At 41.1% G+C, this 144,179-nt stretch overlaps 2 protein-coding genes and 2 long non-coding RNA genes across 8 annotated transcripts; 2 read left to right on the top strand and 2 right to left on the bottom strand.

Annotated features, from left to right (window-relative positions):
- The first annotated feature begins 31,673 nt into the window (after positions 1-31,673).
- SPOP (speckle type BTB/POZ protein) lies at positions 31,674-59,609 on the top strand. Of its 5 annotated transcripts, none has more exons than XM_072111258.1 (12): positions 31,674-31,836; positions 32,385-32,476; positions 32,688-32,782; positions 34,034-34,164; positions 34,271-34,392; positions 35,394-35,545; positions 35,648-35,775; positions 37,001-37,178; positions 45,651-45,706; positions 47,139-47,261; positions 52,817-52,959; positions 54,333-59,609. In XM_072111258.1, the coding sequence occupies exons 4-12, from the start codon at positions 34,087-34,089 to the stop codon at positions 54,475-54,477; spliced, it is 1,125 nt and encodes a 374-aa protein (XP_071967359.1). In that variant the 5' UTR covers positions 31,674-31,836; positions 32,385-32,476; positions 32,688-32,782; positions 34,034-34,086; the 3' UTR covers positions 54,478-59,609. The 5 variants fall into 5 exon arrangements, with proteins under 5 accessions (XP_071967359.1, XP_071967360.1, XP_071967358.1 ...); XM_072111257.1 differs by lacking the exon at positions 31,674-31,836 and adding an exon at positions 31,971-32,296; XM_072111259.1 differs by lacking the exon at positions 32,385-32,476.
- Positions 59,610-69,407: 9,798 nt separating this feature from the next.
- LOC140066085 (uncharacterized) lies at positions 69,408-72,939 on the top strand. The gene is made up of 4 exons (XR_011848103.1): positions 69,408-69,905; positions 70,655-70,782; positions 71,935-72,091; positions 72,758-72,939. It is a non-coding gene; the product is annotated as an uncharacterized lncRNA (long non-coding RNA).
- Positions 72,940-83,112: 10,173 nt separating this feature from the next.
- On the bottom strand, positions 83,113-91,537 carry NXPH3 (neurexophilin 3). Its single transcript, XM_072111256.1, has 2 exons — positions 90,980-91,537; positions 83,113-86,027 (listed from the first exon to the last, which is right to left on the bottom strand). Exons 1-2 carry the CDS (start codon positions 91,031-91,033, stop codon positions 85,278-85,280), a joined length of 804 nt encoding a protein of 267 aa, XP_071967357.1. The 5' UTR covers positions 91,034-91,537; the 3' UTR covers positions 83,113-85,277.
- Positions 91,538-117,053: 25,516 nt separating this feature from the next.
- On the bottom strand, positions 117,054-118,984 carry LOC140066210 (uncharacterized). The gene is made up of 3 exons (XR_011848164.1): positions 118,916-118,984; positions 118,723-118,822; positions 117,054-117,129 (listed from the first exon to the last, which is right to left on the bottom strand). It is a non-coding gene; the product is annotated as an uncharacterized lncRNA (long non-coding RNA).
- Positions 118,985-144,179: the final 25,195 nt, after the last annotated feature.

The raw sequence follows: 144,179 nt of genomic DNA, 5'->3' as shown, positions 1-144,179 counted from the left end.
AGTAAATTAACTAAGGAAAGGTTAAAGGGGTATTCCGGGAATATGATCGTCTGACACAAAAACCCTTGATGATATAAATAAATGAATACAACAATACTCAATGTCATTAGTCACAAAACAGAGCTAAAATAATATGATTTTATGATTTACAAAATTTATGGCCTCTCTAAAGTAGGTGGAGTTATCACTAAGATGGCCGCTACTGGAAACTACAAGTTCCATGATCCTTTAGTTCTCAGTAATTCCTCCTCCCTCTTATGCTCTGCTAACAGTGATGATGTAACAGGTTTTCTTGCGCTGTTACCATAGTAATGATGTGTAACTGCCATCACCACAACACTGGCCATACTGGATGCACTGCAACCAACCGAATACAGCCAAACGTAGTGGTGATCACATGACCTGCCCAGGCAGCTGCAGGACATGTGATGTGGACATGTGACCAGCGGCCATCTTCTGTTCTGCGACGGACCGCGCGGAGGAAATTAACGGACTGATTAAAGGGCCAGTAGCATTTTAATTCTTCATTACAGTCTATGTCATCAGCATTTTCTGCTAAGGGGAGCAAAATTTTAAATAACAACTAATTACACATTAGCTTATATTTTGAGTGCCCACTTGTATATGAATTATGCTGATTCCTGGAATACCCCTTTAAGGAAAAAGAGTTTAACCCTATGGAGATGCTGTTGTAGGCCATGAAGAGAGCTCTGCACACAAGCCATCCCAGAACTATTGATGATATAAGGCAGATATGCAGAATATGAAGAGTGGTACCAATTTCCTCCTCAGCATTATATGTCTTATTTTCGGCTATAGGAAAGGAGGGGTTTGCTTCTACATAGCTAACTACAATTTTAATAATGGTAATGGTTTGTGGAGATATAAAGGGTTTAACAGTTTGTTATTAGTTTATATTACATCTGTCCAAAAATGTGACATACACAACATTCAGACAACATTGTATTAATAGCCCATGCAGAAATCCAAGTTATTCCAAAGAGTTCACTTACTTTTTCTTCCACTTGTAACACTGCATAAATTTGAATCTCCTAATGATGTTTAGCTCCTATCACTCACTGAAGGTCATTGTGATATTCCAGAGTGTGGAGGGACTCTCTAAGCAGACACTTCATGATCCCTATAGTGCTATGAGATGCTGTGAGCTGACAATGTGCTTAGGGTATCAGGGTACAGGTTTATCTAGACTTTTATTTAGCTTCTTAACATTCTACTAGTAGCTTACAGAAAGAAAAAGAGAGATGACACAGATCAGGTGATGAGATCCACGAGATGCATATAATACACAATGACACACCTCAGATCTGCTACATCTGAGCTAAAACAAACAGTGTCAACACAGCTACATCTGCGCTATAACACACACAGAGTGTCTCCCCCTTTTCTGGATAAAGACCTTATCTTATCTGTGGCTTGCAGAGTAAGTCTCTGTAAACTGCTGCTTGCTGTCAGGGAGTGTCTGTGTGTGAGCTTGTCTTGCAATGGGGGGTCAGAGATCACACTATATCGAGCAGACAGGAGAAGCAATTCATGGGAAGAATCTGCCCTGCCAAACCATAAAAATCTGAAGATTTTCGGTTGGATCCAGGGGCAACTGAAATTGTGTACACCAAGACTGATAGAGACAGGTTGGAATTATATCTGTGAAATGCTGTATTTTTGTTATTAACATTGAATTGAAGAATTATTTTGTTATGCTGAGCATATTTATGAATATTGTCGTCGTGGGAATACCCCTTTAAGCAAACTCAGAAACCATATGTTCCAGTATCCACCTTAAATTTTTTATATAAGGAAGGCTGGAAATCTACCCCACAATTTCCCATCTAAATAAGGTTTAGAGTAGATTTTTTCTTATTTACTTCATCATTTTTATTTCCTATAAGGATTATAGTTCAGTTTGTTATAAAGCATAAAGGACCCTTTAAGTACATGTTTACAGGAAAAGTGATACTTCACCTTTAATTCCACATTTTTCCTCACATGCTATTTGGAACTTGCATTGAACTGCAGTCCGTGCACTACATTTCCTGTAACATTTCCAAAATCATCAATCATCTTGTTTCCTCGCTTTGAAATGTCAATCCTTTTACAGATTTTTGTAGTATCTGCAGAAAAAAAAGTTATACCTCTCAGAAACAGCCAGAAATCCAGAACTGTGGCTGTCTCATCAATTCTAAACCATAGACATTCACCACATGACTTCTCTCTAGACCGGCTTGACGATGGCTAGAAATAAGAGTATTGCATATTAAAATTAACACTTTGTGTTCAAGGTTTCTTGGGAAACATGCACCATGTGGAGGAAGGAACCAATATTTTTTAGGTGCACTAATGAATTAGCTTGCAATTAAAGGTTCTTAGGAACTTAAAGCCTCAATTATGCCTTTGGTTTCTAAAGACCTTATTAGCATTTGTTATATCGACTGATCTCACTAAATGGCCTTCCACTTAATCCCGTCTGTGATATCACTAGCTTAAAGAGAAGTAGATTTGTGGGATGGGACATTGATTAGTGGAAGTTTATTCTGCAACATTTGGAGACAGGGAGGAATTTTCTGTGGATCAACAGTGTTGGATTATGGTTTGGACATGTTGGACCTGCATCTTTAAAGGGATTGTCTCAGCATACAGGCTAATTGATGATTAGCTGAATAGCCACTTGTCTGACTTAACCCCTTAATGACCAGCATAACAGGTTTTTACAGTGGTCGCTCAGCGTACTTCTTCTGGTGTGACACCTTTCAATGGCACTGTATCAGAAGAAGTTAGAAGGAGTTATCACAGATAAGCCCCTGAAAAGCTCCAATCCCAGGTCATTTAAAGGAAACCTATCATGAGAAATCTACCATAAGAAGTAGATGTGATGGTAGATTCCTCCTGCCTGCCTCTGCCCTAATCTGTAATTTAATAATCCTGGAACCTAACCCAACTTGTTAAAAACTATATTTTAGTAATATGTAAATGAGCGGCAGAGGCTACTGGGGCGTGTACTAGCCTGGCCAGGCATTGAGAGCTAAGATTACTCCACACCCCAGTAGCCTCTGCAGTTAATTTACATATTACTAAAATATAGTTTTAGGTTAAGTTCCAGAATTATTAAATTTGGGACCCTATGAGGACCTGTAGTTGGTTTAGGGTCCCAAATTGGCCATTTTGAAGTCTTAAAGTGTAAAAATATGAAAAAAAAATATTTATATTTAAGATCGCATGCCGACACCTCCTCACATGATGCAGGAAGTGAAGCCGTACCTACAGTGCTTGCGCAATGAAGCCGGAGTGTAATACGTCTGTAAGTAAAACATTTTCTTTTCTTTAACAATCATATAGGGCAGTGGTGGCGAACCTATGCCACTCAGCTATTTCTGTCGGAACTCAGACCATCACCCCAGGACAGAGTTCTCCAAATAGGACCAAATCCACCAAATCTTCCTGCAGTCCCAGGCAACTTAAGAGATACCACTATTTTTAAAGCGACACTTCATTGGCTGTTTGGAACTGCGGGAAAAGTGATAAGGTGTGGTCAGAACTGCATTATCTTTGGAGGTCATCCTGCTGGACCAACCATTCTTCCTCTACAGAGCGACCTGGGAGAGAAGCTACAACGAGACTCTGAATTTGCCCTCCTTCTTTCAACTGTATTGGTGACCTCAGGGGGTCGATATGATTGAAAGATGTTGATGAACAGATAACAATAAGTTACTGCCTAAAATGACATGTTGGCACTTCCTGGTAAATATGTGGATTTTGGTTGTAGTTTGGGTACTCGGTCTCCAAAAGATTCTCCATCAGTGATATAGGGCGATTTTGGACATTAAACCACCAGTCTATAATCACCCTGTGAGATTCCCTTTAGGAATTGCGGTCAAACATGGACCCCAAAAGGAGTTAATTATGCAAATGAAGTTCTTTAAAAACTATACATTTGGTTTCATTGACATACTACCTTACAGATGCAGAATTTTGGGGGGAAAATGACGTCAGTTGTGAGTTCTTCTTTAAATATACTGTAAAGAAAGAGTTAATTAAAGCTCATCAGTAGGACATATGAAACCCAAAATTTTGCTTTTAAAAAAAGGGCATTTCATCTTGAAAATAGCAAGACCCAAACAGATATAGTGACAAAAAAATAAAAAATAAATTAAAGCTTGTAGAAGGCACTGATGAAAAACACAGAGAAATAACCTGGACTTTGAGGTGGAAAACAAGTGTGGAGATAAGGGGTTTAAAACTATATTAATTAATCAATTATTATCGTCATTATCAATCAACCTGAAGTGGTGACTTAAATAGCGACCACTTGTGTATACCTCACAACGTTCAGGAACAAAAGATTGCAAACCCATACATTGATGCCCCCCCCCCCCCCGCAGTGTGCCCACAAAGTATATAACGGTCCCCCCACTATATAATGTCCCTCATTTACTATAATGCCTTTTTGTGACACCCTACTTTATTTATGTGAGGAAGAAAATCCCCATATACTGCCATACTGTAGACCCCTAATTTTACCACCAAAAACTGGGAAAAACTATTGACTCGAGTATAAGCTGAGGGTGGGAAATGCATTGGTCACAGCCCCCCCCCCAGTATATAGCCAGCACGCCCCCAGTAGTATATAGCCAGCCTGCCCCCATGTAGTATATAGCCAGCCAGCTCCCAGTAGTATACAGCCAGCCAGCTCCCAGTAGTATATAGCCAGCCTGCCCCCATGTAGTATATAGCCAGCCAGCCCCCATGTAGTATACAGCCAGCCCCATGTAGTATACAGCCAGCAAGCCCCATGTAGTATACAGCCAGCCAGCCCCCATGTAGTATCCAGCCAGCCTGATCCCAGTAATATACAGCCTGCCTGCCCCCAGTAGTATACAACCAGCCAGCCCCAATGTAGTATACAGCCAGCCCCCGTGTAGTATACAGCCAGCCAGCCCCCGTGTAGTATACAGCCAGCCACCCCCTAGTAGTATACAGCCAGCCCCCAGTAGTATAAAGCCTGCCAGCCCCTAGTAGTATACAGCCAGACCCCAGTAGTATACAGCCAGCAAGCCCCCATGTAGTATACAGCCAGCAAGCCCCCATGTAGTATACAGCCAGCCAACCCCCATGTAGTATACAGCCAGCCCCATGTAGTATACAGCAGCCAGCCCCATGTAGTATACAGCCAGCAAGCCCCATGTAGTATACAGCCAGCCAGTCCCCAAAAGTATGTAGCCAGCCACCCCCATGTAGTATCCAGCCAGCCCCATGTAGTATACAGCCAGCCACCCCCTAGTAGTATACAGCCAGCCACCCCCTAGTAGTATACAGCCAGCCAGCCCCCAGTAGTATAAAGCCTGCCAGCCCCTAGTAGTATACAACCAGCCCCCAGTAGTATACAGCCTGCCTGCCCCCAGTAGTATACAGCCAGCAAGCCCCCATGTAGTATACAGCCAGCCAGCCCCCAGGTAGCATACAGCCAGCCAGCCCCATGTGGTATACAGCAGTCAGCCCCATGTAGTATACAGCCAGCCTGCCCCATGTAGTATACAGCCAGCCCCCAATAGTATATATCCAGCCCCCATGTAGTATCCAGCCAGCCCCATTTAGTATACAGCCAGCCTGTCCCCTAGTAGTATACAGCCAGCCCCTAGTAGTATAAAGCCTGCCAGCCCCTAGTAGTATACAGCCAGCCCCCATGTTTTATACAGCCTACCTGCCCCCAGTAGTATACAGCCTGCCTGTCCCAAGTAGTATACAGCCAGCAAGCCCCCATGTAGTATACAGCCAGCCAGCCAGCCCATTTGTAGTATACAGCCAGCCTGATCCCAGTAATATACAACCTGCCTGCCCCCAGTAGTATACAACCAGCCAGCCCCAATGTAGTATACAGCCAGCCCCCGTGTAGTATACAGCCAGCCAGCCCCCATGTAGTATACAGCCAGCCCCATGTAGTATACAGCCAGCCAGCCCCCATGTAGTATACAGCCAGCCCCTAGTAGTATACAGCCTGCCCCACCCAGCACTTAAAAAAAATAAATGTATATACTCACCCTCCGATGCTTGGCGTGGCTCCCCGATGTCGGCTCGTCTTCTTTCTTCCGCGTGGCTCCTCTTCTTCTGTCTTGGACGCGGCCATGTTTTCTTCCAGCAGGCGCATACTATGACGCGGCCGCTGCTGACGTCATAGTATGCGCCGGCCGGCCAGAAGATAACATGGCCGCGTCCATGCCAGCAGTTAAAGAAGACAGAAGAAAGAACAGAAGCCGCGCGGAAGAAAAAAGACGAGGCGACTTCGGGGACATAGGGGAGCCGCGTGGAGCATCGGGACGCCGGAGAGTGAGTATATAAGTTTTTTTTTTATAGACTCGTGTATAAGCCGAGGTGACGTTTTTCAGCACATTTTTTGTGCTGAAAAACTTGGCTTATACACAAGTATATACGGTATTTAGTATATGCTAAGTTATGCAGATTCTTCTCATGTAACTGCATTGTTACTGCCAGTGGAACAATCTTTTTCTTCTTGTATACTACAAATTACAACCTGTTCTCACATTCCCCAGTAGCTCAGAGTGTTATTAGGTTGATTCTCAAGCAAAAGGTCACTGGTTCGAATCAAGGAGCAGCCATGAAGAAAATTACCCGATTACCCGAAGTCTCTTGGCCAAGAAATTTGCCATATGAATTCCATGACAGTTGGAAGAATAAAAATTAAGTATGTTGATCCATTCCAAAACCATGAGGTAGACTTCCAGGCAAACTATTGGTTCGGTCATGACAAACCCTTGTATGCTTCGTAATAGTGAGATCACAGATGCAAGCAAGCACTGTGTGACCCACATTAAACAAATCTGGAATGATAGCCTAGATTACTTAATTATCGGTATAAGAAGCTTGGGCTCTGATGGTTACAAGTGGATCTGGAAGTATCAGGACAAAAGAGGGCTAACGGATTGTGAAATTGAAGGAACTATCAAGTTTGGTGGAGGAAGCCTGATGATATGGAGTTTTTCACACCCAAAGGCATTGGATACTTGACTTGACTAGTATCAATACTAGTCTCAATGCTGAGTTATATGTGAAAGTACTACTGTTGAGTTACTTTGTGCAATTGAATACTATGGGTATGAAAATGTTGACACGGTGCTCCAACAGGACAGGGGCCCTAAGCAAATGTCAGTGGTTCTGTAAAAATGAAAGGAAACGTGTCACCACATTTTCACAAATAGTTAGTGGCAAGTTTCTATAGATGCCTTGTGAAATGAAACCCTTCTTTTAGCTAAAAATTGCTTCCTTCACATTACCATAAATCGACTTTACCTGGCATCTTCCCATGTCCAATGCTTCTTCTCAGTATCATGGCATTATTACATCATGGACTTCTCCACCCCATCCTCCATGGAGCTTGTTGTGATTTTATGTGATCAGATACATACATAGGGTAGGCTGTACAAATGTAACAGGATCTTAGATGATGTTACCCATATCACATGACATGAAGTGGCCAATCATGTTATATATCTCTAACTCAATGTTCCACATCTCAGCAGTTATGTAACACTGAGAATTGGACATTGGACTCACGTTGAGTTGCATATAAGTTTACAGACTGATTTTTTAACATTGCAGCCAAGGAATGGATCCATTTAGGAATTAGGGCAGTGCTTTTTTGTAATAGTTTTTAATGAAGTATTTATATTGAGTGGGTTAATTTGTGTGTCAGGTTCTCTTTAAGAATTTAAGAGTTAAGAGTTGCAAAGTTTGTCTATTCATACCTAAATGAGACGATCAATATGCACCAACGATGGAAATGTGTAAAAGAGATCTAAGTTCTAAATTCAGTTGAGAAATGCGTGAATCTAATCAAGAGGATGCCCAGAATGATGCATGTAGTGTTAAAAAGCAAAGGTGGATTTATAAAATACTAAGAAATACAAATTTAGATTTAGATTTTTAGAGCATAGCAGTACAATACATTTATATAAATCTGCATAACCAAGTATATGGTAAGTACCTGCAATCAAATTTATGCATGAGATAGCCAAGATGATTGTCTATAAAATGATGGCATTCTCACACTTACAGCGGTAGTGGATGGTGAGATATGGAGCCTGGAAGTCAAACATTCAGAACATTATAACCCTTGCTCATCAATGTAAGTCTGCAGTCAATGAGCGGTGAGCTCCTTTTTTGTTAGGCCGCACGCACACTGACGTATGCCTGCACAGCCGGGCAGGTTTATGTCTGCCGTGATGGAGGGGAGGAGGGTGACCCTTCCCCTCTCCATTGAAATGGATGGCATACGGGCCGTAACATGTGAAAAGATAGAACATGTGATACAGTGCTGTATGTGTACGGAGCGTTATGTACGGCACCGTATCGCTCCGTGCAGCCATTGCCGTCTATGGGGGACGTATGAATGGCCACAAGTTTATGGCCGTATATACGCCCCCCCTACGGTTGTGTGAATGCGGCCATACTCTGTGACAGGAACCAGAGGAATTCTTATGGGTAAACTGAGATAGAGCTGAGCTATTATACTACATACAGCCCATGGAATCGAGTGGTGATATTCTTAGAAGTCAAGTTTCTCTAATCCTGTACAACCCTTTAAACCAAATTTATAGGTTGCATTCTATTAGATATTGGTTCGGCCCATACAATCACCACCTCCAGTGCATTTTAATTTCTCCTCTATAAAAAAAATATAACACAGAAGTGTAATCCCGGGCGGCAAAACCTCTACTTTGATGGAGAAAATAAAAGCAAATCTACCTACCCTGGGCTTAGGGAATCCAAAATCTGCAATTGAACTAGAAACAGATTTTCGTGATTACCTTTCTACCACCCCAGTCTCGAGAGAAATAAAAAAAAGGAGAGATCAGTTTATAGCACGGAATAAATAAAAACATCAAAATCTCTCTGCTCTTTCTTTTCAACGTTTACAACATGGAAAAAACTAATTAAATAGGATTTTGTGTCTCCCTCGTCCCTCCCTAACGGCTGGGGATTCTTTAATTAGCGCTGGTTGAAGCTGTGCCTATTTTTCTGGAGAGATGGATGTAATTATAAGAATCTCTCTCGCTCTCTCTAAACTACCATTTTAATAACTGTTCAGCTTCTAATTATGCTCCTAGGTTTAGCGAATTGAAAAGGCAGAAGGAAAAAAAAAGGGAAAGAAAAAGGAGAAAGAAAATAATTAGAAGGTGGAGAAGATGTAGAATATTAACGAGCTACGTTGAAAGGGCCAGTCCCACTTAGCGAGGGACGGGGGGAAACATTGATTTTCTTCAACGGTTTACAGAAATAATTGGCAACAGGATTAATGAACTGTGAGTCGTTTGCTTGTGTGTGTGTCCTGTGAAAAATAAGCGCATTTTATCCTTCAAAAGCCATGCACTGAATCTCTCTGATCAGTTGCTAAGTGTCCTCCTTCCCAGGCGATGGATCGTACGTGAGGCATGTCTAGGAGCAAGGCATGGAAGAACAAGAGGAAGGCGATGGCTTTTGTTGTTTATTGGATTGAAACGACATTTGAACTAAGAGTTAACACGGGTCGCGTTATATTGTAGCCTTGTACGAATTTTGTTTGTTTTTACAGTCGCCATCTTGAATTTAGATCTAGGTTGAGATATTTCTCAATGCATAAAGCAAATAATTAGGCTGGGGCAAAGGGCATCATACAATAGTTTTTACCTTTAGGCTACATGCACACGAACATTTTAGCACACAGATAATTACACGCATATACACCTATGCACTGTTACACAGATAGACCTATAATCTAATACAGCCTTATGATTACTATACACACCACTTGCTATAATGGACAGCCTGGCTGTTTAGCAGATGCCATCACTCTCCCCTCATCCCAGAACAGTGGGGGATGGGGAGCACAGAGAACGGAGAAGACATAGCACACAAAAGTAAATAGTCTTTATCTTGTGTATCTTACTGCTGTGCTGGTTCTCCCTCTATCTCTTCACTCGCTCGAGCACTATAGCATTGTCAAAGCCAAGAGAGAAGTTGGTGGTGTACAGGGAAGGCTTATGGATAATAAATTATTTCTTAAACTGAACAGCTGCAGAGGGAGGAGGTGGACTGTGTGTTGGAACATGAGAGCAGAGTGTGTGCAGAGCAGACATGACGGAGATACTGAGCAGAGACCAGAACTAGCTCAGTGCATAGCCCCACCCCTCACCCTTCTGTGTACAGTACACTGCATCTCCTGGTCCTCCTCTGTCACTCTATGGATCATTCTTTGCAACCTGAATGCAAGATGGGATGGGAGATGGGAGAGGGCTGAAACACGATGATATCAGAGAAACAGCAGTAAAGAAAGTATACCGGAAATGTGTTAGTTTTTAGCTACTGCAGCTAGAAGAAAAAACTTTCTAATCTTTAATGTTTACTTTATAGGGTTTTTTAACAATTGGTGGCAGGAACATTGCAAGGCACCTCTAAAACAGAAGTGGAGGCAGGAATTCAGCCAGGGATAGTCACTTGGAAGGGGTGAGATATGATACGGTCAAACAAAACAGTTGTAAACTAATTAAAATGAGATTACCGTCTGTTAACTTTTAGAGATGCCAGCGATGGGCATGACTGAATGTGTATTACAGAGAAGCATCTCATACACCGAAATTATATTAACTGGACCATACAGATTTCTGTCCTAGGACAGACCTAGGACTAACCAATATGGAGAATGGCTGCCAAGTGATCTATATTGTGAAGCATAGGGGATGGGGAGGAAATGCACCAAAGCCCAGCAGACCCCATTTTAGTGTATAGCTTAAAGAAGACCTGTCAGGTGTATTTGGGACCATAAATCAACTACAGGTCCTTAAGGACTTGTGGTTTAGGGCCCCAAATTGACCTTTTTAAAGTTTTGAAATGGAAAAAGTATATAAACTTAGATTCTTAGAGAAGTGAAGCTGGGACAGTATCTCCGGCTTCGTTGCGCATGCACCTTACCTAAGGCGCTTGCTCCGTGAAGCCAGGGTGTATTGCTTTGCCTCAGTGTCAGACTGGGTTTCACCTTTCATCATCCCCAGGAAATTGACTTTGGCAGCCTCCAAATTGGGTTATTTTCTGCTGGACCTCTAAAGGTTCAGTATTAGTTTAAAACAGTGCTCACTGGAGGATCCTCCGGTACCTTGGTAGGCCGACTGCCTCAGGCTACACTTGCCGGGACATGCAGGCGCAGAGGGATCGAGGGTCTGAGGTACGTTTATAGTTTATATTTATTTTCACCTGAATGTTTAAAAATCATACAGGGCGATTTGGGACACTAAACCACATGTTTCATGGATACGTTCAGCTTTATGTCTGTTGCTATGCTAACATTCATATTTACTGATTTTTGGACATAATTTAGAATTTCCTAAAATCCCAATATGATTTTGTGAGTTGAAGTTACCAGTTGCCTACTGTTTGCTGCGTGATTACCTGATTCCATCTGTAGTGGGGACATGTGCAGGCCGCCCCATGTGTTTCTATGGGCTCATACACTTGGGCATGGTTTGGAGTCTTTTTTCCTGTCATCATTGGCGTGTGACTGTGATATGCACACGTTCTCGTACATAAGGCCCAACATTGGGGGTCACTCTGAATGCAAATACATAATAAATGGCACATTTTACATACTCACCTGTGCTGTATATGTACATATTGGAGTAGAAGATACAGATCTATGTATTCATCCACGGCTCTGCTCAGCTGTGTACAGACTTGCCGCCAATTTCATATATATGAGATATGTCAGTGATTTGAGCCCTGCTGGAAACAGCCTCATCAAATGAGCAGCACATTCCCATAGCCCTGCGGCCCTGCGGATGATGAATTAAATAATTTAACCCATAAACTCACATTTACCTCTGGGACTCCCATAATAGCCTTCAAATATTGCTCTTATTTTTCTTCAGGAGATTAGACTGTTGTCTGCACAGAAAAAAAGCGCTCATACTGCGCCTGTTTAAACACGCTGATGGCCCAAATCCGGGAAAAAGTGTTATGTGAACAAATAGACTGAGAGGGGTGATGACTGCGCTAGAATTTACAGGCTAGCCGGGACCACAGGAGAATAGGCTGACATGTTTAGTGGATTAAAGGATAACTCTCACCTGGGATTTGTACAATCTAATAACATTGACATGTTTAATTAAAGGTCAGCTCCATGTAGGAACAATCTAACGGGTGACAGTGACACAGATAATTGGTCAAAGCAGGCCCGGCAAACTGGGAATTATATACTGACTGACTGCAAGAAGCCATTAAACGGGTACTTCAACCATAGACAAAAATGTACGACAGGTAGAAAACTCACCTTTTACTCCTACCCACCCTAACAGGAATACCTACATCCTAGAAAGACTGCCCTAATTATATAGTATGGGCAACAGTGCAAATGTTAAATCTAGGCCCTAAATTTCCATTTTAGTGGCACATAAAGGATATGTCATAAATATATGATAGATGTGAGTGGGAATATATTTTATTGTAGGCAAATCCTGAGGCTGCGGTCACACGTGGCGTTTACACATGCATATTGAAATGCATCAAAACAGATGAGAAGAGGAGAGTTGCCTGATTAGATTGCTGTTATTATTGTGTTTATTAATACGTTTGTTAATGCTACGTTAACACATGCATTAATATTGTGTTAACACATTCGTATTGTAAACACAATGCTGTCAGCAATGTATATCAGACAAATCTCCTTTTCTCAGCTGTGATGCATTTCAAAACGCATGTGTGACCGCACCCTGACTAGGGTTGAATATTGTAGGTTCTGGTTAACAGTCAAGGAAGCTCCAAGGTCAGTATTTAAATGTGACTTAACTTTTGCGTATGGCTATATGGACAGTTTTGTCCCATTTTTTAATATTTTGACTATTCAATTATTATTATTTTACTATTTTGATTATTCTTAATTAATTTTTTCGTTTTCTCTTTCAAAATGTCCACCGTGCTGTATTAGGATGGCGGTCCTCTACTTAAGAACACCCGACTTACATACGACCCCTAGTTACAAACGGACCTCTTGATGTTGGTAATTTACTGTACTTTAGTCTTAGGCTACAATAAACAGCTATAATAGTTATCTAATGTGTCAATGAAGCTTTATTGTTAATCCTGGTTCTTATGACAACCCAACATTTTTAAAATCCAGTTGTCACAGAGACCAAAAAATTTTTGACTGGAGTTACAATTATAAAATATACAGTTCCGATTTACATACAAATTCAACTTAAGAACAAACCTACAGAACCTATCTTGTATGTAACCCAGGGACTGCCTGTATTTGGATTGTCTTATCTGTAACTACATTTCATGTGAATCACAGGTTATACAGGAGAAAATATGTATTCAATACACTAATTATTTTAAAGGTTCCTTCCTACAAAGAATGGAGAGTTCTGTAATTTTTATGGTAGGTGCAGAATATGACTGTGAGATTTTGTAAATAATGAATCCCTGTTGCAGTGTGTGTAAACATTGTCAAGAACTACAGGATGTTGCCTCCATCATTTGAAACAAAGGCTTCTATATTAAAGGGGTTGTCCGAGTTCTTGAAAAAAAGCTAAAAGTGGCCGGGACAGGGCTGCTTAAAAAAAATAAAGATGTACTTACCTCCCGGTGCCCTCCCGTATCCAGCGCTGCTGTCACTCCGGTCCGGGCACCATGTAAACAAACATGGCCGCCGGAGCAGCGCTGTTTGTTTACATGGCGCCCGGACCGGAGCGACAGCAGCGCTGGATACGGGAGGGCACCGGGAGGTAAGTACAGCTTTATTTTTTTTAAGCAGCCCTGTCCCGGCCACTTTTAGCTTTTTTTCAAGAACTCGGACAACCCCTTTAAAGGTGTTGGCCACTTTACATCATGTTTTTTGTAATGTGTATGTAATTGTGGGGTGTAGGATATTAGGTAATTTACCAATATACATTTATTAACCCCTTAAGGACACAGCCACATTATAGCTTAAAGGAAACCTACCACTTTCCAATAGTACTTCTAAGCAGCAAATACCATGCACCATCTCATGGTGAGCTGGTGCCGGAGCAAATCTTCGTTATTTTTGTCATAATCTTTATATTGGAAGCAGCTCCGGCGCACGGTGGCACATGCTCGGCGCACCATGCACGCGACCGTGCGCGCGTGACGTCACCAGCTCTTCCTATTCAGGCGCACTCACGGTCGTGCGCATGGTGCGCCAAGCGCGTACCACCGTGCGGCGAAGCTGCTTCCAATATAAAGATTACTAAAGTGTTTAAAAGCATTGCAGCGGTTTATGAAAATAACGAAGATAAGCTCCAGCACCAGCCCATCCTGAGCTGGTGCACGGTATTTGATGCTTAGAAGTACTATTGGAAAGTGGTAGGTTTCCTTTAAGGCTCAGTCCCATTTTTTGTATTCTGACATACAAAATTATTATTAATGTATTCTGACATTTATTTTGATGTCACGTATCGAATATCGATATAAAATTTTAGCTTTTTCGTTATTGGGGTCATGTGATGCCATTTTTTTGCGGGATGAGATGCTTTTTCCACAGTTACCATTTTAGGGTTGGTATCTCCTATTGTTGAAAATTTATGAACTTTTTTTGAGGTCAGGAGTAGAAATGCATCAATTCTGTACTGGATTTATAACTTTTTTTTTTTGTGTTCACCGTATAGCCTAATAATCATGTTCTTTCTTCATTTTTACTTTTTGGCTACAGAGCTGGTTGATGGCTTGTTTTTTGCGGGACATATTGTACTTTGCAACAGTGTCATTCTGGAGTACATATGATTTTTTTTATCACTTTTTATTGCATTTTTGTGGGATTAAATAGGTAAAAATCATAAATTTGGGGTGTTTTTTAACGTTTTTTTTATGGCGTTCATCGTACGGGTTCAATAATTATTTAGTTTTATTTTATGGGTTGTTACAGACGCGGTGATACTATATATGTGGGGTTTGTAAAACATGTATATCATGTATACATGATAATACTCTGCAAAACTAATGTATTGCAGGGTATTAGCAGTGTCAGCCTATACACATGCCCACTCCGACCGTGGGTGTTACCCGGAGATGTCAGCAGTAGATTACCACTGACATCCCCCGACTCCCGATGCTGGTTCGGCTCCGGCACAGAGCCGAACCGTCTACAGCGCTAAGCGCTAATAGCGCGAGCCCGCGCAGTACATGTACGCCGCAGAGCGCTAAGGGGTTAAAGGTTCTGCACTGCTCTCTTGATGTAAAGTAAAGCTCCTGGTTCACAAATGTTTTCTATCTCATCAGCCAGAAATTCCTGACCAAAAAATGGCGGTGGAGGTGATGTGATCCTTAGGCCCCTTCCACACTAGCGAGTGTGATGCGATGAACTCGCATCACACTCGCAACGCAAGCTGCCGGGAACGCACGGCCCGAACGCTGCACCGCGGGAGTGAACTCAGCATGTCAGTTCACTCCCGCGGTGCAGCGTTCGGGCCGTGCGTTCCCGGCAGCTTGCGTTGCGAGTGTGATGCGAGTTCATCGCATCACACTCGCTAGTGTGGAAGGGGCCTAACTGTTCATGACCAGTCTCCCTCCCAGGACCTTATAGAAGCACAAACTTAAGGTCTTGAAAGAGAGATTGTTCTTGGACAGCTACGATCAGTTGCCACTCCATCTCTGCTCATTTTATGGAGAGGAATAGCAGCTGATTTTAAGACATATGTCACCCAATAGAATCCTAATTTATTATTAAAAAAACATAAAATGGGATTTTCTGGATTTTTGTAGATTCTGTCTCTCACAGTTGAAGTTTACCTTATAAAAATGATAGACCTCTCCATTATTTGTAGGTGGGAAAACTTGCAAAATCAGAAGAGTATTAAATTGAACTTGTTACCAGAAGGCACAATTTCACTTGTGGCAGGCTGCAATAGGCCCTGTCTAGTACATTACATAACTGTTAGGCTACATTCACACTGACGTATGGAGGATGTATATACGGCCGACGTATATACGGCCGATATACGTCCTCCATACACGTCAATGGGCGCACGGCGCCCTACGGGAGCGGCGCCGTACTACAGAGAAAGATAGGACAGGTCTTATCTTTTTGCGGGTACGGAGCGGTACCGTATCCGGAAAAAGATAAGACCTGTCCTATCTTTCTCCGTAGTACGGCGCCGTGCGCCATTAATTCCTATGGAGAGGGGCGGGAGTGAGCTGCGCTCACCTCCTCCTCCTCTCCCCGTACACTGCCGTTGCCCGCTACGGTACGGCGGGCAACGGCAGTGTGAATATAGCCTTAGTGTCAGATCTCTGCTCCCCTCAGTTCCTGAAATATCCCCTGATAAAGCTTACCTGGCTCCCTGCCAAGGAGTCGTGGCCAAGTCATGGGTTCATGGCTCTTTTCAAATCTAACATTCTTTGGTTAATTAGCATAGACACCGCCCCTCGCTCGTTAATATTTTCCTAACTCTCCCACATCCCGAATAAACGAGGGGGGGCAGTGCCTAGCGTTATGCTAATTATCCAAGGGACGTTGGTTTTGAAAAGAGCCATGAACATGGGACTTGGCCAGGACTTTTTGGCAGGGAGCCAGATAAGCATTAGCAGGGGATATTTCAGGAATGGAGGGGAGCAGAGATCTGAAACTAACAGTTATGTAATGTACTAGGCAGTGCCTACTGCAGCCTGCCACGAGTGAAATTGTGCTTTTTGGTGACAGGTTCCCTTTAAATAGCATATATACTCAAGCCTAAGCCTAGTTTTTCAGCACACAAAAAATTGTGCTGAAAACCCAAACTTGGCTTATACTCGAGTAAAAAATATAGGTTTTAACAGGTTTTTGTGGTAAAATTAGGGGCCTCGGCTTATACTTGAGTCGGCTTATACTCGAGTATATACGGTACTTAGTTTCCTCAATATACTTCTGACATTTTGGACCTTCATCATAATGGGGTTTACAGTCTAGTATGGCCTCTAGTTGGAAACTTATCCTTCATCAGTGTATATCAGTATTATAGTTTTTTTAACCAATAAACATTAAATTAACATATATTTATATCCGTCAGGTATAAGAGGAAGAGATAACCTATTCCTAAAGAGGTGATCCCCCTATAACATGTGACATGTGTCATTTATTCTTTAAAGGGAAATCTGTAATGAGGATTTTGCCCACAAGCGGTCAACAATCTGCTATGCAGATGAGTGACCTGATTCCAACGATGACTTGAAGGTGAAATCTTTTGGCTGTACTGTAGGTGACCCTGACCTTTGTTGTTTTTATAGGCTTATGTATTGGGACATCTATCGTTGCAAACACAAAATAAAAGTTCCAAAACTGTTTTAGAATTGTTATTTCATGGGGCATGCTGAAGAAGACATGTCAGAAGACAAAAGGATCTACCACAAAAGCAGAATTGAGACCATGTGGTCCTGTGCCTCCAGGTTTAGCGGTTGACAGATAGGACTCACCCCAACCTGATCCTTATGATTATATAAAAAAAATCAATGTGGCAGGTATGTCGCGCCTTGAATATAATACAGTAACCATCAGATAATCCAGCAAAATCTGCACTGGCGGCATGTCATGTTCTATAAATCTCCATACTGCCAGAATCGTAAAGGAATACAAATATAGTAAGCTTAGTAATACCGCAGTAAAGATCTAGTGGGATGATGAGAACCATTCAATACGTGAAAATCCTAAAATTCTGCCGACCTGGCATCCTTAATCCTGCATTTATTTCTAACACGGAGTGATAATATGTTGTAAATATTTTACAAAATCAGAAGGCCGAGCACAGAGAACAATAAAGGGGGTGCCGCAAATAAGAAGGATGGGTTCATATCTAAGAGTATGTTTTTTTTTTTTACCACACTTCTCTGTCTTTATGATTTTAACATAATTTTCTGAATAGACAAAATATCCCCTAGTATTGTGCCCCCACCCGCAGCTCTCCCTCATATTATGCCCCCAGTAGCTCACCAGCATATTGTGCCTCTCTAACTTTCAATGTCACTGGGAACACAGATACTCACCTCTCCCCGCAGCATCTCTACTTTCTTTTGTTGTGTGCAGCACTGAAGCGGGAATGATGTCATCACATCGGGCTTACTGGCATCTGCTTCACACAGGAGAAACAAAGACACATAATGCAGAGAAATGACTGATCTATACACCTCTATCATACCTCCTGTTGCCCAGGACAGTGCCAAAAATCTGTGACTGTCCTGTTGTATCCAGGACAGTCGCAAAGTATGCATCTGCTACCTGTCCTACACAGGGCTGGCTCCAGGTTTCAGTAGGCCCCTTTGCAACAAACTCATGTGACAGCATTAAAAATTCAGAAACTAACTAAAATATATCCTAGTTTATCATTCCCAAACAGCCTTGTCAAGGTTATTTAATGTACAGTCCCCTTATAGTTTAACTATATACAGCCCCCCTCTCCAGGTGCTGCCAGCCTGCTGGGGACTAAGATCCGACTGTGTGGGCCTCCCCCTAGTAGCTCTGGTCCCCGGCATCTGCCCAGGTATGCCTGGTGCTGGCGCCAGCCCTGGCTATACATCTGACGCTCTATCACATATAGATCCGGTGATGCACCTTTCCCACTGGCACAGAGAATATCAAAACTGGCATAGAAAACACAGGCCATGCTAAATTTTCCCCTATATGTTTATGCTGGGGCCTAAAAACCGGAATAAGGGTACACAGAAAACACTAGCTGTTTGCTGCTGTAGATATTGGAGGATGGATATAGAGTAGGTCCTGGTGATTGAGAGGACCCAAACACCCCTAAATGGCACATAGTGGGTGGGGCATTGATATTCATTTTGAATTAAGCCCAGAAATTGGGGGCATTCATGCATTAAGTCCTACCATTGTTCTATAGCGCCTTTCATCTCTTAAAGGGTTCTTCTAGCCAATTAGTTTTGTGGATCTATCCTAATTTAATCGGAAGGAAAGCTTTACACCATTGGCCCAGTCCCCTCTGACCAGAAACTGAATCTGCATCAAAGAGGTCCTTTCACCACCTCCACTAAGGCCCATTTCCCAGCATATGTTCGACTGAAAAAGGAAGGAGGATTGCAGCCCGGTTGTAGAGCAATCTCTATCTATTTCCATCTGCGGTTTGGTATGGTGTGCAATATGTCCATTCATATGGATCAATGCATTGCCCATTGAAATGAATGTGGCTGTATACTACCCATACCATACCGAACCTTATTTTAAAGGGACAGCACCCTTTTTTAAAGAATAAAATTGCCATTAACTAGATTTAGTAATAGCTCTAAACTACGTGAGATGAAAAGGTCTGTTAAATGGATGGTGGCGCCTCTGATAGAGGAGCACTGTGCTCTACTGACAGCAACTTGTTAAATGTTCCCTTGCAAGCCAGAGCAAAGTGACCTAATGACAGGAATATTGTTCTCATCTCTCTTGTGAATATGACATAAAGGACCAGGGAGAAGTCATGGTTACGTATTTATGAAGGCTTGCTGTTAGTTAGGGATCAGGCCAGGAAATGGCGATTTATCTTTATTTATCTCTATTACCATTGTGCTCGCCACATATTGATGCTGCCTCTGGGGACTGTAATTGACCCTGGGGGCAATGTCTCTTTGATCAATGTGAGAGATGACTGGGGAAATGTCGTCTAAATATCATTATCTGGGCTGTGGGACAATATGGTGTAATATGCCGGATTCATTGAGGGATTTGAGGGGGTTTTGGTAGGAAGCTGGATTGACTGATGGGAGACTAATATATAGTGCAGTATGGTAAAGGGGTCACCTGGGATTACAGATAGAAAGCAGGACACACTATTGTTCCCAGCCTTAGTGAAGGAATCTAAATGAAGGCTCTTAAAGAGACACTTAAATACGATAGGAAAGCTTCATTTTACTAAACAGTGTGGTTTATATTTAGGCCAGAAATTAAGGTGTTCCCCTTTTCTGCTTCCTCAAACCACATTGTGTAAATAATATGCAAGCCACTTAAGCCTGAGGAAGGAGGAGGAGCGTCCGAAATGTAGCATACAATAGTGCAACGTCTTGGTAAACTGCCTTCTCGTGTGCAGAAAGTGTGGACTATTACTGAATATCTATTTGGACTTCTACTGTACGGTGATGTAAAAATCAACTTACCTTATAAACTCAAGGATAAACCGACCAGAGTATATGCCGAGGCACCTAATTTTAACACAAAAAACTGAGAAAACCTATTGACTCGAGTATAAGCCTAGGGCGGGGGGGGGGGGATGAATTGGCCACAGACTCCCGAGTATATAGCCAGCAAGCACATGCCCCCCAGTATATAGCCAGCCCCTGCCCCCAAGTATATAACCAGCAAGTGCCCCTTAGTATATAGCCAGATCTATGCCCCCCCAGTATATATCCAGCAGCCCCCTACTATATAGCCAGCACCTGTCCCCTAGTATATAGCAAGTAACCCCCTGCCCCCCAGTATACAGCCAGTGCCTGCCCCCCACTATATAGACAGTGCCCCCCACAGGTTCTCTTGTGTCTTCAGCTCCGGCTTGGACTTTGAGTATAAACCAACCCGAGTAACCAAGTCGAGGCACCTAATTCTAACAAAAAAAAAAAAAACTGGAAAAACCTATTGACTCAAGTATAAGCCTTGGGTGGGAAATGCATTGGCTGTAGCCTCCCCAGTATGTAGCCAACAAGTACATGTCCCCCAGTATATAGCCAGCCCCTCCCCCCTAGTATATAGCCAGTCCCTGCCCCCAGGTATATAGCCAGCGCCTGCCCCCTAGTATATAGCCAGTAGCCTTTGACCCCCGTATATAGCTATCAGCCATGTCCACCAGTATATAGCCAGCCCCCTACCCCCTAGTATATTGCCAGTGCATGCCCCCTTGAGCCTTCCCACCAGTATATAGGTATATAGTCAGTGCCTGTCTCCCAGTATATAGCCAGTGCCTGCCCCCTGCCCAACCTAAAAAAACCCCGAAAAACTCTGTACTCACCTTTCCGCCCCCCCCCCCCCCCCCAGGTCCTCTTCTTTAGCCTGCTCTGGCTCCGATATTGGGTCTCTGTCTTGTGTTGTCGCACACACCATGATGTCAGCTGCTTGCAGACATCACAGTGTGTGCCGACGGCTAATACACAAGCATATATGGTATTCTTTATATGTATGTTGCTGAAAAAATGAAGATACAAAAAACGATATTGAAGTATACTTATTGTTGTATGTGGCTTCCATATTATTTACACAATGTGAACTTAAAGGGACACATTCATCAGCTTTTACCTCATTAAACTAACAGCCTCCTCAAGTAAGTTATGAAATTCCCTCTTGAAAAATCCACCGTTTACCGGTTTTATAAAAAATCTCCTCTAAAGTCATGTGAAACTGAATCTGCATCATAGAGGTCATTTCAGAACTTCCACTAACTCTACTTTCTACTCCTACTAGATGTGGGCACAATCTCCGCTAGCATAGACTTTTATGCTTAGTTCAGGTCTGACCTGGAGGAGATTTCTACTATAGTCTCCTGTGGTAGGCGTTCTCACCCCAACCCACCTCACTCCCCTACATGCCCAAAGAGGTTTGTGGGGTGAAAAACTCTTCAAAATTTTGGAGAAGGTAAAATAAATCTACCCCATTGGGTTGTTTTATAGCATATACACCACTTCAGACAAAACTTTTTTTATGATCAATTACCCTATTGCCAAGTTCATGTAACACATTTTAGTGTGTACCCTGTTGGTATTACATATTAAATACACCTGCAGGCAGCAGGTGATTTCAACAGGAAATATGTGTTTATACAATGCATAATTTTACTCTGCATTTTACTTTTCATAAAAAAAAGTTAAGTGACATATCGCTCCTTGAAGCACGGAAGTCAATAAAGGTGGAAAATACACTTGTTTTATATTCAGTGCGTATTTACAGGTACTTATCCATCTGAGAATTCTGCTGAAAAAAGAAACACCTGAAAAGGATGATTTTACTTGAAATGAACCCAATGCAGTTTGCCCCACTAATGTACAGGGTGTGCCAGATAAACCAATACTGGCCCACAGTGTTCAACTATCTGGAATGTCATGGGAAGTGTGCCGACACCATTGAGTAGAATCGCAGTAACAAATGTGTCGCAAACTCCAACTAAGTACCACAACAACCCGTTAGGTGCACAGATTTCTAAATTGTCCGACAAAGTTCAGCTGTGACACAAAAGTGTCACAAACACTTTATAAATCCATGTGCAATTACCAAAGACGTTCCTTTTAGTGTACAATTAGACAGAAAACAGGCGCAAACACATTAATATATCTGGGCCAATGTTTATAGCCAGCAACGCACCTGAGCTGCTTTCTTACTAGACATCTTGTGGGAGTCATTTTGGACACCCAAGGGGGTAACTAGGAATGGCAGGGTCCTTAGCAAAAATATGGTTCATAGTTATGATAATATATAAGGTTGTAAAGTCCTAACTATAAGAATTAAAAAAATGTTTTTCCCCATAACCCGTGATATTTTTTCTCTCCAGAAAGGCATCCAGGCCTCTCTTGAACATGTACATAGAGTCCGCCATAACAACCTCCTGCGGCAGAGCGTTTCATAGTCTCACTGCTCTTACAGTAAAGAACCTTTGTCTATGTTGATGGTAGAATCGTCTCTCCTCTAGGCGTCGAGGATGCCCCCTTGTGCTGGTAACAGGCTTAGGTATAAAAAAATATTTAGAAATATCCATGTACTGCTTGTCAGGAACCAGTGGTAATAGACCCACTGGACCACCGCGGACAATGACGTAAGCCGACACCTGGGAGCAGAGTCTACCCGGTTTTCACCAGAGCTCGCCGCAAAGCGGGTTAGACTTGCTGCGGCATGGTACCACCAGGTCGCTCTATTAAGGTAAACCTAGCTGATAGATCAAATCCTCTCATTTCTACTTGCTTATTTTCCTGAAATATATTGTAATAGAAACAATGAACTCAAGATGGCGCCGGCATGGTGGACCGCACTTCAAAGTTTTGAAGCTAAGGAATGCGGACCTGACGTCAATGTGCGACAGCAGGGAAGTTCTCCAATCAAGAGACTTCATAAGCTGGGAACCATGATTTGTTTTGATTTAAATGCTCCTCCTTTTCTGTTTCTCTCTTGTTTTTCTATATAGATTTGTGAAACCAATTAAACCTGTGCAGTGCTGATTTTTACCCAGGGTGATAGCATGAGTTTCTCATGTATCAGCAGTGATCTGATTCATTTACTTGTGCACACATGCAATAATTTAATAATTAGAAACACAGCCAACGCACACTAAAAGAGGATATCTTAAATCCTATCCTAACAGCTCCACAGACGCGACTTTGTACAGAGTCGTAAGGCAAAAGCGTGGTCAGGGACAGGCAGGAGGTCGAAACAGGCAGCACAGGATCAGAGTCGAGGACGTAGCGGTAGGTCAGGACAGGCAGCACAGGAGCGAAGTCAGGAACGGAATTGGGGTCTCAACAGGAAAATAGGATAATCGCAACATGCACAGCTTTCTCTCTAGAAGCAGAATGATCCAGGAGGGGACACAGGAAGGGGTCGGAAAGATCCTGCAGGGAATCCTGGGAGCAGACGGCTTTTAAAGGAAACCCGGAAGTACCAGGGCCAATCAGCGGTGTGCTGCACCACAGAAATGGATCGTGGGGGCACCCGTGACACAGTCCCTACTGCCAGATTTCCATTACTATCCTCTGTGTCTGTAGACATGGAGACAAGCTGAACAGCGCTGTACAGTACAGCAGAAGAAGAGCTAAGACAAGTGGATCTCGGCGTGGGAGGACGCAAATAAAACTTTTATTATTTTTAAACAGACCATATTATTAAAAGAAAACCCATTTGTGGGGGGCTGTACATAATGTAAAAGGAGAGGGAGATTTAAAGGGGCCAACTACCAGATAAATTGGGGTGTTGGGGGGAAATTATTTGGCTCTATATATGAGAAAACCTGCAAGGGGACGGGATGACTCACTATGGTACCCAGGATTAAAATGGGATTACAAAGTATTTAAATGAGTACTATATATAACTAAATTGGGGGTGGAGGGGACTTTTTATGGGGAAATGGATTACTAATGGGTTACTGTATATAGCTTGATTTGGGGGAAATTGTATATGGGGGTCAGATCTTAAAGAGGACCTTTCACTAGATTTCAACCCCCCTGACTAATAATGCCTGCTGATAAAGGGTTACAAATCCTCCCCATATCATTTAAAATTAGCTTCCAGTGGGGCTCTGTACCTTAATTACAGACGTTTTTCTGATATGCAAATGAGCTTTTGTGACACGTCTGGTGTTTGTGACTCTTTTCTCTCTTAGGCTGGCAGTGAACCATTATTCCCCATTATTCTGACTGACAGCTCTGTGTCTCTAAAAATAACTGCTCTGCATCCTTGTACTTAGGGACTGTCTACTAATATTCAACTACAGACATATAAACCTCTATGTACAGATGGGAAATACTGTGATAATTTTTTTCACACAGTGCCTTGTGTTACATTTATGACATGTGACCAATGACATCGCAGGTCCTTTAGCCTTCTAACAATAGAAAACTGTACACCATGTATGTGATAACATGAAATCCCAGCAGTCTCCATGGAGTAGAAGTCCATTAAGGCTGCTGTGATTTCTTTTGGTCAGGTACAGTTTGCTATTATTAAGAGGTTAAAGGACCTGAGATGCTGTCACTCTGGTCACATGACATGAACTGTGACCAGTAGGGAGGAATAAGGAATGGGGAGGATTAGAATGGAGGGGCCGGCCGAGCAGGACACACCCCACTCTGATGCCAGGTAATATAAGATGATTTATGTGGATGTAAGGCCCCTTCCACACTAGCGAGTGTGATGCGATGAACTCGCATCACACTCGCAACGCAAGCTGCCGGGAACGCACGGCCCGAACGCTGCACCGCGGGAGTGAACTGACATGCTGAGTTCACTCCCGCGGTGCAGCGTTCGGGCCGTGCGTTACCGGCAGCTTGCGTTGCGAGTGTGATGCGAGTTCATCGCATCACACTCGCTAGTGTGGAAGGGGCCTAAGCGAAACAATTTTTAGCTAAAAGAAGGGTGTCAGTCAGTTAATAGGGCTCTATAGGAACCTGTCACTGGCTATACAGGCAGTCCCCGGGTTACATACAAGATAGGGACTGGAGGTTTGTTCTTAAGTTGAATTTGTATGCAAGTCGAAACTGTATATGTTATAATTGAAGTTCTGGACATTTTTTTTTCTTTTGTCCCAGTGACAATTGGAGTTTCAAAATTTTTGCTGTAATAGGACCAAGGATTATCAATAAAGCTTTATTACAGACACCTTACAGCTGATCATTGCAGTCTGGGGCTATAGTAAAGCATCCAGAAAGCTTCACCAGAGGTCACAGTGGGCAGAGGGGTCTGTCTGTAACTATGGGTTGTCTGTAAGTCGGGTGTCCTTAAGTAGGGGACCGCCTGTATATGTGAAAATGTGGTGACTTTAAGTAAAAGGAGGGGCATTTATGGGAAGGGCTGTTATACAATACCGTATATAATTAAAGTGGGATGTTTCATCTACTGGGGGCAGGTTTTAATAATGGAGTGGCTGTATATGGGGCTTTTATATAATTTAATTGGGGGCTGTATATAAGTTCATTAGGGTGGTGTTTTATATACCACATTAGGTTGGCACTATTTAATAAATTATTGGGGGGCTGTATATTAAATTGTGTAGTTTGGGAGAAGAGTGTTGTTATCCAGGTGTTATCCGAAGACGGCTAGACGAAGCGCAGGAGTGCGCGAAACGGCCCGTCGCCGAAGTCTCCCTTGTGCTGCACCTCCCTGTCTTATGCATTAAGTTGAATAAAGAAGAATCCTGGGTGAGTGCCGCTATCTCTTGTCTTCATTGATCTCATGTAAGCGTCCCCTTGTAAGTAATATAAAAAATGTGAGAAAAAAGATAACATTTTATAATAAAAACAAAGTCTAAAAAGAATTTTGCACATTTTGCACCTCCACACCCATAACAACACAGGCTACAAAACTACAATTGTAGTTATCTCATAAACAAAATTTTTAATCATCCATCACACAAAAAGTTATACAGGCAGTACCCAGGTTATTTGCAAGATAGGGTCCATAGGTTTGCATTGAATTTGTATGTAAGTCAAACTGAATATTTTATAATTGTAGATCTAGACAAATTTTTTTTTTTGGCCAGTGACAATTGGAGTTTCAAATTTTTTTTGCTGTAATGGGAACAAGGATTATCACTAAAGCCTCATTACAGACACCTTACAGCTGATCATTGCAGTCTGGGACTATAGTAAAGCATCCAGAGAGCTTCACCAGGGGCCATAGGGGACCGTCTATAACTAGGGTTCGTCTGTAAATCGGGTGTCCTTAAGTAGGGGACCGCCTGTATTAGTTAGTAGAGATAAAATGTTATGGCGTATGGAAGGTGGCAATGCAAAAAGTTTTTCCTCAACTGGTCTGGACTGAGGCTTGAGGAAGCGCTTTTGCACGAAACGGTCCGTCGCCTAACCGTGGTGTGCATCGCCCCTGTCCTGTGTCCGTCCGAATAAAGTTGTCTACGTTACCAACATTGGTGAGTGCCGTGTCTTTGCTTTTTATAGTATAAAACCATTTATATACTAGGCTCACCACTGACATTGCAAAAATCAGCACCCTCTGATTGTGTCACAAGGTCCTAAACTTACCACAGTGTGTAAGGCTGGTGACACACGTGGCGTTATTGAACACATTGAAAACACATGCATTTTTCAAATGTTTGCTTGCATTCGTGTTTTTAAAAATGCAATGCCTGATGTGTGTTAATTGCAAGCGTTTCAAAAAGCAGACCACAAACACATGTGCTTTCAAAAACGCACCTCAAAAACGCAGACACCAAGAACGCAAGGGAGAAAAAGCAAAGTGAAGACACTTTAACCAAAAACGCATTATGCAAAACTGATGCTTTTTCTAAGGATGCAAAACCGCCACGTATGTTACCGGCCTAAGTGGTTAAACTGATGCTGGGCTGCTGCTCTGATCCCACCATGATGGTATAGTACTTCATGGGCTGCTACAACAGGCTTCACCACAACATACTGTACTGTCGTTCTACGGTACAGGTTAACCCCTTAATGGCCAGGCCCTTTTTCGTGTTTGTTTCCATTTTTCACCCCACACCTTCACAAATGTGTAAATTTATAAATAGTGACAGTACAGGCGGTCTCCTACTAAAAACACCGACTTACATACGACCCCTAGTTACAAACGGACCTCTGGATGTTGGTAATTTACTGTACTTTAGTCCTAGGCTACAATGATCAGCTGTAACAGTTACCAAATGTGTCTGCAATTAAGATTTAGTGTTAAACCTGGTTCTTATGACAACCCAACATTTTTTAAATGCAATTGTCACAGAGACCAAAAAAGTTCTAGCTGGAGTTACAATAAGAAAACATACAGTTTCGACTTACAGTACCTATCTTGTACGTAACCCGGGGACTGCCTATATTTAATATTCCATGGTGTGTACTGGGAAGTGGGAAAAAAATACCAAATGCAGTGAAACTGATGAAAAAATGCATTTGCACCATTTTCTTGTGGGCTTGGATTTTACAGCTTTCACTGAGCTCCAAATGAAATGCCTCCTTTTTTATTTGGAATGGTTACGATCACGGTGATACCAAATTTATAAAGGTTTTATAATGTTTTCATAAAACCTCCTGTGAAAAAGAAAATTCTTTATTTTGCCATGTTCTGGCGCTAAAGTTTTCATAATTCGGTGTAGGTAACTGTGTGTGGTGTAATTTATTGTTACAATCCTACCGTTTTGAGGACTGTACGGTCTTTTTATTAAATTTAAACATTTTTTTCAACATGGCAAAAAAGTGGCATTTTTTTATTTTGGGTGTTATTTTCCGGTACGGGGTTAAAATCCGGGAATAAGCGTTGTTATATTTTGATAGAATGGAAAATTTGGGACGCGGCAATACCTATCATATTTATGATTTTCACTGTTTACTGTATTTATATCAGTTCTAGGGAAAGGGAGGTCATTTTAACTTTAATTTTTTTTAAATTCAACAGTTTTTTTTTTTCTATTATTATTTTTCAGACCCCCTTGGGTACTTTAACTCAAGTTTGTCTGATTGATCCTTTCATATTTTACATATACTACAGTATGGCAGTTTATGAGGATTTTCCACATCATCCATTACAATGTGCAAATCGCACATTGAAATACATAATGTGAAACGAGGCAGCCTTGGGGCTTTGTGTGACCCAAAGCTGTCATAGCAATGGATCGCTGCTCCAGGGATCGACGATTCAAGCCAACATGGCGGTGGCCATGCTTTTTAATGCCACTGGCAGCGGCCGTGGGTATTACCGATGGGTTTGCTGCAATATGCACGTGAGCCCTCTCCATACACCAGCAGTGGACATGTGAAACAACTGCCGTATATACTCGAGTATAAGCCGAGACCCCTAATTTTACCACCAAAAACTGGGAAAACCTATTGACTCGAGTATAAGCCGAGGGTGGAAAATGCATTGATCACAGATACCCCCAGTATACAGCCAGCAAGCCCCCAGTAGTATACAGCCAGCCCAGTCTGCCCCCAGTAGTATACAGACAGCCCAGCTTGCCCCCAGTAGTATACAGCCAGCCCCCAGTAGTATACAGCTAGCCCAGCCTACCCGCGTAGTATACAGCCAGCCCAGCCTGCCCCCTGTAGTATACAGCCAGCCCAGCCTGCCCCCAGTAGTATACCGCCAGCCCAGCCTGCCCCCAGTAGTATACCGCCAGCCCAGCCTGCCCCCATGTAGTATACAGCCAGCCCAGCCTGCCCCCATGTAGTATACAGCCAGCCCAGCCTGCCCCCTGTAGTATACAGCCAGCCCAGCCTGCCTCCTGTAGATTACAGCCAGCCCAGCCTGCCCCCTGTAGTATACAGCCAGCCCAGCCTGCCCCCTGTAGTATACAGCCAGCCCAGCCTGCCCCCTGTAGTATACAGCCAGCCCAGCCTGCCCCCATGTAGTATACAGTCAGCCCAGCCTGCCCCCATGTAGTATACAGCCTGTCCCCAGTAGCATACAGCCAGCCCCTAGTAGCATACTGCTGGCCACGGGCTTCCCGGCCGGCAGGCGCATAGTATGACGCAGCCGCTTCTGACGTCATACTATGTGCCGGCTGGGAGAAAAACATGGCAGGATTACCAAAGACAGAAAAAGTTGGAAGACAGAAGAGGACCCGTGCTGACATGGGGGGAGCAGCGCTGCGCATCGGGGCTGCCGGAGGGTGAGTATATAAGTTTTTTTTATTAATTGCTGGGCTGGCTGTATTGACTTGTGAATAAAAACTCGGCTTATATACAAGTATATGTCATGCCTCGTTAAGTTGTGATTTGAAAATATAAAATTTTTTCTAACTTTTTTTGTAATGTCTTTTCAGGCCCCAGGGTTGTCTGAACCCTAAGAGGTCTGATTGCACAGCAGACCCATACAATACAACTGTATCTTTATTGAACCTGCACGATGAACGCCGTTAACAAAGAAAAAAACCCAGCAAAATTATGTGATCTTGTCCCACAAAAAATGCAATTAAAAAAAAAAAAAAAAAGTATGTACTTCAGAATGAGGGCTGCACTTTATACCAGTACCAATCAATCACATGGCCACATTAAAGGAAAAACCTCTCTCCGTTCAGGGCCCATACAAGTAACAGAAACGTGGGATGGTGCTGCTTTGTACTATAATGTTGCCTTTTTCTTTTCGTGAAAAGTATTGAGCATTGTAATACTTTCCCAGATATTGTAACTCACCCACTATTCTGTTAACAGTCCGACCCTACAACCTACACACACACAAACACAAAGCTCTTAAGACCCTGTCATAGGTAATAATTCCTTAATTTACATAGAGCACACAGAGCTTGCCAAATTGGTCCCTGTCCCCAAATGGGGCTCACTTTCTAATCAACCTACCAGTATGTTTTGGAGTGTGGGAGGAAACTGGAGGACCCAGAGGAAACCCACGCAAACACAGAGAGAACATACAAACTCTTTGCAGATGTTGACCCTGGGACGTGAACCCAGGTCCCCAGCCCCACAGGGCTGTAATGCTAACCACTAAGCCACTGTGCTGCCCCTACAAAAAGAAAAGGAAAATACAAGTCAAAAGAAAGATACATGCCCCATATTGTATGAAGTAGTGGATTATAATGTAGGCGGTTTGGGCAGTAGCCTGGGGGCCCATGGCCACCCACCACATTTCTTTACTGAGAATGACCGTCACCCAAGATATCCTTGTACAACTGTTCCTGCTCTCAATACACATTTGGGGACCATTGAAGACTGTAAATTGAAATCAAGCAGAATGGACACATCATCCATTACCCAGAAACGCAATTTGAACGTCACATGTAGGAAGAGATTCCAGACTTGTAGGTGCTATAATAGTCATAGAGCACAGGACCCAGGGCAGTTTTAATCCACCCCTGAACCTATGCCATATGGGCATGAAAAAAATGGATAATCCAAAGGCAAAATATGTCCTTGGGAGAGTAAATCTGGGAGAGCCCCTTGTTGAGAAGGACCTGGGGGTACTAGTAGATCATAAATTGAATAACAGCATGCAATGTCAAACAGCTGCCTCTAAAGCCAGCAAGATCTTGTCATGTATCAAAAGTGGTATGGACTCTCGTGATAGGGATGTGATATTACCACTGTACAAGGCATTGGTTCGGCCTCACCTGGAATATGCCGCCCAGTTCTGGGCACCGGTGCATAAAAAGGATGCCCTGGAGCTGGAGAGGGTTCAACGTAGAGCCACAAAAATGATAAGGGGTATGGAGGGTCTCAGGAGGAAAGACAACTAGATTTATTTAGTCTGGAAAAGAGATGACTACGAGGGGACATTATTAATTTATATAAATATATGAATGGTCCATACAAAAAATATGGTGATAAGTTGTTCCAGATTAAATCAAATCAAAAGACGAGGGGGCACGGTCTCTGTTTGGAGAAATCAAGGTTTAATCACCGGGGACGACAGGGCTTTTTTACTATGAGAACGGTCAATCTGTGGAATAGCCTGCCTCAGGCGCTGGTCACAGCAGGGACAGCAGAGAGCTTCAAGAAGGGTCTAGATGTCTTTTTACACCTAAATAACATTGATGGCTATGTTATATAGAATTGTTTCCCCTAAATCCCTTCTTCATGCAATCCCTTCCCTTTCCTTGGTTGAACCTGATGCACATGTTTTTTTTTCAACCGTATAAACGACGATGCCATGATACAATACGGACTGAAAATGGAGACATTTTTTGCAGAGGTGCAATGGACCCGCCTGTGTGTATGAGCTTTTATGAAGATGTTCTAGTTCTATGGGACATTATACAAGGCCAAGGAGCCTTTCCCTCCCAATGACTCCTTACTGGGCACTCCTTTCTCTGGGGTCTCCCAGAATATACAGGGACACTACATAACAGGATGGCGGGGGTTTGTATTATCCTCCATTACTGCTCCTTTCCGTTATAACTCATCCAATCTCCTCCTGTGACGCATATGTACGGTCATGAGAGATTACTGGAAAACCCCGCTCCGTTTCTCCTAACTTCAAGGGAGAAACTAGGGAAAGTTAGGGCGCGTGCGCAGCACCCGTCGCGGGCTCGAGCATGGTGCGCGATGACGTCACTGGTCAGCCACGTCTGTTCTATTATGTGTGGCGTGCTGTATCCCAGCTGTGCGGACAACGATCCTTTCACGGCCTCTGGCCGCCGCCCGGTGCTGGCCGCTCGCGCTAGCTGAGGCAACTACATCTGCGAATAAGTAACTGAGCAACTGGTAGGTCGCTGCTAATGATCGTGTAACGCGCATGTGCTGTCACCCCCTCCTTTTTGTACGACATAACGCATGCGCGATTTAGCTTGCACTGCGCTTGCGTGGCGTCTGCTATTGCCCATATGGAGGAAACGGCGATTCGCCCCATGCGCATGCGCTTTAGGGCTATCGGCTTACGCCTGCGCCGTGCGGCTCTGCAGGGTTTCTCTCTTGCTAGATAGTGAGCATTCCTGGGTCCCCATATGCTGCCACATTATGAGCTGCTCTGGCTGTTGACGTTCTAGGGGACCCTTAGCAGTGGACACTAGGGGGTGCTGTCTGTTACTCGGGTATTGGTACCGCGTATCTGGAAGGGGAGTACACAGGGGCCCCTGGGAACCTGAGGGGGAGGGGCTACGAACCAGGAACTGACAGCTGAATCTTACTTCCTGTGCTTGTATCTGTGTATAGTGACATAGGAGAGGTACAGTGCTGTGTGTGTCTGTGTGTGTCTCTAGGCCACGGTATATAGCGTATTACACATCTGCATGCTCGTCTGTTTACATCTGTAGGTGATTTGTGGTACCTGGCGCCACGTGAATCTGCATAGTAGTCACCAAGAGACCTGTACGAACCCCGAGGACGCACTTATCCATCTGCAAATGTAACTTTTCTTCCCTTATTTTTGTTTGTACATCACTGATCTGTACGATATATATTAGAATGGCGCCTGCGACACATCCTATTCACACGAGATGTGTAAAACCTCCCCCAACCTATATGTAGTCTGCTGCAATGAGCAGTTATTTGAAGGACACCTGTATTGTGCACATCCACAACTCATTTTAATATCTGATTCGCTTTTTGTTTCCAAGGTTCCCATCATTGAGGATTTGAGTTGGAATTTAATCGTCAGTAGGACACCTGCTTTTACAGTGGCTGCTTTGCGTTTTTTCTACAGTATTGTAAGGTAAGGTAGGGTGAGATTTAAAGGGGATGAATATGTCATCAACAAAATGTCAAAAACTGGAAGTTCTCACTCAAAATACATTGGAGAAAATTTCTGTGGGTACAGATATTGAGCCTTTGTACCTGAAGTTGTAGAACCTTACCTTGTTATCTCACACCAGAACTTGCAATTGTGTTTTGCATTATTAGAATGTTTTGAAAAATTCTTGAGTATCTGAGAACTCTCAGGTTTGGGATCAATACTGATACCTTAAATGAAGTCACAGTGGTTCTTTGTGCTGTATTTTTTAAGTTTCTGATTGCTTTATTTGGGCAGTGAGGACTAGTTATGCAAATTGGTGGCCTCCCTTCTCTCCACTAGAGATGAGTGGACCCGAGGTTTCCATTTGGGATTGGCCCGTGTGACCTGGATATATTGCCGGATTGGTGGACGAACATCCAATCCGGGCCAACTAGCCATGGCTATGATTGGCCAGAGATCACATGGGCTGAACACGCACAGGTACATTGATTCCACTAATTTTTATCACTACACTGCACTGGAATCAAAGGACATCCATAGGAACCCCGTAGCATATTGAGGGTTCTATATACCTTCAGATATATATTTTAATATTTATGTTGGGTCAAAAATGCCTGGAGAGGGGGACTCTAGGAAACCCCGAGCTACCCTGTGAAGATAGGGAACACAAGGAGAAGCGCAACCTCATGTGTTAACCAGAAAGGTTTCTTTATTGATAAAAAATTATTGCGAAGCGTTTCTGCTCGGACCGGAGCCTTTGTCAGGCATAACGTAAAAGGTAGTGCCAGAGCTTTAAATACATTACCATAATACCGGGACCCCGGTCCAGAGCAGAAACGTGTCGCAATATTTTTTTATCAATAAAGAAACCTTTCTGGTTAACACACTTTGTTGTGTGAACTAATACGAAGAAAGCGCCAGTCCACAATTCTGTTATCCCTCGGGACCCATCTAGCTCAATATTTATGTTGGGACCACCAGTGACTCCAGAGGTTGTTCCCACTAACCTATGTAAATGGCATCACTTTTTATGGTGGAAATATCTTTCTGGCCTCTGCAATATGGTGCCTTTGGTATTATGTGATAGAATGTGCTACTATCATCCTGTTTGTTTTGTAGGATTTAATAGGAACTTGTAAGCATGAGAAGCGCTATGCACCCTTTGTTATCACATATATTCAGTATCAGTATGTGAATTATTCCTAAATGTAATATATTTCTTTCTGTCAGGAGAAGGCCCCTCGGGCTCCTTCCTCCGCTTTGCAAACGCTATCAAGCTGGCGATGTCGCGAGTTCCAAGTCCCCCTCCCCCGGCTGAGATGTCCAGTGGTCCCGTGGCTGAAAGCTGGTGTTATACTCAGGTAAGTCATCATGTTCTGTATTGAAAAAAAAAATACAATTAACTTAATTTCAGATGTCATCTCCTCTTCATAACCGAGACTGTTGTTATCTTCTGTCTTGCCACAGATAAAAGTCGTGAAGTTTTCATACATGTGGACAATCAACAATTTCAGCTTTTGCAGAGAGGAAATGGGCGAGGTGATAAAAAGCTCCACGTTCTCCTCAGGAGCCAATGATAAACTAAAATGGTAAGAGCCTGGCTCTTGGCAACTTAGTCAAACTAACCGGCATTTGAGAAGTTTATGCATAGCAATTACCTACAATAAGTAATATTTGAATCACTAACTTCAAAATCAAAAACCTTCTGACTTAGGACTTCGGTTACCAACCTTGAATAGACAGAGATTGTTTTATGACAGCCTGTAGTTCAGTAACAGATGGAATTCAAGGGAATTATTTGCCAGTCATCTTTGATTACCTATGGATTTAAGTTGGTGAGAGACCCACCCCAGTGACGATCAGTAGCCTCCACATTGTTGGTAGAAAAGCACAGAGTTGATCCAGTACTTGCTATAAATTGTATTTAGGACCTAATGTGTGCTTATTTCTGGATTATTGGCCCCACGGTGGGAAAACACATTTACAGGGTAAGCGGACCATTAAGAAAATTATCCATAAATATGATGTTAAACTTGTGGAAGGATTGGCAAAAAATTATTTTTTCAGAAAAAGTTTTAAGTCTCTTTGCACAGTTCCCTATAGTTGGTGTAGATACACATCGAAAACTTGTGTCAAAGGGGTTAATCTGCAATATACTAGGGAGTTTCAATCATGAAAATGACACCCGTCTTGCTACCTCAGTCCATAAGTAAAGTGCCTGTGTTACATGACTCTCTTCAGGGAGAATAGTAGAGACTCCCTGCTCGGCTATCTCAGCACCTATATAGAGGTGAATGGAGATATCCTACATGCTTTCTGTGCATCGTCCTCTTGAGATGGAACGATTTTGGAGACAGCTGTGGGTCTTAAATGTGACACCTGTATCTACAAAACAGTTAATGGCTCGCATAGAAATAAACCCTCTAATAGTGAAGAAATGCCCTAAGGATCATCAATTTGTCACTATTGGGGTCTAACCTGGGCATTGTCATGATGGCAGGATGAAGTGGTATTTGTTAAATACTGTATAGACAAGTATTATTGGAGATCTTGAGGATAATGTTATCTTGTGTTTTCCTGTTATATGCAGGTGCCTACGAGTTAATCCTAAAGGTTTGGATGAAGAGAGTAAGGACTATTTGTCTCTTTATCTGCTGCTAGTCAGTTGTCCAAAGAGTGAGGTGCGCGCCAAATTTAAATTTTCCATCCTCAATGCCAAGGGGGAAGAGACCAAGGCGATGGGTATGTATTTTTTTTTTGTCCTGTTCTGCTTTCATGTCATTCTTTCCTGATCTTTATGCCATCTTAATGTCTTTTTTTTTTTTTTTTTTTTTTTTTTTTCAGAGAGTCAGCGTGCATATCGCTTCGTCCAAGGGAAGGACTGGGGTTTTAAGAAGTTCATCCGTCGAGATTTCCTACTTGATGAGGCTAATGGTTTGCTTCCGGATGACAAATTGACACTATTTTGTGAGGTATATAATTGTAATAGGCTCAATCATTTATGTTGGGGCTCCTTTCACTTGAAAGGTGACCTGTTAAAGGGAATTTGAACACTAAAGCAACCACAGATCTGGTTTGGAGTTACAAATTGCACTGTTCTATCCCTGTCACTGTTGTCGCTTTGTGCTGAAGCTTCCTCTGCTGCAGTGAGATTACGGGTGTGTTAACAACCCTGAGCCCTTCTCGCTCATTAGCATAATGTTAATAGTTGATTTTAGAAGGAAGGAGACGATGGATAACGAATGCAAGAAGATTACCACAGTCCTGGATCTATTACCAGTGGTCTTGGTTTATCATGCCTGAATTTGATGGTAAATTGCCTGAAATGAAGTTCTGTGATATTCTTATATATCAAATCCTCAATATTTTCAGTATCTTTTTTTGTTGTTGATAAATCGGAAAACCTATTTTTATGTATACTGGCTGAAACCTACTTAGAACTGACAATTGGTAAAGTGGATACATTATAGACAATCCACTAGATCAGTGATGGCGAACCTTCTAGAGACCGAGTGCCCAAACTGCAACCAATATCCACTTATTTACCGTGAAGTGCCAACGTGGCATTTTAAGCAGTAACTTATTGCTGCCTGTTCCACATCTTTCAATCGTATCAACCACCTGAGGCTACCAATACAGTTGAAAGAAGGAACGCAAATGCAGACTCTGGTTGTAACTTTTTTACAGGGTCTCTCTGTAGATAAAGAATGGTGGGTCCAGTAGGATGGCCTCCAAAGATAATGCAGTTCTGTCAACACCTTTTCGCTTTTCCCGCAGTTCCAAACAGACAATGAAATGTTGCATATAAACAGCGCTGAGAGCAGCATCTCTTAAGTTGCCTGGGACTGGAGGTGGATTAGGTCCTATTTGGTGAACTCTGCCTGGACCCATGGTCTGAGTGCCCAAAGAAATGGCTCTGAGTGCCACCTCTGGCACCCGTGCCATAGGTTCGCCATCACTGCACTAGATCATGTGTACAAGGCAGCCAAGAATTTCTCCAGTGCTGATGGTTTGTTACAATGTATAGGTATCAGTACCAACGATATGTCAGCCTGGCGTTTTAATACCTTATAAAGTTGTTTTATTCTTGCCACAGCCTGAATGTATCCTTTTAGTGATTGGTGTGTTTTTTTCTGTAGTAACCTTCTCCCAAGAGCTGATGGGATCAGTTAGTAACCTGTGTGTCTTGTTCCCTAGGTCAGCGTGGTTCAGGACTCTGTAAACATTTCCGGGCAGAACACAATGAACATGGTTAAAGTACCAGAGTGTCGCCTTGCTGATGAGCTCGGAGGCTTATGGGAGAACTCTCGCTTCACAGACTGCTGCCTGTGTGTGGCCGGTCAAGAATTTCAGGCACACAAAGCCATCCTTGCAGGTCTGTCTACTGCAAATGCTTTCTGTCATGTCTGTGACTTATATAGTATAGACAGTATATAAAATCTGCACTGTCTACAGTTCAGCTTTAAAGAACAGCTGGTATATTAAATTTACAGAAGGTATACAAAAAAAAATCTATTTTTACAAGTGATTTATTTTGTCACAAAGAGCCCTTTAGAAGTTGTATACCCCTTTTCCACTGCATAGAGGTGTCTTAAGAAATCTGACACCAGTGAGTTGAGTGGACCATTATGATCTAGAAACAGCAGTTTAAGATGGTCATGACTTTTTCCCTGGAAATCAGAGTTCTTAGAATTTACTAATGGGACTTGTATCTATGAGAGATGGGAGGCTCATTTTTACTGAAACTCCCCTTTTAGGTACACATAGACATTGGATGATGATCTTATAATTATCGGCTGACTTATTGGCCCTAAATAAGCTATACTTGATATCTAGTGGCCATTAATCTCTTCCATAAATAGATTTCTTAGACTTTGAATCAACCAAAAGATGTTTTGTTGAACGCAGCATATGATGGAGAAGAGTTTTATTCCTGCAATATTATATTCACCACTTAAGCTCAAGGGTAGGCTGGATAGCATTACCTTTCATACCTGTGTGTGGATGTATATGGGAAGATACAGAGGGGACATCTCCCTTCTAAAGTAGATATCCAGAATGCTCCAAATTTGTCCTGGTGTCTGATTGGCCCACGTTTCTTTTAGTTAAATCTGTGCAGTGCTAAATTATTCCAGAGAAGTGCTAGATTTACTGATAGAAGTGGTGGCAAGGTCTCAGATTCTCTGCTTTGTTCTTCTTTCAAATAACAGCTTTAAAAAGTATCAAAATATCATCCATTGTTTAGACTTAGAATTTATTACCAGCAATAATCTGGAGGTGACAATGTTACAATGGGGAAAGGGGGGGGGGGCATAAATGTCCCTTTACAAACGAAGTAAAGTAATTTAATTATGAGTTTTGTCACCCAACTTTCTACGGTGCCTGGGTGACCTATAACTACACCTTGTGTAGCAGTCAGACTAGATAGTAACTACTATATGTAGGTTCATGGTCGACACAGCCTTGCTGCAGCTTCTGATCTTTGGTGTGCACAAACTCGCACACAGCCCGGGGCCAATTTCAAGTGAAGCCGTTTGACCTACAAGCATTTTTTAGACTGTGGGTGGAAACCTCACAGCCTCAAGGGTGCGGTATACAAATTCCATGTAGGTGGTGATGGTAGAAAACAACCCAATGATGACCAAATAATGGTTAAATGTGAGCAATATGTACATGTAGAGATGGCTGGTGCTCTGACCCCACCTTTCACTAGAGGTGTCACATCTGAACACTGTGCTGGGTGCGCAGCCGCACTATTACCCCATTAAACTCTATATGGAGCTGCCATAGATGGCGCTGGGCTTGGATGTTTTCAGCAGTCTCATAAAAATGAGTAGAGCACAGACCTCTAAATCTCATTTTAAATCATACAATCAAACAATCATATTTGTTAAACATGATTACTTTCAATCTAATTGGTAATATCTGTTTTCCCAAATCCCAACAAGGCAAGAAGCTGAGGGATGAACCCCCAGTTCCATCCTTATCTCCTCCCCAGTTTTTCAAATCGGATCAAGCCAACCTCATGTTAACTCCCCCCCCTCCCCCCCATCTTTCATTCTTTAGTAGGATTACCCTGCCTTCCGGCCATTGGGACAGGTTTGCTTTAAATGGACAGATCGGTCATATCAATTTATTTGATTGCTCAGCCCTAGAGGAGCGGCCTTCAAACAGCAATCCATGTTATCTATTGATAAGGGATAAGCAGTATTTAATAATCATTAGTCATATTCATAAGCATAAAGATGACTACTTATGGGCCTACACCTGTTTGCCTGGTGGGACAGATGCTGTATCCATTGCAAAAGCCGTAAAACAAATGTCTGATTTTGGGAATAACCCCTTTAAGGCGGGTGTCATATTTACAGATAACGCGCAGCAACTACACTGAGATCGCAGGCAGCTTATCCCATCCACGTGATGTGTAAAAAGGATTAGGGTGCGTTCACACATGGCGCTTTCGCTGTGTTTCCAAACGCAATGCAAGCACCCGTGGCTAAGTCAGTCCGATCACATATGCGTTGCCATGTAAACCAGCACACTGTGTCTTGTATTTTATACAGTACAAGACACTGGGTTCTGGTTACTGATCACGTATGTTTAACTGGAAACACATATGCCATCGGGCCCAGGCCTGCCCCTGAGCGCTTGCTTGTAAATGCCACTCTAGCGCCATGTGTGACCGCACCCTCGGTATCCACAGCATATCAATCATTAAGTGCCAATAACATGTAAGAGAATGCATGCAAACGAAGGTGAGTGCAGAAAACATTGACAATCTTAGTTCCAGTTTCCTTGTCCCATCTATTCTAAGGGGGGATTCACATTGGCAGTAGTCTCATGCAGATTAGACCAAAAGCAAGACCACTTGGGGCTCTTTCACATTAGGTTTTTTTTTTTTTTTTTTAAATCTGATTTATCACTGAAGCTATTTTGGCTTATGGACGCCTACAGATTGGTTTTCTCTTCCTGGCTTCAGTGATTTTTCACTGATGTCTTACTGAGCCATTCATTTCAATGGGCTTTTTCACACTTCAGTTTTTTCCATTGAAAAAAATTTGGTACCTGACCTTTTTGTTTTCACTGAGCATTGGATCAGTTTAAAACATGTTTTTTCTAGAATTCCCTCTTTTATGTGAAATCTCACCTGGTTTAAAAATCTTCAGTTAAAAAAGAGCAGGAAGAGTCATAATTTGCCTGAGAGGAGCAGCGTTAAGAGACTACTGGAAGAGAGTGACTTCAGACGTCCCTATCTTTGGTTCTATAGTACCTACAACTTAGCTTTTAAGTCATACTATAGATCCAAACTTTCATATCACTGGTGTGTTGTTTTGTTAGCTACAGAATGGATGATACATTCATAGTTGGAAATGTAAGCTGCAAATAAAGATCCAGTTCCCATCTATTACTTTAACATCCTGTGTCTCCTGCTCTGTAGATTCCAGAAGCAATCTGACACCAAAAGCTTGCTTCTAGGTACTAGAGAACCGAAGATTGGGGCAGCCCCAAAAATTGACTCTTCTATCTTCAGTTCTGTAGTACCTAGAAAACTTTCCAGCTATGTCTTTGAATGCCGGTATCTCCCATACTGTAACTAACAGAACCACAAACCTGTGATCTGAGAGGGTAGACTCCTATCTACTGCTATACATGACATCAGAAGCAAGGATGCATATACTACAGAAGCAAAGATAATAGGGGCATCTGACCCTCCACCTGTAGTCTCTATGCTTGAAAATTTTCTGCTCATTTTCCCATTGCTTTGGATAAAATTTATAAAAGGTTGAGATTTTACATAGAAGAGGGAACTCTAGAATGGGCATTTCATACCCTACCTGAAAGGAGCTGGTAGTTTAGTGGGGTAAAATCTGTTATCAGGTTCCCTTTTAAGTGTTTTAACTTTCTGCCATCCACTAGATCAACACTACAGGTTCAACATGATGGTTGTTTCTCCACCTTATTGACTATGTTATATAAAAGCTGAGCCCTTATCAGTGTGGAATCCATGGCATCTCTAGACCACCGGTCACCCAGCTTTTCTGGTCTCCAGAATGACATGTGTAGATACTAATGCAGTATTATGTTCATTATTATGTTCCTTATAACTGCTACTGCTTGCAACTAAGGTGATTGGCTGCTCGTTTGCATATATTGTAATAGCAGAAGGTGTGTTTTGTTTTTTTTTTTAATTTTGTGAATGTTTGTGTTTGAAGTGTTTTCTCAGTTTTCCTCTTGGGTTTTGATCCAGGGGGAATAACGAAAGGAAAGTGTTGGCAGAGCGGTTTTACCACCTGTGTCATATCTTCTGCCTCGGAAACAAAGAATATTACGGCTTAAGTTTGTTCTAGTGAAAAGGCTTGTCAATCCCTAGCCATATGCCCTATGGGGGGGGGGGGGTCTCAGGTGTATGTGAGAAAGAAGTAAGTTCAATAGGTTCTTACAATTCTACAATGATCAACAGATTTTTCATGCTCTGAACAAGCTGTTAAGCGACAGAGCTGCACTACCAGTTGCTGACAATAGAACAAAGTGGCGCTGTTCTCATGTTCAAAAGAATCCGAATATTTAGATGGGCAGTACAGATATATATTGGTTTTGTACATTCTCATAGAAATCTTCTTGGACCAAAAGAATCCTATTGAATGTTGTTCCTGGAGCTGTATTATGTTGCACCTGTGTATCAGCGCTTTATGCCATAAAACTATCACTTTTATTGAAATCCTAAGCAGTTTGCAGCTGGTGCTTTAGTCACTTTTATGGAGAGAATTGTCATGAAATGTGGGAATGTAAGCGATTAGCATATTACATAAGGCCTATACTTTATATGGTTATTGTCTTCATTGTGGAGAAGGTGAATACATTTAAAAATATATAGAAAATTAAGACCCATACAGTAACGGGAAGATGATTAAAGCCATATTCTCAGAGGGAATGGCAGAAATATCTGTTGGATATGGAACTGCCTGTTGGGGCAGTTAAAGTTGCCCAGGCCCTCCCTACTAAAATAAGGAGTGTTGGCTGTGGGTGTCCTTTTGATCTCCTGATAGTAGGGCGTAATTCCAGTTGATCCCATTTCAACATTTAGCAGGTTATTTATCATACTTCGGACTGTAAACCAAGCACACTTACATGCTAGTGTGTGATTGTAGATTTCCTTTAAAAAGACACCACAAGGATCAAGGACTGTAAACCAAGCACACTTACATGCAAATGTATCCTTCATCTGGCAGGATCTGCTCTACTTTTAGCTTCTTTTTCCCTTGTTTTAACAAAAATAGGCTTTAAAAATAAGGCAAATTAGCCTGAGGAGCTCCAAGCTACATTAACAGCTTTGGAACTCGGAGCCCCTCAGGTTCATTTGCATACTTTTTTAAAGTTGTCTTTTTTTTTTTTAATATCAAGGGCATAAGAAGCCTAGAGAAGAGCAGAACCTGCATTTAAGTGTGCTTGGTTTACAATCCTTGATCCTGGCAGCAGATGTCTTTTTAAAGGAAATCTACCATCAAAATGCATGATAAACCAAGGACACTTACTCATAGATCCAGGCAATGTGATCACTGTGGTTACTGTGGTAACTTTCTTAAATTTGTTATCCATGGCCTCCTTCCTTATAAAATCAACTTTAAAAATTATGCTAATGAGTCGGGCGCGCTCTGTGTGGGGTGTTACACTGTGCAGAGCACTTTCCCCTACCATTATGTGAGATTACATCAGGCAGAGGGAGGTCGGAAGGCCTGAGGGAACAGCATGTGAAGCTGCAGCACGGAGGCCCACTGATAACACCCCAGGAGCCCCTCGTGCTCATTTGCATAATTTCAAATGTTGATTTTAGAAAAAAGGAGGCTATGGATAAGAAATATAAGAAGATTACCACAGTCATCTGGATCTTTATCTGTGTCTAAAATTGCCTGTATCTTTGGTTCTGTATCCACACTCCTAAACAGATCCGAAGGATATCATTAATATGACATAAATTTAATTTCTAGATACATATAACATAATACATGAGTCTTTGAAGTGACTTTCCTTCTGCAGCCTCCAAACCTGGCTCATCTCAGACAAAATATTCAATTTTAGGTTGAGACATAACATAAAAGATTCATATCCTACATAAAGGAACTAGTAGTTTAGTGGGGTAAAAGCTGCTGAGGGGGTCCCATTAACATTACATGGTTATTAGTGCATCAGGACCTCATAGAGGACCTCATAGAGGACCTACCATGGGGAAGCCTTTTGTAGATGTTTGCAGACAATGTAGAGTAAGATTGGCCATGAAGAACAACCTTAAGATGGTAGAGGGGATTATATAACTTTATTTTTATTTGGTTTTTAGAAAATTAGAAGAGCACAAAGCTTATACATACCACGTTGTCATAAAGCAAATGACACATAATAAATGCCAATCTGTGGTTTCATTGTATATGCATTACTAACATTTAAAGGTAACATACAAGAACAGGAGCCAGGCGTTATTATCCGTGTTCTACTGAGTTTTGCTTTGAGTCCTCCATGTTGAGTGTCCCTTCTGTAGTACCCTGACTGCACATCTTTATTACATGTGGTCTGGCTACTTCTTCTCTCAGGAAATTCCCGACTTGTTTTTAATCCCAGTTTGTGGTTTCACAAAGTTTCAGAAATGAGTCACGGTAAGCGCTGATGTCGGCCATCACGGTGTTATTTTCCTCTCTGTATACGCGCTGCTGTGAGCATTGCTGATGACCCTGAAACACGTTCGCTGTATGACATTGCCAACACCATTATAAAAGTGATCTACACAGAGAGTTCAATGTCATCGCGAACGTGTGCCTTTAAGACTACAAATAGTCCTAGCCTTGACTTCATATTCTGTGACACACAGGCAGAGGAAAGCTTATTCTCTTCTGTACTGATAATGTGGAGCTTGTCACAGCGGCCGGGCCTTGTAAAGTGTAATGATTCACAGCTAGAGAGACAGTCACTACACTCCTCTCCCACCCCTATAGAGGCCGTCACCCAGATGTCCCAGGATCCTGAATGGCAAAGCTCCATCCACAGATCCTATACCATTTTAGAGCCTCAAAAAGCTTGGTAATGGATCACATAGAAGTCTTGTTTATTTCTTCAAATATATTTCAGAATTGGTGATTTTGTAAGAGGATTTATATTTACTTTGAATATTTTTTTATGAGGAAAGAGAATTTTGGTATGAATCATTTGTGAAAACTATGGGTGGGCAGCTATATAATTAAAGTATACAATGTTTTATCAGTGGTCTCTGGAAGAGACACATTGCTCTGTATGTGTAATTTGAGACTATGTAGGGGTGATCTATCAGAAGTCTCTGAGGTAAAACTGTTCTAGTTGCCCATTGAAACAAATCAGAACATGGCTTCCATTTTATAAACCGATGTGGGGAAATGAAGGCTGAGCTCTGATTGGTTGCCTTAGGTAACTAGAGCAGTTTTGCTCTCAGATACTTCTGATAAAATATAATTTTTTGGAGGACCTCAAGCCCGGCCCTGGTTAGCGTGCACCCAGATTTTCTATTTCTGTGCGTGTGTCATAGGGGAGGGGTTCTATACTCTGGATACCCTCTGTATGCTGGAACCTGAGGCCGCATTCACATGATTCATTTGAATTCTGTTTAGAAACACAATTCCAGTTCAGCAGGGGGACATCTCTACCTATCGTATACACGTTTACAACAAAACATTTGTTCACTCGCTCCCATCACAAGCGTTTACCTATAATCGCATCTTCGATTGGAACAAGATCCTCCCCACTGTGCGTCTAAACATCAATCAAACGCAATATGGCGCAAACTTGCTCCGGCAGGACATGAATCGCATCTACATAGATGCCATTGAAGGCTACATTTTCCCTGCAGCATCTCAACAAGAATTTGCATAGACATAGACTGTGACATGGGGTGATAAGGAATCCTATTTCTATCATTATATGGTGATACTCTGTATAGGATGTTGCTATAAATGATTAGTACAATAGCTGCTGTGCTGGGACTGGAGTAGCGTCTTTGTGTATAGCTGTGTGTGTCCACAGTCATTATATTTATACAGGGCATATAATATGGGTTCATGTAACGGCAGTCCGATTTCACCTGAGGCAGCACCTGGTTAGGAATCTGATCATCGTTGTTTGTACCTCAGTCAAGTGAATGGGGCTGAATTGCAATACCAAGTTCCGCCACTATACAGTGTATGGTGTGACTGTGAGACTGTGACTCAGACCTCTAACAATTTGTTGTGCAGGGGCTGGTTGTCTGATCCTACTGATCCTAATTATATATCATCAATAAAAAAAAAATCCTGGCACACCCCTTTAACATTAAAGGTCATGTCTATTTTAGTTACATGTGTGGCCGTTGTTCGCTGACTACCTACATTTCGCCTACTCTTTGTTAAATGTTGCCATCAATAGACCACAGTCATTTCCTTTAAAACTACATGACATTCACTCAAACTTTATTTGTATGAGCAAAAAAAATAAATAAAAATCAAACTCCTAAAACATGGTGTAATTCAGAAGTGGGTGTGGATGACAGAGATAGTAGCCAGGGATCTGATTATGGCTGGCGCTTCCAAATGACGGAACCAATCACTCAGCTGCCTTGGATGGCAGCCATTAAATATTCTCAGTCTGGCTTCACACGGACAACTAATAAGAGTCATCAATTTGGCTTCAGGCAAAGCATCAGCCTTCTGTTTTCTTAATATAGATATACACAGACATGCTTGGCCAAGTAGAACTGCACCTATGGTAATTAGCTTAGTCAGTGCGTCCAATGTGTAATGGATGATGATGAGGAGCTGACGATCATTTTGGTTGTTTTTCTCTTCCTTTTCCGTAGCCCGGTCTCCTGTCTTCAGCGCAATGTTTGAGCATGAGATGGAAGAGAGTAAGAAGGTACAGTATTGTGTCTTGCAATTTGTTATCTATATTCTATACTAGTTATCGGCTGCCCGCCTATTAAAGCCTCATGTTGAATCGCTGACGTTTTAGGCTGTGTTCTCATCGCTATCAATCAAGGCCACAAAAATGTACCAGCATTATCCTCTCTCTTTCCCTCTGAATCTGCTTTTCACTCTGCAATCTCTGCTGAATTCCATCTTGCTTGCTAGCCAAGCATAAGCTCACTGAGCTGTCAGATTACATAGAAACTCTATGGAGAGGGAAGGGGGAGCAGGGAGTCGCAGCAGCTAGGTCTCCACCCAGCAGCAAAGTGAAGGATGCAAATTTACAGACCAAGAGGGGAAAGCTACTAGAAAATGAAGATTGTATATAATAATGGTGTTGCTATTCATGAACGCGTGACTTGCCAAATGCTTTTCACGTTTACAACGGCTAAAACCATTACTTGTAGCTGTCAAAGGACAATTGGTTGACTGTATCCTATGTATTCAAAACCTTGCAGCTATTTTATTGTTATATTTAGGATCCCAGTATATTGTGATTGTGGGTGTTGCTATCTTTATAGGTGCTGTTTTAAAGCGAGTGTTAATCTGCTCACCCTATTGCCACAATTACTTTTTTTTCCCTTTGAGAACACCTCACCCTTTTTTGTATATAATAATAAAACAAGGCTACTGTTTTCTGTAAGCTATTGTCCCTGTTAGCAGCCTTCTCATGCTTTTAAAGAGAACCTGCCATGTAAATAACCAAAATAAATGCTCCATAAAGGAAAAAATAATTAAAAGCATTGCGCTTATCCTTAAATGGTTCCTTTCCATGGCTGCAATGTTAAGAAAAAATCAGTTTGTGAACGTGTATGTAACTCAGCTGAGGTGAGTCCGATGATATTAATGTCCTGCATATAAAATTGTACTTGCATTGCTCTGCCTCCTTGTTCGTGACTGACAAGTCTCACTGCTAGGACATGCTGCTATATGGAACAGGTACTCGGGGACCGTCTGCCAATATTCAACTACAGACATATACAGCTCTGTATAGTTAATATTAGAGGTAGAAAAAGTATTTGTGAAATATGTTCTGACAGGTTCCCTTTAAGTTGTTAGAGTTGTGCCCTTTGATGTTATTGGTAACAGCAAACCCAGAAAGCTCTATAGATACATCCATAAATTATATTAACAGCTTCTCATATGAGCATTAATCGGGGATTAGCTGTTCCTGGAGGCCGGTGGGTATCTTGTACATACGGACAGTCTGGCAGCTGTGTGCTGCCGCCCGCTGTAGAGTTTGTGGTTTCAGTCTATTATTTTGATATTCAGGATTTTTTTGTATCCACTTGGACAGATGATGACGTGAAGACCGAGGGATGATCCTACATGAAAAAGATTAGGCATATTTACCAAGTTTTTTTTTTTTTTTTTAAACCTAGAATCGTGTGGAGATTAAAGATGTAGAACCAGATGTCTTCAAGGAAATGATGTGTTTTATATACACTGGGAAGGCATCCAACCTTGACAAGATGGCTGATGATCTTCTGGCTGCTGCAGACAAGGTACGATAATCCCCAGCACCAGCAGATTTATTAATGAAGAATAATTATCAGGTCTGAGGCGCATACAGGGAACCAGAGGCAAGGAATTAAGAGAACTTGTATACTATCAGGTTATAGAAGACCTACAGCAGGGCAGTAGGAACATGGTTTTCCTTTGTGTATAGGGAGATGGGCGTTCTGAATACCGGGGTATGAATGCACGTGGGGTAGGGCAGTGCGTGGTAAGAGTGGACACATTTTGGATGCCCCTGTGCATGGAGAGGAGGGGTTGGAGTACATGGAGGATGTGTGCAACCTTGGGAGCACAATCTATGTCGGGTTCCTGAAAGGTACAAATGATGAGGGAAGAATAGAGACATGGATTGTCTTAACGCCCAATAGGAGATAACGGATGGGGAGAAAGGGAGTCCACATATTTTCACAAATGAATGCCGCTCCATTCACGGTCTATGGAATTTGCTCAGATGGCCAAGTATTGTGCTAAGCTATCTCCTTCAACACCATATAGAGATGAATAGAGCAGGGCACAGTTTTGAACACTTCTGTTCATTAATGGGTACAACAGACCTCTGTTCTCGTGATCACCAATTGGCAACTTATCCCCTATCCACAGTTTTTCACACAAATGGGTGAACAGCCCCTTTTATGGCACCCTGTGTCAAGAGTCATCCTTGAACGTTCACTGTAAAGGTGGATCTTGGCTCTCGCTTCGTTATCTGAATTTGCCCAACATTGGACTCTAGTTACTTCTAGGTAGTAGAGCGGGCAGAGCCACAGTGCGGATTACTGTTTATGGTATTGGAGCATCAAGACCTTGTTGTTGATCCCGTTTGACATCCGAAACCTTTTAATGTTTGTGTTTGGGGGGGGGGGATTTCCATGCAGGAACTTTGCGCAATTGTTACTTACCGCTCATTCCAAACTGGTAATATATGCTCCTATGATAGTGAGTAATATAAGTACGCAGTGTTGCTGGTTTATACTGGTTATAGATTCAATCAAATTGTTAACTCCTGTCCAGAATAAACCTGAATCCTCCTGGACTAAGACAATCCAAGCCACAAGCACAAATCTTCACTGATTCAGCCACAAGTTGAAGTACAAGTTTTTTTTTTTCCATCTTGTGAATCATCTCCTTGTAAACATTTTATAAGTACAGCAGAAGAAACGTTCTTCATCCTCTCCCTGCTCGTAATCCTCCACAATCTCGCCAGTCAGAAATAACAGACAGCCGGGCTTGCTGCTCCGCCAGCCTCAGGGGTATAGCTGGTGATATCTGACACTGCGTTATTGTTTGATTTGCTACATAGACCTCTCATTTATTGAGTCTGTGGAAGCTAAGGCGGCAGAGCCAGGCTGATTAGAGAAGGCTTTTTACTTCCTAACCCAGAATACATCGGGGGAGAGTTAACTAGCGCAACGGAAGATGCACACTGTTGTGTGTAGCAACCAAACGATTCTCTTAATTCCTAAAACTGTCACTTAAGAATGAGAGCCGTCCTCTGAGTGGCTGCAAAGGGCAACTCGACCACATTACCTTTTCAGATGTTTCCACACAAGTTCCTGTTTCCGTTTTTTCTGAATTGCATTAAAGGGGTTATGTTATCAGGCAACTTATTCTCTCCGGGTATATGGACAATGATTTAATGCGACTAGGCCTTTAATTGTACAGTTATGATGAGAAGAATGATGCATGTGTAAGTGAGAGATTGGATCTGCATCTATAAAACTGTGACCTTCATTCACTTCCTAATTGAGGTCCGAAAGACTCTCCCTTATGGACAAATCCGACTCTCCATCCACAGGGACTCCAATTCAAGCGATGTACAGATATCTTTAAGACATGTCATTTTTAGGATGATTGGTTCTCTATATCATTGGTCCCCAAACGTTTTGTAACCAGGGACCTGCTGTACCCCAACTTTTTTTTTTTATCCGCCACAGAGCTATGAAGGGTGTATGAAGAGGGCTCACCGGCCCTCATACAGAGATGGGCTTTGCTGCATATTGCGATCGCGGGTGTTAACCTCTTGTATGCCGCCGGCAAAGCCGCCGGCACCACTTAATACATGGCGGCGCCATCTCTCCTGAGATCGTTGCTCCCCAGAACATCTTCAGGGGCGGCGATTGGTTGCCATGACAGCCTTGGGTCTTCGTCAGACACGAGGCTGCATGGTTTCTGAAGATTCGTTACAATGAGCCAGTGGCTTATTGTAATGAATCATATGCAAAAACGCCATATACTACAATACAGAAGTATATGGTAGGAACAATCAGACCATCTAGGGATAATGTACCCTAGAGAGTGAAAAAGAAATATTGTAAAAAAAAAAAAAAAGTGTAAAAAATGAATAAAATATTAAAAAATTCAAATCACCCCCCCCCCTTGCCTCGAACTGATATAAAACATAATAAAAAGTAAAAATCTAAAACCCTTTAGGTATCGCCGTGTCCCAAAACGGACGATCTATCAAAATATAAAAACAATTATTGCCAGCGGTGACCTCCATAGCGGAAAATGGCGCCCAAATGTCCAAAACAAGACTTTTACACCTTATTACATGACATAAAAAATGTAATAAAGGCCTGCCTCCCCTCACGAATGAAATGTCCAGCAGGGCCCGCCTCCCCTCACGAATGAAATGTCCAGCAGGGCCCGCCTCCTCGCACACGAATGAAATGTCCAGCAGGGCCCGCCTCCTCGCACACGAATGAAATGTCCAGCAGGGCCCGCCTCCTCGCACACGAATGAAATGTCCAGCAGGGCCCGCCTCCTCGCACACGAATGAAATGTCCAGCAGGGCCCGCCTCCTCGCACACGAATGAAATGTCCAGCAGGGCCCGCCTCCTCGCACACGAATGAAATGTCCAGCAGGGCCCGCCTCCTCGCACACGAATGAAATGTCCAGCAGGGCCCGCCTCCTCGCACACGAATGAAATGTCCAGCAGGGCCCGCCTCCTCGCACACGAATGAAATGTCCAGCAGGGCCCGCCTCCTCGCACACGAATGAAATGTCCAGCAGGGCCCGCCTCCTCGCACACGAATGAAATGTCCAGCAGGGCCCGCCTCCTCGCACACGAATGAAATGTCCAGCTTAAGGGCCTATGGCTGCCATGGGATCTTACTGGCTCCTCCCATGTAGTGGAGTGCTTAGAGCGTGGTAGAGGGAGACCTCGACCTCTGTCTAACCACTTAGAGACCGTTGCCTCTATTTACTGGGGCATCTAAGGGGTTAGCAGTAATACTTTAGTCATTGTGGTGGATTTCAGCTGTATGGTTTGTGTTGTTTGTTTGTTTGTTTGTTTTTTTCTTCTTTTGGTTGGTTTTTTTTTTTTTTTCTCTCCATAAGACACAGTGCCTCAACCCAATTTCATTTCCCCCCCTGCCCTGTAAGTCAATTCCAATGTGTCCAAAGACAGAAAATAGACTTTTGGTCATGCCTCAAACTTAAATTTAACCTTTATTTCACGTTGAAAAAACATCTGAAAAAAAGAATTAAAACCCCAAGTTGAGACTGCTGGTAGCCTTTAAGATTTGTATTTGAGACCAGCAGTTCTCAAGTATAACTCTGCAGCGATTACAATAAAACAAACGCTTAACATAACACTTTAAAGGACATCTACCACCAGGATGAAGGATTGTAAACCAAGCACACTGATAAACTGGTGTGTGCCCCCTCTGGCAGGATCCACTCTTCTTTAATCTTTTTATGCCATGGTTTTTAAAAAGAAAAGGCTTTAAAATTATGCAAATGAGCCTTAGCGGCTCCATTAATACTTATGGATCCTGGAGCTCCTTATGCTCGTTTGCATAACTTTTAAATTTTTTTTTTTCTTAAAAACCATGGCATAAAAAGATAAAAGAAGTGCGGATCCTGGTGGTAGATGCCCTTTATATTCTGTCTAGAACACCCCCCCCCCCCCCTCCGACACGTTTCTTTAGAACACCAGCATCATCAGTGGATCGGGGGGACTACTACTGTAAGTCACGTGCATCATCCAGCCACGGGCCCCATATACACTCATACTTGTAGTTGTAGTTACTTTCCTCTGGAAATCCACTGACTTCTCCTATCTAGTAATATCAATCACCCTGTCTGTTAAGGAGTCCAGGGCAGGAGCCATATGCCTGAACCAGCAGGGAGCAATATGTTTTCTGACTTGGTATAGGCTCCTACCAACCCCCAGGGATATCCCTCTTCAGCATCCGCATCAACCAAAAGACCCAACACATAATAGTGTAGACTGTTACATCTGCCTGCCCGGTTACAAGCAGCACACGTAGATGGCGGAAGTATCCCGCCACAAGATATCTGTGTTTATATCTCACTTAGTGAGTAGCTGATTGATCCTGAAGCGCAGGGTAATAAAGCGAGAGGCGTTATGTCTTTGATGCCAAGGGGTTATAAATAAGAGGAGTGATCGTAAAAGGGAATAAATTTCAGCTACAGACTGGTTTAGCGGCCCTGCCAATAATGCAACAAAGTTGTAGTAATTACAGCTCTTCCAGGAGAAGACTTCCAGCCGGCTTTAGAAGGCCATCGAGATGCTGTACACACTGTAAAGTGGATAGAGGTATATACACACGGAGGCACATGCAGGGACAGAGGGGAAATTGACCAAGACAATTGTTTTTGGTTTTTGTGTTCAAGAATTTGTAAAGCTTCGCTCTAGAGGGGACCCTAGCTGCAGCTTTTGAAGATCCTGCAATCCAGGGCCTGAACAATGGGTCCTCCTATGATGTCAGTCTACCCCAAATATAGTGATCTGATCATAGCATTTATTTTGCTATATATAATATTGATTTAAAGGGGTTGTCCGGTAACAAAATGGGCTCTCCAGGTGATCTGTAAAACAAGAAAACTGTACTTCTTGTTTCCCCCAACACTTTGTTACAACTACTCCCTTTCCTCGCTGCTCTCTATATTCTTCCTAGGAGATGTCGGCTCAGATAATCATGAAAGGGATAGGCCTTGTCCCCTAGTGCTTAGGGTAGTGTCAGGGGGTGGGAGTATTTGTTCTCAAAGGAGAAATGCTTTTTACCAGAAACTTTATCAACTCCAACTTTTGCATATGTTAAAATGAGTTGCTCTACTTTTTCTCTGGCCCTTTAATTTCCAAGCAATCTATTCGGTTCACTTTTAACACCCAATATTATTCTAGGGCTCTTTGCTGTCATGTGGGTGGGGCTAGGCTTCAGCAGACTGCTCACTACCACCCACCTGACAGTAAGGAGTTTAAATAATGGACCTGATTACTATAAATCCCCCTATATACTGGATAGACCTGGTTGCTGGGAGCCTCTTTTATAGATGGACACGGGGTATTCTGTGTCCCCAATTCTTGAGACTGCTGAGGGTCCAAGTGGTGAGACCAGGAATGATAAAGACATGGATCTGTTATCCTATGCATAGGGGATATAAATAATAGATTGAGAGCTCTGTATAGGGATTCCATTGCTATCGTCTATCAGCACAGGTTGACCTAGAAACAACATTGGTTTTGAGGCCTTGACATGCTGTGAGGTTTGTGTAAATGTTTCCTTCTACCCGCAGTACGCTCTGGAACGTCTGAAGGTGATGTGTGAGGAGGCTCTGTGCAGCAATCTGTCCGTGGAGAACGCTGCCGAGATTCTGATTCTGGCTGACCTACACAGTGCGGACCAGCTCAAGACTCAGGCCGTGGACTTCATCAACTAGTGAGTTTTTTCTTCTTTTTATATTATATCATCAATATATGATATGTATCATCAGGTGTGATTATCTGTTTAGAGATCATCTATCTTCTCTTCTGTTCTAAAGGAAACCTGTTACCATGATCGGCCCATGATCTTAATCTTCAGGCAGCATGTTATAGAGCAGGAGGAGCCCAGAAGATTGTACATGGTGTCCTATCTGCAGGCAGCATGTTATAGAGCAGGAGGAGCCCAGAAGATTGTACATGGTGTCCTATCTGCAGGCAGCATGTTATAGAGCAGGAGGAGCCCAGAAGATTGTACATAGTGTCCTATCTGCGGGCAGCATGCTAGAGAGCAAAAGGAGCTGAGCAGAATGTAATGGAGCAGGAGAAGCAGAACATAGTGTCCTATATGCAGGCAGCATAATGGAGAGCAGGAGGAGTTGAGCAGAAATTATGTACAATATGCTTAGCTAATCCCACTCTATAACACTGTCTGCAGATATGACTGTATATTCCTAGTAAGTAGCAGTAGGAAACGCCGCACCAGTGATCTGATGGTGACAGACGTCCGAAACAGGTTCTTATATTTTGACAAATCTTCTCTAGGGATTAACCACCTAATCTTTTGAACTACAGTTAAGTACTGCAGTATGTCTTCAACATGACAGATTCCATTCATAGAAGTTTTCAGGGGAGAAATTTTTATTCTTCTTTTTTTTTTTTTTTTTTTTTTTTTTTATTAAGATTGGTCCCTATTTTATTAAGATTTGGTTCAGATACTACCTTGGTCCCTAATGTAATCTACTTCCTGGTATCTTGGAGTGCCCACTCGGCCAACCAGGCATTTCTGGTGTCCAGACATTAGGAAGTAAAGAACTGCAAAAGCTGAACAACATCCCATGGCTTTGGTTTTAAATGCAGGAAGCTCCCTCTAGTGGTGGCTGCGGGAAGTCAGTGTTTTAAATTTATGGTGGTGCAGGAAATGTATAACTCTTAAGGGAAACAAAGCCTAAAAAAATCCTCAAAAATGTATGATATCTATGATTATAATGGTGGTCTTTGATTTAAAAGGGGTTGCGTGTTTGATATTGATGGTCTATGTATAGTGTCGGGGGTCGAATCATTCCCTGTTTAGTGGATACAATTCTGCTTTACTCCCATTCAAGTCTAGAGTGTTGGACCCCCACAGACTGATATCCATATAAAAAACTTGAAATTGCTTTTAAATGAACTCTCTTTTTTCATATTGGAGCCTCCATAACCTATTACTATTACACATTACAAAGACTGTATTTCCCTTGTAAAAACCTAAGGACTTTGTGCACTTTCTAAGGGCTTGCAAGTCCTCTGTAGGCAATCCATCTTACATATTTGTCCTTCCATTTCCTGCAGCCATGCGTCTGATGTGATGGAGACTTCAGGATGGAAGTCGATGGTGGTCTCTCACCCGCACCTGGTGGCAGAAGCATACCGTTCCCTGGCTTCTGCGCAGTGCCCCTTCCTGGGCCCTCCTCGCAAGCGCCTGAAGCAATCTTAGGAGGCGCTCTTGTACAGATAATCCTCTCTGGATCTGGAGCCGCTCTCTCCTCTTCCTCATCGCTTGAGAGACATTGGTGGGGGAGGGGCTGAGAGAGGAGGTTTCTATCTTTACCTCCCCGACATTGTGTGTGTTGCCACCCTACTCTCCTTTGCCACGTGGCCAGACTGAGCCTTCTGTCTCCCGTATCCTGTGAGGAGCAGGGAGCATAAACAGACTTGCCCTCCCTGCGGGTGTGTATCCCTGCTGGAACCTTTCCTTAATTTATAGGGGCGGAGAGAAGTTTCCGACCTCTGTGGAGGACTTTTTGAGTAGTGACGTTCAAGGGCTGAGACTGCGAGCTTTCCACAGCTGCCCCTTCCACCCACCCAGGGTTTTTTTTTGTTTGTTTGTTTTTTTTCCGGACAGTGCAGGGGCTTGCTTTTTTTCCCCAAACCAAAAGCTTTTTAATTTTGCTTTTAATACCGTTCCATTACATTAGAAAATCTCCTCACTATAATTGCATCTCCCGAATTCGGTATTACTGACAGGTCAGTCTGTGGTGAAGTTGCTGGATCCAGCCTCTCCTTTTAGGTCCTCATTTCATGAACTCCTCGCATGTTTGCCCATATCTTATGACACTTGTGAAATACGAATATTAATTGGGATCAATATGCGCCTTCATATAGAAATGATTATATAACAAAGATATATGCAGTTCTATGGTCATGGATTAGGAAGATTAATTTTGGGCTGTACTGGCCTTTATGAGGGTAAGGCTGGCATTGAGGTGCTGAATCCAGCAGTCAGAACCACAGACTGTGACATGACTGTAGTGTTACTTTCTTTGCTTTGACCTTGCCCCTGCCCTCGCACCTGCAGGAGTATGTTACGTTGTGAGGCTCAGCCAATGATGCTTCAAAGCCAGTAGAAACCTTTTGTTTTTGCAGACCATAAATAATTCCTATTTTGTATTGTGCATCACTATCCTTAAAACGCATTCCATCTAAAGAGAGTACTGTTGCATTAAATCTGCCCGTCACTAGGCTTATCTCACCACCGGATGGATGGAAAACGGCAAAACTTGTGGGTATGTCTTCAAAGTGGTCTGTTTTTCTTCCATATGTGCAAAGAATATTCCTTTTCTTGTGAATTTGTATTCATGCAGTTATGTATTCTGTGCTGGCATCTTGGGAGTAGAGTGTTTGCCCTAGATTTGCTTACAGCTGCAAAACCTTTCCACCTTGAGTTTAAGGATTTCACTATTCATTGTAAGCAGGTGACAACCGATGTAAAGAAATGTCTAGATTGGGCGTTTTACTTTGGACATTTTAGCGTCCTAGCGATAGGATTTTAACCTTAGGATTTTTAAAGGGAACCTGTCACCAGATTTAACCCCATTAAACTGCCTGCCCCCTTAGGGAGAATAGGAAATACTCTAGAATTCCCCTTTTTTTTGTATTTAGAAACTTGCCTGTTTTACCTATAAAACATCTTCTCCAAAGTCATGTGAAAATGAGCAGAGAATACTTTGCTGTGATGAGTCAAGTTTAGCGGCTGCATGGGAAATGTCACTTCAAACACCCGTCTCTCGTATCCTATAGCACTTGGAAACATGCTATTGTCATATTGAAGATAAGAATATTATTTTTCAGATCGCATGAGACTCTGTATCTATAGAAATGGAAATACGGGCAATTATAGACATACTGTATATACTTGAGTATAAGCTGAGTTACCTAATTTTAATAGTCAATTTTATTATAGAAGCCTAAGGTGGGAAATGCATTGGTCACAGCATCCATGCTGTATATAGCTAGCCAGCCTGCCCATGCCCCCTTAGTATATAAACTGCAGCCCCTACCCCTAGTATATAGCCAGTAACCTCATAAAAATAATAATTCTTTGTTCATATAGCACACACTGATTACGCAGCGCTGCACAGAACTTGCCAAATCGGTGCCTCCAGTATACAGCCAGCCTGTGCCCCCTAATATATAGCCTGCTCCCTGCCCCGGGTATGCCCAGATTATAACCAAAAAAAAAAAACTAACTCTGCAGGTCCTCTTCTTTCTTGCCGATGGCTGCCCACACTCTATGATGTCATGGTGTGTGCAATGGCAGTGCGCTGGGATACGAAGCTGGAGCATCGCAAGAAAGAAGAGGACCTGCGGGGCGGGGGCGTCCGAAAGGTAAGTACAGATTTTTTTTTTTTTATAGAGTATAAGCTGAGTTATTTATTTATTTTTTCAGGGCATTTTTTTGTGCTGAAAATCCCGGCTTATATTCTACTTTATACGGTAGTTGAAAATATGAGCTGAGGAAAATGATCTTTTGTGATTAACTACCTGTATCTCTAGTTATGTAATTCATAGAACCAGGAGCCTAATGTGAGTTAATGAGACTTTTATCTTTTAATATGACACCAAAAGCATGTTTCTGCTCATTTTCACTTGACTTTGGATGAGATTTTTAATTGGTAAAAAGGCAAGATGTCACATACAAGAGGGAATTCTAAAAAGGACATTTCATACCCAATCTGAGCGGGCGGCTAGTGGGGTAAAATCTGGTTATGGAGTCCATTTAAAGGGAATCTACCAGATCGTGAATGATCAGGAATCTATATAAGCTTTCCAGTTGTACCTTCCCTGTTTCCCAGCGATCTGTAGATAAAATGTCATGACATTGTATTAAAAAAAAAATTATTTTTTTGTGGCCAGGGGCAGGACACAATCCTGTTGGTACATCTGTTTTCTTCTTGAGAAGGCATAGGCAGAATGATGTGGGTGCACAAACTTTCCTTAAAGGGGTTTCCCACAAATACAAGTTGGGCCCTATGCACGGGATAGGGCATAACTTGCTGTTATGGGGGTCTTAGTGATGACACCTCCACAGATCAGGGAAACGAGGGGTCCGAGGGTGGCTATGCTAAGCGATATCCATCACTTCCATAGAGATCAATGGAGTAGAATGGCCATGTGCAGCAGTCTGACGGAACAACAAGGGGTTTTTGTGATCTGTGAGGCTGTCATCGCTGAGACCCCTAGTGATCAGCAAATTAGACCCTATCCCAGTGATGGCAAACCTTTTAGAGGCTGAGTGCCCAAATTTCAAACAAAAGCCGCTTATTTATTGCAAAGTTCCAGCACAGCAATTTATTTCTCCATGTTCTTTGACAACTTTCAATCGTTCAGCCTCCTAAAGACGCCTATCATTGTAGGAAGGTTCTGCAGGAAGATTCTTTGAGTTCTGTCTGGTGAACTCCATTCTGGGGTGATGGCCTGGGTGCCCACAGAGAGGGCTCTAAGTGCCGCCTCTGGCACCAGTGCCATAGGTTCGCCACCACTGCCCTATCCCATGGATAGGGCCTAATTTGCGTCCATTGGAAAACCCCTTTTAAATCTTTTTTTTTTTTTTTTTTTCTTCATTTCGGACCCAAATTTCTCACACTAATTCTTATTTGTAGAATATTTTTTTTAATCTCATATTGAAGTATTTTCTTCACCTTTACGATGCCTTTCATTCTGCCACTCAATGGGTACGTGTCAGTACCTTCTTCCTGGTGCCACCTTGACACAGAAAGTCCCCACCGTAGCCACGTACGTCCTTCATTGAAACACAGGGCTCAGGCAAAAAAGATCATGTGAGTGAGTAAACCATGTGAATTCTCTTTTCCCAGCAAGAGGGATTTGAAGAATTTGGTTATACACTGATGTGACCTATTGTATACCCCCTGTTACATGGAGGAGGAGATCTAGCTGATGCCAGTCCTTGCTTCTGTTTTCATAGAGCTTCTATGTAATGACAATTCTGGTGAATTTTTCTTCTTGCTAGCAAGAAGGAATGCCGCAGAGATTTTAAATTACAAAGACAAATTTTGGATGGAAGAAGAGAGGATGAGATTTAAACTGGAGAAAGGCAATTTTCTCAGATATACAGTGGAGGAAAAAAAGTTACCGTAAATGTGAAAATAAAACCAGAAAATCACATTGTCTGATTTTGTTTTTGAAAGAATTTATTTGCAAACTATGGTGGAAAATAAGTATTTGGTCAATAACAAAAGTTCCTCCATGCAGATCTCCTCTACAGCAGTGACTTTGCAACACAGACTTCAATTCCCTCCCAAAGGTTTTGTATGGGGTTGAGAGCTGGAGACTGACTAGGCCGCTCCAGGACCTTCAAATGCTTCTTACCAGCCAATCCTTCATTGCCCTGGTGGTCTGCTTGGGGTCATTGTCATGCTGAAAGACTCTGCCATGTTTCATCTTCAATGCCCTTTCTAATGGAAGGGGGTTTGCACTCAAAATTTCCTGATACCATAATTTGCAAATAAATTCTTTAAAAATCAGACTATGTGATTTGTCTCTCATAGTTGAGGATCTACCTATAATATCACTTACAGGCCTCTCATCTTTTTACATAGGAGAACTTCCATAATTAGTGGCTGACTAAATACTTTCCATCCCACTGTATAACTAAGGATCTTGTGTTCAATTGTACTTTTGAGTTATAAGTTAATGACCACCACTTAAGTTTGTGGATGAGAGGCCCAAAAGCAGAAAATCCTCTAAAACATTTACACCCCCCTCCAAACCCCCCTATTCTGTGCCTCAGCATTTGCCATTGTAATATAATGATGTTATTCCTGGGACTACCAGGAGGGGCAGCTAGAGTTTGCTGAATAGTATTGAACTATATATTACCAGTATGTGCAAGAAGTCCATAAGCTCCACCTAGTGGTGGCTGCAGGAAGCTAGAATTTTTGAAGTTTTAGCTCCATGGTTTGCGGGGGGGGGGGGGGGGTTCGGTAATGGTGCTCTAAAACATAAAGGAACAGAACCTGCACACTGTAGGTGTAGCTAAAAAGCAAATTGGCACAGAAGTTTTGACAAATGATCGACAGTGGACATGCACTTTCATTTTTAGAGGAATGTTGGTGACCTTACAGTGTGGTACATGAATTATCCAAACCCAAAGGATCAGTGTACATATGACTGTGAAATGGATGCTGTAAGTCTGAGAGTTATTGTAACCTGCAGAGATGGGAACCCTACAATGAGAATTGCTTCCATTTCCTCCATTTTGTCTCTGATACATGTAGCTCATTGCAATGAAATAAACTGAATTTGCCTAGAAGAACGCTCTGGCAGTAATATGGGCATCATCACTGTTCTAGTTAATTCATCTCTTATTGGTATACAGCTAAATTATATTAAAGCCTTCTGAATTTTTAGTGGTAACTCAATATAAGTGGACAATTTAATCCACCCAGCCTCATCAATAAGCCTGGAACCCAAGCGTATAATTACTTGGACCTTGAAAGAAGTGGACTCTTAGGGCTTTGGCGTTGTTTTGCATGTCCGTGGCGCTGTGATGTCCACAGATGCACGTCCGTGGCGCTGTGATGTCTACAGATGCCTCACACAGCCTTTGATTTCTATAGGTGTTTTCACAGTAGTTTTATTTTCACTGATCCGTCGTCCATGGAAAATATTTTTGAACCTGTTTGTTGATTTCCACGGATACGGTCATAAAAGGCAAAAGAAGTCTATGGGTCTGCAAAACAAACTGATGACTGGTCCTTTTTACTGATGAGGCTGAGAAGCCAGGTGTTATGCCTTCAAATCAATGTTAAACCTTCAGGTTTTTTTTGCGGACGCAAAAGATGCGCAGCAGAAGCCGAGTGCATACGTCAAAGTGAAACCACCCTTCATGCTTCTTAATAGTTCCATTAAAGCTTTGATCTGTGGAGGACAATATAGATTTAAATTACTGATATAGGGTATAACAAAGTACGGGATCTTATTCTTCACTTCCCAATCCAGTATACAAACTTGTCATCTCTCCAGCCAGTCACTGCTCTGTTTTGGGTCATCCTTACATTGAGTGACTGGAGGCTAAATCAGAACATTGGATTGGGGGAGATTAATCAGTCCGTCAACTCCAGAATTCTCCAGTAATTTGCACCTGAAACGCCATTCACCACATTTTTAAGGATTTTATACCATTGTAGGTAGTTTTGCACTTGTCCTAAAAAGAAGTCTGACTAAGCCTGGGCCCCAGGAAACTTTTTGGTAGAGCAACTAATAGCAGGTGTAAAGTAGGGCTCTACAGTTTTAAACTACTCCAGATACATCATCCGTCACTATAAGACTGTGGAATCTGACTCTGCACCAACACTTTATTACATCTCCCCCATTGTCTTTGGACCAGCACATCCTGTGGTGGTGGAAATCATCAGTGAGGTACATATATTCGGCAGGCCTAAATATTAAGTAACAAGTTCGTTTCTGGGGAACAGTATAATCTGTAACTGTATTGTGATGTAATTCTGGTTTTGTGCTCTCCACACATATCAGCAACTTTTAGCTCTCCCAATTAACTCCTTAACCAGTGGTTGAGTTCACAAACTTTGGACTCAAGTGATTCTGTCAGATTTGTCTGTAATGTTCAGCTCTACACAAGATAATGCCAGGATTTACATGTGTTACCTACCGGGAGTGGAAGTAACCGTTTATCTGGATCAATTTTCACGAGTTTGCATCCTATCAATTTATGAGGAGCCTCTATCTCATCATTACGAGTCATAAAAACTGTGCTGATAGTGGTGAATAAGTAGGCAGAGTAGTCATGAATATTATTTCACTGACTATGGCTTGCAGCTAATCTACTTAAAGACCAGTGATCACCAGTCTTATCTCTTCTTCATGACTATATGAGAGACATCATAATCACGGGTCATTGATCATCACAAATGAAGGACCCCCTGTTGAAGGTCTTGACCTTGGAGGTCTTATACTTCATTTGGGTGGTATAGATGTCAAAGTCTTCCAAACCTAAAAATAGACTGTACTAAGTGAACACGGAAGAGTGCACCTCGATTTATTAGCATGGACCGTAACTTCATTTGTGGCAAAATTGGGAGTAATTTAGGATTTAAAGCTCTTGCTAGCACAGAACATTTGTTACATTTTGTATCATTTTGACAAGATTTATGGCTGATGATATTGACCCTAAGGGCTAAAAATATAACCGTGGAAGGTCCATAAATTTCATGCCATGAAGAACCCAGATATCTTTGAGTGAACACAGTATTGCGGATGGGACTCCCTGAATCCTTCTACCATGAGGCTCTTTATGAGTCCATCCTGATCACTGTGTTTGGTTTGTGAAATCTGGGCAGTACACTGTGTTTTTCACGCATCAATCGCCATAGAAAGGATAGACCTCAGTCCTGAGTCTTTTTCACACGCATTATCTGCACGTGAAAAACTTATTGAAATTGCATTGAAAATGCATTGAAAACGTGCGTGAAAAGCTGACCCTGAACAAACTCTGACTGAAAACTGATTGAACTCTGATGCAAAATGTCAGTTTTTCACTGACCAAACCCTGATAGCACCCTTATCAGACTGATGTGATCTGCAATGTAAGTGTGCAAGGGGCCTTAGAAATGAAATGGTCATCCTTGGATACAACCACCCCTACACTCTGGCAGCGGTGGCCAGGCATGCACTATTGAGGCACCTGACCACTGTGATTTAATGCTCACTACCATATGACCGATGTGAGACAGGAAGTAGCTCCCAACTATTTGTTTCTTTGTGCAATAACTCAATCATTGGTGGTTGTATCAACATGTCTACATTTATGGGAAATTATCTTCACGTGGGTACATTTTCTTTAACAAAGTACAAGAAATTGGCATTATTTGATCAACGCTTAATTTTAATGGTTAATTTCCCCTTTGGTGGCCCTATAGAACTAGACAATTGATGCCAGTTACTGTAGCCTATTACAGTTCGCTTCTTGTGTGCCCCTTTAACAAAAAGTAATTGTACATTGCAGAAAACGCCCTAAAAATCTTTAGTCAGTCAGTATCATTGGCTGCAGGTGCAGCTTAAATAGTGTCTATAGACTCTCTGTAGATGGGGGTCCTTTACCTTGCACAGCCCCCACTTGCTATAGAAGGCTTCCTCTTAAGCTAAACTAAAGCTGTATCTCTGTTTGTGTCCCCCCCCCCCCCCCCCCCCCAAAGCCCTGTGTATGAGAGAACTTGCTGGTAACATTTAAGTTTCCCTGCAGCACCTCCACAGGAGAAATGAAGCATTACACATTGCTATTCAAATCTTATTGTTGTGAATTTCTTTATAGTGTAAATGAGAACTTCACATTCCCTTTAAATACATTATACATTGGCAAGTTTGCTCCTCAAATATCCTTCTTGTTTACTTGGTGTCTTGCATAAAATTTCCTACCCAGTGAGGTAGAATGTTTAATAGGAGGTGACTCTTACGGGCTTGTATCCTGGCAATGTGAGGCTCTTGCAGGAAGTAGTTACGAAACAGAGGCCAGGACTGCTGCAGTCTGTCATAACAGTACACCCCACTCTTCGCACACTGCTGCTATACGCGTGTTCGCACCATCTGCTCTGGATAACAGCACTTTGGAATGAGCTGCCTGCACCCTGCATCAAACATATGAGATGCCAACTCAGCTCTTATGTGCTATGGGAAGTAGATGGATTTTTGCTGTTTCAGGAAATTTTTTTGCCTCATTTGGAACATTTTCTTTCGTTCTCTGCTTTTTCTGTGGTGATTAGAGATGAAATATATCCGATCTTTTTTTTTTTATTTCATGTTTGCACAAACGGGGCATATGTTGGTTATTGAATCTCCTTTACTTACGGTACTAATTATCTACTGTACAACTTATAAGTCCATTGTGGCTACTTGTATGTGTGCACCTCTACCTCCTATGCATCCAGTGACCTTCTTTCCAAAACCTCCATTAGGACGTATAGAGGAATTTATGTTTACCCAGACCCAAAATCTGAATAAAACCTTTCCTCCATTTACTGTGCTTTATCCCGAAATAAAGTTGGATGTTGATCTACAAAGACATTATTATAACGGATTTAAGGGAAAGCAGCTGAAAACATTCTAGATGATGTTTCTTTCATGGTTCAGTGTGGTGGTATCATCCAGAAAATTGGTTGTATAAAGTCATGGAGAGTTTTACACTGAAGTCAAGCTCTCCCTGCCTCACAACGCCTCATTCACTGTAATTGATGGTTTTGTACTCAGAGACTTTACTCATCTAATCTCCAAAAGTCGGTGCATGATTAAACTAAAAAGGAGGAGGTGTTCAGAGGCAGGGAGAGCTTGACTTCAGTGTTAAACTCCCCACCTCCTTGACTTGATACAACCAATTTACATCTCATGTAAAGTTGGTTTTCTGGATGATGGAACCATGCTTGGCCATAAAAGAAACATGATTTGGAAGGTGCAAAGCTGCTAGATAACATATTGGTAAAAGTTTATTAAGCCAATTTCTGATGACTAGTTCCCTTTAAATCGTTGGGTTGTAATTGTGGAGCCAGGTCCTCCAGAGCTGCAATTGTCCATCTAGTTGATGAAGGCCCTGTATGGGGAAGTAGCTATTTTTTACCAATCAAACAGGTGTATACAGAATATGCACATTGCGATACATTACCATGCAGTCCCAACATAGGAGTAAAGTATTATTATATGGTGACCAGTGAATTCAGTTTGTTGACCATGAAATGAGAGCGATACGTTCTTGATAGCCACCTATGCATTAGAGGCCCCAATTGTAGAATAGCCAACCATGTTTCAATCAAAAGCTGTATATACATTTTAGCTCTCCAGTAAACAAATATCTTTGCCAACTCCCCTGTATACATGCATCTAACTTGTGGACTGAAGAGGAGACAACCAAATTTAGTGGTTTATCTCTCAGAACAAAACGATCGGGCAGTTGAAATCAAACTACATTAGAGGAAAGTTGGAAGGACCGAATACACCAGCAGACCTCAACCTCTGGACCATGGGCGAAAACAGCAAAAATATCAAATAAAACAATGCTGACCCTTCCCTGTTCCATTGCGGCAGTTTTCTTCTCTGCCGCTGCTGTGTGATGGTCTAAAGCCAGCAGATGCACTGATGTCATCACATTGCGCTTGTGGGCTCCAGAGCCACAGCGGGGAAGAGGGGCATATAGTTCAGAAAAAGAGGCATTGATGATGAAACACTACATAAAGGGGGCATAACAAGTGTTGTGATTATGGAAAATGGAACATTAGTAGTGTGGGTAGTGTTTAATACTTTGTAAGCAAACAAAGGTGTAGGGCCTAGGCCAGTGATGGCGAACCTTTTACAGCCAGAGTGCCCAATCTACAACTAAAATCCACTTTTACCGTGAAGTGCCAACATGGCATTTTAAGGAGTAACTTATTGCTACCTGTTCTTCCTCAATTTTCAATCGTATCAACCCCCTGAAGCCACCAATACAGTTGAAAGAAGAAGGGCGAATTCAGACTCTCATTGTAGCTTCTCTCCAGGGTCTCTCTGTAGAATGACAATGGTGGGTCCAGCAGGAGGACCTCCAAAGACATTGCAGTTCTGTCAACAGCCTCTCACTTTTCCCAGTTACAAACATCCAATGAAATGTCGCTTTAAAACATTATCTCTTAAGTTGCCTGGGACTGCAGGATTTGTTCCTATATGGTGAACTCTGTCCTGACGTGATGGTTCGAGTGCCCAGGGAAAGGGCTCTGAGTGCTACCTCTGGCACCCGTGCCATAGGTTCACCACCACTGGCCTAGGCAATGGTAACAAAACAAAAGTACTTTATGAAGTAATCATAAAGACACTACACTCAATGAACACAAATAAAAACATGTTATTATACATGAGTGCATTCCAAATACGTGGTTAGTGTGGACGAGGTGCTTTACTCCTGACATCCATGTCCTGTCGAATTACCAGGTAAAGAAACCTTACAAATCCTGCCCAAATGTCCTAAAAAATATACCATGGACCTCCCTGTTCACATTGCCTAAAACCTGTGTCTGATGGCTTATTCGCTGCACTGATGCGCCAGGAGCCACAGCACCTACCGCTGCATTCACAAGCTGCTTGGACACGAAGGGGGTGTCTCTGTAGACTACTCACACGTGGAGTAGCCTTTGCAATGAAGCTAACAGAGGCTACTTCCCGCCATGAGTAGCCTCTGCAGGTAATTTGCATATAAAGATTATAATGTTTAGAAACCTATAAGTAGCTTTCAAATAAATTATAGAATATGTTTTAGAATGAGCAGCACATATGGTTCTGGAACTACCAAAAAAGTAGATTCCAGATGGTACATTGTGTCAAAATCAACCATAATAAACCAGGGGCACTGTGGATATTTGTTATCCATGGCCTTCTTCCTTTTAAATTCAACTTTTAAAATTATGCTTATAAGGGCTCTGAGGGGCATTACCAGAGCCCCTCTGTACTTTAACTTCACAGGCTGTGGACAGCTTTTTCCCCCTGTGCCTGCTGTAATCTCAAAAAAAGCTCAAGGAATCTCAAGGAGTAAGAGTCAGTACACAGAGGGAGAGGAGAAGTGCTCCTGTACAGTGTAACACTCTGTGAAGCCACAGCACAGAGGTGCCCTGGAAACACCTCCCAGAGCCCTTCTGGCTTATTAGCATAATCTTAAAATTGATTTTAGAAGAAAGGAGGTAATGGATAGCAAATATAAGAAGATTATCAAATGGTGCCTGGATCTATGAGAAAGTGTCCCTGGTTTATAATGCTGGATTTTGATTGTATATCTTGTTTATGTGCCTGTACTGCTTCACCCCTAGATGGTGCTGGCTTAAACCTTAACCACACTCACACATTTGTATACCTTGTATCTTATCTGTGCTTGGACTGCATTTTTATTCGTACTCCTTTACCAAGTAGATCACCTAGGTAGCATACAGCAAAAGACTATTTCCAAGGTTTTTCTCTTTTTTTCTTGCTATTTCTTGCTATACTTTTAAACAAATTTGGGCAGGATTTGTAAGGTTTCTTTACCTGGTTGCTTGAAAGGAGGAGAATGTTAGTTGGATAGCACCACACTCACAGTAACCATGTTTTTGGCATGTAGTGATATGTATTTTAAATGTTTTTCAATGTGTTTTTTGTAGTGTCTTTTTGATTATCTACTAAAAAACTTTGGATTTGTTACGATTGCCTATTGTTGCTTTTCATGATGCACTTTTTTTTCCCAGATATTAGCTAAACTGAATATTATCAGCACTGCCTATGAGTCCATTTCGCAGTCCCCTAGTTTGCAAGCTGCCAGTCCTCGGCGCATTTTTGTCAGGTTTTAACTACTATTTGCGCCGCATTTAAGTGGGGTTTTTGGTGCACGCGATTGGGGCCCACTTGCATGCGACACAAATCGGGGGGCGTGGCCGACGGACAACCCGACTGATTCGGACTAAGCGCGGGATTTACAATTCAAACTGTGTTGCAAGACAATGCTCTCACATGCTCCGGGAAGAAGAAGGTGAACTCCGGCGGACTCCAGCGGGAAAATGGACGCACGATCTTGAAGAATCGCGCCAGACTTCATCCTCGGGGATCGCGACAGGACCGGGTAAGTAAATCTGCCCCATTGGTTTAGTTACCCAAACAGCGCCACTCTAGCCCATTGGCTTTTTCTGGTATTGCAGCTCTTCACCATTCAAGTAATAGATCCATCAAAGTGTAGAAGCTGTGTACCATACTTGTCCGCAGCTGCCTAAATATCCTGCATTATGTACATGTACAGATCATGAACACGTGACGGAATTGATCCTTTACAGACATTGAAAAGGGCCTTGAGTCACTGCTTGTGTCGCGCCTCTCGTCAGCAGCCGGCAGTGATGGCTTTGTCACATTATATTTTAATTAATGCAGCTACATTCCTGTTTGGGTAAAATAGTTTCTTTTCTCATTGTTACCGTAGCGAGTCAATAGAGCTGAGCGTGATGAGCGCTGTGTGTACATACTCCCTGGCACCATGGTAACAGGTGTTTGCCTGTAACCACCAATATCCCTGGCAGAGCTGCATCCAGACAGCAAGAATAAAGGAAAGGACATCCGACGAAAAAAAAAACCCCAAAAGTTTCTTCTTTTTCCTAATTAACATTGTTGAAGGAGACATCAACCTTGAACAAAATGTATTATTGGATTCACCGATAAGCTGTGAGTGGGAACCCAATACCAACCCATTTCTGATAACCCTATAATCACATTAAGTTGATGGATGGATGTTTCCTATTCAGAAGGGACTCATCAATTAGTCCAAGCAGAGTCCCTTATGGAGAGGGGTTTAATTTTTTCAATGACAAACATGTAATGCTTATTTTTTCCATGGAGGTACTACAAAAGACCTGAACACTTACATATGATGGAAAGTGGTCCTCTCTGGTTTATGGGCACTTGTCATATCAGCTCATTGCCTACAAATGCCAGGTCCTCCTGTTCAGGTGACTGTGGAAGCTGCTGTGGTTTCTCTCTCTCTCCCTTTTCTTTGGAATCAGTATCGCTTGAAATATCAGGGACTGATCGCTAGACATCCAACTAGACTGTATTCTGCTTACGACTGGCGATACATGGCAAATCAACTTCCTTTACCACTGCTTTTTCAGGGAGGAGAAGAAATATAAACTCGAGTTTACAATTCTTAAACCAACCAAATTCTATGACAACGTCAACTTCATGAGACACGGGTAGCAATCAACTCCTATCTCCCTGGTTCTCCACCTGCTAAACACGTTGCATACTAGTAGCTCCCAGCTCTTTCCCATTGTAGAGAAATAACCCCAGGTGAACTTCCTTGGTCCGGATTTATAGGCTCAAACATGTAAACTTTCCACCACAACACATGCCACCTTCATTGCCAACCCCCATTTCCAAAATGGTTTTCCAGATGACATATTTCTGGCTTTTGATCTTAGAGTACTGTGGGCAGTTTGTAGATGTTACCTCTAAAGCTTCCTAATCTCTGGTAACCATGCAAGACCATTCCCTAACACTTCTCTTTCCATACTTTGCTTCCATCTAGGTGGCCGGTTTCCTGCAATCTTATACCTGGTCCCATAGCCTGTGCAACTGGGACAATACCTTCCATAAGACACTTCTCCTCCCTATTGAGACTTCACTGGTTGCACGTGTAACTAGGCTCATGAGTTGTATCTTTAGAGGAGATTTTTTATAGCTTACAATTTAAGCAGAATAAATCTTCCAGTCTTACCCTGTGCACTAAGATTTATGACAAAAGCTGCCAGAAATGCCTCCCCATCTCCCCCTAGGACAGTGATGGAGAACCTTTTAGAGATTGAGTGCCCAAAGTGAGACTCAAAAACCACTAGCTTTTCCCAAAGTGCCAAGAAGGCAATTTAGGCAGTAACAAACTTATTGCTACCAGAATCCTTTGGACAGGACCAAGCAGCACAGGATGGGTCACTTTACAATAGCAGGGCACTACTTGGACTGACTGAGACTGCAGGAAGATGCCATGTCTGGCAAACTCTGTGCCTGGGAGACAGCCCGTGTGCCCACAGAGATGCCTTCGAGTGCCATCTCTGGCACCAGTGCCATAGGTTCTCCACCACTGCCCTAGGACAAACTACAACCAAAGTCCACTCATTTATTTTAAAGTGCCGTCAAAGCAATTTAAGCAGTTACTTATTACTCACTACCCTGCCATAACTTTTAACCTTAGTGGCATCCTGAGACCACCAATACAGTTTACACCAAGAAGGAAGAGAAATTGAAATTATCATTGTAGAATCTCTCCAGTGTCCTAAAACCAGGAAGAATGCTAAGGCCTGGATTGTGAGCTCCAATGATAATCAAATCCCATCCTCACCTTCTCACTCATCCATTAGGCCCTGCAGCGCCACGTCATGGGTTGCCTTGGACTGCAGGAGAAGGACTTGAGTACTGTCTGGAAAAATGTGCGCTGGAGCAACGGAGCGTGTGCCAACATAGAGAGCTTTGAGTGCCACCACTGCCCTAGGAGATCATTCATTTTTTAATGTCAAAAGAAGCATACTGTACATTTTGATGTTAATGTTGTGTTTGAGTGTTGGCACATATCTATAATGCTCATGTATCTCGACATACAGCTATTGGAAACAGCCTACACATTGATTACAGATGAGCTCATGTTTAATGCACGACCATATTTCTTAGTTATGTGATCTCTATTTCAGATTTTCTTCCTTCTCTTCTTGGATCATCACATGTCTATTTTCAGTCACTTGGCTCATTGGATATTATCTCAGTTCAAAACCTAGAAAATGATCCAGATATGCTCAGGTTGTTTAAACATCATGTATTGGAGAATCCATAATATCGACATTTATCAAGCAAACTGGTGTAGAAATCCTACTGAATAAGTATGGAAAAATGTCAGTGCAAAAAGAAATTATGGGGAATTTTTCTTGGAATCTTCCATTTGGAAAAAACCAAATTATACTCAACAAGAAAAAGGTTGGTTGAAGAAGATGTTTGTCTGGTCTGGCATTTTTTCTGACTGGCATATTTGGAGTTGACATTCTGGACACGGCAGGACATGTCTATGTACTGGTAGTATTAACAGCAAGGAGCAGTACGGTGAGTAATATGATGGACAAGGCATCATACTCCACACTGTAATGTTATTTTTTTTTTTGTATCTGAGGACCCATGTGTTTAATTCTCCGCCATGTACTGCCATAATGTGCATAATCATTACCAAACCCTCTGTCAGAGGGAGATTTATTGGATCTTTAAAATGCAGACACTTAGCCCTGATGGGCTAAATGAAATCTCTGAGGCTATAAGATAAGATAAAAATATATATTCACCGGTCATGCTAAGTCCATGTACCATCGGGATCACCGTGAGTGACATAATGCGTTCCATGCTTACGACTGGCGATACATGGCAAATCAACTTCCTTTACCACTGCTTTTTCTGGGAGGAGAAGAAATATAAACTCAAGTTTACAATTCTTAAACCAACCAAATTCTATGACAACATCAACTTCATGAGACACGGGTAGCAATCAACTCCTATCTCCCTGCTAAACACGTTGCATACTAGTAGCTCCCAGCTCTTTCCCACTGTAGAGAAATAACCCCAGGTGAACTTCCTTGGTCCGGATTTATAGGCTCAAAGATGTAAACTTTCCACCACAACACATGTCACCTTCATTGCCAACCCCCATTCCCAAAATGGTTTCCCAGATGACATATTTCTGGCTTTTGATCTTAGAGTACTGTGGGCAGTTTGTAGATGTTACCTCTAAAGCTTCCTAATCTCTGGTAACCATGCAAGACCATTCCCTAACACTTCTCTTTCCATACTTTGCTTCCATCTAGGTGGCCGGTTTCCTGCAATCTTATACCTGGTCCCATAGCCTGTGCAACTGGGACAATACCTTCCATAAGGCACTTCTCCTCCCTATTGACCAGCACCACCAGCTAAGCTTGCCTCAGACCTACCTGTAGTAAGTTTGGATGTGTTGTCTATACATTGGCTCTGATCTTTGTTGCTGCCACCATACTCCTCTGATATCAGGCCCCTCACATCACCCAGATCTATGTTTCAGGTCCTGTCATCTTCATGATCACCCACACTTGTGATCTATTATACACACCTTACCCCCAGCCTATCTTCACACCCAAGTCCTCATGCCCTGCTGCTACCAGCCAATGATCACCTTCTCCATCTCTGCTTGGTTATCCTATCAACAAAAATTTGAATTTTTGATAGGAATTAGACGTCTTGTCTTGTCTCTTAAAGGAAATCTATTATTTGCTTTTATGCACATACCTTAAGGATACTGTAGTTACACTGATGCAGAAACACATCTTGTTTAATCTTGTTTAATCCCTGAACCGAGTGGTTTTGCTCAAAAAACTCATACACAGCAACTGGGGGATGTTGCAGCGATTGATTACTTCTACCTGTCAGGGACAACACAGTGTATACAGTGTTCTTTGCTTATGCTGGGCGGGACAAGGCTGAAGTAGTGTGTAAGTAGGGTGAGGAGAGCACCAGGGCAGCCACAGGAGTGACAGAGCCTCATTATCATAATTTTATAATTGTTTTTTTACAGCAAAACCACTAGGATCAGGGATTAAACAAGATATGTTTCTGCATCAGTGAATTCCCAAGGTATGTTTGGTTCATATTGCATAAAAGCAAATGGTAGATTTCCTTTAAGGATAAATAATAAAACTCACTACTGTCAGTGGAAATAAAGATGGAATAGAAAGAATACTTTGGAAATGATGAACTGTTAATGGCGGCAGCAGCAGAGGAGGTGGTGGAAGAAGATACTGAGATAATTCCCATGCTACAGATGTACTAGCATGATCCCTTATTACAACATATGCCATTGTCTATACATGAAGAACTCCACTGTGAGGCTCACTAACTCCTATATTGCAATTTGTAATGTGATTTCCTGTATGTCCTAATGATTGAAGGGAAGGCTGTGTAGGATTAATTGTACATTTGCTTCTCACTAAGTTACCATTTGTCAGGAGACCTGTTCACTTATGTTAATAGCTTTTTGCCACTTAACACAACAAGCAGAGAATGACTCTCCGAGAAGGCAATAAAAAAGAGCAATGTCCTACATTGTGTTTTACAGAAAAAACATGGATGTCTTTTGTCCAGTGGGAACATTTCTGGAGTTGATGGTACACAACAAATCTTAGGCAACCCCCTATCCCTGTAATGCTTGGGAATGGATGCTTGCTAAACATGAACATAATTGCTTTTGTGATAACACACCATGAAATGTAAAGGTAATTCATTTATCCGTGTCCATGCATGTGCTGACCTGTCTTATATCATATAATAATATTATAAAAGGACACCAGCAAGAGGGAGGCATTTAAAGTAATAATATTAATAATATTCATTAATAATTTATTAACAAAAAATGCACATTTAGAGGAGTTTTTCTATCTTAATAAAATTATAGCTAAAACGAGGTTTATTAACACAATAAAACTGTACTGCTCCCCTGCTAGCCCACTGCTCTTTTTATTTTTTTCATTTTAAATGACCGCCCATTGATTTCAATGGGATAGGGATTTTGGCTCAGATTTTCCAGATGGAATATCCATTCCCAATATCCACACTGTAAACTTATCGTAAAGGACGCCCAAGTGCCTTAAATGGGTATTCCTACAAAGACACGATTATTAAATATACTTTGGATAACAAATTAACATATTATCTAATTCAATGTTATTAACAAAAATACAGCATTTCACAGATATACAGAAATTCCGACCTGTCTATCAGTCCTGGTGTTTACAATTTGGTTGTCCCTGGATCCGACCGCAAATCTTCAGACTGTAGTCAGCAGATTCTTTTAGCTTTTTTTTGTATTTGAGGATGGATTTCATTATCCCTGATCTGTCTCATCTTTTTTTTATTCTATGTGTCAAATATTATATGTTCAGAAGCTAAATAAAAGTGTAGGTAAACCCTGTACCCTGATAATCTAAGCACAATGGGTCAGAAGAAGGAGGTCTTCCTCCGAAACGTCACACGAGACTCAGTCCAGTCGTTCGGTCCGTCAGTAAGAGCCAGTCAGCTAAAGTTGGAGCGTGGACTTGCTACAATGGACTACGGCATGCTAGCCGAATAATGGTGATGTACCTATGCCTTATGTCTACATTTAAACTAAAGAGTTATTTTCTACTATATAAGGTCTAAGTGTCTTTTCCTATGAGCCTAAGCACAATGGGGTCAATTTATCAAAAGTGTCCTAAGGTTAGACAGTGCAAAGTTAGACTAGACAGTCTTATTGTGCACAAGATTCAAGTGTATAATGCTGGATGAAAAATCTTGTATGCTGGATGAAAAAATCGTAGTTAAGGACTGTGTAGTCGTATTATGCACCTCCTATTAGTTGGCTTACTTTGCTCCAGAAAACTGGGCTAAGATTCTTCTGGATCAGCAGTATTTTTGGCTCACTGAACTTTTTGGCAGCTTTTCACAGGCCACGCCCCTTTTGTAAAACTAGTCGTAGGAGTGCCAGAAAACTGTCGAAAACCCTTTATAAATTTAGTGCAAATTACTACAGAAACCCTTCCCACACCCTGGATTCTAACACTGACCTGTCTAGGGAGTGATTGGATGAAAAACAGCGATACAACTGACTAAAATTTCTAAGTAAGGGGTTAAAAATCTTTATTGTGTAATCATCACTACGGGATTAAAATATGAGAACTTTCTTTCAACGGCAAACCCCTTTAAAGGAAATCAGGCATGATAAACCAGGGACAATTATCTCATAGATCCAGGTACTGTGACCAACTTGTAATATTTGTTATCCATTGCCTCTTTCCTTCTAAAACCAACTTTAATGCTAATGAGTCTAAGAGTTTGTGGGGGTGTTACCAGAGTCCCTCCATGTTGCAGCTTCACAGACCATTACACGGTCTCCCCTTTCCCTCTGCACTCTATTGACAGAGGAATTCATACCACACAGCTGGCTCAACAAGTTTATAGTAAGTGTTGGCCAGATGATTTTTTTCCATATGCAGTATTGGATTGTTGGGAGAGGTGTCCTCTGTATACCATACAAGTCATCTATAGACTAAAAATAAAATGATAAAAAAGCATGCCATGCAGTATTTCTCTTGTTAGGGTGGTTGGCTCCAGGTTATCACTGAAAGGTTATAAAGGGTTGTCTTTTAAATGTGGCATATTCCAAATGAAGTGATCTTAAAACAATCTCTTGTCATTCAACATTTCCATGTCAGCCGCTACCTATAAAGGTCGGCGACCACCTGCAGACAACACTGATTTTTCACTGGTTGGATCGTTGGTGATTGATTCATTACCAGGAAATTTTAATTGAAGTAGGGATTGTCTTCATGAAACAGCACCATTAACCATACATTGTAAGACTATGGGGCTCATTTAGTAAGGGTCCGAATCGCGTGATTCCATCGGGTATCCCGACGATTTCCAATTTGCGCCGGGATTTTGGCGCACGCGATCGTATTTCGGCGCCGGGTTTCATGCGACGGAAATCGGGGGCGGGGCCGTCGGAAGACCCGACAGATTCGGAAAAACCACAGTATTTAAGAAAAAAAGTGTTGCTTGACACGCATTTACCTGCACCAAGCAATAGAAGGTGAACTCTGGTGAACTCTAGCAGACCTCGGCGCAGCAGCGACATCTAGTGGATATCGGCGCGCGGACCTTAGTGAATCCCGGCCGGACCCGAATCAGCGTTGGAGAACCCGCCGCTGGATCGCGACTGAACCGGGTAAGTAAATCTGCCCCATTGATTTTCATTCATTCTGCTAAAGGTGTTACACAACTACAATTCCCAGCATTCCATGGTGGCCATAAACTGGAAAACCAGACCCAAATTTATGAAGGGCAGATGAGAATTTCTAGCTGGCTGTATAATGCTGTTCTGTACAGAACCATTCTGGCTGTGTAAGTGTTTGTCCAGCAGTAATTACTTTGCTCTAATTAGGTATTTTCGATCCGTCCTGGGACACCTATTAGACTTTACTGTACATTCATAGAGTTTGTTTACTTGTAATGACTTACAGTTTCATTTAATCACCTTACACGTTGGTCATGTGACCTCGGCCCATTGTTCTTATAGAGGAGGCAGTCATTCTGCAGGCACAGAAACATTGCGGTTAATTTCTAGGGAACCTACAGACATCTTTGAATATAAAGGGGTATTCCCATCTGGGCATTCACATTTAACTCAGTCTTAACTAAGTCATCTGCCATATATATACATTTCATTATTTACATGTTTTTTAAAAAAATGTACCTGTGTGAAGATAATTTCCCGTAAATTCTGCTATGCTGTCCCTTAGTAAGTTGTCCTTGGATACAGCCACACCTAGCTCAGCTGTGGGACATGCAGTGACTCCCTGACATTTCATATGCAAAAACTATTTCTGTGAAAAACTGTTCCTTTGTGCAATAACTCCAGCAGCAGTGGTTGTACCCAAGGACAACAATCTCATCTCTAAGGGACAACATGAGTACATTTATGGGAAATTATCTTCAAACAGGTTCATATTTTTTAATAACATCCGATTGAAGAAATGTATGTATATGGCAGTTGAATTAAATTAAATGTCAATGCCCATATGAGAATGTCCTTTTAATGATTTGTAAGCAAATTATGAGCCTCCAGTGTTGGTCATCAAGCAATGTAATGGGTGGCTCGGTGGGCAGCACTACAGCCTTGCAGCGCTGGGGTCCTAGGTTCAAGTCCCACCCATGTCAACATCTGCAAAGAGTTTGTATATTTTCACCGTGTCTGCGTGGGTTTCCTCCCACACTCTAAAGCAGTGATTTCCAACCAGTGTGCCGCGTCACATGGTCGGGTGTGCCGCGGGGAAAGTTCCCCAAACTATGGTGCCCCCTGTGTTTTGTTTTCCGGCAATGCGCAGCGATGCGCAGTCACGGCTTCTTACAATGTAGGAGACGTGTACAATAACACATGCGCAAGCTTTGAACCTCGTGCAACAAAATGGCGTCACCGAGGCCGGCGCATCATCCTGAGAGCGGAGAGACTCGCGCATTTGCCCACCGCCAAGGTAATGCCCGCCAATAATGCTGACTATATGAGCTTTTGCCTGTGTTTATGAACTGTTGGCAGAATACTCAGCATATGAGCTGGTACTTTCAGTACTCCAGCAGTATACTGCATATAACAATGAGAAATACTATCGTCATGAGGCTGGAGTACTACAAGTACCAGCCCATATGCTGAGTATACGAGCTGGCACTTGTACTCTGGCCTCATGGCCATAGTACTTCTCATTGTACCCCTTTATATTGCAGTATATGAGCCACATAATAATCAGCACCAAATACTAAAAACAGGGAGAAACTGAGAACTGTTGAGGAAGAGCTTCGTGTGTGTCTTTCCACCATTCCTGCCAGGATATCCCTTATGTGTTTATCGAAACAGGCCAGGGTTTCACACTAAGTGAGTAAAATAAATTTAGAATCTATATTATTAACTATATCTATAATATGACTGTTTTAGTGTCATTTTGTGCTATTTTGGTTGGTGGTGTGCCCCAGGATTTTCTAAGTATAAAAAGTGTGCCGCAGCTCAAAAAAGGTTGAAAATCACTGCTCTAAAGCATACTAATAGGTTGATTAGATTGTGAGCCCCATGGGGACTGGGACCAGTTTGCCAAGTTCTGTGTAGCGCTGCGTAATTTGTAATCGCTATATAAATAAATAATAATTATTATTATTATGGAGCCCCCAAGTATAGCTATTTTGTCTGTGGGTCACTAGTTGCCCATCATTGGATCTTACAGAGAAATATAAAGAGCCATATGCTGTGTAGCAAGCTTAGCACGCTGACATGACTTTAGAGGCTGCAAGTAATCAGTACACCCTTGCATTTCTTTTTTTTCTTTCTTTTGTGATTTTGTGTCAGAGACTTTATTAAAGGGGAAGTCCTCATTTCTTATAAAGAGAGTCTGTCACACTGGAGGACCTGTCCAGTCCTACATTGAACATTCCTTTTATTTATGTAAATGGGAGCTGCAGTATTCTAAGATTGTGGTGATACTGCCAGGAAATTGTAGTTTCCCTACAAATGGAATCTGCTCACTAGTTGTGACAGCAGGGCTACACTTTGTGATCGGCATATTGTTAAGGGGCCTGCTTAAAAATAGTGACATCCAAAGAGAAGATGACTATAAATAAGGGTTAGCTAATGTAATTACAATCTGTAGGTGCCCTGTCGATCTTATTGATGAGTTTACGACATTACTTACCACTAGACTGGGAACATTGTGTGAAGCAATAAATATGGCCACACTGACATTGACTACATGGGTTGTCACCCTGCAGCAATATTGGCCAGGCATATGTATTACTGTGTAACTGGGTAGATTTATCAAGTTGGATGACAACATTCTTTATTAAATTAATTAATTATTAAATATTCTTGTTTTTTTTTTTAATAAAGCTGGGTGACAACCAACATGGCTGACATTACCAACTTGGCGAAAGGAACGACTCAAGGAATTTGAATCAGTTGGACATTTTTATTAGACAATGTATACTCATACAGCTTATTTTGCGTTCAAAGAGCATTAGGGACTTTCAAGGTGTGTCTCAGGAGGACCTTTCTAGTATGCAGAAGGCCCATTGACTTCAATGTCCATCAGATAACAGTTTGTTTTCTCTATGCAGGGGCTTCAGAAAATGTAACAATTTCTGTCCAGGCCGTCAGAAATAACATCTGATATAAAGGAACCTATATGGATGTCAGATATAAAGGATGTCATCAACATTGGAATTCTCCTTAAGGAAGTTCAATCCTTTGAGTCTTAAATAGGGTATTCATTAAAAATCATGCCTTTCCCTTACCTAAGGGACATGTGATTAGCTAACATTGTGAGAAGCACATATTATAAATGCTACGCATTATTCGATGTACAGAGGAGATAATACTGCTACTGTGGATCTTGGCACCAACAGAATTTGCATTAAATTAATTTCCTTACAAGCGCTGATCTTGTGTCCTGGCGGCCTGATTATAGATATCCAGCATCCTTGTTATAATATGGGAAAGGGATAATAGATCGTTGTTGTAATCCCAATTTTCTTTCCTTCTTCTTTGTGTTTCTTATGCTTACATTTTATTATGCTTACTGGATTTCTATACAGCGGATATGCTCACATATTGAATGTTTGGACAACTGCTTAGCTCCACGTCTTCAGATCTGTTTGCTGAATTTAATGACCATGTTCTTTCTTTATTCTCTCCGTGTTATAACTTTATCAAGTTGAGCTTTCACATTAGTGTGCGAAAGAAGCTCTCGACCAGTCTCCATGGCTACCATGAAGCTTCAAGACTGATAGAGAGAAGTCATCACCAGGACTTTACTGAAATGTGTTGTCCACTTTTGGAAACCTCACATGAAAGGTTATTTTAGGGCATTTAACCTTGTAGCTATAGACAGAATCAACAGTATCACATAATACATGGCCTTTCTTGTGTTAAATGAAGGTTATTTACAAACATGTTTACCTATAGTCTATGGTTATAAGTAAGTTCCCGCAATGTGTACCCAACAGAGTTCCCTGCACTGCCCCCGCAGTAGATATGAAGCATTGCACAGTTCTCATTGAAAACAATAAGCTTCCATGCAAAGTTAAAAGTTATCTGGCTCAACAGAATGGGAGATAATTCCTGCCACTACAGCAAAAGATGACAATGTTGATGTGGACACCCCCTCTACTAGCTCATAATATTATAGAATTATAGTTTATGGTCTGGTCAACTGAATGGTAATGCTGTGCATCAGGCAGGGGTCAAAACCCATGTGCGTCAATGAAGTAAATGACTGAGCACAAGTCTTCGAATGCCTTTGACTTGTTGCTACTTTGCTAAGTCTTTTACTTCATTCATACTATCCTAATTTACTAAATCAAACTCCTTAATAGGCCTCAGTTCTTGTAAAATGTCAAGAATGTCCACATTAGTTACATGTTTAATTATGGTCCAATCCAACTTCAAAATGCCAAATTTCGTCTTATCATACTTTTGCATACTGACCAAAGTTGGTTACTTTAGATTTAAGCACTGTGTAATTTCTTTTAGTGCTGATTGAATATTGTGTGGAATATGGACTAGTGCAATAAAGTTGAGTAGACTCAATGTAGAGGCGAGTCTTTTACTGCCAAGTTAAGATTAAGACTGAGCTGTCCCCCTCTCCCCAGCCAGGCTAATTTTGGAAAATGGTGTATAACACAACCAAGCTTACTTTATAGATAAAAACAATGAAAATAAAGCCAACAGACGGGTCATTCTGTTTTTATTGTAATATTGTTGTCTATTATGACAAATCAAAATATTCCACTTTGTTTCAGTATGTCGTATAGATTGAACAATGGACCATCTAGCAAGTGGGAAACCACCCCTGCAGAAATGGTATGGTATGTAGCGCCCAAACATAAAGTTTTGTGCTGTGGCCATATTTAATGGATAGGAGTAGTTGCACTGTGCTGTGAGCATATTTACAGATAAGTGTAGTTGTACTGTGCTGTGCCTATATATACCGGATAGGAGTAGTTGTACTGTGCTGTGCCTATATATACAGGATAGGAGTAGTTGTACTGTGCTGTGCCTATATATACCGGATAGGAGTAGTTGTACTGTGCTGTGCCTATATATACAGGATAGGAGTAGTTGTACTGTGCTGTGCCCATATAGACCTGATAAGACTAGAAATACTGCTGTGTACCCTTTTATACAAGATGAGAGTAGTAGTACATGAATAAATATATATGTAGTATAAGAGTAAAAAGTGGTAATGTGCAGTTCCCACATATATAGCAGAAGAGCAGGGCCACATCTTCCATCAGTAATTAGGACTTGTAAAACTCTGGCAAACAGAAAAATCAATTACATCTGCGTCCTTAAGACACCAATGTAGTTGACAGGCAGAGCAGTGCAGAACAGACCCATCCGTCTGCACTGTTCTGCATGACACAGGCCATTACACGTCATCACATGCACCTGCCTGTGTCCCTGCACAGAACATGTGGCTGCCGGAAAACGAGGAGGAGATGGCAGCACCCGGGGAGCAGGAGGTGAGTATTGATTTTATTATTTTTTTTACAAGAGGGCAGTATATACTAGGTATATGGGTGGGCTTCTTCATGTGTATACTACCTAGGGGGGCTCTGCCTGTATATACTATATAAGGGGGCATCCTGCTTGTATATACTATTTATAGGTGGTTATTGCTCTATATACTATCTATAGGTTGGTCCTGCCTGTATATACTATCTATGAGGGTGCCTCGCTGTATTTACTATCTAAATTAATTAGGGGCGTCTGGTATATATAATAAATTGTAGGTGTTACTAACGGACCTACTAGTGTATGAGACAGTATCATCATTAGTAATGTCAATCACAGTCATCTGGTGGTGCTGTATGAGGATGTTCTCAATTGTTAGTAATGTTGTCAGCATTTTCTGACCAGGTTGTATAAGCATTTAATAGATTTAACTGCAATTTTGGTGACCTGAATATAGCAGATGGGAAGGGGCTTATTTTTAATTTTCACCTCTTAATATGCAGGATGAGTATTAGGACTGTGTAGTACCTATAGATAGGAATAGTCTTTTTATTATGAAGTTTTCATATATGGTTGAGTGGTAATACTGTGCATCACCAATATATGCAGGATGGAAATGTGATAGTGAATGGATATACAACCTACATAGAGGAGAATAGTAGGAAAGGTACCAGAACAAGGATTGTTCTATCTGTTCACAGTAGAGGAGGCTTAGGATAGACACCAGGACATGTTGTGCTATGAGAATAATGTTGTCCATAATCACTAACCAGCCTACAGTGCTACACTGCTGGAATATTAAATTAAGAGATTGCTATTAAGAACTCCATAAATCTTTAGCACTTCTTGCATGCTTAAAATGAAAATTAAAGGAAGCTGTTGCTGGCAGCTTTTGCAGTACCTCCACTGGCTACTAGGTGGCGATACATAAACCCATAACCCATAAATAAAGCAATCTTTAAGGTCAAGGATATTTGTATTACAATGTTGCAGCTTTTATTTCACTGCTTGGGGGGTGTAGAGGCAAAATAATTGGTTAAATAGTTTTTGTATCTTACATATGTCAATATGATGCAAAGTAACACCACCAGTATGCCAGTTTTACAAATGTTGCATAATTTTAGAAATATGCAACAGTTGTTTGTCTAAGAAGAGAAGAATTTTAGTGTTTTTCCACAAAACCCTATTCTATTATCACCCCCACATAGAGACCTTAATCTCTTTAATAAATTCCCTCACATAATGCAACCTCAGCAGAGCAAGTGATCTAATAATTTTAGAAAATTGAGCTAAGAACTGGAATGGGAGCGGCAGGACTATATATGGCTGATATACTTTTTTTTTCAATCCGGACAACCCTTTTAAAGAAATGAGTTAGTTCCCTGTTTGGGGGGAAAATTGTGTGTTATTGTTTTTGTATTAAAGCAGAATAAAGCTGTAACTTTTGGGTTAGTACAAGCTTCTGCACTATTTCTTTCACACTCAGCACCACAAAAGACGTGAGTGAAGCTCAGGAAGCTTCAACCATTGATGCTACATTGGCCCCAAGTGTCACAAAATATATATATTGTTTGGGCTCACAAAAAAATCAATATACTTATTAAAGAATTCCAAGAAGACCCCTCACTGATTTTGTGCTTCTCACAACTTGGTATCTTCTTATGAGATAGCGGGTCTTTTGGGACCCCCATTGCTGCTACCTATTCACCCCCTACAGCTATATCCCTGTGTCTATAGCAGTATTCCCCTATAGGCAATTTGCTCTAATAAATAATATTGATTTCTTTCCATCTCTGTTTTTGAGTAAATACTGTTATTTTCATTGCTTAGTTCTTTCCATAGAATTATTCTATAACACAGGAGAACACTGGTGTACGTAAGTGTAACAAAAGGTATGTTACTATAAGTAGTAAATGTCTTGGGGTACAGGTGCTCACATGTCTGTATGTCTTATGGGGTTATAGAATGTTTAAAACATTCAATAACCCATGTCTCCCTGATATATGACTGCTGTGGGACACAGGGCTTACACTTTACACTCCACCAGGCATAACGCAGCAGTGTGGCCATTTACAACACTGTATTAGTTGCACATAACAACCAATCACATACGAGCTTTGGTAAGTCGCTAACCGAAACGGTTTTTCTTTTAGACAGTTTTACACATTTGCTTCAAATATATCCATTTTACCTTCAGTACTATCCAAAAGTATCTAAGCACATGCAAAATGTAAGAGAGAATATTAACTTGAGACATCTCCGTTCCTTTCCTTTGGAATGTCGCCGCCCCTTTGTTCAACATCTTAACTTGTCCGATTTTCTTAAATCATAAAAAATTACTAAATATTGGCCCCATATCTAATTCCATATCCACATCTTATGGGTAATTTAATAATATCGCATTGTCCTTACCTTCAGTCTCAATAACTTAGCCACATGTATTTCACAGGATGACAGGTACATAATAAAGCCCTCTTCGCACCAGTCTATCCATCACATGACACCCGTGTCACTTGTCACCCAACGTGCGATGAGTGTGTAAAGTGGCAGCAAGATAAATTTTATTTGGTGCTAGACACCAGAGAGGAAATATTACTGTTGCTTTGTTTAGCAAAATGGCTGCCTGTAGCGTGTAGGTAACAGGTATACTTTAAGGAAGGAAGATGTGAGGTAAAATTGAAAATTGGTGGTGGAGAGAGAATATGATATCATCTATCCACCACCCAACATGCCAAAGTGCATAGAGGGGCTACTAGATAAATTTTTATCTGGTGTCATTACTGTTGGTTAATTTAGCAAAATGGCTGCCTGTGGTGTGTAGGTAACAGGTACATTTTATGAAAGGTAGATGTGAGGTAAAATTGGTGTTGGGGGGAGTATAGAAGGAAGGGAAAAATTGAGAGGAGAGGGGGACGCAAGAGGAGGGGGAGAAAGATGGATGTTGTGTTACTGCAGAACAGCTGCTGTTGGGATCAGTACAGAAAGATGCTGAGCCGAGGACGTGCGGACTGGTAATTAGTGATTAATAGGCGCAGCTACTGGGATCACACACACTCCTCTGTCTATGTGTTTGTAGTACATGTCTATATATATATATATATATATATATATATATATATATATATATATATATATGTATATATATATATATACACACAAACACATTTCTCATAATTAAGATGAAGACAAGAAAACTCCACAGATGCATACAGTCAGCGGATTGTTTATTTATCACAGACAGATATATCTGTTTTCCAATTAAGGTACAGAGATATTTTTTTTCCATATTGCACAGAGCCCCAATAATAAATATTAACCAACATCCCCCACCCCCTTACACATGGTATAGTCGTAAACATCGAGGTTAACAGAAGACTCTCCCAGGCCCTTTCAAGCTATTGCAGGCTGATCTGGCAAGAAAAGAGTTAATGGCGTAGGTCTTCACGTGAAGACTGATGCAATGACACTTCCCATGAGATAGAGAGAGAGAAAATGACAGTGACTTTTAATGGGTTAACACAGATGTGTCACCGTTGACCAGAGACTGGAGGGAAAACCTGCAACCATATGTTCCTAATGCATCCCCGTAACCAATATTTATATATATATATATATCTATATATACTTTTCATGTGGAAAATAAAAGTCTCAGCTACACAATATAATACACATCAAACATAATGGACTATCACAACCCATCACATCTTAGCTTTAGGTTGTGACAATCCTGTAGCCCCGTTTTTTAAATACGTTTGTGTGAGGAAAGTCCCTCACTATCTAATTTACCAGTATATTCACATTTTATATTGCCATAAACTCTGCTTTGGTGATTAAAACATTTTAAAGGTTTTTTTCCCCCATTATATCTCATAAGGGCTGAGCATACGACCTTCAATTGGTAAGTCAACCCTTAGTACCATTTAAGGCTGACGTTGGTCGATGACAGCGTGAAGGACCTAAATGACCACCTTAAAGGGTAACCTCACCTGCAGACAGCGGAGGTAAATCCATACATGTGTTCATGAGAACTCATAATATTGCTAAGGCATTTGTTGTCTGTCCCCGAACTGGCCAAAAATGATTATAGCTAGTTCATACTAGAGAGTACTACTGGTAAGCAAGCATAATTATTACAGTCAAGAGTAAGTGGTTCCCCAGAAGAGGGCTCTCCATTATATGACCATAGGCAATCTGATGCCCAAGGCCCTTAGAGATGTAATTGATTCCTACATATAAACTACAACATATTTGCTCCATTATAAGCAGTCGGCACATAACCTTTGTGCTTTATGCGTTCCAGTGGCAAAACAGTAAGGTATGATGTACATATAAGCCTAATGCAATAAATAAAAATAATCTCCGCGGAGAAAAATCATTTTGATTGTAGAAGAGCTGTAGGAGAGTAATTGACATATAGCTTATTACATGACTCTTCAAATTACCTTATAATAGGGATCACATCTGTATGAGGCCTGACAAGCTAGTGGATAGTGCTAAAGGAAAATATTTCAATTGTTGGATCAGCTATTTATAACTTTGACTACAGGCTGAAGCCTTAATATACCCTCCTTGGAATAATTTGAACAATTTTTATTGAATTAATCATAATTCATAGATTAATTAGCTAGCATCTAAATTTTATGCCATCCACTTGATATAAGAACTGCTTATGAGTATTTGTTAATTGGGAGGTAGCAGTTACGATAGCTACAACTTGGGTCTTATTGGCTCACCCGATGTTGTGTGTGTGGTCCTCCAAATCTCTTTGTTCTTCAATAATGTTCTACACACACCATAGCTATCAAGACAACCATTATGGTGTAGATATGGACAATACTAAACTTCAAGATAATCAGACGGTGGTATTAAAAATGGTAGTGTAACAGGAACATAGGACTTAAGGACACGTTGAATGGCCAAATTACAACGCTTCATACACCATATATTTCTAATGAGGGATGGAGAAAATGACTTGCAGTCAGCTGTTTTACTTCTGCTCTGGTTTAAAACCAAATGTCTGGATTATTTTGGTTTTTCCCTAAATCTGTCTAGTAGGGCTTTCAGAAGAAGGCATGGTATCAGAAGACATACAGTAATGTGGCCTCCAGGCCTTTACTGTTTTATTTTGTCCGGGAGAATCTATGAGTTCATATTATAAGGTGATAACAATATAGTATTTATATTTGTGTTTATATTTAAGTGGTTTAATTTTCACATCCAACACATCACTTACACAGCTTTCTGTCCACTGTCTCCACAAATACATACACCACAATGGACCAGACCAAGGCACAGGAAGTCCATAAAAGGTAGACCCAAAGTTAGCCCAAATAAGGCTATTCCACAGCCATGAGCTCTTATTTTTTTTATCTTTAGCCCGAAGGTGAGTATGGAGAGCTGCTGTGATAGTTATAGTCAGGGCAAACCTTCTGTACTAGTCTATAATCTGTAGTGTAAAATGAGACATAGACACAAACAATCTTGAATGGATGAGAGCATGTCCATGCAACCTTGCTACGGGTTTGCTGTTGGTGGCAGGTCTTTGATGGGTCATGAGGACATAAACCTGTCTTAATTGCTTTATCTACTTTTTCAAATTCCACTCGACAATTGAATATTTTTGATTCCTTTGCTTCTGCATACATTTGCTGCTCCAAGTCAAAGTCAAGGACTTTGGATGGTGGGACAAGACTGACAGAAACATTCCCTTGGCCTGTAGAGTTGTGTAGGAAGTACACACTGAAGGACCCATTCCCATGATCCACCACCTTTCCTGTGATAAGAAGGTTGAGCTTTACCGTCTTGATATTGGAATAGAAGTCTCCCCAACCAAAGACTTTTTTGGCTCTTCCTGTTGACCTTAGCACAGACTGACGTCGAATTCTAGCTGGAATTGAAGGCTCTGGACTATGACCAAGCTCTGAAAGACTGTTTAGGACATCCCAGAATTCAGGTGAGTTTGATAGAAGTTGAAGGACAGTGGAGTTTAAGGGGCTTGAGCTGCGAAATCGGGATGGAGAAGGAGAACGTCTTCTAGGGATTCGAGGCCTGGAATGGGACTTTGTATCTGACTGATCTTCATCATCTGGGTCACTAGAAGCATCTTCCTGGCCACATATCACCTAAAAAATAGATAAGGACAATGACCTCTATCAGTAGAAAGAACATTAAACTTTCCCTCATCATTTGAATAATATATCCTCCCTTCAGCCTTCTTTTCTTCTTCAATATCTTCCACCTTTTTAATTTCTTTCCACTGCTGTCCTTTATTGATAGGTTCTCACCTGAAATCCCCAGCAGTAACAGATGCTACAGCTGATAATTAGTGATACTGAGTACTAATCAGTGTAACCAGTTTAATGAGAGCTGAGTAATGTGCATCCAACTGACCTACACCCCCTGGGTATCGCAATGTCAAAGAGGTACTTGAAAAAAGAGACCACCTCACAACTCACAGACGCTCGGTGGTAACTGCAGATGTCACAAGATTGAGCTTTTAGCTACAGAGGGCACAGACTAAGCATCACCTTATTACACCGCTAGCACATTCATGACAAAATTTCATATTGCTCTTCACGCTTGCAGCATTACATATGAACAGCAGCAGGATTTTTATAATGTACAAACTGCTGTAAAACATCAACACTCATTTAGCACTTTAAGGTCTTAAAGCTTTCAGTCAAGTGAAAGGGGAAACACAAAGGGTCTATATGTGTTAATGTACGGTAATTAAAAATGGGTTTATTAGATTTGATATCGGGGTAGTTATTTATTTGCATGACACTTTTCCATATAGTTATAGGCATGAGCAAAACTTAAAGGAAATCTACCATCAAAATCAAGAATGATAAAACAAAAGCAGTTACTTATAGATCCAGGCACTCTGACTGTGGTGATATTCTTATATTTGTTATCCATGGCTTATTCCCTTCTAAAACCAACTTTTAAAATTATGCTAACCTCTGTGCTCTAACTTCAGAGGCTGTTACACTGTCTCATGCTCCTAATTTTTTAGAAGTTTCCCCTCTCTCTGCCTGCTGTAATCTCATAGCAGCAGTGAATTTCAGCACACAGTGGGGGAGGGGTGCTCCTGCCCTTCTGGCTCTTTAGTATAGGTTTAGAAGTTCATTTTAAAAGGAAGGAAGTCATGGATAACAAATATAAGAAAATGACCACAGTCATGATGGCTGCATCTAGAATCTAGTAGAGATTAGAGGACCCAAACCTTCCGTTCAGGTTTGGATGTGCAGTCCGCTACCCGGCCATATTGCGGATTGGCTGTCGGCAAGTAGCCATGGCTTTGATTGGCTGGATGTGTGCCCTGGGCTGATCACATGACATGTAGCTAGGGGAGATAATTTGCCAGATTGGCTTATTCGGCAACCAATCCGGCAATATGTTCAGGTCACGTGGGGGTGCACCCTAACCCGAACGGGATGTTGAGGTCTGCTCATCTCTTTCTATGAATGCTCCTGGTTTATCAGGCCTGACTTTGATGGTAAATTTCCTTTAACTTGGTAAGAGGTAATGCTTGCACCAATGTCAAAGGGGGCCCAAAGACAAGAAAATAATGGAGCCCAATGCAGAAGAGAACAATACAGTTACTCCAAGCTAAGCATATACGTATAGAAAGTCAGAGTTGAAGTTAAACCTTGTTAGACCTGGTGTAAAGGTTTTAATATCTGCCAATTTGTCTTTGAATATGAAAACCAACTTGTTTATTTTGACACTCAGCATCTGGGGCACATGTCCTTGTTGTCCCCCTGACACTCGGCCCCTGGGGTTTTGGCCCTTCTTCTCCCCACCCCCAGCTATGCCCCTAAGTAACTTCTGAGTTCTTAGTTCATAAATTATATAAATTTGTTGCTGCCCCTTGAATCTCGTGCCTTGGCTTTTGATAATAGAGTGCTGTGGAGATTTGTTAAAAAAATAAATGAAATCCTACTTTTTTTTTTTTGTACTTAAAAAAAACGAAAATGTTTAAGCTAATATGCTTGATACTTGTTTCCCATATTAAAGGGACTTCATAAAAACATTAGCTCTTCAAGCAGTTATATCAAGGTCTTCCAGCAAGGGGCACTATGGAAACAAAAAGGGTGTCAGCTCTTTGGGTGGGATGGGTGATAGTTAATTATATCCATGACTGAAATAGTTAATTTTTTGCAAAACGGGGATAACCATGGTGACAGATAGGTAGGGGCAGCTGGTAAATGAGCTAAGTCCATAGGGAGTTGGGTTGACTGAGAGCAACACACAAGACACACAAGAGTGAATCTTGATACAAAATAACATGGGGATCCTGTAAGATTACTCAGAAGACTATACCGTTTCCATCATAATATAACACAATAGCTTGGATGTGACAGACCACACTGACAACAGTAAACCGCCTGGCATACACTAATACATGCTCACAAAATAATACAGATGTATAACCAAGCCTATGAATGCATAATGTAGCAGATACATGAATGAGTTCAGGCGAACACATGATCGTAAGACATAAATTCTAATATGCAATTAATTGCTACATCAAAATAGGCTCAGAACTGCAGATCAATGGTGAAAAGCTGAAAATATAAAATAATGAGGCTTGTGCTGCCTCCTGACGGCAATGGATAATTAGTGACAATAGAAAAATTGCCAGATATTGAATTGCATAATCTCACAAGACAATAGCAGCCTGAAAAGTTTGATGAAAGCATCAAATGCTTACATGGATTGAGGGCTAGTTTAGTATGTTACACTATGGCGAGCACAATAGAGATTAAATAACTATCGCCTTTAATGGATTCTATTGACAGGCCTCCAGTGACAAGTTCTAAGGTATAGCAATGTATGGAAACATGACCCGAAGAGTACAGCATGCATCGTAGTGATCAGATGTAGAGCAAGATCCTTCATCCAATAACAACAGACCAATTTTACAATATCATGATGGAAGTCAAGGAAAATAAGAAGACACAGCTACAAAATGGCAGTTACTGGAGAGGGTAGCATCTGCTAAATGAGCCCACAAACCCATGGAGACCTACAAATGTTATACAAAGCCACACAGTAACACAGTTAGGATGAAAAGTCAGTGCTGTATGAGCAGGACCTGTGTACTGGAGATCTGTCTTAGAAAGAACTTAAAATTGTCTGAACTGGTTCAGTCTAAGGTCAGTGAAGATTACATAGAAACCTTGAAAGAACCTTAAAATCTTCTTGCTTGAAGTCAACATTAGAAACCACATCATTCTCAAGCCTGTCCAGATATCCTAAAATCAATAAGGTCACTTGACATCAAAAACCACAACCTGAACTTTTGCATCTCAAAGGGGATCACCTACAGTCAATAGGTCAGGGTATGAAAGAACTTCCCAAAACTGTCCTCATCTTCTAGACTAGAGGGTTGACCCAACATCTCCATTTTAAAAGACTGATAGCTGGTGTGATTTGTAAATAAGGCTATCAATAGTCCAACTGGCCTTCCTATGGGACAAGTCATTTACCCTGGAGGCCAGGTCAATATTGATGGGTTATTGAAGGCCCATTGGTATTGACAGCTATTTACCAAATCTGGATTTATATGTAAAAATATGAGTTAATATGCCCCATGTAGGGTCATACATTATAGATTACATTTGTAAATGGTTCCTAGCCCTGCACAGGACTAAGCATTTGACCTTTTTGTAATCATATTAGGTCACGATATGTACTAGTAAATTAGTGAGGGTGAGTCTACCTTCATAATTCCATTATATAGTCAACAAATCACCATCCAGGTTAAAACTAACACAATTTTGGAATATCTATTGGCACATACTTCATGTTTCATCTAAGGGTGTCTTGTATTGTAATAAGTAGAATTGTCTTGCATCTCTATATATGATTCAATACATACATACATTTGTATCTGATTAACCCATCAAACGTCATTGTCCATCGGTCACAACTGTAAACATCTTCTCTTCCACAAGATTCTTTAACCCTATCTTATCTCAGTGATCACATATAACACTGCCCCTTTAGCCTGTCAATGCCATGTTCATAGTGGTACACCTTCATCTTCCACCTACACTGACCCACAGACCCACTTAAACATGCTCCTCTATGCGAGAGATTGAATCCCAAGCCCAGGTCCTACTCATTTCATTCAGCTGTAAGCCCTCTTAGTATTAATAGATTCACAGTACTGGCATTTTAACCCTTAGATCTTTAGTTTTTTTTTTTTTACCAGAATGGCCTTTTAGTCTAATAAACATTTCTACTTATTCCAGTATAGTCATGTAATCCTAGAAATAGAATACCCAGGGCACTGATTTCATTATACAGTGAAAATTTAACCCATGCAATGTCTCATCCGAGCTGCCGTCACTTTAACCCATCAACAAATGTCCAGGTTTGTAACACACAACACAACTCCTACAGCAGACCTTCTCATTACATCCCCAAAATAAAACACACAATTTTCTTATTAACCCCTGAATAGCAAACGCAGTGTGTGTCACGGTATAATAATGACCCTCTATCTCATTACTCATGTCCTTGTATTGTGGTATATTATCCAGCCTGTTTAACCTACTAAACAAGCTCCATTCGGAAGCTTTATCTGCTGGTCTATGAGACGGACAGTTTAACCCTTGGAGCATCTCATTGACTCCTGCCCCTGCTTGATCCCTACGTGACATACCCCCCATCCGGAATCCTGTAAGACGATATTTCACCACATTAGATTAATACTATCCAGAGCTTACATCTGCTTCTTCCCACATTACATACACGTCCAATTTCACATTTTACACACGCCCCCTATATACTATCATATGTACATATACTATCATGTTACGTGACTTTAGCCAGCAACAGGTAGACAGGGAATCCTTAACACAAGCCATCCTGCCTATACTGCCCCCACTTATTATCCAATGTGACCTTATACAGGCAGAAATGCCCATGACATGCAGACGGGCAGAGCAGCAGGTGTGAGCAAGCAGCAGGGGCACAAGACAGGGTACACAGGAGGGTATGACACACACCGCATGCATGCATTGGCACAGACACAGCACAGGTTCTCCTTGATACTACTTACCAGATAGATGCTGCCTTGAACCAGGAATATAAAACAGCATTGTGTGAGCTGCATTTTGCTCAGAGTCTTGAGGCGTACACTCACCTGCGTTCAGCATCCATGTGTATGCTGTGAATACACAGCTAGAGATATACACACAGCTTGGATGCTCCCTGACCAGCTCACTTGTGCTACTCCCTTGCCTTACACTTCTCTAGCCTCTCCTTCCCTACATAGGTAGCTGTGCTCTTCTCGTCTCCACTTCTTCACTCTCTTGGAGCATCACCTCAGTTTTGTCTACTCTCTTGCTCTTGGCACTTGCTCTGTCTGGTCTCTGCCTCCTTCCACCTGCTCGCCGCTCTCCTTGCTGCTCTTGCCTGGCTGTCACACACCTTTCTCTTCTTCTCCAGTTCTCTCATTGGTTCATCCCTTCTCTGCTGGTCCCCTCTCTTTCTCAGTCATCCCTCTCCTGCCAGGTCTAAGGCTCTATCTCTTCCTCAAGGTCTGTCACCCGTTTCTGACTAACCCTCCCTCTCTCCTTGTGTCTTTCTCCCTCTCTCTCTATCTGACCTTCTATCTCCCTCCCTCTTTCTCTCCTCCCCTCAGACACTCTCCTACTGTCTGTCTGTCTGTCTGTCTCTTTCATTTTTCGTCCACCCCTCTTTACCAGTTAGCCCCCCATACTCTCCCCTTTTAGCCCACCTCTATACCTTTCCTTTTTGTGCTTTTATCTTCTGCACTTTCACCTACTGCCCCTCCAACCTTGTTCTGTCTTGTGTATAATGTGTCTATTCTCTTACCACCCTGAGAGATACCCACAGTCTCTTTCACCCGGGGATGGGGGTAGAATTGGGCATTATACAATCTACCTGAATTAATTTTTAGAATGCTCCTGTAACAATTGAAAGTAAACACTATTATGCTCATATCTGCAAACTGATGGCAGGTTACCAATCCTGCGTACCCCTCTCCTCCACCCTTACCCCTGTCTAACAATTTTCTGATTCTGTCTCTTTCCTGTTTATCCATCTCTCTCTCTCTCCCTTCTCTCCTGCAAACTCTGGGTCAATATGCCAGGTTAGAAACAAGGCTTCTCCAATTAAATTGATGTTTAGACAGACATTTTACTTCTCTGCGTGTTAGTGCCAGGGAATAGAAGGGGGCATCGCTGCTCTACATTCATTTGTAATTTACCATGTACAAACTGAATGGAGTGATAGCAGTATTAAGGAAAAAGAGGAACAGACTAGAGAAACTTAGATTGTTTCCCAAATGAATGTGTGAGGAAATGTATGAAGTGTAGGGATATAAGAGATTAAACTAATTGGAGGAGATATAAAGAGAAGTGATATGGAGTAATAGGAGGAGATATAGGGAGATGTTATATGGAATAATAGTAGAAGATATAGGGAGAGGTTATATAGAGTAATAGGAGGAGATATAGGGAGAGGTTATATGGAGTAATAGGAGGAGATATAGGGAGATGTTATATGGAGTAATAGGAGGAGATATAGGGAGATGTTATATGGAGTAATAGGAGGAGATATAGGGAGATGTTATATGGAGTAATAGGAGGAGATATAGGGAGATGTTATGTGGAGTAATAGTAGAAGATATAGGGAGATGTTATATGGAGTAATAGTAGAAGATATAGGGAGATGTTATATGGAGTAATAGGAGGAGATATAGGGAGATGTTATATGGAGTAATAGTAGAAGATATAGGGAGAGGTTATATAGAGTAATGGAAGGAGATATAGGGAGAGGTTATATGGAGTAATAGGAGGAGATATAGGGAGATTTTATATGGAGTAATAGGAAGATATATAGGGAGATGTTATATGGAGTAATAGGAGGAGATATAGGGAGATGTTATATGGAGTAATAGGAGGGGATATAGGGAGAGGTTATATGGAGTAATAGGAGGGGATATAGGGAGATGTTATATGGAGTAATAGGAGGGGATATAGGGAGAGGTTATATGGAGTAATAGGAGGAGATATAGGGAGATGTTATATGGAGTAATAGGAGGAGATATAGGGAGATGTTATATGGAGTAATAGGAGGAGATATAGGGAGAGGTTATATGGAGTAATAGGAAGAGATATAGGGAGAGGTTATATGGAGTAATGGAAGGAGATATAGGGAGATGTTATATGGAGTAATAGGAGGAGATATAGGGAGATGTTATATGGAGTAATAGGAGGAGATATAGGGAGAGGTTATATGGAGTAATAGGATTAGATATAGGGAGAGGTTATATGAAGTAATAGGAGGAGATATAGGGAGATGTTATATGGAGTAATATGAGTAGATATAGGGAGGTTATATGGAGTAATATGAGGAGATATAGGGAGATGTTATATGGAGTAATAGAAGGAGATATAGGGAGATGTTATATGGAGTAATAGGAGGAGATATAGGGAGAGGTTATATGGAGTAATAGGAGGAGATATAGGGAGATGTTATATGAAGTAATAGGAGGATATATAGGGAGAGGTTATATGGAGTAATAGGATGAGATATAGGGAGATGTTATATGGAGTAATAGGAGGAGATATAGGGAGAGGTTATATGGAGTAATAGGAGGAGATATAGGGAGAGGTTATATGGAGTAATAGGAGGATATATAGGGAGAGGTTATATGGAGTAATAGGAGGAGATATAGGGAGATTTTATATGGAGTAATAGGAGGAGATATAGGGAGATGTTGTATGGAGTAATAGGAGGAGATATAGGGAGATGTTATATGGAGTAATAGGAGGAGATATAGGGAAAGGTTATATGGAGTAATAGGAGGAGATATAGGGAGATGTTATATGGAGTAATAGAAGGAGATATAGGGAGGCTATATGGAGTAATAGGAGGAGATATAGGGAGAGGTTATATGGAGTAATAGGAGGAGATATAGGGAGAGGTTATATGGAGTAATAGGAGGAGATATAGGGAGAGGTTATATGGAGTAATAGGAGGATATATAGGGAGAGGTTATATGGAGTAATAGGAGGAGATATAGGGAGATGTTATATGGAGTAATAGGAGGAGATATAAGGAGATGTTATATGGAGTAATAGGAGGAGATATAGGGAGATGTTATATGGAGTAATAGGAGGAGATATAGGGAGATGTTATATGGAGTAATAGGAGGAGATATAGGGAGATGTTATATGGAGTAATAGGAGGAGATATAGGGAGAGGTTATATGGAGTAATAGGAGGAGATATGGGGAGATGTTATATGGAGTAATAGGAGGAGATACAGGGAGATGTTATATGGAGTAATAGGAGGAGATATAGGGAGATGTTATATGGAGTGATAGGAGGAGATATAGGGAGAGGTTATATGGAGTAATAGGAGGAGATATAGGGAGATGTTATATGGAGTAATAGGAGGAGATATAGGGAGATGTTATATGGAGTAATAGGAGGAGATATAGGGAGATGTTATATGGAGTAATAGGAGGAGATATAGGGAGAGGTAATATGGAGTAATAGGAGGAGATATAGGGAGAGGTAATATGGAGTAATAGGAGGAGATGTAGGGAGAGGTAATATGGAGTAATAGGAGGAGATTTAGGGAGAGGTAATATGGAGTAATAGGGGGAGATAGGTAAAAGGAGGACCTTGCAGGTTTTGCCTGTGCTGTATCCAATCTGGACAACCCATAGAGGATGCGCCCTGGAGCACAGGATGAACCTCTGTCCTGTGCTCTATAGACTTCTATAGAACTTCCTGTTGGCTACCAGAATAGTCAAAATCTGAAAGTCTAGAGCAGATAAGGGGAACGATTCCCCATCTGCTGATGGGGTGCGATGGGGAAGCACAGAGTTTGGCTTCTATTCACTTCACTGGTCCTCCACAGTCCAGGGCACAGAAGATCTTAATAGCTGTGGTGGGACCATTAAATTGAACCTGTCACATCGAAATGTAAGGCAGCATGTTATAGAGCCGGAGTTGGGAAGATGGATATATAGAAATGTCTTATTAACACTACAAACTATTTCACAAAGCAGAACAGTAGAAGCAAAAAAGATCTGTGAACTGCGGACAATCTATCTCTGTCTTGTGCCACCATTGTTTTCTGTGCCAAACTATAACTAATGGACGGTGAATTCAGTAATTGTTTTTCACATGACGTAATGACTTTCATGCCCGGTATTTGCAGTGCATTCTGGGCACTGGTATCGCTGTACTTTTACTCTCTAAGGATTACAATGCTTTGTTTCCTAAAATTGCATCAGGGCTGAATGCTCAGGGGGTGTGGGGACACGGCACAGATCCAACGACACAGGTGACATAAACAGAAGTTCCCTTGTGTTTAAAGTCACAGAAGAGCAGGAATAAAAAAGCTCTTGATTTTAACCCTTGCATTGCTACTATGTCAGTATCGGATTTTGCCCACAGTTCTATTTATCTGATCCTTCTTCCTTGACCCCTTATTTTTTTCATACTGGTGACCGCTTGATACCTTTAATATTTTAAGTCCTTTGCATCGTTATTCCATGGTGACCTGTTGCTTCTTTTCCTATACTTGGTATATTAAATGGAACATTAGCTACTACCCCAATTGTCAGACTCCCTGTAATCAGACATTTATGGAGTGGGGGGACTAAACTTTTTAAAATGCCAAGCTCCTAGAAGAACCGCACTGCAGCCTGTCAGATACAGAAAAGCCCTCCTGCCCGGCTTGTAGTGCCTCCAGTGTCCCTGGTGGCTGGGTGTGGGTTCCTGATGCTTCAACGCTGGTTCCCCCTTGTTGAAGCCATGGTTTCCCTATGGTTGATGTTTTATATATGGTGGTAAATTGTTCCAGATTAAATCAACTCAAAAGTCGAGGCGACACGGCTTTTTTACTATGAGAATTGTCTATCTGTGGAATAACCTGCCTCAGGCGCTGGTCACAGCAGGGACAGCAGAGAGCTTGAAGAAAGGCCTAAATGCCTTTTTACACCTAAATAACATTGATGGTTATGTTATATAGAATTGTTTCCCCTAAATCCTTTCCCCATCCAATCCCTTCCCTTCTTTGGTTGAACTTGATGGACATGTGTCTTTTTTCAACCATATAAAGTATGATATTATGATTATGGTTTTTCCTGCTGTGATTAACTAAACTAAAGGTCCTTGATAATTTTTGGTTGTGCAGTAACCTGACATGTTTCTCACATCCCATTCGGCGTGATGCAGCTTGGGAAACAGTTTTGCTTTACTGCTTATTTACGCAACATATCTTACCTCCTTAGTCATTTCAATAAGATAAGTGACATTACATTATGCTAATTGTGTTAATTATGTTATTTATCTTATGTTTACAAGTATCAAATTTGGTGCCCTTCAAAAAAAAAACATTCCATTTGTTATTTAGTGTATGGATTGTCTTTATGAGTTGATGGGGCCAAATGTGTCCTATATCGATGGTGTTTGGGGCATGGGGAGGGTGTGTATTTATGTGTGTGTGTGGGGTGGGGGGACATACCCCAATAGCCAATGAGCCAATATTTTCATAGTATCTTCTACTTGATGAAAACTTATATAATCCAATCTTTCCATTAGAAATCATAAATTCTACAGACAAAACTATGATTGCTTCGGAAACTAAGGAAATTCTAAGACTTTCAGGTGAAGATGAAGATTATAGATGAAGTCACAGGTTCCATGTTTATGAACTCCAGAGGCAATAAAGTTTGCCGTCTTTGGAAATCCCCTTAAAAAAGGAATAAGAGCCGAGCCATTGAATGAAGATTTAGCACCACCTTGTGGCTCACATTTCACTTACAATATGCCTTTCTTCTGTATGGAAAGTAATAGCCTACATGTAAGAATGACAACGCTTTTATATTCATGCTTCTTATTGTTCCCGAGAGCAGTCTCCTCCGTGTGGTTTGCCGTCATACAATAGAATAAGGGCTAGATCACATCTTCAGTCTTCTGGTTGTCTCCCTTCTGTTATTTTATCAAAGATAATAACACTGGCTGTGCTGTGCTGTGTTATTCCTTGCATGAAAGATAAGGAAAGTATGATGGAAGTATGGCTGCATTCACAGGAACGTATCGTCCCCAATAGACGGCAATGGCAGCACAGAGCGATGCGGTTTCCTATCTTTCCCGTGTTACAGCCTATATGCGTGCATCTCTATAGACAGGGGAGGGGGTCAACCCTCCTCTCCATCGCGGTGGACGTATGCCTGCCCGGCCGTAGCTGTGCGGGCATACGTTCATCTGAATGCAGCCTAAGGCTGACGTTCTTTCAACATTAACCTCTTAAAGACCAGGCACTTTTAAGTCTTTGTTTAATTTTACTACTTTTCTATAGGAAATTACTGTTTATCTGTAATGCAAATTGTATTTCCTGGTGGAAATATTTAATGTTCTGTGCAGTGTACTGGGAAGCTGGAAACATATTCCAAATGCGATAGAATTGACAAAATTATGCAGTGGCACCATTTGTTTTTTACTGCTTTCACCGTGCCTTACAAGTAACATATCCCCTGTATTCTTTTGGTCATTACTATCAGAGAGATACCAAATATACATAGGTTTTGTTTTGTCTTAATGGCTTTAATTATGTATGTGTATGTGTGTCATAGAGCGTTATGAAGAGGGCTCATGGATTGAGTGCTCTTCATAGAGACATGGGGTTTGCTGAATTTTTCAGCAAAGACCCACAGCTAACACCTGCAATCACCCCCTTTTCCTACAACTGGCATGAAAATAAATAAACAAGTAAAATCATAAACATGTTAGGTATCACCACATCCCAAAATGTCCATATATCAAACCAGTTATTCCAAGCGTTGAACTCTGTAACGGAAACAAGTGGGCAAATTTGGCACTATAAAAAAGTTAAGAAAAAGTCAAAAGGTATTACAGTCTTCAAAATACCAGCAATGAAAACGTCTCATCTTGCAAAAAATGACACCTTGCACAGATCCATACATCAGAGTATAAAAAAGTTACTAGGTTCAGAAGATGGTGAAACAAAATGGGGCAGATCTACTTACCCGGTCCATTCGCGATCCAGCGGCGCGTTCTCTGCAGTGGATTCGGGTCTTCCGGCGATTCACTAGGGTAGTTCCTCCGACGTCCACCAGGTGTCGCTGCTGCGCTGAAGTCCGCCGAGGCCCGCCGGAGTGCACGATCCTATACTTGGTGAGGGTAAGCGTGTGTCCCGCGACACCTTTTTTTTTTTAATGCGGGGGTTTTTCCGAATCCGTCGGGTTTTCGTTTGGCCATGCCCCCCGTTTTCCATCGCATGCATGCCGGCACCGATGCGCCACAATCCGATCGCTTGCGCCAAAAACCCGGGCAATTTAGGGAAAATCGGCGCAAGACGGAAAAATTCGGGTAACATGTCGGGAAAACGCAAATCGGGCCCTTAATAAATGACTCCTCATGTCTTTTTATATAAAAACATTTAAAACCTGTAAAAATGTGGTATCCCTGTGATCATACCAAACCAAAGAATAAAGTTGAGGAGTAATGTATTTGGAGCGCAAATGTGGATTTCACTGCATTTGGAGATTTTTTCCCCCTCTTCGCAGTACAAGGCATGGAATTATAAGAAGTTCTATTTGTTATGCAGAAAATAAGCCCTTATACAGATCTGTGAACGGAAAATTTAAAAAAAAGATCTACATTTTTGAAGTCAGGGGGTGAAAATGAATGGAATAAGGCTGCGTCCTTAAGGGGTTAAAAGCATTGAACAATTTGGAAAAAGAACATTTCTTTTCATCGCCATATTTGAACAGGCTTAACTTTTTTATACTTCTAAGTGCAGAGCTACGTGAGGTGTCTTTTTTTGAGGAATAAGTTGACAAATGGGGAAATGGTATAAATTTTTATTAAAATTTTTATGACAACAAAGTGTTGATTGGGATATTATTTTCACTGCAGTGTTAACATTACAGGATAATTATATTTATATTCTATGCTTATGTTTTATTTAGTTTATTTTCATATGTGCTCTAGGAAAAGGGAATAAATTACTTTTTACAATCTTTGTGTATTTATTTATATTTATTTATTTTACGGTATTTTAGTAAAAAGTATATAATCTGATATATACTTGAATAGTATATTGACTAGTAATAAGAATTCTCCTGTGACAAGCCTGGGAGGCTCTGGGAGGCTTTCAGCTGTCCTATCATGTCATCCAAAGGGGGCAGTCCAGAGCCAAGAGGGTGGCACCCATGTACTACTGCTGTTCAGGTGTTAACAGGTTACCAGTTGTGATTGGTGCTAGCACTTTTTGCAGCTGTTAGTGGCGGGTGTCTTCTGTAGAATGCAATAATGCAGTTTAGGCCTCAGTGATATATACTGCATTTAAAGAATAACTCCAGCAAAAGACAAGTGCTGCCTTTCTTTCTGAATCCATCATAAACTCAGCTGCAGGGGTGCTGTTAAATGGGTGCAGGGATGGGAGTCATCTCAGCTGCCTGGAAAACACTACTATTATAAATGACACATGGTAGGTGGAGGCCCTGGAGCATCAATTTACACATCTGCATCAGCTCTCTGTGCTCTAGACTGCAGACTGTGAGATAGGACAGAACAGCTACCATTCAGATATCATACCATGTATACGATGTGCCCTCCGAAACACCCCTCAGGAGAGTGCATCATCATCCCTAATCACTTTCCAGGTAGATTGCTATGGTGTATTAGTGCAGGATACATATTAAACCTGCAGACTAAACTATTACTTTTGCAGTGGATTTTCTAGAGAGTCAATGCACTCTAATAACTGTGAAATAGTGACTATACTATCCGATAGTTACTGGGTGACCCGAACTTGGCCGTCAATACAGGTCATCCTTATTACACCCCATAATGACCTTTGCATCTAAGATCCTCCTAATATACGTTTTTGCTGCATCCTTCTCTATATGACCCTCTGAAGAATCCATCAAAAGGAAGAAATGTGCCAGGGCGGGGGGATGCGGGGTGATATTTATGGATCAGTACGTGGGGTAATAAGGAGAGTTTCTTAATGGGCTTTGGACCTGAAGTACGGACCCTGTGGAGTGAGCATATGACACCCTGTTGATGAAACCCTTGACAACCCACCCTACTGGAGACTGGGCCTTCAGGAAAGGTAAGACGCATGATTTTCGAATATACATAAATAGATGCATGAGGACTCCTGAGGGCCATTGAGATAGTTCTGTTTTGTGTGATTGGCATGGCCAATACGATCGGTCCATTGCCGATTTCATGAATTTAGGTGGCTACGTTATGCCAATTGGTCTCAGTGTGTACTGTTTTAATGATTTGCAAATGAATATTTGTTTTAAAATTTACATAGTTTTACATTTACCTATTTTTTAATTGTGGATTTCAACTTTTTTGCTTTTTGGTGGGGTGTCTAATCACCATGTCTCCTAAGACAGGGGCAGATGCATAAACCTGTCTTCACCAGAATTATGGTGTAATTTCCCCCTGAAATTTTTGACAGGTTTTAGACAATTTTCAGATAGTTTCGACTCTCTGAAAAGGGGCATTACCTAGCTCAGGCACCAGAAAATGTAGTTGGCGTGCCAGAAAAATTCAGTCCTGCGCCACAAAAGTCTAGTGTAAACAAGACCAAAATAATTGCTCGAGTCTGACTCCACAGCCTAGTCTACACTCCAGTTGCACTGGATATGCATTTTTGGATCTGATGAAAAATCTGAAAAATGGAAAGGCTACCGGCTGGCTGGTGCCGCAATACGGCAAAATCTAGGACATGTCCTATATTTTTCCGGTCACAGTGCAGTGCAGTGATACATAGTGTGGTCCCCGCACCGTGACCGGGTGTCATAGACGTCTATGGGGACCTTGATCTGGCTGCAAATTGTGCGGCAGGATCACGGTTCCCATTACGTTCGTGTACATGAGGTGTAACTGAGGCCTGGAATCTCAATAATGGACATAATTGTAGGAAACCCCTGTGTGTGATAAAGGGAGTCAATCCACTCCTAAATCACCCCACATGTAAAAACTGGACCATATGGGAAGTCTTTGAAGTGATCTGTCATTTAAGAGAAAGTTCAGTTTTTCCTTTATGAAAATGTGTTTCGCCACATCTGCTGGTACATGGTGTTAGGAGCAGTACTGGTTGGTGCTGGGCAGCTGAAAAACAAAATGGGTGGACCAGCTGTCATGGCTCCACCTAAGCTGCACCAAGATGCTTATTTGGATAAAAATGAAAACCTAATATACTCTAAAATGACAGGTTTGGAAAACTGGAAAGGTTTGCCTGGAAAGCTTATAAACTCCCTACACAAATGCTTTTTGCTTGTACAGTCATTTTGGGCCAGGTAACCTCCCTTTAAGCCTGACCTAGTTGTTCTGCTATAATACATAATAATCTTCAATACGAATAAACATGTTTTCTAATTTTAACTCAACAGATATTAGCATGAGATCCAATGTAAGTGCAATAGGTTTTGGCCACGTCTTAATTAATACTTTTCTTATTCACATAAGGAAGTCTGTAATGAAATCCAACATAAATTATTAGGAATGCTTGTTCTGTAGGCGCCGCATGAAAAAAACGACTATATGTAAATTTTAAGAGCTGTCACTAAAAGGTGTGATCAACAATGCCTGCAAGAGGAAAGAGTCGGAAAACAGAGAATTATTTATGCTAATTAATGATGCTACTGTCTATTGCAAACCGAACTGAAAGAGATTGGCCTCAAGACCAAGACTTCTCCGCTGTCTACTAAGTACTGCATGATTGAATTCACAGAGTCTGGCAATAATTGGCATTTAGATGAATTTTATAGTTACAAAGTTTCTCGCTTGGGAAAACCTGTTTACTTCATTTGGAACTGTGTTGCGGAACTTCTAATGCAGGTGTAAACTTAAGTCTAAATAACAGACGTAACATACAACTGTAGCAGCCATAGTAGCTGATGCGGGGCCTACAAGGTCACCGGGCTCGACCAGGCCTGGTCTGCTGTGCTGATAGATTGCTAAGAAGGGTTACCTCCACCACACTGTGCTGTGTTTCTTTTGTCTGCCTGCCTCTGTGTCCATATCCTAGCATGTGGGCTAGTGATGTTTTTAACTTTGTTGAAATAAACCTCTTTGGAATACTTTTTTAAGAAGTCGTTTTACCCTTGGATATTCTTGTATGGCTGCCGGATTCCCGACCCTTTTTTCCTCCGTTTTCCTTTCATTATGAAGCATATCACTGTGGACTGCCGGACCAGTGAGTGGGAATATTCCGTGCACCTGGCCTGATCTCACGTCGAACACAAGCTGCTGCTACATTGGGGTGAGCCGATACCATTACTTTTCTTTTCTTTTTTCCCTTCATTATAGTATTTATATTCTTGTACATAGGGGGCAGTATTATAGTAGTTATAGTCTTGTACATGGGGGACAATATTATAGTTGTCATATTTTTGTACATAAGGTTAGTATTATAGTAGCTATATTCTTGTACATAGGGGGCAGTATTATAGTAGTTTTATTCCTGCACATAGGATGCAGTATTATAGTAGTTATATTCCTGTACATAGGAGGCAGTATTATAGTAGTTATATTCTTGTACATAGGGGCAGTATTATAGTAGTTATACTCTTGTACATAGGGGCAGTATTATAGTAGCTATATTCTTGTACATAGGGGGAAGTATTATAGTAGTTCTATTCTTGTACATAGGGGGCATTATTATAGTAGTTATATTCTTGTACATAGGGGCAATATTATAGTAGTTATATTCTTGTACATAGGCGGCAATATTTTAGTAGTTATATTCTTGTACATAGGGGCAGTATTATAGTAGTTATATTCTTGTACATAGGCAGCAGTATTATAGTAGTTATATTCTTGAACGAAGGGGCAGTATTATAGTAGTTATATCCCTGTGCATAGGGGCAGTATTATAGTAGTTATATTCTTGTACATAGGGGGAAGTATTATAGTAGTTATATTCTTGAACGTAGGGGCAGTATTATAGTAGTTATATTCCTGTACATAGGGGCAGTATTATAGTAGTTATATTCTTGTACATAGGCGGCAGTATTATAGTAGTTATATTCTTGTACATAGGGGCAGTATTATAGTAGTTATATTCTTGTACATAGAGGGAAGTATTATAGTAGTTATATTCTTGTACATAGGGGCAGTATTATAGTAGTTATATTCTTGTACATAGGGAGCAGTATTATAGTAGTTATATTCTTGTACATAGGGGCAGTATTATAGTAGTTATAGTCTTGTACATAGGGGACAGTATTATAGTAGTTATAGTCTTGTACATAGGGGACAGTATTATAGTAGTCATATTTTTGTACATAAGGTTAGTATTATAGTAGTTATATTCTTGTACATAGGGGGCAGTATTATAGTAGTTTTATTCCTGCACATAGGATGCAGTATTATAGTAGTTATATTCCTGTACATAGAGGGCACTATTATAGCAGTTCTATTCTTGTACATAGGGGCAGTATTATAGTAGTTACATTATTGTACATAGGAGGCAGTATTATAGTAGTTATATTCTTGTACATAGGGGGCAGTATTATAGTAGTTATACTCTTGTACATAGGAGCAGTATTATAGTAGCTATATTCTTGCACATAGGGGGAAGTATTATAGTAGTTATATTCTTGTACATAGGGGGCAGTATTATAGTAGTTATATTCTTGTACATAGGGGCAGTCTTATAGTAGTTATATTCTTGTACATAGGCGGCAATATTATAGTAGTTATATTCTTGTACATAGGGGCAGTATTATAGTAGTTATATTCTTGTACATAGGCAGCAGTATTATAGTAGTTATATTCTTGAATGTAGGGGAAGTATTATAGTAGTTATATTCCTGTACATAGGGGGCAGTATTATAGTAGTTATACTCTTGTACATAGGAGCAGTAGTATAGTAGCTATATTCTTGCACATAGGGGGAAGTATTATAGTAGTTATATTCTTGTACATAGGGGGCAGTATTATAGTAGTTATATTCTTGTACATAGGGGCAGTCTTATAGTAGTTATATTCCTGTACATAGGGGCAGTATTATAGTAGTTATATTCTTGTACATAGGCGGCAGTATTATAGTAGTTATATTCTTGTACATAGGGGCAGTATTATAGTAGTTATATTCTTGTACATAGGGAGCAGTATTATAGTAGTTATATTCTTGTACATAGGGGGCAGTATTACAGTAGTTATATTCTTGTACATAGAGGGAAGTATTATAGTAGTTATATTCTTGTACATAGAGGGAAGTATTATAGTAGTTATATTCTTGTACACAGGGGCAGTATTATAGTAGTTATATTCTTGCACATAGGGAGCAGTATTATAGTAGTTATATTCTTGTACATAGGGGGCAGTATTATAGTAGTTATATTCTTGTACATAGGCGGCAGTATTATAGTAGTTATATTCTTGCACATAGGGGGCAGTATTATAATATATTTTACTTAGGGGCAGTATTATAGTAGATACATTCTTGTTTAACGAAGAAGGTATTGTAGTAGTTTTTTTCTTTGTATATATAAGTCAGTATTAAGTTAATTATTAAGTATTAAGTATTAAGTCTTTTAAAAAAGAAGCAACATTCCTGTATAAGGGAGGCAGCGTGAGTCTCTTTCGTTGGGCTGTACATGTTGATTTAGACCATCTATAAACAGTTTGTGTGGAGTTTAGGAACTCCACCCACATCACATGGCCATGCCTACTTGTTTTGATGCCTCCCACAGAATGGGGCCACTTTTAATTTATGTTCCAGGGCCACTTTAAATTCCCAGTCCGCCCCTGGTTCAGAGGCAGGGAGAGCTTGACTTCAGTGTTAAACTCTCTCCTTCCCTGACTTTATACAACTATTTAACATTTCACTTCAAAGCTGCTTAACAACATACTGGTATTGTTTTATTAGGCCAATTTCTGATGACAGGTTCCCTTTAAAGAGGACATCTACCACATGTACCAGGATGAAGGATTGTAAACCCAGCAAACTGGCATATTGGTGTGTGCCCTTCTGGCAGTCTCTGCTCTCCTTTTAGCTTGTTATTCACCAGTTTTTACAAAAAAAGAGTTTCACATTATGCAAATGAGCCTAAGGGGTTCCAGGCTCCATATGTTTTAATAGAGCCTGAAACCCCTCAGTCTAATTTGCTAAATTTTAGAGCCTTTTATTGTTAAAAACAAGGGCAAAAAAAACTTAAAGAAGATTGGATCCTGCCAGAGGGGCACATACCTGCATGTAAGTGTGCTTGGTTTACAATCCCTGCTCCTGGTGTTAGATTTCCTTTTAATGGATACATTCAGGAGAGTGATCATTTTTAAAAAAAAAAGTATCCAAAAGTCTCTTATTGCAAATACTTATCATCATGCCTAATATAAAGGCTTCAGCGTCGCATACACACATGTGGGCTGTCTACTGAGGGACCAGCATGCGGAAGACTGTTATGGGGCCGAGCTTCTCCTAGTTACGCCTCTGGCCTATACCTATAAGTAATGCAATGTATAAATATTAGGAATGCAATATTAACTGACATCATATTATGTATAGTTTAAAATATATAAGAAGATTACTACAGTCACAGTTCTTGGATTTATGAGTAAGTGTTCTCGGTTTATAATTCTTGATTTTGATGGTAGATTTCCATTAACAACAACACTACAATGCCCAGCCTGGGAGCCATTGCAGGAATGAAAGCTGCCATGACATCCTACTGGCATTCCATTATTTCATTTTCAGGGAGATGGAAAATGGCAATTTCAGAATAGTCCCCTTCGTCTTTTTAACATCACAGATGGTTTGGCATCTGAGTGACTAAGCTGCCAGTATCCATGTTATCTATCATTCCCAAAGCTGCCAATAAATGTCAACTGAGTAACATGGTTGGCATTCCTATTCCCTATGCATCATACCTAAAAATATAATGTCTAATGTAAACATATTTACCGATTATTCCACAGTCTAGTGTAATCACTGCCACCAGTCAGTCTCCAGTTTAGTGTATTCACTACTACCAGTCAGTCTTCACTCTAGTATAGTCATTGCCCCAAGTCAGTTGTCACTGACTGCCACCAGTCAGTCTTCAGTGTAGTGTATTCACTACTACCAGTCATTCTTCACTCTAGAATAATCATTGCCCCAAGTCAGTTCTTAGTCCAGTGTAATCTCTGCCACCAGTCAGTTCTCAGTTTAATACAATCACTGCCACTAGTCAGTCCAGAGTCTAGTTTAATCACTGTCACCAGTCATCAGTTTAGTATATTCAATATAATCAGTCATTCCTCCATCTAGTGTAATCACTACCACCAGTCAGTCCCCATTTCACTTTAATCACTGCCACCATTCAGTCTATTTTAGAGGGATATTCCCATTTCCTAAAATTAATGTTATTGTTTGTATAATAAAATGTAATACAATTTTCCAATATACTTTCTGTATCTATTCTTCACTGTTTTTTAGACCTCTGCTTGCTGTCCTTTAATAGAAAGCTTCCAGTGGACAGAAATCTGACAATGGTCACACAGGTGGACGGCTCGTTATAGCTCTCAGCTCTGATTACTCTCTGTGATATAACGAGCTGTGCACCTGTGTGACCATGGTCACATTTCTGTCCACTGAAAGTAAACATAGAAGCTTGCTATAGAAGGACAGCAAACAGAGATCTAGGAAACTGTGAAGAACAGACACAAAAAGTATATTGGAAAATGGTATAGCTTTTTATCATACAAACAATAGCATTAATTTGCTGCGATGGGAATACCCATCATTACCACCAATCAGTCCAGAGTCTAGTATAATGTCTGACACCAGTCAGTCTAGTGTCATTGCTGCCTATAGTTAGTTTACAGTCTAGTGTTATGACCACCAGACATTGCTCAGTCTAGTGTAATTGCTGCCACCACATAGTTAGTTTGCAATCTAGATTACTGTAATTGCTGCTGATTGACTAATATAAACATGGACATTAGTCAGTAAACAGTGATAAGTCCAGTATAAACATTTCCGTTTATATTTTGTATATAGCAGTCAGTACACAGTGTAGTATACATGTTGCAGTCAGTCAGTATACATACTAGTGTCAGCACCTCTGCTGATCTAACCTACTGCAGTGAACCAACAAAAGCTGGGCACCATAGTACTCAGTCTGTCTCTGTGATACACACTGATGTACAGACTACTTATATTATGTAAAATATATCGAGCTGGTAACCCTCATTGTCATTTTAAATATTGCTTCTGCTTTAAAACCCAAATTTTTCCATGAAAAAAGAATAGCCACTTGAAATGGAAACTTGGGATTTATCTGTAAAAGTGTATTGCGCCTCATTCAGATTGAGTGCGTGGTGCAGCAGTTCAGCCATGCTCTCAGGAGACGAGGAGTGATTACTATATAATGACAGGACTGGCTGAATGTTTTCTTCCAGCTACTGAAGACGGAGGGAGAATTAATTAATTCAGTGTTTCTGCAGATGGGGTGATAGATCCATGCAATCGTCTCTCCATGCTAGGGTGCTGCAGATGCATACAGTAGAAAAATTAAAAAAGGCACAGGCTATTAAACCAACTAAACCGGCTGGGTCCATGAGCATTATTATGTTACGAGGGTGCACCTGAAGAATATATTTGCCACGACTTGTAAGAAATGTTATTAAGAATATTTTTCTTTTAAAGAGGCACGCACATAACACCCATGTAACGTGTTCTCATGAAAGTAGCCTAATGACAATGTACTACAACAGCGTCTAACTATTCATGTTGTCTCAAAACGATCTACTCAAAATGTGGAATCTATGACAGTATTTCGATAATAGTGCCCCCATCTATAGTCCCTGCATCTTCAGATATCCCACCATTCAGTGCAGTAAAACTGCCATACAATACCTTTATAATAACCTTTCCATAATTCTACCATTCTCAACCCATATGCTGTGTATTCTGTAGAGAAATAATGCTCTGTGTTCCAAAGTAGACTAAGAGCATATATGGAGCACTTCAATCCTGGAAATCCAAGAAGTATGCCAAGACACAACCGGTAAAATAGAAAAGGCTTTATTTTATCTTCTTTAAAAGCATAAGAAGAGGTAGGTTACAGGCAATTAAAAACAGATTACACGCTTCGGAGAAGTTCCTTGCTCATGGCTGAGTTCAGACTGCCAAATGCCAACATTTAAAACACAAGTAGCCTTTAGCGTTACACCTATAACATTATGTCATATACTTCATGAAATGAGCATATCAAAGAGCCAATCACATTGATGTGTATACAAAAGGGAAAATATATGACATACATGAAATGTATAAATATTATTATGTCCTAAGAAATGTAAGAACCTAAGTTACTCAGTAGTAACCTAAGCCAAGGTACTTTCTTCAGTGCTTTGGTATATAAGACATTGGTCTGTTACATAGGTAAGTATTCTGAGTATGTTATCTTGGTGACGGTATAATGCACATTATTATGATGTCTTATAACATATAGGGGCAGATTTATCATGCTGTCTGAAAGTCAGAATATTTCTAGTTGCCCATGGCAACCAATCACAGCTCCCCTTTAAACTATTCATGAGCACTGATAAAATGAAAGCTGATCAGTGATTGGTTGCCATGGGCAACTAGAAATATTCTGACTTTCAGACAGCTTGATAAATCTGCCCCATAAGGTCCAAGTGGGTGTTTAAAAATCTTAGGTTCTTCTGAATAATTGAAGATATCCATACGCAGTCCATAGACCAGTTTGTCTTCACATCTGCTCTCTTTGGTATAAATACTGTAAAGACTAGAGTTTAAAGGAAGTGTCAAGCTTGTTACGAGCAGTACAAGAACATTGTAGCGTTCTATGCAAGACCGTGTGATGTTCTTTAGGATCCACTGTCAATCAATATAATGAGGCTTCTCTCGGAGTAGGAGACAATATTTGACCTTTTGCCCGACTTTTATTATATCTTATACAATACTATGGCCTCATTGTCCTTGGGTTTTGTTCTCTTATGTATGTTGCTTCCAGATTCTATCGCTCTTCTATATTTGGCCCTACATCTTGTATGTACACAAATGCAAGAACCTCAAATGATCAGCACTGCTGTATGATGTCACCTAGGCACTTGGCCTCTATAATTCCCCTACAACATCTCTGGTGGTAAAAAAGGGAATACACATTTTTAACAATGCTCTTCCACATTCTGCGGATAAAGAAAGGAAGGGAATACAGATGGTTCTAATTCATTTATGAATTTATTAAAAACACAACAGGTCTAAATACAGTACTGTGCAAAAGTTTTAGGCAGGTGTTAAACATTGCTGTCAGGTATGAATGCTTTAAAAAATGTAAGTGATAAAAATGTATTCTGCAACAGGACAATGACCTCAAACATGTACCCATTCTCATGAATAACTTTATAATCTTCAGCAAAAAGAAGAATGTGGATTCCTTGTATCAATGATTTGGCACCCACAGAGACCTGATCTCAATAGTAATGTGTCTGTGTGGGCAGAAGAATTTGAGCAAGGATACTGTAATGCCGCTTTTTAAGAACGTACAGTAAGATGGAAAAGGAAAGGACAGATGTGGACAATGATTCCTAAAGTTAGACCCACCTAGCTGTCCCACCTACTTGCCAATCCTACCCTAGACATTAGTTGACAACTGGGCAAAGAATGGTCATACAAATATGGGTTTGAAACCAAGAGGACAATGCAGTACAGGATCAAGAGACAAACGGGTGATCATAAGACAAGCATGGGTCAGAGAATAAAAATCCTGGAATTACAGAAAATGCTAGCAAGCTCCAAAGAAAACTTGCCGTAGTCGGCAATCTCTGTTAGCTCCATAGAGATGAAAGAGGCAGCCCGGCCATTCGCGATTGGCTGCTCCACTCATCTCATGGAGCGGTGAAGGGTCCAACAGGGGGTAAATTGGACCCCTTCGGACCTACTTTTTTGTGATCTGTGGGGGTCTCATCAATGTCTCATCCACAGGATAGGGCCTAACTTCTTTCATGGGAAAACCTCTTTAAGACAGCAAGCCGTGAATTAAGGCAGAGTTCAGACTAGTGCAAAATAAAATACAAACTAAGCACAAAAATCTCGGTCAGCATCACTTCTTCTGCCTTGCCTTATGAGCAGAGGATGGAGTTGGAGCCTGAACAAGCACAGATGTTACCACTTACATCCATAGAAGATCTCGATTTAGTTTTCCAATAACTTTGGAAATAACACTCTCCTGACTTCCTATCTAGAAAAATGTGTGTCTAGAGAAATGTATGATGTTTAGATGGATATATCATTTGTTTATGGATATAATCTACTAACTATTTTATTTTTAAAAGTATTACAAAATATGTATTGGCTGGCAAAAACTGGGTTTTCCAGAGGGATGGAAAAAATCCTGGTGATGGATAGAGAGGACAAGAAGACCAGAGAAAACAGTGCACTAGATTCAAGAGTAATTTCTTTTTTACAGGTATTTCTAGATGAGACAGACTCACCTTCTGGAGAAAAATGGCAGCATATCAGTGGTTCTTTGTCATCAGGTGTGGTTCAGCAGTTGCTGTAATCCGTGTAGAGCTGTGTGGATACCCAGGAACATCCTCTCAAAAGGTTCCAAAATAGGCACAATTGTTATAACACGTATGGAGTAGGCGTTTCATCCGTTTAAAGATCAGAAAGTATGGCTTGCTTTATTGCACGATGAGTTTCGATCTAGTACTTGGACCTTCCTCAGGTGCAGGGCATACATACATTAAAATGTTATGTATACCCTGCACCTGAGGAAGACTAAAGTACTTGGTCAAAACTCGTTGTGCAGTAAAGCAAGCCATACTTTCTCATCTTTAAATAGATCCAGCGCCTGCTCATTCTCCGTACGTTTCCGCAAATTTGTAGTATATTTGGATATTTTACATGTTTTACTTGATATTTTGGAGGAGGGATTACATGGTACAATATGCTTATCATAGTGACTCCATCCAATGGGTACAGAACCTTTTACTCATAATCTAAATCCTACCCCTAAGCCATAAGGGGCTTGAATGGGGGGGGGGGGGGGGGTCATTTAACCCCCTTTTTGTGAAAAGTGGATTCCTGAAAAACACGATTTCCAAGTCAAGTCATTTTTTTTTTGTACATGATCATAGTGTAAGTATGTTTAAAAGAAGATAACACTTTGTCCAGTCTCAGCTTTCAACTTCTGAAAGTCTCTTGAAAGTGGCAAAAATATCTTGAAGCCTTTGCAAAAGTCACTAATAGTTCAGAAAAAAGATGACCTTCCCTTTAGCAACTTTGTAAGAGAGTGCTGTGTGGGCAGATCAAGAGTGATTTTAGTGTTGGCGGGTAAATCTTCATTGCAGTAAAGGAGACGCCAAGGAGAACTATAGAATAAGAGGTTAGGAGGACACCGGACGAGCAGTAACATGGTGCAGGCTGGGGGGGTCAGTAGGTTTGCTTCTAGAGTCTGGAGTCAATCTTTAGGGTCAATGTCTTGGTCCCTTTGTCTTCAATAAAGAGATAAAATATCCTGAGGATATCTCTCAATTTGGAAATACCCTATGTACTATGTAATGTACAGTACTATACAGTGATAGTCTCATACAGTGCCCATTCAATAAATTTAGAAAAGATACTGCAATTTTATGCAGCAGCCTTGCAAATTGAGAAATAAGTTGGGGGCCACGGGATATACAGTAACTGCTATTCTGTAACTATAGTGTGAGATGTAGATAGGTGTATGGGTGGATACCCTACAGTGCACGGACATTGTTATACAACTGATTGCTTATTATGTGTAGCATAAAAGATGCTGGGTTATCAGCAACACACATCCTGTCTAAATGGTGCTTCATTTCTTTACTGCAGCAGAGCATCTACAATAAAAAAATGAACTTGTATGAACATTATTTGGTGCTTCAGTGCAATGGTTTAGGGCTTATTTCCAGGAATAAAAATCCACATTTATTCTTGAACAAAATCATCTTCTGGAACACCAACATTACTCTACAAACCCAAAATTCCATTGTGAATTTCTTGTGACTCTAGTGACCTAAGAATCATTGACCCCAATTTCATATGTGTGCCAATGGCACTTTCCTTACATGAGCAGCTCTTGTCCCTGTAGCTGCTTGTATCACATTGCTGGACCATGGATTCCAGGACTGCCAACGGTCCACTGTCATACCAATAGGGTCTACTGCCAAGACATGCCATCAGCAGGTTTTATGCCCCACTGAGCCAGGCCTCTTAACTGGCATAACAGCTTACCTTGTAAGGTGCAAGTTTTTCTTACTTTTGTAAGGTGTTTAAAATTGCAATGAATAGAGCTTAAGGTCCAGGCGGTCTGAGTTCTTTAATTGCGCACAGTGTATTTGGCTTTGGACCTTGACACCTTGGGGGAAATTTATCATACACTGACGCTAGGGCTCAGCATATGTTAGAGGCCACCTCTCCTCTGTCCCACAAACAAAAGTTAGGCCCTATCCATGGGATAGCGCCTAACTTGGTGATCAGTGGGGGTCTCAGTGCTGAGACCCCCACAGATCACGAAAACGAGGGGTCCGATGGGGTCCCACATACCTCAGTCGGACCCCTCGCCGCTCCGTCGCTCCGTCAGGTGGCCACGTATGACCATTCTGCTCCATTAATCTCTATGGAGCTAACGAAGATCGCTGAGCACGGTAAAACCGACATAAACCTGTTGTAGTTTTGTGCAAAAGGTTTTCAAAAAGTATGCAGGAATGCCCCGTGCCCGCCCAGTCTATCCATGGCCATGCTCCTCTATACCTCTCATGGCGTGGAGGTGTCGTGGTCACATAATAATCAGAAATTCTTGCAGTGTGCAAGAATTTGCCATTATTTTACCGGTTCTACACCATAAAACTGGTGTAGAAGCAGGGATAAATTCACCCCACATGTTTTTGTTTGTTTCCCTGGTTGATTTATAATTTTTAATGCATACGTAATAAAATGTTGTAGTTTTTTTTAATATCCCATTGATAGCTTTTTTTTGGGGGGGGGGGTTGTCTTATTTTATTGGAAAGAGAGTATTTGTTAACAAGGATGCAAACTACAACCAATCTCTTTGTGTAAGGATCCTGTTGTGACACACCTTTCCATATATCCTTACATGCATTTAGAAGGGAGTATGACTATGATCAGACTAAACACAGGGATTGTTTCTAACCATGGAGACACATGTCTGCATGAGAGCTGTATACCGAATACAGCGAGATTTCCATCTGGGTAATTTTTACAGTTCATTCAGTAAACTGTGTTTTAACAATAAAAGCACTGACTGAATAGGTGAACATATAGCTTTATTTAGGATTTTGCCCCTGACCATGAAGAATGGAGGTTTGCACAGGTTGTATACAAGCATGGTATGATGTAAAAAAGAAGTGTTGTCTCCAGTCATATCATATTGAAGGGGTATTCCTGGAATAAGCATAATTAATATTGAAATGGGTAATTAAAATATAAGCTGGCATGTTATTAGTTGTGAATTAAATTTTTCTTCCTTTGGCAGAGAAATGTTAACTTTGCTTGTTGTGAATTTAAAGGGGTTGTCTCAGATTAAAAAAAGGGGAAGAAAGTAACCATGCCAAATGTCAAACAGAACCTTTAAAGGGAGGAGAGTGTGTTTTTCCTAAAGGACACCAGATGATGTTGTAAATGGAGGCAATCAGCACATGGCAGATCATACTGACATAGGGGAAATGTATCACGCATTGGAGCATGGTACACTAGCAAATTATGTGATACATCCAGCATGTACAGTGTTGGGGTGAAACGTCAACTCAGTAAGGCAATGTTCAGGGATTGTAGTTTTACATCATTTCTATCGTAACAGAGCCGAACAGTCTATTAAATCACCAATGTGAGCAGACCTGTTACTGAGAACTGAGAGCTCATGGGAGTTGTAGTATCCTATTGCAGCTGTCTTGGAGATAACTACTTTAAAAAGCCCATAAAATCTTGTGAATTATAAAAGTAAACAAGCTCCATTTTGTGATTAATGACACTGAGTTTTGTTTCAGCCGTTCACATTCCCATAAAACCCCTTTAAGGTTATAAAAATGCACACCTAACTAAAAGCATCTAGAAACCAATGCCAAGATTTTAATGTGGAAGGAAATTGTGGCAGTAAATGGGGGAAGGATTGAAGGAGGCGATGGGAAGGGTAAGAAGTGTAGCATGGGGTGGGGATTAGATGGTGGAGTGCTCTCCCAAAGCACTTCTAGCTAATTTGCATAAAAATAAAAATCAGCTTTTTAAGTGATGCATGGTCAGATGAAAGGTATGAAAGCTATGGGTGACATGTGTATGCTAACACCTCCAAGGCAGTGTTAATGGTTTGTGCTGCCCAAACCATCACTGGTTTGGGCAGCCTCTAGATCAATGATGGCGAACCTTTTGGAGACAGAGTGCCCAACCTACAACCAAAACCTACTTTTATGTCGCAAAGTGCCAACATGACAATTAAAGCAGTAACCTATTGATCCCAGTTATATCACAAGTTTCAACCATATTGGCAACCTGAGCACACTAATACAATAGAAAGAAGATGGAGAAATTTGGAATATAGTTTCCTTCCAGGGTCCCCTGAAGAGGAAGAACCAGGGGACCCAGAGGAGGAGCTCCAACGATAATCCATCTCTGTCTACACCTTCTCGCTTCTCGTGTAGTCCTGGCACCCAAGAGATGTTGCTTTAAAATAACACTGAGTGTAGCACTCAAGCCTTCCTCCTTCAATCCAAGACAGCCATGGGTCTTGGATTGCAGGAGGAAGGCTTGAGTCACATCTAGCAAATTCTGTGCTGGGGTGAAGGCCTGGGTGCCCACAGAAATGGCTCCTAGTGCCACCTCTGGCACTCGTGCCATAGGTTCGCCACCACTGCACTAGATGGTATAGCATCACAACAATGCAATATGAACTGGCACAGATTGGCTGCATTAGTATCAGAATGCAGTATATAATGGTACTCAGCATCAAGTTACATAGCCATCAGATCCAAGCAAGGAGCCTCTGGTGATGAGGGTTATCTACACCAGATGGGCACAGTAGGTATGTCTATCGAACAATGTGACAGGCATATGATTTCCCATTATCAGTAGGTAGCAGCCACCTCCCTACAAGCACATCTGCCCGGCCTTGGCATAGCTCAGCTTAGAATGGCGCTCTATATGATTGCATCCCTGTGCCCTTTTTTATATTGGACAGTTCTTGCTTTTTTGTTTCCTCTAGGGGATGATACATTAATGTGTCACTGCATCATTTTCGGAGGCCAGTAGCTGCCCCCGCACATAGTGAATGCCCACACATGACTTGCTGTGAGAGATTTACGGTTTGTATTTGCAGGGCATAAACACAGATGTATAATAGGTACATTTGCATTTTGTGTATTCAGCTGTCTGGGTCTCTGGACACATGGAGGTGGTGGGAGGTTTCTGCTGAATCACTGACATCATCTGACAAAGGCCGGGATATTCCTGCAACCAGACTATTTAACACTACAATCACCTCATGCCATGGAGGTAGCTTTCTAGTATTTAGGATTTAGGTTGTACCTGGAGTAAATTATGGGTTAACTGGGTCCATGATCCATTTACGTGCTTATATGTCCCTTTATATCACCTATAGGCATATTGAATATTTAGAACTGCTTTTAGGGGATGGCAAACAAGGCTATTGCCCAAGGCCCCTGTTCATTAAGGGGGCAATTAGAGCAACAAACTTTTACCATGAAGATTAGTTAACAATTTACAACAGTATTATTTGATCACTATACGGCTGAATGATTTGAGTTGTAAATGGCTGGATTATTTTAGCTTCATATGGAGGTAAAGCCTCAGTAGCCAATGTGTGTCACATTAAACGCTGACCATGTCATTAATAGACAGGCTGGATCTGCACAAGTTGCTCTATGTGAGCTTTTCTGCACTTTGGAGATTTTGATATACAGCATTGGTACAATGGAAAGATGTTGCTTTCAGACTCAAATTGTAGCTAAAATTGGATTTAGAACTGTGGACTGTGGAACAGTACCGTGCAGAGAGCTAAGACAATGTTATACTATTTAGCATCCAATATTTGAAGAACAATTATTTAATTTACCTTTATCACAGGTTTAGTCAAATTTGCTGGTCTATAAGATACAATCAGTGGCATAACTAGGAATGAGTGGGCCCCAAAGCAAACTTTTGGCTATATATACACACACATATACACATATACGTAGACACATATTATATATATATATATATATATATATATATATATATATACACATACACACATATCTGTACATACTTATATATAAGTTTACTAGGGTAATATAAATGTCCTTGGCATGCACCTCCAACCACTGACATGGAGAGGGTATGTATACAGTAATGAGAACTTGGTCTCCTGATCCCTTGGATAGGCCCTTCCATAGGGCCTGCTACAGGAAGTTTCGAGTCCTGCTGCCAGCAAGTCATGTGACCAGTGGCGTGAAAGTTTACCAGGTAAAAAATAATTGTGGGTTGCACTATTTGGGTATTGTATTTACCCTGGTAAACTATGTTATGAGTGGCCAACCCTTTTAAGTATCATGTTTTGATCTCTTGATGGACTCCTTCAGTCTTCATGAAGATCCGGCCAAGGGATCAAAGTGCCTGAGGATAAAAGAAGCTGTTTTCTTTGGTGCTGCACTGAGCTTAACAACTATCTTTGGGTCTCAGGAGGATCAGGAGCGCCTCTCTATGGCAGCCGTAATATCCTCTTTGATGGGAATCTCTTTGCAAAAAGTTCATTATGGAGTTGTGCACAAATTTCGTGTTCCGGAGCAATTTTCTGAAGATTTAAAATCATCTTTCATATGTATTGTATTATCTCTGGAAATACTGGCTGATATGGTATGAACAAACACATTGCAACATACAAAAGAAACCATAAAATGTTTTAAAAATAGACAATGGAAGTAGTAGTCTTGTTGCCTTAGTAGCGTCTTTATTTTATTTTTTTTACAATAAAAACTACTTAAAAACAAATCCACTTTAATTGTTCGGCTTCAGTACATTTGTCATTTATATAAAGCTATAAAATATGCAGATATCTCCAAATCCGAATGCCTACCTGCTGAGTGTGAAGGGAATATCTTCCATCACCAAAGCCGAAAGGAATTCATCCTGTTTTATATGGCTCTCTGGTTTACAGGACCTCAAGATAATTGGCTTCTGAATCTGAAGATGTCAAGTAAATAAAAGGAAGCTTATATATATAGATTCTGCTAAAATTGAAATGAAGCCTGAAATGGAGAGACATTTAGGGTTCCATAACCCCCAGCTTGTATTTGAGAGAATATCCGTAGAAGGCTTTCAAACCTCTACCAGATTGTTGCTTCAAACTTTTAGATTTTCATGGTTTTATGGGTCATTTGAAACCTTTGAAATCACCTGTTGTCTGTATAAACAGGGGTATGATAAGTACAACCATTTATGCCCAAAATAGAGGTTACAGTTTGCCCCACGCCTCCCCCAAATGATCCCTAAACTTATGCATAATAGTTAATTGATGGACAATTACTATGCAGTAGACCAAGCCTTCCATGGCTACCCAAACTATCCACCAAGTTCTATACTGAGAAGGAACTTTGCCCATGAAATCCTTGTACATTGTTCATGCTCTCAGTACACATGTACATAAGAGCCATTTGAAGGTCCTTCAATGGTCCTGAAAAAGCAGGGAGAAGTGACACATCCTCCATTCTCCAAGAAGTCGATTCTAGTGCCATATGTAGGAAGTTAATCCAGACTTGTAGGGGCTATAATATTCATAAAGCCCAGGGCCCATGCCAGTCTTAATACGCTCCTGCTGGCTGCCATACAATAAATCCTGGGAATGGTCCATTATATTGCTATTTACATACAAAGGATGTAGGGCTGATCCACTCTTTTCCATTAGACAATCGCTGAATACAGTAAAATTTTGGGGGAGGGATGAGGCATTTCTACTGTTTACCTCCACCACATACCACCTTCAATATTATTACAATGCATTGTTGAACATTAAAGAGTATCTTTGTACAAGTTCTCGCTGGTTTCCTACAAAAGGACCATGTGATTTATTGGGGCACATTTACTAAGGGTCCGTCGGACGCTTTTGAGCTGAATTGCCCCGGGTTTTTGGCACACGCGATCGGATTGTGGCACATCGGCGCCGGCTTTCATGGCCAAATTGGGGGGCGTGGCCGGTGGACAACCCGACTGAATCGGACAAACCGCAGAATTTAAAAATGAAATTGTGTCGCAAGATCAGCACTCACATGCACCGGGAAGAAGAAGGTGAACTCGGCGGACCTCAGCGGGGAAGCGACACATGCAGGAAATTGGACGCACGATCTTAGTGAATCGCGGCAGCTCCAAATCCTCGTCGGACATTCCGGATCGGCGTCGTCAACGGGACGGGTAAGTAAATGTGCCCCATTGTTTTTCACTAATTTTATATTGGACATCATGGCGTGTCATTAGAAACACCAGAAAATATGTCAACACAACACATGTTCCTTATGTAGGAACCTACAATTAATGCTAGATAGAAAGCCGCCAAACTAATTTATCCCTTCACCTAAGTGGGGCCCCAGAAGCCACCAGAGTCCCATTGCTATTCCTATGGTTTTTATGCCCATAGTTACACCATAGATTTACAAGTCCATTCATATCGAGGTTCTCATCACTACAACAGATGATAGAAACTTTTTTTTGTCAACAATAAAGCATCTTCCTTAATGAAATCTAAACCTCTTGCAGATTTCTAATATATATAGATATATTCACCGGCCACAATCTTTTCATTTTCTCTCTACCCGCGGTGTGCAGACATAAGGGGACTTGGCTGGTTATTCTGCATCCCTGGTATTTTCCTGTGATGATTTATCTGTGGTGTGACATGCTGTGCATTATTAAATTTTATACAGAAGGGCATAAGCACACAAGAGGATATGCAAATGAAGAGATCAAACATGATTACCGTATTCTTCTTAGTAGAACCCATTCATATGTATCTTTTCCTATGAAGTTGTTATCTTATAAATCCTGGCTGAATGGAGAGGAAGGTAAAAATTATCTCGGCACTGAAATAAAGTGTTACATTTAGATTGGGTTTTATCCCTTCATTTCAAATATGGATTACATTTTTATAATTATCATTGTGCTATATAGCACTTTACAGACAGCGGATTATACACATCAGTACCTGCCCCGGTGGAGATGAGCTGCAGTATTAGAGTATTTCTAATGTGAACCAAATAATTCATTAAATTCACAGGCTGTTGGGGCTTAAAGGGAATGTCCACCTTTTAACATCATGTCATTTTTAGCTCCGTTGTTCTGTGTTAATTCATTCCTTTATATATCATTATAATTATTATTTATATATACGGTATATATATATATGTATTTATCTATATATCATTATAATTATTATTGATATATATTTATTTATATATAATTATACTTATTATTTATATATTTATACATATTTATTTACATATCATTATAATTCTCAAAGCTGTGTTTTCATTTTAACTCCAAATCACAAAAATTGACAGAGCTCTCAATGAATTGTGGCTGCCTACACACATCACTAGGATTGCATTAAAATAGATATAAAAAATTTGGTAAGATTTGAGGCCCCTTCTAGGATACACAGTTGTTACTTCAAACAAACCTGTCATCAGTAATTGACCTAATAAACCACTACCAGAATATTATCAAGCAGCATAATACCTTCTAGATTTGTTTCTTTCATGGTCCTGTATGGAGGCATCATCTTGAAAATCCTGAGATGTAAATTGGTTGTATAAAGTCAAGGAGGAGCAGAGTTTAATACTGAAGTCAAGGTGGGGAGATCAGAACTACTCCTCCTCTGTGACTGACATCATGCATCGGACTTCAGGAGATCTGGTTAGTGATATCTATGGATGCAGGACCATCAATTACAGTTTCTGAGGAAGAGAGAACTTGACTTCAGTGTTAAAATCTCTGCCTCCTTGACTTTATACAACCAACTTGCATCTCACTTTAATGTAGATTTCTGGATGCTGCCACCACACTGGGCCATGAAAGAAACATTATCTGGAAGGTGTTCAGTTGCTTGACAACATACTGGTAGTGGTTTTAGGTCAATTTCTGCTGACCGGTTTCCTTTAAACGGGTATTCCAGGGATTATAATACTAAACATTACTTATTCTCCCACTAACATGTATGCATTGCATATCCTGATAGACGCCTTGTTGGCAGATTACATAAAATATTCCTGAAAAAATGTAGAGTGTGCTGGGAACTTGATTGACCATATTTATAGGTCAATGGGCTAACAGTGTTTGTCATGTGACAAATCCATTTCTAGATTGAATTTGATTTATGTTTCAAACACTGTAGCTTAATATGGTGTGGACCTGCTATGCTTACCCTTCCCCCTGCATAGAAGCCGAGGTTTCGCAGTGAAAAGCAGATAAGCAGGTAGGTTGAGCCAAAGTAAGTGGAGAAAGAATAATTTTGCTTTCATAAAATTCATGAAAACATTTCTTGTAGTTACATGCACAACTGATTTATGAAAATGTTTGTTTTTGGAGACATTACTATTTAATCTCAACAATTAAACAGTATGCTGTAGCTCTGGAGCTCCCTCTAGTGTCTCCATTTGAACTTATAATTTAATATCTTGAGCCTTGTATTAGGAAAATGGAGCTATAAATGCTCTTACTAAATAATAGGATATAAAAAAAAATAAAGAAAATGTCTGTGACCATAAATTAAAGATTTCAGCTGCATTTCAAATGCAGGACTCTTGTTTCATACTTGGCAGCATATCAGTATGCAGCATGATGGTATCATGGTCTACTTCCTCATTTACAATCCGTATGATTGCTCATGCTCATACATAAAACTATAATTGCAGGTAAGGAGGAGACAGCATGATCTCTGCAAGCGATAAAGTATCTATCTATATTACTAGTCATGAAACAGGATGTGTAGCTAAAATCATACAGATGTTTACAGATGTAGCTGAACAGAGTTGCAGAGTGCAGCAGAGCTGAATTTGCCATTTTTAAAGAGGGAAACATTTATATAACCCTGTACTCTGGGGTAAAAGTTGCAGATGGCCTAATACATGTCAATGCTACTTAGAGGTGTGAGTCTCTTAATAACTTCGGCACCGTGGCACAAGCAGACCACAGAATAAGAGTGGTGGTCTTCATAAAGGGATAGTCTTAATAAATCTCCCCAATATATTAATTGTGGCCCTCTAATCAAGCAGCATATAAACCTCTGTAGCTATCTTAAAGGGGATCTGTCGCTGCCCCTGACTTGTCTGTTTTATGTAAATAATAAATCATGTCCCACATTTGTTAATTCAAATAGACTCGAAGCGCTGACATGATTTCTGAAGGTTCTGATTAAGGCTGGCTGCACACAAACATTCTCAGTTCTTACAATGCTGGAGCTGCAGTTTGGCTGGCAGACAGGGAGTCCTTGTATCATATTTCTGTATGATGCAAAGAGTCCTCTCCTGTGCATTCTGTGCAGTCAATGGGAACAGAACAGGCCAGTTTCCACAGGCTAAGGCTGCATTCACACTACCATATGGGGGATGTATGTATGGCCGGAAGCTTGCAGCCGTACATATGTCCTCCACAGATGGCAATGGCCGCACAGAGCAATATGGTGCAGCACACGTGATATACAGTACCGCTTCGTATTGTCCTATTTTTCCCCATTTTGCGGCCAGTACCCAATGCATTGCTATCCTATCCATGGTTCATGGACAGCCGCAGCTGTCTGGGCATACGTCAATATAGATGCAACCTAAGGCTACATTCACACTGCCGCATGGGGGACGTATATTCGGCCGACGTATATATGGCCGATATATACGTCCCCCATAGATGGCAATTGGCGCCCTACGGGAATGGTACAATGCAGTACACGTTACCGTAGTGCTCCGTACCCCGTGAAAATATTGGACACGTGTTATGTTTTCACGGCATACGGCGCCGCGCGCCATGTGTCCCTGTGGAGAGGGGCGGGGGTGAGCAGCGCTCACCTGCTCCTCCTATCCCCGTGTTGCGGTAGCACGTCGGGCAATGGCTGTGTGAATCTAGTCTAATTCTGTATATCTACAGAATATAGAGTCCTAGGGAGACATGTATCCTACACCAGCACATGATGAAGGCCCCAACTCTCTAGCGCCTCCAGATGCATCAGGAGACTGTGGGCTCCTCATGTATTTCCCGACCAGGCTGCCCTGATGTACAATTCTATGCCAAGACAATTCTGTACCACTTGCCATGTCCTCTTTACACCCATCCACGACCACCTTGCAAGCTCTCAAACCAGGTCTCCTCCATACCCTACAGTGTTGGGGTTTGCTCCAATTATATCTTAGAAACCATAAAATCCTGTGAAATGTAATTGGTTTGAATAAGGTACAAATAAATGAGTCTTTCTTCCATATAAATTATGCACTATGAGACGAGAAACTGTTTTTGCAATAATTTGACAAATTTCGCTAAAATGAATTTGTTTTCTTATTCATGAACATTTGACCACTAGGTGTCAGTGTCTTGTTGTTTCTTAATGTATTCACTGCAGTACGGAATAAATGTATGGGGAAAAGATTTTTATCCACATGGTGCACCAAATATTCATGGAAGACCCCAATGAAATAAATCTTTCTTATAAACAATTTACAGCTTCCTCTGATGGAACAATCCTATGCAGAACGGCTTCATAATAATGAGACATTTTAGTTGCGCCTCTAACCTATTTTCTGACATTCAAATTGATATTTTCTTTGACTTATTAGTGAATCTTGCTTTAATAAATAGGCAAATACGGCAAAAACAGCTATTTAATTCACATCTGCTAATTCACATTCAACTATTAAATTGAGCCATAAAGATTGCTCTGTCATCTGCCTCCTTATTCGAAATTTCTCTCCTCCCTGCAACAAATCCCTCTCCGTTCTATTAGATCTGATTGAAAACTACAGCCGGCATGGATAATTTATTTCTCATCCTACTCAGGATAAAATAATACAAATCTTGTACAGAATGAGGAAGAACAGTTTTTTTTTTTTTTTTTAGAAAGGTCACTAAATCTGTATGAATTGTTTCTGGTAGCGCATTTTAGCTCCTTTGCATTTAATGGGACAGAAATGCAATATCATACGTAATCAGTGAAAAGATGTGGCACTGGTCATGTATGGGAACTAAATACAGTGGGTACAAAAAGTATTTAGACCCCTTATAATTTTTCACTCTGTTTCATTGCAGCTTATTGGTAAGATCAAAAAAGTATTGCTCATTAACGTACACCCTGCACCCCATCATGACAGAAATAAACTGAAATATAGATATTTTTGCTAATTTATTAAACAAGAAAAACTGTAAGGTCATAAGTATTCAGACCCTTTGCTGTGACACTCTGCTGTCCTTTTCCTTCTGATCCTCCTTGAGGTGGTTCTACTCCTTCATTGGAGTCTAGCTGTGTTTAAATAAACTGATGTCTGAGCACATAAAAATCCTGAGGTCTAAGGAACCGCCCAAGGAGCTCAGAGACAGTCAGAGACAATGCACAGATTTGCCAAGTTTACAAAAGCATCTGCAGCACTCCACTCAATGTTCTTATGAGCACAGTGGTCTTTATAAGCCTTAAATGTAAGAAGTTTGAGATGACCACTATTCTTCCTCGACCTGGCTGTACAGCCGAACTAAGGAATTGTGGGAAAAGAGCCATCCAACCTAAGGGAACTAGCGAGAATCTGCTGGGAAGAATGGCAGAGGATCCCCAAATCCAGGTGTGAAAACTTGTTGCATCATTACCAAGAAGACTCATGGCTGTACTAGCCCAAAGGTGCTTCTACTGAATACTGAGCAAAGGGTGTGAATACTTAGGACCATGTGATAGTTCAGTTTTTCTTGAGTGATAAATCAGCAAAAATATCTACAGTTCTGTTTTTTTCTGTCAAGATGGGGTGCAGAGTGTACATTAATGAGCAAAAAAAAAGCTTTTTTGATCTTACCAATTGGCTGCAATAAAACAAAGAGTGAAAAATTTAAAGGGGTCGGAATACTTTCTGTACCTACCATATGTATGGGACATTTTAGAAACTATAACGTTTACAGCTTTGGCCAAAGGTATGACAAAGATTTGGTGTACAGGTAAACACTTCACATAGGAATATGCTAAATTCCAGTACCAGGAGTCAATAGCTGACATAGTTTTAGACCATGTCTTTACTGTCATGTTATACTACATAGACAGTAATCATTTAGTATAATTTGGGACTGTTGGTGCCCCAGATGGCACCTTGCCTAAGAAAGCGTAAAGTACCACATATAGATCACATAGACTGCCCTCCCTAAGGTCCACCATGGGTGCTGTAGTATGTATTTGTACAGATTGGATCTATAAAACGCCCATGTATATAAAACCATTTAGTCTCCGCATCCCCACAGCCATCGACACCAGGATCTCATTATCCCATATATTTATGTCTTCATTTTCTGTATTGTTATTGTTGTTATTTTCTTCTCTCCACCCGCTGAACCCAGTAATATTCTGCCATGCCAGTGAAGGCAATTTTAATTTTGCATGATTGATTACCATCTTCATCTTGTGCTGTCTCCATGTAGGTGGCTCTCCTCTGAGCAATACAAAATTAAAGCCTGGCCATTGTCGACTCCAGTACAGGGGATGGAGGACTGTCTGTTAGTCAGCAGGTGGGCGCCACTCCAAGAGAAGATTCATGTATCCCAGATAGAAGAGGGCTACATTTGCATAAGAGCGTGAGGCTAATACACAATGTTCAGGCAGTTGACAGGCGTGTAACAGAAGCAGACACATACAGGCTGGCAGTATGGATGATGGATGAATGATCCCTTCTCCCAAAGTCTATGCTTTGTCTGGCAATGTCATTAATGATAATATAATAAATAAGAATTAATAAGAGCCCCATATCTGTGTTTCGGCTGTTCTCAGTTCCCAGCTGGTAAGAAATGAGGACCATATGCAGTCTCACATAGCAGGCGATGCCATATGCAGACTTAGATGGCAAAACACAACAACATGTGTTCTGGGTTGGTAGACAAATCCATATATATAGCAAGAAATAGAACAAAACTGAGAAGGAGTTTATTGTATAATAACTGTTACTAAAAGTTGTAATCATCCCCATAGTAAAGTTACTTAGCTATAGTTATCTACCAACCTCTTTCCTCTTTCATGTTGATGTTAAACAGGTCTGTCCATGTTGTGTGTGATATGCTCATATTTATCACTCGGCCTTCTGTAGTATGGAAGAGTTAAAGCATAAGTAAAATTGCATCAATCAATAGTGTAGAAGCCAATATGAATCACCTCAGAGAGCTGAATCATCGCACACAATATGCTCAAGGTTTGGAAGGAGTTAAACACCTGTGTATGTTACTTGTTGTACAGTATGGGCCCGATATCCTGCATGTGTAGCTTGCCGGCTCACGTCCGCCAGAGTTCACCTCCTTCTTTCTGGTGTATGTAAGTGCTTAGTCTTGCGACACAATTTGAAACTTAAATCCAGCGCTCAGTCCGAATCAGTCGGATCATCCGATGGCCACGCCTGCCGATTTCTGTTTCATGGAAGCCAGGGCAGCTGCGCCAAAATCCGATCATGTGTGACACAATCCAAGCGCAGACCCCTCCTAAATACCTGTCAAAGCTGCCCAAATCCCGAAAACTGCAATCAGACTGAGGAAAGCTCAATCTGCGACTCTTAGCAAATAAGTCCCATTAACATTTTTTGGGTGTGAAGGAGTTGAAAAGCATCAATAATGTACCGTATATACTCGAGTATAACCTAGCTCCAGGTCCATCGGCAAGCGGCTGATGTCATTGTGTGTACCGGTCGTGATCCAAAGGAGCCGGAGGAACCCATAGATGCATCCGGAGCTAAACACTAAGGCTACATTCACACTGCCGTTGCCCGCCCGTACCGTACCGTAGCGGGCAACGGCAGTGTACGGGGAGAGGAGGAGGAGGTGAGCGCAGCTCACCCCCGCCCCTCTCCATAGCAACCTATAGCGCACGGCCCCGTATTACGGGAAAAGATAGGACATGTCCTATCTTTTTCCCGGGTACGGAACGGTACGGTGCCGCACGTGTGCTGCACCGTACCGCTCCCGTAGGGTGCCGTGCGCCCATAGGAGTGTATGGGGGACGTATATCGGCCGTATATACGTCGGCCGTATATACGTCCCCCATACGTTCGTGTGAATGTAGCCTTACAAAGGACCCGCGGGGGGCGTCGGAAAGTTGAGTACAGTGGTAATTCTTTTTTTTTTATAGGCATGCTTAGGGCAGTGCTGGCTGGCTATATACTTGGGGGATGGGCTGGCTATAAACTGGGGGGGGCAGAGGCTACTGGCTACATACTAAGGGCAGGGGTTGGCAGGCTATGTACTGGGAGGGGGCAGGGGCTGGAAGGCTGTATACTGGGGGCAGGGGCTGGCTGTATACTGGGGTGCAAAGGCTGTCAGGCTATATAATGGGGGCAGGGGCTGTCAAGCTATATAATGGGGGCAGGTGCTGCAGGCTATATACTGTGGGATGGGGGCTAGCTGTATACTGGGGGCAGGGGCTGGGTATATACTGGGGGGCAAGGTCTAGCTGTATACCTGGGGGTGGCAGGAGCTGGCAGGCTATATACTGGGTGATATGGGCTGTCAGGCTATATATATATTGGGGGGCAGGGGTTTGGCTATATACTGGGGTGCAGGCGCTGGCTGTATACAGGGAGGCAGAGGGCTGGCCAGCTATATACTGGCTGGTGATTTTTTATTCTATGGGTCAATATAATTCTTATGTTTTACTAAATTTCTCAAAATAAACCCAATATGGGGAAAATTCTACTGTTTTTGCATCGCTTTCTTCCAAGTTGCATAACAATTTAAATTTTTGTCTACAGAGCTGATTGATGTCTTGTTCTTTGCGGGAAATGTAGTATTTTGTACCTGTATCATTCTGGAGTAGAAATATATTTTTTTAATAACTTTTTATTGATTGTTTTGTGAGATGAAAAAGGTAAAAATCATAATTTTTGTAGGGTTTATAACAGTTTTTTTTACAGCGTTCATCGGGCAGGTTAAATATTGATTTATTTTTATTCTGCAGGTCGTTAGGGACGCGGTTATAGTATATATGTAGGCAGAGCCGGATTAAGGTTGGTCGGAGCCCCTGGGCGCAAAATCTGGTGGGGGCCCCCATTGAATGTAATCCAGAGAGGGAACAGCAATCACTATTTACAGCCCCCCAGCAATTACTATATACTGCCCCAAGTAAACACTATATACAGCCCCCAGTAATCACTGTATACTGTCCCTAGTATTCACTGTATACAGCCCCCAGTAATCATTGTATACAACCCCCAGTAATCACTTTATACAGCCTCCCAGCAATCACTGTATACAGCCCTTCCACCCCAGTAATCACTAAATACAGCCCCCCACCATTATATATACAGACTTCCCAGTAATCCCTACATACATCCCCTGCAATCAATATATACAGCCCCACAGCAGTTACTATATACAGCTTCCAGCAATCAATATATACAGCCCCCAGCAATCACTATATACAGTGCCCCCAGCAATCACTATATACATCCCCCAGTAATGACTATATAAAGCCCCCCAACAATCACTATATACAGCTCCCAGTAATCACTATATGCAGCCCCCCAGTAATCAATGTATACAGCCCCCAGAAAAAACTATATACAGCTCCCAGTAATCACTATATACAGCTCCCCCAGTAATCACTATATAAAGCCCCCAGTAATCACTATATGCAGCTCCCAGTAACCACTACATACAGTCCGCAGTAATCACTATATTCAGCTCCCCCAGCAATTACTATATACAGCCCCCAGTAATAAATATATACATCTCCCCCAGAAATCACTATATACAGCTCCCCCAGCAATCACTATATATAGCTCCCCAGTAATCACTATATACAGCTCCCCCAGTAATCACTGTATACAGCCCCCCAACAATCACTATATACCGCCCCCCTAGAAATAACTATATTCAGCCCCCAAGCAATCAATATATACAGCCCCCCAGCAATCACTATATACAGCCCCTCAGCAATCACTATATACAGCCCCCAGTAATCACTATATACAGCCTCCAGCAATAATATATACAACCCCCCAGCAATAACAATATACAGCCTCCAGTAATCACTATATACAGCCCCTCAGCAATCATTATATACAGCTCCCCCAGCAATAACTATATACAACCCCCCAGTAATCACTATATACAGCCCCCCAGTAATCACTATACACAGCTCCCCCAGTAATCACTATATACATATCCCCCAGTAATCACTATATACAGACCCCAATAATCACTATATACAGCTCCCAGTAATCACTATATGCAGCCCCTAGTAATCACTGTATAATGCCTGCAGTAATCACTATATACAGCCCCCAGTAATCACTATATCCATCTCCCCCAGCAATCACTATATACAGCTCCCAGTAAAAATAATATATAGCTCCCCCAGAAATTACTATATACAACCCCTAGCAATCACTATATACAGCTCCCCCAGTAATCACTATATGCAGCTTCCACAGCAATCACTGTATACAGCTCCAAAAGCAATACCTATATGCAACTCCCCCTGTAATCACTATATACAGCTCCCCCAGAAACAACTATATACAACTCACACAGCAATCGCTATATACAGTTCCCCCAACAATTGCTGTATACAGTCCCCCAGAAATCACTATATACAGCTCCCCCAGCAATCACTATATACAGTCTCCCAAATAATCAATAATACAGCTCCCAGTAATCACTGTATACATCCCCCAGTAATCACTGTATACAGCCCCCCAGTAGTCACTATATACAGACTCCAGCAATAAATATATACAGCCCCTAGTAATCACTATATATAGCCCCCCAGAAATCACTATATATGGCTCCCCCAGCAATCACTATATACAGCTCCCAGTAATAAATATATACAGCTCCCCCAGAAATCACTATATACAGCCCCCAGCAATCACTATATACAGCTCCCCCAGTAATCACTGTATACAGCTCCCCCATTAATCACTGTATACAGCCCTTCCACCCCAGTAATTACTATATACAGCCCCCCACCATTATATATACAGACTTCCCAGTAATCCCTACATACATCACCTGCAATCAATATATACAGCCCCACAGCAGTTACTATATACAGCCTCCAGCAATCAATATATACAGCCCCCAGCAATCACTATATACAGTGCCCCCAGCAATCACTATATACACCCCCCAGTAATAACTATATAAAGCCCCCCAACAATCACTATATACAGCTCCCAGTAATCACTATATACAGCCCCCCAGTCATCAATGTATACAGCCCTCAGAAAAAAACTATATACAGCTCCCAGTAATCACTATATACAGCTCCCCCAGTAATCACTATATAAAGCCCCCAGTAATCACAATATGCAGCTCCCAGTAACCACTACATACAGTCCGCAGTAATCACTATATACAGCTCCCCCAGCAATTACTATATACAGCCCCCAGTAATAAATATATACATCTCCCCAAGAAATCACTATATACAGCTCCCCCAGCAATCACTATATATAGCTCCCCAGTAATAACTATATACAGTTCCCCCAGTAATCACTGTATACAGCCCCCCAACAATCACTATATACCGTCCCCTAGAAATAACTATATTCAGCCCCCAAGCAATCAATATATACAGCGCCCCAGCAATCACTATATACAGCCCCTCAGCAATCACTATATACAGCCCCCAGTAATCACTATATACAGCCTCCAGCAATAATATATACAACCCCCCAGCAATAACAATATACAGCCTCCAGTAATCACTATATACAGCCCCTCAGCAATCATTATATACAGCTCCCCCAGCAATAACTATATACTACCCCCCAGTAATCACTATATGCAGCTCCCCCAGTAATCACTATATACAGCTCCCCCAGAAACAACTATATACAGTTCACACAGCAATCGCTATATACAGTTCCCCCAACAATCGCTGTATACGGTCCCCCAGAAATCACTATATACAGCTCCCCCAGCAATCACTATATACAGTCTCCCAAATAATCAATAATACAGCTCCCAGTAATCACTGTATACATCCCCCAGTAATCACTGTATACAGCCCCCCAGTAGTCACTATATACAGACTCCAGCAATAAATGTATACAGCCCCTAGTAATCACTATATATAGCCCCCCAGAAATCACTATATACGGCTCCCCCAGCAATCACTATATACAGCTCCCAGTAATAAATATATACAGCTCCCCCAGAAATCACTATATACAGCCCCCAGCAATCACTATATACAGCTCCCCCAGTAATCACTGTATACAGCTCCCCCAGCAATCACTATATGCAGCTCCCCCAGTAATCACTACATACAGCTCTCCCCAGAAATCACTATATACAGTCTCCCAAATAATCACTATATACAGCTTCCAGTAATCACTGTATACATCCCCCCATAATCACTTTATACAGTCCCCCTATAACTATATACAGCCCACTATAATCATTATATGCAGCCGCCTATAACTATATATAGCTCCAGTATAATAACTATATACAGCCTCCCTTTAATAACTTAATACAGCCACCAATAACTATATACACCCTGCCATAATAACTATATACAGTCCCAGGTAAAATAATAAAATTGTATTCACCTTCCTTCCAACCTCATCTTCTTACCTCGCGTTGATAACACTGGAGGTGTACTAAGATGGTGGTGCCCTGCTTCTGACGACCCCATCTTAGTACACATCCGATGGTCTATGGTCAAATATACTGTGGGCGTTTCGGTGGGTTATGTGACCGCCTTAGTTGCCCACATTAGGTGGGAGCCCCTTTAAGTGCAAAGTGGTGGGGGCACCAGGACACGCGCCCCCTACATTGTGGTCATAAAGGGATGGACATGGTCAGCAACAATACTCAGGTAGGCTGTGGCATTGCAACGATGCTCAATTGGTACCAAGGGGCCCAAAGAGTGCCAAGAAAATATTCCCCACACCATGACACCACCACCACCAGCCTGAACCATTGATACAAGGCAGGATGGATCCATGCTTTCATGTTGTTGACGCCAAATTCTGACCCTACCATCCGAATGTCGCAGCAGAAATCGAGACTCATCAGACCAGGCAACATTTTTCCAATCTTCTACTGTCCAATTTTGATGAGCTTGTGCAAATTGTAGCCTCAGTTTCCTGTTCTTAGCTGAAAGGAGTGGCACCTGGTGTGGTCTTCTGCTGCTGTAGCCCATCTGCCTCAAAGTTTGACGTACTGTGCGTTCAGAGATGCTCTTCTGCCTACCTTGGTTGTAACGGGTGGCGATTTGAGTCACTGTTGCCTTTCTATCAGCTTGAACCAGTCTGCCCATTCTCCTCTGACCTCTGGCATCAACAAGGCATTTCTGCCCACAGAACTGCCGCTCACTGGATGTTTTTTCTTTTTCGGACCATTCTCTGTAAACCCTAGAGATGGTTGTGCGTGAAAATCCCAGTAGATCAGCAGTTTCTGAAATACTCAGACCAGCCCTTCTGGCACCAACAGCCATGCCACGTTCAAAGGCACTCAAATCACTTTCTTCCCCATACTGATGCTCGGTTTGAACTGCAGGAGATTGTCTTGACCATGTCTACATGCCTAAATGCACTAAGTTGCCGCCATGTGATTGGCTGATTAGAAATTAAGTGTTAACGAGCAGTTGGACAGGTGTACCTAATAAAGTGGCCGGTGAGTGTACAGCTCTGTTTACTTACACTGAGCACTTCATGTGATGTGACCAAAGTGATGTTATGAAAGGTCTTTTACCCAATAACATTTGCTTTATCCAGTAATATTAACATCTACCTCAGGTATGTTTCTGATTACATGGAATAACAGCATGCCCATGGAGGATTGGGAGGAGTATAAGTCCATGGAGGTATGATGTGATTTCATGTGATCAGATACATACTTGAGATAGATGTTGGTGCTCCTGGGTAAAGGACCTTAGATGACCTTAGATGACTGGGGATTTGAGGGAAACTATTTTTAGCTAAAAGAAGGATGGCATTTAGTTAATAGGGCTCTATAGGAACCTGCCACTAGCTGTAATTGTGAAAATTTGGTGACAGGTTCCCCTTAAAGGGGTTTTCCCACGAAAGAAAATTCTCACATCTCAATCCCCTAGTGATGTTAGCACAATAAAGATCATTTAACCGCTTACTTTTCAATGTTACTCAGCGTTATTTCTGTTTCAGCTCCTCTCACTCCAAAGGCTGCTCAGTGCAAAATTCCAGGGTGTGGGCGGGAAATGTGGTTAGGTTACAGGTGTATATACACTTTTATCTGGCTTCTGACATTGTACTAACACACTGACACATAGAGAGAGAGATGAAACAGATCAGAGATGATGAGATGCCTTAGATTTCTATTACACAGAAGTAAGTATAATATGGTTGACCATTTTAGGTTCTTACACAGTACATACCCTGTTAAAGTTAAATATAAGGGGCCAACTCCTTTAATATTTAGCCTCCTTATCTGCCTGAAGTAGCAGGACATCAGAAGGCTTTGAGATGCACTGCTTACCACAGAGAAGATGAAATATAATGAAGTATATTGCAAAGTTTACTACTATCACCTCGTCCATTCATTTCTGAAACAATAATTCCTTAAAAGGTTCTCTTCAATGCTACAATATATCAGTGATATTCCTTTTTATTGCTTGTAATTAATATGTATTAGTTATACAGACAGGCACATAAGGATAAAACAAAGAATAGAAATAGATTATTGTCCATCACATGCCGAGGTTGTCTCAATACATCCTGGTAATAACACATAGTTATTCATGATGTATTTTAGCCTGGCATATCCTCATAATTCTTCTCTTCTGCCTTTAAGACGTCGTACTCATTGTACCCTTCTTCACTCTGCACACATCAATGTCTGAACTAATTATGGTATTAATCTGAGCTACAGCAAACTGTCATCTGTTTAATGTCAGCCAAAAGCCCACATCACCCATAAAACATGTCGCATATTATCCAATGCACACTGTGCTGCTAGGACAGACATCAAGTCGCACAGTGGGAAGCGATGTCCTTAATTCTCCAGTTCCCCAGCAGTGAATCTTTATATAATTGTCGAGTGATAGTTTACAGGCACGTACCCTCCACGTACCGAGTACTATGCCATGGGCTCATCACTGACGACCTTTACACCTTTTAATTGGGCTTTTATGAGATTAATCCTCACCACACTATTAGGCAGATTTTATAAGATTTTGGTCCACGTTCCTCTCATTGTCCTTAGCTCTCTCCATCTTGGAATGTTTTACTAATTAGTTCAGGGCATTGTAAACAGTGGGGGATTGTCCTTGAAAATCACTCTTAGAAGGTACTGAAGAATATATAACAATGTCTTGCAGGTTCTTTCAGTATTATCGTAGGGCTTCTGGCTAATGTGTTTTTATTCCATATTATAATCAGCAGTTTCCATATACAGTATTCCTGTTTATCGTTGATGTCTTATTTGTAATCTTAACAATTTTTTACCAATCAGATTATCTGGGAGCTGATGCATAAGCAGTAACCTATGAGGCAGGGAGGTGACCTGTCCCCTTGCTTTCATTTCAATATCATGTAGTGGTCACATCCTATGGGCATAGATAGTACTGCCTCCTTGGCTCTAACTAGCCTGTGATTGTACTGCCCTTTTCTAATTATTCGCTGCAAATGTTCTGGACACTGAGAAAACTGCCTCACTGTGGTTTTCTCTAAAAGTTCTGACCTTAAAATTATCTTTTTAAATTATGTAGGATCATGCAGTGCTGCCTCATTTTCTCTCTGCAAATGATAAAGAGAAGGTTAACCTACCTGTGGATACAGATCTTATTGTCTGTATTGCATATACATTCTGCTGTCCAGATTTTACTACTGTTCTCTCTCTGCCTGTAATTAAGGGAACCACAAATAGTTACCCCCCCCCCCTCTCTCATAATAATGGATAAAGTCACAGATTTTACCTACATTTTACCTATAAAGGATAAAAGTTAGTGCAACCTTCCTGTCTCGTCTCATTAATTGTGTAGGTACAGATAGTCCTTCCTTCCAGTCTCTGTAGGTTAGGAACAGGTGAGTAGGTTACTTAGTAGACTTCACTATCCCCAGTGCAACCTTCCTGACTTGTCTCATGAATTGTGTAGGTACAGATAGTCCTTCCTTCCAGTCTCTGTAGGTTAGTAACAGGTGAGTAAGGTTACTTAGTAGACTTCACTATCCCCAGTGCAACCTTCCTGTCTTGTCTCATGAATTGTGTAGGTACAGATAGTACTTCCTTCCTGTCTCTGTAGGTTAGTAACAGGTGAGTAGGTTACTTAGTAGACTTCACTATCCCTAGTGCAGCAGAGGTCCCAGTCAAAGGTTCTCCATCCTATTTACTGGTCTTGAGAATGCAACAACTGACACAGGTAAGCTACAAGGTTTTGGCATGATAAACTCCAGTTGCATGAAGGTATGCTGATGGTTTAGGGACCCTAAACTTACTGACAGGTCCCCCTTTAACATGAGCTTTTATAGGCAAATTCTGCCATCATAGAACATGTCATAAAATGTCTTAGTAAAGTAAGTAAGTTTTGAGCCGGAATCAAATCCAACCTGAAATTGCACTAATTCTTCTCAAAATTGGTAAAACATTTTTTTTAAATAGAAAGATGTTATCTTATTTCATTGATTTTCTATGATTTTTTTTTATTAGAGATATGATTAACCCTAACCTTAAACCTAATGAAAAAAATTGCAAAAAATGAACAAAGTAAGAACCGTTTAATAAAAAAATGTTTTATAGTACTGGAGAGGGTTATATACTAATTTCCATATCAGTTGGAGCAAAATTGGTTCATTTAAAGCAAATCTCAAACAGATTGGATTCAATATGGTGCTGAAAAATTGTCAGGTTCCTACTGAATCTCCAAAACAACAAATGGATTTCACAGGAAAGTTGAAGGAAGATCCTAGCACCACAAATAAAACTTCTTGTTTTATTTAAAACATGTTAAAAAACGAACAATATGATGTTACCATCCATAGTGGCTGATGCTTTTTGGGCAGCCGAACAAATTAGCCTAAGGCACTAAGGGCACTTAAATGAAATCTACCACAAATCTACCACATATTATAATACAGATACTCACCTGCACTCCTCTCGACGTTGATCCTGGCAGTGTCCTTCTCTTAGCTTGACATACCAGGATCACCTATAAAAAAAACATTTAATTATCAGCCCGAAGTGCGGGGACAAGATGTCCGGCTAAATATGCACCCCCTCCCTTGCCATGCTGGGAGAGGAAGGTGATGTCACGCAAGGGCTGTGAATAATTAGCAGCCCGATGCCCCAGACATCTCGACCCCACACTCTGGGCTGCTAATTATAAGTTTCTTTTTTAGGTGATCCCAGCATGTGAAGCATAGAGAAGGACACACTGGGATCAACATAAAGAGGAGCTTAGGTAAGTATTTGTAGTTTAATATGTCTACCAGCTAGAGGTAGACTTCCATTAATTTGTTTTGCTGCCCAAAACGCGTCAGCCACTATGGATGGTAACATCACATTGTTTGATTTTTAATGTTAAACAAGAAGCTTTATTCATGGATCTACCTTCGACTTCAACTAACTAATGGAGTTCAGCTCTTGTTTGGAGGCTGTTGTGTGAGCTGTACAAGTCTATCCTTTCTATGGAATATTCACATAACAAATAGATTTGCTCATCTCTAGTGTCTCAGTGCTGTTCAGAGCCGTCAATCCGCAGTTTTCACATGCTGACCAGTTTACCAGAAAGCTTGTATCTATATTTGTCTGTACTGTACTCAGTGACATCTCTCCATCTATACTGGAACAAGGAGATCAGAGTTGTGACATAAGATACTAATACTATCACCAGGCAACAACAAAAATGTTCTGACTCAACAGGTATAACATTTGAAAAAGAGAATTCTGACAAATGATTATTTTGTGGTTACTTACATTAGGATACTTTGGTTATACTTTGAGTTTTTTAAATAGCAGTGCCCATCGTTACTACCCATATAAGCTAAGTGCATTTACCACCCGCCAGTACCTTGGAACTCTTATCCATACTAAGTGCCATAAACGCATTCTGCATCTGCGCTTGTAAACCTTGTCAGAACTCAGCGCTTTAATCTTTTCTTGAAATATAAGTTACTCTAAATGTTCATTTTAAAGAGATGCTAGAAACTTCCACTAAGGTATTTAAGAGAAGAGAGGAGCATATTTCATCAAGAGGTTTCTGAACAAAAGGTCAGACACTGAAGATAGAGGGTGACAGATAATGCCTGACTGTAGTGGCTTATTGAAAGGGTAACTTGCACAGAATATGTTCCCACCAGAAGTAATAGCGGCTGGAACAGAAATGGAATTCTGCACAATTAAGGCAATAACCTTATGCACTCTATAACAATACACTGATATTGTAATGACTGGAAAGGGTCTCATCTATGAGTGAGTAAAAGTACAATACTTCCCATAGTATTGGATGCACAGGTCAACAGTATTTCCCTCTGGTGATGATCAATCTCCGCCCACCACCGAAAAATCAATTTTGGCAAGTCTTGACTACATTAGGACTTCTTTATCGATGGATCTCTGTTTTAAGATTGGATTGAATTTGTCCCCTCTTCCACCTGTCAAAAAGACGAATTTAAGTGGAAACCAGAGTCTTAGGATGGAACCATATGATGTAGAAGGAACCACAGACCTAAGGAGTCCAGTGTAAAAGCAACACTATGATTGACTGTGGGTTATGACTTGTAGTTGATAGCATTGCACCAGCAGGATACTCTCTTAAATTAAGTCTACCGCCGCCGTACTACCTCGGTGCTGTTACTTCCTTATCGATGGACCTCTGTTTTAAGATTGGGTTGAATTTGTCCCCTCCACCTGTCAAGAAGGAGAATTTAAGTGGAAACCACAGCCTTAGGAGGAAACCATAAACTTTAAGGCGCACCGGATTATAAGGTGCACCATCAATAAATGTCTGCTTAAATGTATAGGTTCATGTAAAAGGCGCACCAAATTATAAGGCACACCTGATTATAAGGATGAATGACCAGCAGATGCCAGACCTGTGCACAGTTCAAGGCAGCTGTTGTCTGTAAGTAATGTTCATATATAAGGCGCACTGGACTATAAGGCGCACCTTTGATTTCTGAGAAAATCAAAGGATTTTTTCTGCGCCTTATAGTCTGAAAAATACGGTACATCTTACAAGTAGAAGTACAGCCTCCCCAGCCAACCTCTAGAGATTGTATCAAAGCTGGACAACCCCTTTAACGACATGAGATGTACTAGTATGTGCCTCTGGCATCATTTAAACTCCCAGCAGCACTAAGTAGCGCCATCTTGGAAGCATTGTCGTTCCCATGATGTCATTGCGGAGGGAAGATATGACAGCCTTGAGTCTGCACAAGACTCCAGGCTATGTAATTTCTGTGACAAAGGCCCATTATAACAGATCATCTGCAAATATACCATAACCTGCAATACAGCTGTATTGCAGTTCATGGTAGGAAAGATCGACTCTCTAGGGGATCTACAAATACAGTGAAAAAAAGCTGTATAAAAATAATCAAAATATAAAAATGGTAACAGAAAATGTCCGAATTGACACTTTTTCACCATTTTGCAACTAATTAAAATTTAAATCAAAAGTGATCAAGTTCGTACAATCTGAAAATGTCATCACTCCCCACAAAAATTTACACCTTACGCAGCTTTCTATCCCAAAGCGTGATAAAGGTATTAGTGTCAGAATATGGCGAAACAAAGACATTTTTTTAGTTCAAAAGTTTATAATTTCTTAAAATCTATTAAACGCCAAAGAAAGATATAAATTTGGTTTCTACCAACCCTGGAAAAAAGTAGAGGAGTCATGCGGAGCGCACATTGAAAGCCAAGAAAATAGCAAATGCGTTTTTTGTCACTTTCACTGCACCTAATTCTTTGCCCACTTCCCAGTACACAGCATAGAATATACAATACTGCCACTAGGAGCAAAAGATGGAAACGCAAAACTGGGCGTGAAGAGGTTAAGGGGGTTGTGATCATGACATATGCCCTTAAAAAAAACCTCACTGGAGTTGGGTATTCCCTAAAGAATTTGTATTAACTGATTAAATGTCAGGTCAAATAAACATCACTAGATTTTTGTTCCGGAATTATAACAGTTTCTATTTCGAGGAGTTCAAGCTCCATGGGAAAAGAAGCAAACATGCTAGAGCTTCTGCTAACACCACGTAACCTTAGCAATGCTATTGGTAACAGTACTAGGTTAATACTATGAACTTGAAGGGCTTGACCTTTGATGATAATAATCCCACTGCTAGAATTCCTTATGGGAGAAGTAGCTTTGGTCATAGGATTGTTCCCTGAAGTAGGTAACACAGGTGGCCTGATGCATGAGGCTTGTTACCACCACCGCTTTTAATATTTATTATAACGACAGGTTCACACAGCCAATAGTTACGTCCCAAAAGTAGATGGATTTTAGGTTAGCAGATTATAGTGGCTGATTTACATAATGTATACTTACTACAATAGGGTAAAGGGCATAAGTGGACGCCATACACACTGTTCTTTTTACTAGTAAAGGAAGTAACTTCTAGGAAGGTAGAATAGACCAAATTTTTATCCATATCCTTCACCCAACCCTCATAGTGACCATTATTTCTTAGAGGACTCCCATTACTAATATTTTCACCGGGTTTTTGAGAGAGTTTCTATTAAATTATAGAACAATGGAATTTTGAAAAAAAAAGTCATACAAAATATGCAAATGAGCTGTAAGCTGATAATTTATTCACGCCCAGATTATTGTGAGGTTAGCCAAGTCAGGTTCAGACATCAAATCTAGTTCATTCGCGCTGAAACTTTCCTTGCACAGCCGGCTGCAAATAAGGAGAGCTTCTGCTAGATTTACAGGCGTCCGTCTGTCTGAATGATACCAGGGTGGGACCTGGAGAACATCACAAGACTACGGCTCATTTGCACTTTTATATAACTCTTTTTCTTCAAAATGCTGCTGCTCTATGATTTTCAAGAAACTTTCTCAAAAATGAAAGTTTTAGGAGTTTACCATCAGTAGATATCTTTTAAAAAATGTGGTGCAAAAACCCCAGTGGAGAGTCAGTAATATACAGGGAGGTCTAGTCTAGGTCACCACCTACCTGCTTATTGATAGGTAACATCAGCTAGATAATAATGACATAGCAAATTGGGCTTACCCGTTTTACATTATTTTTATTGTAATGCTTAAAGGGTTCTCCACTTTCAGCAAATAATTGATATTTTATGTGTAAGGAAAAAATAAAAAATTTTCTGATATACTTTGTGTATAAATTCCTTGCTGTTATTGTACTTAAAGCATCTATGTTTTAATTAAGTGGATAGAATCCTGTCCATGGTCTTGTGATGGACACACAGGGGCACGAGCTGTTATTAGCACACGGCTCTGATGTGATAATAACGGATCATGCACCTGTGTGACATCGCATGACCATGGACAGGTTTCTATCCACTGTAAGTAAACATAAAGGCTTTCTATAGCAGGACAGCAAGCAGAGAAAACTGAAGAATTCAAAAAGTATATTGGAAAATTGTATAACTTTTCTTTACACAAACAATATCAAATATTTGCTGAAAGTGGACAACCCCTTTAAGGCTATATGATTGCACAATTGCATTATTAATGAACCCCATCAGCCATACCCTAGGCAGCTTTTGTTGAGTTGGTAAGGTGGCAAAGCTAGCTTTTCTACAGTTGATGGTTTATAGTATTCACCATCAAATGGTGTAGTAAATGTCCATCATCCTTAGGAACCAAAGTCCTTATGCGTTTCGGACCGTTCATGACTAGGACTAAAAACGGTGAACGGTCCGAAACATGTCAGACAAGTTAAGGTATAGGACGTCTCTATTGTTTTTAAAGATATTTTTTAATAAAGTGGAATTTTATCTACAAGAAAATTTTCCTTGCCTGGATGCTGGACTACCTTTTTCTTTTGCAAGTATATCTGGTCCCCGCACAGGACATCCAAGCATCGGCTGAACATCATGGCTGCTATTCGAAAGTGGTGAACTAAAATTTAATTTTTTAATTTACATAGGTGGACCTTGCCTGGTGCAATACTTTCAAAGCTACCCCAGCATCAGACCAGTGAGGTTTCCTATAACAATGAAGGACTGTACAACTACTTATAATAATGGCAACAGTAGTATTGTGTTGATCATAAGGTTTGCTCTTCTTCTATGACCAGCTATGACATCCTTGGACTTTCATCCTTTTCTACGTACAATCCTATTTGCGTGAATGTCCCGCCAGCATCACATTCTACACTGTGTGGGTTTGCTGCCCTCTAGTGTAATTCTCTTGTTATTACCGCCAGACAGTAAAATTCTACTATTAGGAAGGTATTTTGCCCCCAGAGGCAATCCAGAACGAGCTCCTGATATTCATAAATAGCAGCTCTATCTAGAATATAATGTGACAATTCTATTTTGTACAAGGATTTCGTAACAAATGTCACTGTACGTTTTTCATTTTATAAACTGGCTCCCTATTGCTTTCTAATGACAGTCACCGGGGCTACTGCGTTTGTCTAGAGGCAATGTTCTGGAGCTAATTAAATGTGTGAATATGAAATCTAGAGAGACTGTAGCCTTGACACGGCTTCACTGGTAGCTAAAAACAAATCTGTTTAGTATGCAATCTGGAAGCTGAGTAGAATAAATTCGGGACATTAGCATATGAGGCTTGCAAAAAAACACAAAATTGGAACCAAAATTCACTCTGAAAATATTTGTACAATAACAGAAGCAGCGATGAAATAAAAAAATACCTGGGGTGGTGGTGGTGGTGGGGGGGGGGGGGTTGGATTAGGGGCGGGGGGGGGCTTGAGATAAATAAAGCCTTTGGATCCAGATGGATTGGAGCTATGGGGGCTGGGGGAGAGGTTTGGTGCGCGATATTATTCAGAATTCGTCTGCCAAATCTTCTCTCTCAGAGGATGAGAGAACAGCAGATGTTATATTGTTATTCAAAGAGTTGGATTTAGAAGCGATGCGGTTACAGATCTGACAACATCAGTGGAATACAGAGAATTTATTTCATCCCTGAGGTGGCTACAGGAATGAGTCTGAATGTATTAATTACATTCCGGAATTTCACCCAGGAGGTGGATATTTCCGGTGCACAGGCATAGGGATCGGCACTAGGAGTGGTGGTGGTGGTGGAGATAAAACTTTCTGGCCCTCAAGACTTTCAAGAGTGTTATTGTGTTCAATCTAGCCAAGGGTCTTTGCACATCGGAACTTGGCTTAATCCAACTTAAGGCCTTATTGATCTCAATAACTTCTTCAGATGTATGATTGATACTTTCAATACTCTCTGGGAAGGATCTCTCACTTTACTCAACGACGTTCCAGAGGATTGTCATGGGACAGTTCTGTTGTAGGTCTCCATAAAACAGGTGCATGTACTAATAAGGCTTGGAACGGCTTGTTATAGGACCCTAGGCATTTGGTTTGGACTATGTTTGAAGGACACAATCAAGTTTTGAATAATATTTGTTATTTGAAGTTTATAGATTTGGGAATCTGATCATGAAGTACAGTAAGATCCGGACAACTGTGCCCTGAAAGACTTCCAAAAGATTCTTTGGAGGTTTTAGGCTAATATTAAAACAACAGAGATGAAGCATTAGATCTTTTGGAGCTGGCTTTTTGGTTCTTTATAGATAAAAGTGGACTCATTGGATCATGTCAACCAATAAGATGACCCAACTTTCATGGCTTCTTTCGTCCTATTAATTTTAGTCTGCTAGTATACATATATACAGCTGCCCACGTATGTTCTTCGTTCATGGAAATAGATCTGTCTGCTATCCAAGTGGTTTTGTCTTAAGAATACATCGGACATTTGAGAAGTTTAGGCCTTCAGTGAATTTGTGACATTTTTAACAAAAGCTAAAAAAAAGTCTTAAATAGATGTAAGCTACTTCCTACGCCTGACAAGGGCAGGTATGGACTTGTCATAGGCGCAAAATAGTTGCAAAAGTACACACGCACCAAAAGAGGTTGCAAATAAATAAGAAAAAGCAAAGCCCAATAAAAGATAGAAGGGGTAGGTAAGTTTTTCCATCATCTATTGTCAGTAGATGTTGTGATGTATTGATAGTATATTGTATTCCTATTGTACTTATTGTACTCCTGTCTCTCATGTAAATGAGGAAAATACTACACAGAAAAGCCCTACAGAATTAGCAAGTGTCAGCCTAATATTATTTTCCTTTTGATGCTTTCTTCTGTAAATCTTCAGAGGCAATTCATATCCAAAGCAGCAATGAACCCCACATTTGGTGCTTATGTCTTCTCCATCCATAAAACTTTGTTCCACCCCAAGTTAGTGCCAGCTATACTTTCCATGGTTATTGGTATTATTAACATAACCTATATTATTTCTATATCCACTGTGTACACTATTGCTCCCTGTTATCAGCTATTTAGAATAGGTGCTGATTAGAAATGAGTGTACCCTAACTATAAGTTCCCCCTGGGCGACCTGCACATATTACCGGATTTGCAGCCATGCAATTAATCCGGCAAATTGATGCCCCTAGCTACTAGCCATGGCTCTGTATTGCTAGGGGAGTCAATTTGCCAGACTTGCCGCACAACCACCACCCCCCGCAATATGTCTGTATGGGCATGACGCACCCGAACCCCGGACAAGAATTTAAAGTTCAAGTCCGCTCATCTCTAGTGCTGAACAAGGTGTTCTATGATGGTTTTCAATGAAGGGAAATCTAAAGAGATCCACTTGTGTATATGCCAGGCATATGGGAATGTCATCTCTTCTGTCATCTTCTATGGGGACCTTAATGTCGTATAATACTGAGCAGCAGTCTTCAGGTCCAGGAGTCCATGTGTCACCTAGTTTAGGAACATATTTCTTCTATGAGGCATGCAGATGGTCAGATTTGCTAAGCATTAGCTCTCATGCAACGTGATTCACACACAAACAGGGATATCCCAGGAAACTAAGTAAAGGCTGCTTTAATCAGGTTAGTTACTTGCTTTATGGGAAACATCTGGCATTGAGGATAAAAAAAGACGTCCACATGATGATCCACTGGACATGAGCATTAATAATAATTATTTTGTCTGTACTGCATCAAACATTATTGAAGGTTGCAGGGAAAGGTTACATTCTACTTTGCAAAAAGAAGGGAAGGAAATTGTTCATGCAGAGATGGTCTGCAGGTGGCCAGAGCAGGAGGAGATACTTTGCAGGTGTTCTTAGAAGATGAGATGATTTGTGTGAACCAGAAGACCAGACGTTTGCACCCCAAAACATATTTTGGAATTATTCTGGATCTCATCCTTGCTGGCCCATGATTACTACATTCTTCCTGTCTAATCAACCTGCTCATCACGATTTTGCTGTAGACCTAATTTCCTATACATAACTCATAGTTTTCTCTCTTAAGGTTTCCATTTTCAAGAAGTTCAATCTACACAGCTTTAAGGTATAGGTTATGTACTTACTGGGGCACATTTACTAAGGGTCCGCACGGCGCATTTTCATCGGGTTTCCCGACTATTTCCATTTATGCCGCATTTAAGTGGGGTTTTTGGTGCACACGATTGGATTTTGCCACCATCACGCCGACTTGCATGCGACACAAATCGGGGAGGGGCTCTGTGTGGCATAAGCAGAGCCCTTCTTTGTTCACAGACTGCTATGACCTCATGGCACAAGATGAAGTTTCAGCTCACAGTGGGAGGGTGGATGTTCTCCTGCACAGTGTAATAGCCTGTGAATCTGTCTCATTAGCATAATTTGATATGTTTATTTTAGAAGGATGGAGACCATGGATAACAAATATAAGAAGATTACCACAGTCATGGTGCCTGGATCTATGAGTAAGTGGCCTTGGTTTATCATGATGGATTTTGATATTACTTTTAAGGTCTGGAGAGCCTAGTGTCACCCCTGAGGCTTAGTCTAGATGTATTGGAATGATATTTGCTTCAGTAATATAATTTCAAATTTCCAATAAAACCAGCTACTTTTTTGGTTT

Source organism: Engystomops pustulosus, chromosome 6, assembly GCF_040894005.1.
Source record: "Engystomops pustulosus chromosome 6, aEngPut4.maternal, whole genome shotgun sequence".
Lineage (NCBI taxonomy): Eukaryota > Metazoa > Chordata > Amphibia > Anura > Leptodactylidae > Engystomops > Engystomops pustulosus.
Note: the sequence above shows the minus strand (reverse complement) of the source record. Positions and strands in the feature narration are given on the sequence as shown.

Coding starts and splice junctions, on each gene's coding strand:
- NXPH3 (XM_072111256.1), bottom strand. CDS start 91,033: ATGCAGCTCACACAATGCTGTTTTATATTCCTGGTTCAAGGCAGCATC. Junction 86,028..90,979: donor TTCAAGGCAGCATCTATCTG/GTAAGTAGTATC, acceptor TCTATTTTTTAG/GTGATATGTGGCCAGGAAGA.
- SPOP (XM_072111259.1), top strand. CDS start 34,087: ATGTCGCGAGTTCCAAGTCCCCCTCCCCCGGCTGAGATGTCCAGTGGT. Junction 34,393..35,393: donor GCCAATGATAAACTAAAATG/GTAAGAGCCTGG, acceptor TGTTATATGCAG/GTGCCTACGAGTTAATCCTA. Junction 47,262..52,816: donor TTCTGGCTGCTGCAGACAAG/GTACGATAATCC, acceptor TTCTACCCGCAG/TACGCTCTGGAACGTCTGAA.